The sequence below is a fragment of the Pan troglodytes genome, chromosome 20 (genome assembly GCF_028858775.2).
Source record: "Pan troglodytes isolate AG18354 chromosome 20, NHGRI_mPanTro3-v2.0_pri, whole genome shotgun sequence".
NCBI classification, from domain to species: domain Eukaryota; kingdom Metazoa; phylum Chordata; class Mammalia; order Primates; family Hominidae; genus Pan; species Pan troglodytes.
The window spans coordinates 38,220,736-38,322,590 of NC_072418.2; the positions used below are offsets into that span (position 1 = coordinate 38,220,736).

General features: G+C 52.3%; 5 protein-coding genes and 1 long non-coding RNA gene across 21 annotated transcripts; 4 read left to right on the forward strand and 2 right to left on the reverse strand.

Annotated features, from left to right (window-relative positions):
- Positions 1-4,113: 4,113 nt before the first annotated feature.
- LOC100609131 (uncharacterized) lies at positions 4,114-28,811 on the reverse strand. Its single transcript, XR_010153577.1, has 3 exons — positions 28,561-28,811; positions 9,470-9,614; positions 4,114-8,964 (listed from the first exon to the last, which is right to left on the reverse strand). It is a non-coding gene; the product is annotated as an uncharacterized LOC100609131 (long non-coding RNA).
- On the forward strand, positions 13,479-45,938 carry FXYD3 (FXYD domain containing ion transport regulator 3). Of its 6 annotated transcripts, none has more exons than XM_016935663.4 (9): positions 37,827-38,272; positions 38,577-38,672; positions 39,517-39,638; positions 41,630-41,683; positions 43,346-43,378; positions 43,492-43,515; positions 45,031-45,220; positions 45,537-45,574; positions 45,721-45,938. In XM_016935663.4, exons 4-9 carry the CDS (start codon positions 41,644-41,646, stop codon positions 45,735-45,737), a joined length of 342 nt encoding a protein of 113 aa, XP_016791152.1. In that variant the 5' UTR covers positions 37,827-38,272; positions 38,577-38,672; positions 39,517-39,638; positions 41,630-41,643; the 3' UTR covers positions 45,738-45,938. The 6 variants fall into 6 exon arrangements, with proteins under 6 accessions (XP_063656748.1, XP_016791152.1, XP_001158229.2 ...); XM_009435290.5 differs by lacking the exon at positions 39,517-39,638 and having other exon boundaries at positions 38,119-38,272; positions 45,031-45,105; positions 45,184-45,220; XM_063800678.1 differs by lacking the exons at positions 37,827-38,272; positions 39,517-39,638 and adding an exon at positions 13,479-13,642.
- An 856-nt stretch (positions 45,939-46,794) lies between these two features.
- LGI4 (leucine rich repeat LGI family member 4) lies at positions 46,795-57,976 on the reverse strand. The gene is made up of 9 exons (XM_016935655.2): positions 56,828-57,976; positions 56,350-56,421; positions 56,010-56,081; positions 54,286-54,357; positions 54,104-54,175; positions 53,701-53,870; positions 49,137-49,301; positions 48,554-49,059; positions 46,795-47,789 (listed from the first exon to the last, which is right to left on the reverse strand). The coding sequence occupies exons 1-9, from the start codon at positions 56,995-56,997 to the stop codon at positions 47,475-47,477; spliced, it is 1,614 nt and encodes a 537-aa protein (XP_016791144.1). The 5' UTR covers positions 56,998-57,976; the 3' UTR covers positions 46,795-47,474.
- A 1,608-nt stretch (positions 57,977-59,584) lies between these two features.
- FXYD1 (FXYD domain containing ion transport regulator 1) lies at positions 59,585-65,359 on the forward strand. 6 transcript variants are annotated; one of them, XM_054673292.1, is made up of 8 exons: positions 59,585-59,609; positions 62,382-62,446; positions 62,903-62,935; positions 63,438-63,512; positions 63,843-63,879; positions 64,779-64,828; positions 65,027-65,078; positions 65,224-65,359. In XM_054673292.1, exons 2-7 carry the CDS (start codon positions 62,386-62,388, stop codon positions 65,047-65,049), a joined length of 279 nt encoding a protein of 92 aa, XP_054529267.1. In that variant the 5' UTR covers positions 59,585-59,609; positions 62,382-62,385; the 3' UTR covers positions 65,050-65,078; positions 65,224-65,359. The 6 variants fall into 6 exon arrangements, with proteins under 6 accessions (XP_054529267.1, XP_009433575.1, XP_009433577.1 ...); XM_009435300.4 differs by lacking the exon at positions 59,585-59,609 and adding an exon at positions 61,083-61,210; XM_009435302.4 differs by lacking the exon at positions 59,585-59,609 and adding an exon at positions 61,423-61,548.
- FXYD7 (FXYD domain containing ion transport regulator 7) lies at positions 65,253-76,572 on the forward strand. 3 transcript variants are annotated; one of them, XM_054673294.2, is made up of 7 exons: positions 65,253-65,342; positions 65,584-65,671; positions 70,997-71,026; positions 73,557-73,631; positions 73,743-73,785; positions 73,936-73,976; positions 76,164-76,572. In XM_054673294.2, exons 2-7 carry the CDS (start codon positions 65,641-65,643, stop codon positions 76,184-76,186), a joined length of 243 nt encoding a protein of 80 aa, XP_054529269.1. In that variant the 5' UTR covers positions 65,253-65,342; positions 65,584-65,640; the 3' UTR covers positions 76,187-76,572. The 3 variants fall into 3 exon arrangements, with proteins under 3 accessions (XP_054529269.1, XP_016791159.1, XP_054529270.1); XM_016935670.4 differs by lacking the exon at positions 65,253-65,342 and having other exon boundaries at positions 65,548-65,671; XM_054673295.2 differs by lacking the exon at positions 65,253-65,342 and having other exon boundaries at positions 65,548-65,671; positions 73,743-73,776.
- Positions 76,573-76,815: 243 nt separating this feature from the next.
- On the forward strand, positions 76,816-92,168 carry FXYD5 (FXYD domain containing ion transport regulator 5). 4 transcript variants are annotated; one of them, XM_016935661.3, is made up of 9 exons: positions 76,816-77,079; positions 77,821-77,881; positions 79,681-79,761; positions 80,604-80,660; positions 82,975-83,067; positions 86,445-86,534; positions 88,430-88,459; positions 88,539-88,613; positions 91,853-92,168. In XM_016935661.3, the coding sequence occupies exons 1-9, from the start codon at positions 76,954-76,956 to the stop codon at positions 91,900-91,902; spliced, it is 663 nt and encodes a 220-aa protein (XP_016791150.1). In that variant the 5' UTR covers positions 76,816-76,953; the 3' UTR covers positions 91,903-92,168. The 4 variants fall into 4 exon arrangements, with proteins under 4 accessions (XP_016791150.1, XP_054529266.1, XP_016791148.1 ...); XM_016935660.3 differs by having other exon boundaries at positions 76,988-77,139; XM_054673291.1 differs by lacking the exon at positions 91,853-92,168 and having other exon boundaries at positions 76,919-77,079; positions 88,539-88,726.
- Positions 92,169-101,855: the final 9,687 nt, after the last annotated feature.

Genomic DNA, 101,855 nt, shown 5'->3' on the forward strand with positions numbered 1-101,855 from the left:
TCACATTGCCCACCGATGCAGCCCTCCGGGGCCTCAGCGCCACCTGTCCCCTTGACCCCACCTTTCTCTGTTACACAACCCAGTTTCTGCCGCCCACCCTCTGGTTTCCTGACTGGTTGACCTCACTGGCCGCCCCATCTGCTGAGCCTACTGAGCCTATGGTGCTTCCCCACTTCTTACCTTCTGGGACATCAGGCTCCCTCTCAAATCCCTGCTTGTCTACACTCATACCTCCTGCGCTCCTTCCTCCAATACCCCACAGGTGAACCACACCTCTCCACTTGCACTCACCCCTGCATGTAGGCAGCAGAGCACACCTGGGCTGGTGTCGTACCTGTGACTGTGAACTTGAAAGGACCTTCCTTCCACCTCCCTGGCACCCTCACTCACCTCCTCTCCCTGGCCACCTGTTCACACCTTCTCCTCTCCCTTTAGACCAAACCTCCTCCCTGGAACTCATTCTCAGCCTATGAGATCGCTTCCTACTTCACTGGTAGCATCAGCTGGAACCTGCCAGGCACTCCCCAACCCTCCACCTACAGTCCAGGCTACTATGATGGAGGGTGGTCTGTGCTCCTTCCTGGCTCAGCCACCTCTGCGACAGTTCCTGCATCTCCCAGCAATGCTTCCTCTCCCTCTCCTCTATATCCGTGCTTCTCAAAGTGCAGCTATTAGGCCAGCAGCATCAGTAGCACCTAGGAATGTGTTTGAAATGCAAATTCTTGGGTCCCACCCCAGACCACCACTCTGGGTAGGGACATGCAATCTGGATTTTTTATTTTTTATTTTTTTGAGATAGGGTCTCCGTCACTCAGGCTGGAATGCAGTGGCACGATTTTGGCTCAGTGCAACTGCCTGCCTTGGCTTCCCAGGATAATGGGATTACAGGGAGTGCAGGCCAGCACTCCCGGCTTGCAGTCTGTTTTTGCTAGCCCTTCCGGGGATTCTGAGGCATGCTGAGCTCCAATGAGCTTCACCATCAATTTGCTATTTTTTTTTTCTTTTTGAGACAGAGTCTCGCTCTGCTGAAGTGCAGTTGTGCAATCTCGGTTCGCTGCAACCTCCGCCTCCCGGGTTCAAGCGGTTCTCCTGCTTCGGCCTCCCAAGTAGCTGGGATTACAGGTGTGTGCCACCACGCCTGGATAATTTTTGTATTTTTAGTAGAGATGGGGTTTCACCATGTTGGCCAGGCTGGTCTCAAACTCCTGACTTCAAGTGATCTGCCCACCTTGGCCTCCCAAAGTGTTGGGATTACAGATGTGAGACCCTGCGCCTGGCCAATTTGCCCTTTTCTACCAGATCCTTCTCACTGCATTCCAATAGGCTACAATTTGTGCCATCTTCAAAAACCTTTCTCCTCAATCCTTCCTCCGCCTCTAGCCACTGCCTCATTTCTGAGATACCCTGTACAAGAAAAGCACACAGAAGAGTTGTCAGGCTCACTGCCTCCAATGCCTCTTTTCTTTCTTTGAGAGACAGGGTCTCACTCCATAGCCCAGGATGGAATGCAGTAATGCAGTCATGGCTCACTGCAGCCTTGACCTCCAAGGCTCAATTGATCCTCCCACCTCAGCCTCCTGAGTAGCTGGGACCACAGGCGCACATCACCACGGCTGGCTATCAGTTCCTCTCTTTTCATTCTCTCTTTCGGACCCTCTCTAGTCAGGCTTTTTCCGCCTTCAACTTCATGCAGCCAAAACCACTCTCGATGAGGTCCCCCCAGGACAGTAGTCAATCTTCAGGCCACATCCTGATTGACCGCCAGTTATGTCTGACACAGCCCTGTCCCTCCCTTCTCCATGAGACACTCTTCCCAACTTCCAAGACCCCACACTCTCCCGGTTTTCCTCTAGCCATGCGTCCCCATCAGCCCACATGCTAAACACTGGAGTGCCCAGGGCTCAGCCTGCCCTCCTCTCCTCCCCACCTTCACCCATTCCTGGGCACTCACCCAGGCTTTCTGATGGAAACACACCAATCTGCTCCTACTTTTCCTCTTAAGAATTTTACCTGACCAGGTGCGGTGGCTCATGTCTGTAATCCCAGTGCTTTGGGAGGCTGAGGTGGGAGGATCGCTTGAGTCTAGGAGTTCCAGACCAGCCTGGGCAACATAGTGAGAACCCATTTCTACAAAAATTTTAAAATTTGCCAGGTGTGGTGGCCCGTACCTGTAGTCCCAGCTACGTTTCGGAGCCTCATGGCATCTTCTCCTTCTTGCTGACAAGTGCATTTCTATCTGAATGCCTCTTGCTGGAAGCCTGCGCCATCACACTCACCCCATGCCAAGTCCCCGACCCCACAGCAGGGCCACATTCTGCACCTCGGGCCGCAGGAGCTGAGCCCCAACTGCCGTGAGCCGTGTGAGTGCAAGGAGGCTGGGCAGCCACCCCACTGCAGCCCCCAGGCGTGTGAGGACGGGGAGGCCTGCCTCCTGCTCACCGGGGCCTGGTACTGTGGGGTCCGGAGAGGTAGCAGCTGGGTGTCAGGTGACCCCCATTACCACACCTTCAATAGCACAGCCCTCACAGCCCAGGGTGCCTGTCACTATGTGCTGAGCCGCACCTGTCAGGCTGGCCTGAGGGCACAAGCTTTCACAGTGTGGGTGGACAATGAGTACCTAAGCCCCACGGCCCTCATGACTGGGGCTCGGCGGATCGAGGTGGACGTGCACGGGGTGAAGGTGATGATGGAGGCTCAGACCCCCGGGAGGGCACAGGTGAGCTTGGGCAGGGGCTGGGATCAGGCCCCAGAAGGGCGGGCTTAGACGCAGGAATCCGGGGAGGACCCATTCACATCCTAGGAAGACTTGAGGGGACACAGCCTCACCCCAAAGGTTCTCAGGGATTCCCAGACCCACCTAGGGGTGTTTGATGTGGACATGGCCCCGGGTGTGTCTCCAGGTTAACAGGACCCAGGCCCACCTGCCCCTACGCCTGGCTGGCGGCCAAGTGCACGTCTATTTCAGCGATTCTGGGGCCATGCTGGAGACTGACGCTGGCCTCTTGGTCTCCTATGACTGAAGCCACCGTGTATCCATTATGGTGCCTGAGACCTACGCTGGCACCCTCTGCAGCCTGTGTGGGGACTTCATCAGGGACCCCCATGATGACTTCCATGCCCCTGATGGCTCGCTCCTGCCTGACCCGGAGGCATTTGCACTCAGCTTGAAGGACCTGGATTCCCCAGCCAGTTGCTCCATCGTGGGCACTGCCCCTCTGTGCCCCCACGACCGAGAGGGCTGGTACCAGTCACTGGCTTTCTGTGGGCTGCTGGGTGCCCATGATGGGCCCTTCCAGGCCTGTGATGAGCTGGCCCAGGCCTAAGTCCACATGGAGAACTGCATCCGCGACCTCTGTGCCACAAGGGGTTCCCGGCAGATCCTGTGCGAGGCTCTGGGGAGCTATGTCCAGCAGTGCCAGCAGCACGGCCTCCTAGTGAGGCCCTGGAGACACCTGGTGGACTGCGGTGAGTGGCATCCTCTCCGTGCCAGCCAGCACGTTCTGCCGGCCAGGTCCAGAAAACCAGTTCCGCCCATTTTGTGGGGTTGCATAATTAATGATCTCAGAGTAGCTACTTCAGGCCTGGCCCAGTGAGGCGCTCGACATCACTGGCCTTGGTTTCATGCTTCCCACCAAATTGGCTCCACATCCAGACAGGCTCACCCTGACCACAGTGGCTCCACACCTTGCAGCCACTCAAGTTTCTCAGCCCAGCAGGAAAGAGAGCTCCGTGGGTCTCAGAAGCTCCAACACGATTTGCACTGCGTCTCTGTGGCTTCAACTGACTCCTTCTTGTACCTCTCACTGTGGCCAGGGGAATGTGAGTCTCCGATTGACTTCTGCCTGACCGCGGGCTCTGCCCTTGGGGAGACTGCCCAGGCAGAAGTTGGGATGAGGTTAGCAGTGGGCAGTAGTACTGGCTGGTGCCCAAAGGACAAATGTCTGCGGCCTCTCACCCTTGTCCTGCTGCCAAGCGATCTTTGTCAAGAGCATTAAGCAGTCTTTCAAACATTTTTGTTGGAGACCCACAATACAAAATATAGTTCATTTCAGGATCTAATTCTATTAGTTTTCTATCTCTTGCTGCTGTAACAAATTGCAACAAACTCAGCAGCTTAAAATAACACTTTTTTTTTTTTTTTTTTGAGACAGGATCTCGCTCTGTCACCCAGGCTGCAGTGCAGTGGTGCAATCATGGCTCACTGCAGCCTCCAACTCCTGGCTCAAGTGCTCTTTCTGCCTCAGCCTCCTCAGTAGCTGGGACTACAAGCACACACCACCACACCTGGCTATTTTTAAAACTTTTTTTGTAGAGACAGAGTCTTGCTATGTTGCCCAGGCAGTTCTCAAACTCCTAGTGTCAAGCGATCCTCCTGCTCAGCCTCCCAAGGTGCTGGGACTACATGTGTGAGCCACTGCACCCAGCTAATTTTTATTTATTTATTTATTTTGAGATGGAGTCTCACTCTGTTGCCCAGGCTGGAGTGCAATGGCACGACCTCAGCTCACTGCAACCTCCACCTCCTGGGTTCAAGCAATTCTCCTGCCTCAGCCTCCCGAGTAGCTGAGACTACAGGCACCTGCCACCACAGCTGGCTAATTTTTTGTATTTTCAGTAGAGATGGGGTTTCACCATGTTAGCCAGATGGTCTCGATCTCCTGACCTCATGACCTGCCCACCTTGGCCTCCCAAAGTGCTAGGATTACAGGCATGAGCCACCCCTCCCGGCCCAACTCCAGCTAATTTTTTGAAAATGTTTTGTACAGATGGGGTCTTGCTATGTCAAATTTTTTCTTACAATTCCAACACAGTTCTCGCTGGCCTAAAAATCAACGTGTCTGCAGGAGTGCATTTCTTTCTGGAGGCCCTAGGGGAGAACTGTTTCCTTAATCATTTAAATTGCTGGCCAAATTCAGTTTCTGATGGTTATAGGACTGAGGGCCCTGTCTCTCTGCTGGCTGTAACCTGAGGGTTGGTGTCTACTTCTAGAGGCCACCCACATTCCTTGGCTCATGGCCCCTTCCATCATTTTCAAGGCCACTAACAGCAGGTCAAGTCCCCATCATGCTTCGAAATCCCTTGCCTCTTTCTGATGGACTCTCTGGCCTCTGTCTCCCACTTTTAAGAGCCCACGTGATTACACTGAGCCCAGCCAGATAATCCAGGTTAATCTCCCCCTTCCCAAGGTCTAGAACCTTAATCACATCTGCAAAGTCCATTTTGCCATGTAACGTAACACAGGATACAGCGATTAGGCTGTGGACATCCTTGAGGGGCTGTTCTTCAGCTGACCACACCAATATATGCATACACAGCACACAAAGTGTCACCAAATAGGAAAATGCACTCAATACTTTGCATTACATTCTTTTCTATTCTATTTCATTTTTCAAAGCAGGGAATGCTCCCACTGATCTGTATAGCATTGAGATTGAGAACACAGATCAGATCCCAAAGTCAGGCTGCCTTGGATGCCAGTACCACCACTTTCAGCTGTGTGCTCTTGGTGAAGTCACTTAACCTCTCCATGCCTCAGTTTCCCCTTTAACAAGAGAAAGAATGGTGATAATAACACTTCTCTTGTGGGGTTGTTGTGAGAGCCAAACAAATAAACAGTAGCTGGCAATAGAGTGAATATAGTGAATGCTCTACAAGTATTAGCTGTCATTATGAAATTGATTTTTTTTTTTTTTTTGGGATGGAGCCTCACTCTGTCACCCAGACTAGAGCACAGTGGTGTAATCTCGGCTCACTGCAAAATTCACCTCCAGAGTTTAAGCAATTCTCATGCCTCAGACTCCCAAGTGTCTGGGAGTACAGGAGCACGCCACCATGCCCAGCTAATTTCTGTATTTTCAATAGAGATGGGATTTTGCCATGTTGGCCAGGCTGGTCTTGAACTCCTGACCTCAAGTGATCCACCTGCCTCTGCCTTCCAAAGTGCTGGTGAGCCACCGTGCCCAGCCTGAAATTGATTTTTAACCTGTGTTAACATCACTCTGTCCGGAAATCAAAACCACAGGGCTCTGCTGTTGGCAGGCCTTGTCCCAGAGACTGGGTCAGCCTGTCCTGGGGAGGGCCTGGGATCAGCCCGGCCCACACCCTCTCCAGTCCAGCAGGCAGCTGAGATGGGTCCTGAGCCATCTTTTTATCCCTTTGGTGTGAATGGGACAACGCGACCATTTCACAGATGAAGAGCAGACACAGAGCCGCACAGCTGGGGAGTGGCAGGGAGGGGTCTCCCTGGGCCTGATCTTGCCCTGGGTGATGCAGGGGCCAGGGCAGGACTGAGAAGTGCCGGGTCTCTGACCTCGTAGGGCCCACACGCTGCCAGGGTGGCCGAGTCTGTGGTGGGGCAGCCACGGCAGAGTGATCAGGGCTCAGATGAGGGAAGCGTAGGGCCACATGGGAGCACAGAGGAGGGGCTGGCCCAGCCTGGAAAGTCAGGCCAAGTTTCCCAGAGGAAGGGCCACGAGAGCTGAGGCTTGAATGACAGGTCAAAGCCAATAGGTAAGCAAGGAGAAGCCAAATGTTCTAGGGAGAAGGAACAAGGTTTTCAGAAGCCCAGAGACTGTGTAAATTTGAGCCAGAGATGGGGGAGCCTGGAGAGAGACATGGTCCTGGGCTGTGTCTGTGGGGCCTTGAATGGCAGGCAAGAAGTGAGGACTTTATCCCGAAGGACTGGGCCTCTAACTTCCAGGACCTGGAGGTGCAACTCCTTTTCTCTGCCCCTAGTTCCTCACTCCTCTCAGAGCAGGAAGCAAGTTCAGCATCTTGCAAACAAAACCTCTCTTTGTCCAAAGGAAACAGCCCATTGCAAGCTCTGAAGGCCAACACAAGGGACTGGTGGTGGGTGCTCTGGCCTCTGGCCTGCCTGGCCCACCCCTCCTCCCAAAGCCAGAGACAAGCCCCGGGGGCATCACACACTTTGACTAAGGTTAACTGAACACCTACTAAGCGCTAGGCAGCATTCTAGAAGCTGCAGACACAGCAGTGACTCAAACAGACAAAACCTTGCCCTCATGGAGGTGACATTCCAGTGGAGAAGACAGAAAGAGTGCCAGTAAGTAGGTGATTAAACAGTAAGTCAGGCGGGGCAGGGCTGGGGAGTGCTGGAGAAGGGGCATGCAGTATTAAACTGGGGGGTTAGGGTTCCCTGGGGTGCAGAGAGGTGCCCTGGGAGTGGAGACTGAAGGTGGTGGAAAAGGGAGCCGAGCTGGCTGGGGGAGCGGGGAGGCGGGGGGACATTCCAGGCAGCAGGAATCCAGGAAACCCATCCAGGAAGGGTGCAGGTGTCTCCTCCAGCCCCCAGACTCTGGGTGCTCAAATCAAGATGAACTTTGAGCTGGAATATCTCCCACGTCCCACCCAGGACATTTCTCCTTTTCTGACTTTCTTTATTAATCCTGAGACTGGGGGACACCCCCACTCCGCCAGCGCATGCGCGTGCGCGCGCGCGCACACACACACACACACACACACACACACACAAAACCCTCCCCAGCAATCTCTCCTCCAGTATGTTTTTCCCCTGATCTGTGAAACCCCCAAAGACAAGGGTTAGGGATGGGGTCTCTCTTGGTCACCAGCGTGTCACCAGAACCTACCATAAGGCATTTAAAAGCATAGGTTAGGGCTGGGCACAGTGGCTCACACCTGTAATTCCAGTACTTTGGGAGGCCGAGGTGGGTGGATCACTTGAGGTCAGGAGTTCAAGACCAGCCTGACCAACATGGTGAAACCTTGTCTCTACTGAAAATAAAAAAAAAAAAAAAAAAAAAAAAATTAGCTGGGTGTGGTGGTGTGCACTGGCTGAGGCGGGAGGATCGCTTGAACCCAGGTGGAGGTGGAGGCTGCAGTCAGCCAAGATGGTGCCACTGCACTTCAGCCTGGGTGACAGAGCAAGACTCTGTCTCAAAAACAGCAAGACTCTGTCTCAAAAACATAAAAAAAATGAAAAAGCATAGGTCAGATCTCATCAGATTCCTGATTAAAAGCATCCCTGGGTCCCCCTTACCTCTGGGATGAAAGCTGACCTCCAAGCCTCCTCCTAAGAGGCCCCCACAGCGGCCTCTCTCGGCTCACCCTGCCTCCTCCTATACTGGCTTTGTCTAGCTCACTCCACACCGAGGGTCCAGCCACACTGGCCTCTCTGCTGTCCCTGGACCACGCCAAATACCTTCCCACCCCTGGGTCTTTGCATCTGCTGTCCCCCTGGCCTGGAATGCTCTTTCCCAGATGTACACACAGCTGGCTCCTTCCATCATTCAGGCCTCGGCTCCAATGTCACCTCTGCAGAGAGGCCTCCCTAGCCACTGTCCTCAAATCAGCCCATGGGGCTCGGCCACTCTGCGCTACCTAAAGCTGGGTAACACAGATCTAACCCAGTTTCTCAATCCAAAATTATCTTTTATTTATTGCTAGTTTGTCGCCCATTTCCCCCCTCTAGAATAGGTCAGCATACTTTTATGATAAAAGGCCAGATAATAAATATTTTAGGCTTTCAGGGCCACACTCTGCCACAACTACTCAAAGCTTCTGTTGTACCATAAGAACAGTCATAGACAATACACGAACCGGCGAGCTGGCTTTCATGAAGACATTATTTATAGACATCGGAATTTGAATTTTACATGATTTTCACACCTCACAAAATTTCCTCTTTTGGTTTCTTTTTTTCTAACCACTTAAACATGTAAAGACTATTTAGATTGTAGGCTGTGCCAAAACAGGTGGAGGGCCAGATTTGGGCCCAAGGGTGAAGCTTGTCAACGTCTGCCCTAGAACATCTGTTTCATGAGGTCAGGGATCTCGGTCTTGGTCATTGCTGTGTCCCCAGGCCCTGGGATGTTCCCGGCATGTAGTGGATGCCGAAGTTGAACAAATATGTGCTATAGAAAAGGCTTCGACACATTCATTAATTCTTCCAACAAATATCCATTGAGGTTTGCCGTGAGCTGGGCTCTGGGGAGATAGCAGGGAACATAATTTGAACGTGGGGCAGTGAGTTGACATCCTTGCATTGAATGACTTGTGTTCCTCCAGAGCTGACCTGGCCCCCTGACAGCCACTACGAGCTGTGTGGCTTCTCCTGTCCCAGCTCCTGCACCGAGCCTGCCCTGCCCGACAGCTGTCTGACACCATGCCAGGATGGCTGCCAGTGTGACCCAGGATTTGTGCTCAGTGGCACGGACTGCTTGACCCCCATCCAGTGCGGCTGCTCCATGGGGGGCAGGTACCACCTGGCCGGGGAGGCATTCTGGGCTGGGGAGCACTGTGAGCAATTCTGCCACTGCGAGGCTTCCACCCATGCTGTGTGCTGCTCCCCCTCCTCCTGTGGGCCAGGGCAGAGATGTGGGACCCTAAGGGGCATCTTTGGGTGCCACCCGTTCTCCCCTGGCACCTGCCAAGCAGCCAGGCACTCACACATCATCACCTTTGATGGGAAAACTGTTGAGTTCTCAGGTACCTGTGTGTCCGTCTTTGCCGAATCCTGTGGCTCTTCCAGCTCACTGCCATTCTTCAGGATACAGCCGTGAAAGGAGAACAGATCCAGCAGCCCCCTCACGCTCATCTTGGAGGTGTCTGTCCAGGTTAACGGGACCCAGGTCCACCTGCGGAGGGACAGCCCAGGCATGGCTCAGATAAGCACCAGCTTTGGGACGTGTCGTTTCTAGGAACCCCAACCCTTCACCCAAACCCATAGGCCCAAGGGAAAAACTTATTCTGTCTCCATTATTTCTACATTTTACCTCTATTTTCTGATTATATGCCCATTTTTGACTATATCCATCAGATGCATTCAGCTAATATAACAGAAACACTCTCAGACCAGCTTAGGAAAAAAAAGAATTACTGATTTACACAATTGAAAAAAAAAATCTACAGGTGTATGGATTCAGGCATAGCTGGACCCAGGTGCTTGAACAATATGTCTCAAATCTGTCTCCATTTCTGGGTTCTCCTTTCCTTCATTTTCAGACATGCACCATCCCATCCCACCTTGTAGGGACAAGGACAGCTGCCAGGTTAGCAAATGTCACTGGAGGAAAAGCGTCCCTCACTGGCCCAGCTTGAGTCATGTGACCACCCCTGAATCCCTGGTGGACTAGCTGATTGGCTGGGCCTGGGTCATGTGCTGGAAGTTAGGATAGGATTGACTTTCTGTGAACCACATGGATTGATTTTGGAGGGGTGAGTTCTCAGGGAAATCCAGAGAAAGGAGAAATGAATGCAGAACAGGATTAAACAAGAGATGGTCACTATTATAGTTATGTCTTTGTTCCTTCATCTAAAAATGTTTTACATGTATTGGTACGGTGGCTTACGTCTGTAATCCTAACACTTTGGGAGGCCAAGGCAGGTGGATCCCTTGAGCCCAGGAGTTCAAGACCAGCCTGTCTCAAGCAGGCAATATAGCGAGACCCCGTATCTAAAAAAGAATTAGGTGGGTGTGTTGGCACATGCTTATAGTCCCAGCTTATAGTCCCAGCTACTTAAGAGGCTGAGGTGGGAAGATCGCATGAACGCAGGAGTTCGTGGCTGCAGTATGCCATGATTGTGCCACTGCATCCACCCTGGGCGACAGAGTGAGACCCTATATCAAAAAAATACCAACATTTTTCACGTATTTGAACACCTACTATGTGCCAAGCAACACTGACCCAACTGTGGTCCTATGCTCCCGAGCCTTCCTTTGATTCTGCCTGCTCCTTAGGTGAATGGTGAGACAACAGCCCTCCCCGTAAGCCTGAATGGGGGCAGCCTTGCCGTCCACTGGAATGGCCTCTTCTCCCTGCTGCAGTCAGACTTTGGCCTCTGGCTCAGCACAGATCTCACCTACAGCCTCACCCTCACCCTGCCCCACCTCTACAAGGGTCACACCTGTGGGCTCTGTGGCAACTTCAACAGTGACCCCAGTGAGGACGCTAAGGCTGACATTACCTTGGAGAAGCAGAGCAAGGCTTGTAGGGACAACTGTGGGGCTGCCTGTCCAGTCTCAGTCTGCAATGACCAGGGGCAGATTGTGTCAGCCAGGAGGAAGTGCTGGCTCCTGCAGGACCCCCAGGGACCCTTCAGCCACTGCCACTGGGAGATCAACCCAGACCCATATGTTTCCAGCTGTGTCGATGATTTGTGTCTTGCTGGGGGTGAGGACCACATCCTCTGCCTGGCCCTGCAGACATATGCCGCCATCTGCCAGGGCGCCAACATCACCATCAGGCACTGGAGGAATTCTTCCTTCTGTGGTGAGTCATGGTCGAGCAGGGCAGGAATTCATCCGCATGCTCTGTATGGCCACACACAGACTGACATCCTTCTGTACTCCTGGGCTGCCTGAGTGCCCCAACCACTTCCCATATTCCCAATTCCAGCACAGGAAGGCCTTCCAGGTTCTCCTTCTAGCCTCCAGCTGGACGCATGTGGATTGGTAGGGGGCCTGTATGCTACCGACTGTTATGTTTTTTTTGTTTTTTGTTTTTTGTTTTTTTTGAGACAGAGTCTCATTCTGTCACCCACGCTGGAGTGCAGTGACTTGTTCTTAGCTCACTGCAATCTCCTCCTCCCGGGTTCAAACTATTCTTCTGCCTCAGCCTCCCGAGTAGCTGGGATTACAGGTGCCTGCCATCATGCCCAGCTGATTTGTTGTATTTTTAGTAGAGATGGGGTTTCACCATGTTGGCCAGGCTGGTCTCAAACTCCTGACCTCAGGTGATCCGCCCACCTCGGCCTCCCAAAGTGCTGGGATTACAGGCATGAGCCATGGCACCCAGCCCGCTATGTATTTTGAATACCACCCTGGGTTGACTGGATCCCTGGCTCCCGGTCAAGGGGATGTCCTTTTCCACCCTCAGAATGCCTGACCTGAGATGCCACAATAACAATCCCAACAACTGCTAATACTTATTGAACATCTACAATGTCCCAGGCATGGGGCCGAAGGCTCTGTGTACCTCTTGCCACCACTGTCTCAGAAACACCCTGCAAGTGAGAGGCAATGACTGTTATTATTCCCTCTTTACATTTGGGAAAACAGAGGCTCACAGAGGTAAAGCCATTTGTCCACAGCTAATCACAACAGACAGAGTTGAGACTTGAACTAAGACTTTCTTTCTCCAGAGACAAAAGAAGTTTTATTACTAGCCATATCATCTAATTCTTTCTTTCTTATTTAACTATTATGGAAAATTTGAACATAAAAGTAGAGAGAATAGCCTATTGAATGCCCCTGTACCCAGAAGGCAGCCTCAACAACAGCCAAGTTGTGGCCGACCTGTGTCCACCTCCACCCCTCCCTTATTGATTTATTTTGTGTAAAGCAAATCCCAGACAACGTGTAAACCTGTAAATACTCCAGCATTATTTTTTTAATAGATAAGGACTTTTAAAAAGAAAAAAACCTGCTGTGGCCGGGCGGGGTGGCTCACGCTCACACCTGTAATCCCAGCACTTTGGGAGGTCGAGGCAGGCGGATCACCTGAGGTAGGGAGTTTGAGACCAGCCTGACCAACATGGAGAAACCCCATCTCTACTAAAAATACAAAATTAGCCGGGCATGGTGCTGCATGCCTGTAATCCCAGCTACTCGGGAGGCTGAGGCAGGAGGATCACTTGAACCTGGGAGGCGGAAGTTGCGGTGAGCTAAGATTGCGCCCTTGCACTCCAGCCTGGGCAACAAGAGCGAAACTCCGTCTCAAAAAACAAAGACAAAACAAACAAACAAAAAAACCTGCTTGATTTGCTCACACCTAACAAAATAAGCAGTAATTCCCAGATATCATGAAAAGCCTAGTCCATGTTCAGATTTTTCTGATCGCTCCTAAAACATCCGGCTTTCCTCCCTTGCACCAAAGCTTTGCTGGCCCCTAATGCTTGCCCATTAAGGGTTCCTAGCTTGTTCCAACATTAGGGGCGCAATAGGGGCAGGTCATGTTCTACGGGGTGGGGGTGGAAGGTGCCGCTTTCTTGCTCAACCAACAGGCAACAAAAGCCTGTCCGATACCATCCTGGGGATCAGGACACCCCTAAAACCAGGTTCTAACCCACCTATGTTAGATCCAGATGTGAATCTCTGACACCTGGGCCGTAGGGAACCCTCAAAGGGTTTGGAATAGGCAAGGCGGGGAGCGGTGTGGGGTGGGGGGGAGGTAAGACAGTGTTCATGGAGTGAGAAAGGTGGGCCACCTAGGGGCTATTTCTGGAATAACAATAGGTCTCATTTATCCAAGGTTCCCAGGGTGCCAGGCGCTGTCCCAACCACTTAATTTATTTTAACTTGCTTAACCCTCAAAGTCAGTTTGAGGTCAGTACTGTTTTCGGAGAGATGGGTACGGAGTCCTGGAGAGGTTAAGCACCACGACAGAGCCGAGATTTTAAGCACTCGGTCAGGGAGTTGGGCAAATGTGGCCTGCAGATCACGTTTCCTTACCCGCGCTTTTTCTCCTCCCTGCATAGCCGCCACGTGTCCTAAGCACAGCAGCTACCAGCAACGCTTGGACCCGCGCCGGGTGCAGCTCTGCGTCCCCGCGGCCGCCCTGCCTGCTCCGAGGGCTGCGCCAGCGATAACGCGCACCTGTGGGCAGGGGCCAGGTGCCGGCACCCGAAGGAGTGCGGCTCGGCGCACGGCGGCCCCTCCTACCAGGTGAGCTGGGGGCAGGGTCTTGCTGTTGTGAGGGGGTCGGCCCATCATGGGGGTCAGGGAGCCCCCAAAACATGCCAGGGATGGGCGCCCAATCCGGGACACCTATATTCAATTGTGCGGATCATTGTGGGTTCACAATGTGTTGACCTGCTTTATTATTGATGATTCCAATACTGCTGCTAGTTACTAAGGTCATTCCCTGTGTGCTAAGTGCTTAATAATATTATTATTGGCTGGGTGCGGTGGCTCACGCCTGTAATCTGAGCGCTTTGGGAGGCCGAGGCCGGCGGATCACCTGAGGTCAGGAGTTTGAGACCAGCCTGGCCAACATGGCGAAACCCCATTCTACTAAAAATACAAAAATTAGCTGGATGTTGTGGTCCACGCCTGTAATCTCAGCTACTTGGGAGGCTGAGGCAGGAGAATCGCTTGAGCCCGGAAGGAGGAAGCTGCAGTGAGCCGATATGGCGCCACTGTACTCCAGCCTGGGCAACAGAGCGAGACTCTGTCTCAAAAAATATATGTATTATTATTATTACTGTCAGCACTATTGACTTTTTAAAATATTAGCCATCATTTATTGAGTGCATGGCCCCCACTACACACTTTGGCAATGTAATAGTAGTAATAATAACAATAATCAAAACAGTTCATTTTATTTATCATTAATAGGTATTAGACTCTGTCCTAAATGTTTTAGCATTGTGGTCAGTGCTATTTTTTATTTTTTTTTATTTTTTTTTATTTTTATTTTATTTATTTATTTATTTTTTTGACACAGGGTCTTGCTCTGTTGCTGGGGCTAGAGTGCAGGGGCGCCATCTTAGCTCACTGCAACTTCAAATTCCCTGGCTCAAATGATACTCCCCCTCAGTCACCTACCTGAGTAGCTGGGACTTCAGTTGTGTGCCACCATGTCTGGCTAATTTTTAAATTTTTTGTAGAGATGAGGTCTGACCGTATTGCCCAGGCTGGTCTCAAACTCCTGGACTCAAGGGCTCCTTCTGCCTCAGCCTCACAAAGTACTAGGATTACAGGCATCAGCCACCACACCCAAACCGTTTGTATTATTTTGATGGCCAACATTTGAGTAGTGATCACACATCAGGTCCCGTACTGCTAATAATAATAATTAAAATGTGGCCAGGCGCGGTGGCTCATGCCTATAATCCCAGAACTTTGGGAGGCTGAGGCGAGTGGATCACCTGAGGTCAGGAGTTCTAGACCAGCCTGGCCAACATGGTAAAACCCAGTCTCTACTAAAAATACAAAAATTGGCTGGGCGTGGTGGTGTAGCAGGACGAGCTGCAGACAAAACCCCTCAGACACTGAGTTAAAGAAGGAAGGGCTTTATTTGGCCAGGAGCATCGGCAAGACTCACGTCTCAAAAAACCGAGCTCTCCGAGTGAGCAATTCCTGTCCCTTTTAAGGGCTCGCAACTCTAAGAGGGTCCATGTGAGAGGGTCGTGATCTATTGAACAAGCAGTGGGTATGTGACTGGGGGCTGCATGCACCAGTAAGAACAGAACAGAACAGGACAGGGATTTTCACAGTGCTTTTCTATACAGTGTCTGTAATCTATAGATAACATAACTGATTTGGTCAGGGGTGGATCTTTAACCACCAGGCCCAGGGTGTGGCGCCGGGCCGTCTGCCTGTGGATTTCATTTCTGCCTTTTGGCTTTTACTTCTTTCTTTGGAGGCAGAAATTGGGCATAAGACAATATGAGGGGTGGTCTCCTCCCTTAGTGGCAGGCACCTATAATCCCAGCTACTCGGGGGCTGAGACAGGATAATCGCTTGAACCCGGGAGGCAGAGGTTGCAGTGAGCCTAGATTGTACCATCGCGCTCCAGCCTGGGGGACAAGAGTGAGACTTCGTCTCAAAAGAAAAAAAAAGTTTTAAATGTATTGGGGGCTGGGCACAGTGGCTCACACCTGTAATCCCAACACTGTGGGAGGCCAAGGTGGGCGGATCACTTGAGGTCAGGAGTTGGAGACTAGCCTAGCCAACATGTCAAAACCCTGTCTCTACTGAAAAATACAAAAATAAGCCGGGCATGGTGGCACATGCCTGTAGTCCCAGCTACTTGGGAGGCTGAGGCACAAGAATTGCTTGAACCCGGGAGGCAGAGGTTGCAGTGAGCTGAGATAACACCACTGCACTCCAGCCTGGGTGACAGAGCAAGACTCCATCTCAAAAAAATAATTAAATGAATAAGATAAAATATATTGGGTATTTACTTTGTGTTCATGCCTGGGCTAAGCATTTTATGAATAGTAATAATAATAATAATGGCTAATATATTAAGAGTTTGGACATTTACAATGTGTCTTGTGTAAGCATATTAAAATAATGGTGATATTAACAATAATAATGGCTGGTATGTACCAGGCATCTGCTGTATTGCTGTGCTAACCACTTAATGATATATAATGATAACCATCGTGAACATATTTTGGTCATTTGCTGCGTGTGTAATCCTGTCATCAGGATAAAAGGTAATATTTTCTGAGTGCTTATTATGCCTTGAGCACTGGGCCAGCATGTTATTAATCATGGTATCAGATATATGTCAAGAACTTGGTTACTGTAGGCCAGCTGGGTGGTGAGAGCCTCATGCGTATGACCGCACTGACCTTCAAACAGCCCTTTGATTGCCCCCAATGTGCAGAGGGGGAAACTGAGGCTACAGGATGCACAGAGATCTCAAGGGACAGAGCTAGGTCTGGACTCCAGGTCTCTCTGACCCCAAAACTGTGCTGCTAATCACTAGGCTGTGCTTTCCACTGAGAGAAAGCAGGTGTCACAAGTTTGCTGCCCTCTGGGTAAGGCAGTAGCCTGTCATGACGGTCAGACCCCCAGCTGTTGAATCTGGGCATGGCATTCCTGCCCATCCCATGCTGAGCCAGCCCCTGAGCCTCTGCTCTTCTGGGTCAGCTGCCAGGCCAGCCTTGGGCCTCCACCAGGCCCTGTTTGGGTCCACCTGGGCTGGGCTGGGCAGGGCATGCTGATCTGGCCTCCCTCCCCAGGTTGGGGACCTGGTCTGGCTGAACCGATGCACCCGCCGCTGCAGCTGTGACAGAACGGGGCATTTCCGCTGCAGCCCGTGTGCTGCCCCACTGGGAAGATCTGTGGTCTGCAGGGTGGCCAGCTGGGCTGCCAGAGCCCCCTGGGCACCTGCGTGGCCACTGGAGATCCTCATTACTTCACCTTCGCTGGGGTCATAGCCCACTTCCAGGGCACCTGCACCTACCACCTGGCCTATGCCATCCATCCATTCATCCATCTATCATCCATCCACTCATCCATCCATCCATCCATCCATCCATCCACTCATCCATCCTTCCATCCATCCACTCATCCATCCTTCCGTCCATTCATCCATTCATCCATCCATTCATCCATCCATCCATCCATCCATCCATCCATCCATCCATCCATCCATCCATCTATCCACTCATCCATCCTTCCATCCATCCATTCACAAAATTTTTCTGAGTATCTACTTTGTAGCAGGCCCTGCTCTAGGCTCTGGAGACACAGCAAAGAACAAAAGAGACAGGTCTCTTCTCTCCTAGAGTGCACATTATAATAGTGAGAGACAAACAGTAAAAAATAAATACATAATATTTCAGATGGTGATAAGTCCTAGAAAAATAAAACTAGAAAGGAGAATCAGGAGTGCTTGTGAGTATGGGGTGGGAGTTATAATTTTTAAACAGGGTGAGCAGGAAAAGCCTCATTGAGGAGGTGACTTTGGAGCAGAGACTTGCTGGAGGGAAGGAGAAGCCTTATGAGCAATGAGGGAAGAGCCCTCCAGGCACAGGGAACCTTAGGTGCAAAGTCCAGACGCAGAAAATGCCCTTAGCCTTATTAAGAAAGAACAGGGTAATTCCAGCAGTTTAGGAGGCCAAAGTGGATCACTTGAGGCCAGAAGTTCAAGGCCCGCCTGGGCAACATAGGTGAGACCCCCATCGCTATAAAAATTAAAAATTAAAAAATTAGCCGGGCATGGTGGCACGTGCCTGTAGTCCCACCTACTCGGGAGGCTGACTTGGGAGGATCACTTGAGCCCAGGAGTTGGAGGCTGCAGTGAGCCATGGTAGTACCACTGCACTTCAGCCTGGGGGACAGAGTGAGGCTCTGTCTCTAAAATAAAATAAAATAAAATTTTAAAAAAGAAAGAAAGAAGCTGGGCACAGTGGCTCACGCCTGTAATCCAAACACTTTGGGAGTCTGAGGCAGGCAGATCATGAGGTCAAGAGATTGAATCCTGGTCAACATGGTGAAACCCTGTCTCTACTAAAAATACAAAAATTAGATGGGGGTGGTGGCACATGCCTGTAGTCCCAGCTACTCGGGAGGCTGAGACAGGAAAATCGCTTGAACCCAGGAGGTGGAGGTTGCAGTGAGCTGAGATCGCACCACTGCACTCCAGCCTGGGTGATGGAGCAAGACAAGGAAGGAAGGAAGGAAGGGAGGGAGGGAAAGAAGAAAGAAAGAAAAAAAGAAAGAAAGAAAGAGAGAGAGAGAGGAAGGAAGGAGAAAGAAAGAAGAAAGGAAAGGAAGAAGGAAGAAGGAAGGAAGGAAAAGAAAAGAAAAGGAAAAGAAAGAAAGAGAAAGAAAGAGAGAGAACAGGGAGGCCAGTGGCCAGGTGGCTGGAGTGGAGTAAACCTGGGGAGAGTAAGGGGTGAGGTCGGAGCGTTAATGGGGACAGATCCTGTAGGGCCTTGTGGGTCACTGTAAGGACTTTGGCTTTCACTCAGAATGGGTTGAGAGTTCCAGGGATTTCAGGGAGGGCTCTGAGCCCAGGAGGCCCCTGATCTGACTCAGGTGTCAGCAGATCCCTCTGGCTTCATGCAGGGGACAGATGGCCGAGGACCTGGGAGGAGCAGGTAGACTGGAGAGGAGGCTGACACGATTGTTCAGGCAGAACGTGGCAGTGGCTGGAATCAGGAAGAGGGCAGTAGAGGGAGTGAGACATGGTTAGATTCTGGAAATATTTTGAAAGGATCAGCTGTGGGATGAGAGAGAGGGCAGGTTCCAACATGATTTGGTTTTTGGCCTCCGCGTCCTGGACAAGCTGCCACTGCCTGAGATGGAGAAGGTAGGAGAGGAAGCTTGGGGTAAGATTAGGAGTTCAGATTTGAACGTGGGGAGTTCGAGGTGCCTCTTTTCTCCCAGAGCTGGGACACAGCAGGATGCAGACACCTGGAGTTCTAGGACTGGTGAGGGCATTTGGGAATTGTCAGAATACAGCTGGGGTTTAAAGCCAGGCAAGTGGATGAGAAAACTAAGGGAAGGGAAACGAAGGGGAAGGGGCTAAGGTGAACTTGGCAGTGTGAGGTGTGAGGTCCTTGGTGGCATGGAGCAGACAGCTCGGCTTGGAGATTCATACACCTTACCTGCTGTGGGGTCATGAGGAGTGTATGGATGGCACTAGGGGATGGGAGATGGTAGGGGGAGATGGATCCTGAGCTCTTCCCCTGCACTGCAGGTGGACAGCCAGGCGGTAAGCAGGGCCTGGTGCTCCTGCAGGTGGGCACCTGGCTCCAGGTACAGTTCAATGGCCACAATATGCCGATGATGTGCGTGGGGCCTGAGTTCTGGAGCCACCTCTGTGGACTCTGCGGCAACTTCAGTGGCGACCCCAGTGATGACAAGGTGCTCCCCAGCAGGGTGCCCACCCTCAGTGATGCCATCTTTGGCAACGCCTGGTGGACCCAGGACAGCCAGCCTGGGTGGGTGGCTGCCTGGGACCAGGAAGGGCCCAGGTTGGGAGAAATACAGGGCTCAGGGAAAACAGTGGGCAGACAGGCAGGCTTCGAGAACAGAAAGGTGGAAGAAGAGGGTGTGAATTGCACACACAACTCTCAGGAGATTCAGGTAGAATCAGGAACAATGATTATACCCATTCATGGATGGGGAAGACTGAGGCATGGAAGGGCAAAGCATCTGCCCAAGTTCCCACAATAAGAAATGATGGAACGGGCCGGGCATGGTGGTTCTTGTCTGTCATCCCAGCATTTTGGGAGGCCAAGGCAGGAGGATCACTTGAGCTAAGGAGTTTGAGACCAGTCTGGGCAACATAGCAAGATCTCGTCTTTACTTTAAAAAAAAAAAAAAAAAAATTAGCCAGGCCTGGTGGTGGTGCACACCTGTATTCTCAGCTACTTGGAGGCTGAGGCAGGAGAATCTCTTGAGTCCAGGAGTTCGAGGTTACCATGAGCCATGCTGGCACCACTGCACTCCATCCTGGGTGACAGAGCGAGACCCTATCAAAAAAGAGAGAAAAAAAATGGTGGAACAGGGATTTGAGTCCAGGCATCCTGGCTTCAGGGTCCCTGATCCTAAATACTCCACCCCCCCACCTCTCACAGGGGAAACAGGAAGCACTCCTCACAGAGACCTTATTTATTTATTTATTTATTTATTTATTTTTGAGTCCTGCTCCGTCGCCCAGGCTGGAGTGCGGTGGCACGATCTCGGCTCACTGCAACCTCCGCTTCCCAGGTTCAAGTGATTCTCATGCCTTAGCCTCTCGAGTAGCCGGGATTACAGGCACACGCCACCACGCTCGGCTAATATTTATATTTTTAGTAAAGATGAGGTTTCACCATGTTGGCCAGGCTGGTCTTGAACTCTTGACCTCAAGTGGTCTGCCCACCTCGGCCTCCCAAAGTGTTGGGATTACAGCCATGAGTCACCGTGCCAGCCTCCCTTCACTGACACCTTAGTCCTGCAAAGTCCAATGCACCAAACACACGTGCTATTTAAATTTATGTGTAAATTAAATTAAACATCTTCCGTCACACTACCTATATTTCAAATACTCGGTAGCCTCTGGTTGCTAGTGACTGTGGTATTGGATGGCACAGACTTGGGGATTCGTCCAAGTAGCAGAGCTGGGATCTGAAGCTAACAAAGTTGGTTCCAGAATCCATGATCTAACTAATAACTATCCTGGCCGGGCGTGGTGGCTCACACCTGTAATCCCAGCACTTTGGGAGGCCAAGGTGAGCAGATCACCTGAGGTCAGGAGTTCAAGACCAGCCTGGCCAACATGGCAAAACCCCGTCTCTACTAAAAATGCAAAAATTAGCCGGCCGTGGTCGTGGGTACCTGTAGTCACAGCTACTTGAGAGGCTGAGGCAGGAGAATCGCTTGAGCCCGGGAGGCAGAGGTTGCCAAGAGCTGCGATCGCGCCACTGCACTCCAGTCAGGGTGACAGAGCGAGACTCTGTCTCAAAAAAAAAAAAAAATAATGACTCCCTCATGTTGAGTAACTGTATGAAAATCATTTGTTACTATGGGGTTGAGGTTTTTAAACGTGTCTAAAACTGCACCAGGAGCTGTCAGCTGCTGGGAGGGAGAACCTGGTGCGGGCAGAGGAGGACTGGCCGAGGGTGGCCAGGCGGGAGGCAGGAGGAGGAGGAGGCTTGGAGGTGGCGGTGTTGAGTCCTGTGATCCCCCAGCTGCCGGCGGGACCCTGGTGGCGCTGAGCCCTGCCAGGACAGGCCCCGGGTGGAGCAGCTCTGCAGTGTTCTGGCAAACCGCTCCGGGCCCTTGGCCAAGTGCCACTGGTATGAGAGCCCCGTGTCCTACATGCAGGTGTGTGTCTCTGACCTCTGCCAGTATGGCACGGGCAACCGCATGCTGTGCACCGTGCTGGAGGCCTATGTCCAGCTCTGTGCCCTGCGCTGCGCGTTGCCTGCCCGCGTGGCGAGCCGGCCTGGGACGCAGTTACGTGCTCCTTCCCTTTCGCCGCCCCCAGCTCCAACGAGGGCCTCCCCACTTGGCTAGCTAGGATGCCTCCTTCCCCGGTGGATCGGAAGCCCTCATCCCCAGGGAGACCCCAGCCCTACCTAGGATGTTAACCCAAGCTTCAAGCCAGACCAGGGCTCCTCTTGGGCCCTTCCTAATCCTACCTCTCACCTCCCAGCACTGGACCCTAAATCGTCCGAGTTGCTCACTGTGTGCTGCAAGTTTGAAGTGGCCTGTGGGTGTGACATGCATAACAAACCACGTGGTTAAAAGTTTCATCGAGAACAATCGGGAGGCTGCAGTGAGCTGAGATCATGCCATTGCACTTGGCCTGGGCAACAGAGCAAGGCCCTGTCTGGAAAAAAAAAAAAAAAAAAAAGAACAGTGGCAGTTTGGGAATCGTCCTGTGGTTCATTCCTGCCCTTCCCTCCCCTGCACTCACCCTGATTTTTTTCTCCCTCTAATTGAGGGAGCAAAGGTTTCAGGGTTGTGGCCTCTGGGTGATCTTTCCCCTCCCCCAGGTGTGGCGTGTCCAGCCAACAGCTACTATGACTTCTGTGGGCCACCCTTCCTGGCCACCTGTGCTAGCCTCAACTCCGCGCCCTGCACCCTCCAGTGCACAGTGAGCTGCTTCTGCCTCGAGGGCTTTGCCCTGGAGGCAGGCATCTTCGGTGCCCCACGCTTGCTGCGGCTGCCACCTGCAGGGCCGCTATATCCGGCTGGGTACTGAGGTGCTGCCTGCAGCCCCCTGTGACCAGAGGTGCGTGTACCATGGACCTGGACGCCTGCTCAAGTGCCACCCTCATGCCTGCAGGCCCTGTGAGCTGTGCTGCCAGCACAGGGGTGTCTGGGGTTGCTACCCCATGCACTACGAGACACTGTGGCTGTACGGAGACCCCCACCTGCGCACTTTCAATGGGACCCACCACCAGGTTCAAGGGCCTGGCTGGGAGATATTGGCTAGAACATGCCGGCCACACCACAGCGCCTATGCCATCTGGGTGGAGATCAGGCGCCAGGAGCCGTGGGATGCCACGTGGGCCCAGCAGGTGGATGTGGATGTGGCAGGATGGCAGCTGTCACTGCTGGCAGGACAGTTTGGAGCCGTCCAGGTACTTGTCACCCAGCTCTGGTCCTGGGCCTCCAGGAACTCTAGTGAGTAATGAGCATGAAGAACAGCAACGCCGGGCGTGGGAGCTCACGCCTGTGATCCTAGCACTTTGGGAGGCTGAGGCAGGAGGATCGCTTGAGGCCATGGGTTCAAGACTAGCCTGGCCAACATGGCGAAACCCTGTCTCTATAAAAAATTTAAAAATTTAGCCACAAGTGGTGGCACGTGCCTATAGTCCCAGCTACTCAGGAGGCTGAGGTGGGAGGATCATTTGAGCCCAGGAAGTCGAGGCTGCAGTGAGCTGAGATCACGCCACTGCACTCTAGCCTGGGCAACAGAGACCCCATCTCAAAGAAAAACAAAAACAAACACAAACACAAACAGGCTGAAGAAATGGTGGTGGCCCAAGGGCCTTCCCTTTGGAGAAGGAGCTACTGGGACCTTTAGAAGTGGGCAGAGGGCCCCAGCCCTGAGCTTCAGAGGATCCACCCGCTTTGGCCTCTTCTGGCTGCGTCCCACTCCGTGGGCTTTGGAGTCCTCTGGGAAACGCCGCTGACCCCTAGAGCCTGGAGCCTGCATGGCCCTCCCCTTCCAGACCGTGCTCCAGGAATGGGAATTCCCTGCCTAAAAGGCTCAGAGCTGCTTCCAGGGTCCACACCGGCCTTGTCCCCAGGTCCATCCTCACAAGAGTGGACCATGCGGCCCACGTGACGCATTCTAGGCACCATTGCAGGAAGCCAGTGTGGACCAAGCTGGGCAGAGCGGCCCAGGCTAGATGTATGGGGACGCAGTGCCTCTTGCAGTGAGGGCCAGAGCTGGGGCTGCACAGAGAAGAGACGGGCCCAGGGCGGTCTCTCCTTGGATGCCAGATCCTGTCCAGGAAAAGTTGGAAATTCTGATTTTGCACCTGACCACCAGGACACTAGGGAGGTTTATGCATCAAGGCGGGAGGATAGACCGTATTCCATGTAATAGTGTGGCAGCTTGGTTTGTAATCTTAAACATGAAGATGTGTAAGGTGTGTACCTCCATTTCTACTCTTGTCTGGGCCCCTCAGGGTTGATGGGTGTTGGGTCCGCCTGGGGTTCGGTGGATGCTTTAGCTGGCAACGTGGCAACATGGTGAAGCCTGTGGTGATGGGTCCAGGGGGCCAGGACTGAATCCCACTGTGCCATTTGCTAGCTGTGGACCTGGACCTAGTGGCTTTACATCTCTGTGCCTCAGTTTCCCATCTGTAAAAGGGAAGTGAATGGTACCTACCTGTATGTGAGGATTAAGAGGTGTGAATTGTCTAGGAGAAGGCATTTAGTAAGGGCATAAAAGCATTTGATCAATAAATAACACAGGTGAGGTGTGATGGCTCATGCCTTTAATCCCAGCACATGGGGAGGCTGAGGAAGGAGGATCACTTGAGCCTAGGAGTTTAAGATCAGCCTAGGCAACATAGCAAGACCCTATCTCTATTTAAAATTTACATTTAAAATTAAAAAATAATAGTAAATAAAACATATAACTGCAAAGTCAAGCCAACGTTGTACCACTAGTGCTGCATCCCCACCCCCAGCAGGCAGAGTAAAGATGCAGTCTTTAAAAATCTGAGGCCGGGCATGGTGGCTCACGCCTGTAATCACAGCACTTTGGGAGGCCGAGGCCGGCAGATCACCTGAGGCCAGGAGTTCGAGACCAGCCTGACCAATATAATGAAACCCGTCTCTACTAAAAATACAAAAATTAGCCAGGAGAGGTGGCATGCGCCTATAATCCCAGCTACTCGGGAGGCTGAGACAGGAGAATTGCTTGAACCCGGGAGGCAGAGTTTGCAGTGAGCTGAGATTGCAGCACCATTGCACTCCAGCCTGAGCAATAAGAGCGAAACTCTGTCTCAAAAAAAAAAAAAAAAAAAAAAAACTGAACTCAGGAGCCAGGTGTGGTGGTTCGTGCCTGTAATCCCAGCACTTTAGGAGGCCGAGGCAGGCAGATTGCTTGAGCCCAGGAGTTTGAGACTAGACTGGGCAATGTAGTGAGACCCCACTCTACAAAAATAAAAAAAATTAGGCCGGGCGTGGTGACTAACACCTGTAATCACAGGACTTTGGGAAGCCAAGGTGGGTGGATCACCTGAGGTCAGGAGTTGGAGACCAGCCTGGCCAACATGGCGCAACCCCGTCTCTACTAAAAATACAAAAAATTACCTGGGCGTGGTGGCAGGCGCCTGTAATCCCAGCTACTTGGGAGGCTGAGGCAGGAGAATTGCTTGAACCTGGGAGGCAGAGGTTGCAGTGAGCCGAGATTGTGCCACTGCACTCCAGCCTGGGCAACAGAGCAAGACTCCGTCTCAAAAAAAATAAAAATAAAAAATAAAATAAAAAAATAAAAAATTAGCTGGACATGGTGGCGCATGCCTGTAGTCCCAGCTACTCAGGAGGCTGAGGCTGAGGTGGGAGGATCAGCTGAGTCCAGGAGGCAGAGGCTGCACCATGCACTTCAGCCTGGGCTACAGAGTGAGATCTTGTCTCAAAAAAAAAAAAAAAAAAGAAAAGAAAAGAACAAGAAACGGACTCAGGTCACATTCCTTCTGTCTCAACGCCCTCCCATGGCTCCACCTCACTCAGAGTGAAACTGTGGCCTATGTGACCCTACAAAACTGGTTTCTGTCACCTCTCTGCCCTTGTCCCCTCCCACCTGCCCCTCACTCACTATGCTCCAGCCGCAGTGACCTCCTAGTGTCCTCCCATACTCCAGGCAGGCTCCCACCTCAGGGCCTTTGCACAGGCTGTTCCCTCTGCCTGAAACACTCTTCCTGGAGGTCCTCATATAACTGATCATTCTCATCTTTCAAGTCTCAGCACAAATGTTACCCTCTCCGAGAAGCCCTCCTTGACCACACACATGAAAAGAACCACCACTCCCACCCTCTCTCTACTGTAACCCTACTCCTTTTCTTTCCTTTTTTTTTTTTTTCTGAGACGGAGTCTTGCTGTCGCCCAGGCTGGAGTGCAGTGGCGTGATCTTGGCTCACTGCAGGCTCCGCCCCCCGGGGTTCACGCCATTCTCCGGCCTCAGCCTCCCGCGTAGCTGGGACTACAGGCACCTGCCACCTCGCCTGGCTAATTTTTTGTATTTTTAGTAGAGATGGGGTTTCACCGTGTTAGCCAGGATGGTCTCGATCTCCTGACCTCGTGATCCGCCCGCCTCGGCCTCCCAAAGTGCTGGGATTACAGGCGTGAGCCACCGCGCCCAGCCTTTTCCTTTGAAGTATCTGTCAGTCTCTTAAATCATCTTTTCTGTCAATCATTTCTTTGTTTATGATCTATCTTCCTTTTGACAGAATATGTGTTCTTCGAAGGCAGGAACTTAATTTTGTTGAAAAATAGACAAAAATCCCTGGGAGAAAGACAATAAACAAATACAGAAGTAAATTTCTGATATGTCAGAAGGTGACAGCTGGTTCTGGAGAAGAAAAAAGCAGGAAAGGGGTGAGGGGCCAGTGAGGGTGTTGCCCTTTAAGACAGGGAAACAGGCCAGGCACGGTGGCTCATGGCTATAATCCCAGAACTTGGGAAACCAAGGCAGGAGGATCGCTTGAGCCCAGGAGTTCAAGACCAGCCTGGGCAACATAGTGAGACCCCATCTCTACAAAAAATCAAGTACATTATCCAGGTGTGATGGTGCGTCTGTAGTCCCAACAAGTCGAGAGACTGAGGCGAGAGAATCACTTGAGCCCATGATGTTGAAGCTGCAGTGAGCCGAGATCATGCCATTGCACTGTAGCTTGAGTGACAGGGCGAGACCCTGTCTCCAAAAAAACAAAAAGGGAAGCAGTGAAGTGTGGAGCAGAGATCGGAAGGAGAGACCGGGAGCCATGTAGATACATGGGGAGAGTGTCCAGGCAGAGGAGCAGAGGCTGGAAGGGTGCCTGGTGTGTTGGAGGAGTGGTGGGGAGACCCGGGGAGCTGGCGCAGAGTGAGCAGATGAGTGAAGGGGTGCGTGAGACAAGATGAGGACAGAGGGGACAGAGGTTTATTTTGTGGGACTGCCCAGGCCACGGTGGCGAGCTTGGATTTTCTCCAAGTGTACTAGGGAGCTATGGAAAGGTTTTGAGCAAAGGAGGGATAGGATCTAATGTGCGGTTTCAAAGCGCTCCTTGGGTGCTATGTGCAGAGTGGATCTCAGCAGTGGCAGGAGCAGGGGCCCAGGAGGGGCAGGTGTCTGGACGTGGTTGCCCGACGCAGCCTGGGTGTCTGTGTTCCAGGTGAACGGCTCCCAGGCTGGCCTGCCCCTGCCCCTGGCTGGGGGGCACACTCCAGGCCTTCTCCACGCCCTTGGCCATCACAGTCCAGGTGGCACCCGGCCTCTCCGTGACCTTTCATGAATCCCACGCCCTCTGAGTGGCAGTGCCTGAGACCTACACCAACACCCTCTGTGGCCTGGGCGGGGACTTCAGCGTGGATACCCAGGATGACCTCAGCGGCTCTGATAGCACATGGCTCTCTGATGCCAACAGCTTAATGGGGGCCCAGCCCCTCTGTGCCCACCAGACAAGGCAGCCCTATACCAGGCCTTCTGTGGCTTGCTGGGCACCCAAGATGGGCCCTACAGGGCCTGCAGTAAGGACGTGGATCCCCAGGTGCATGTGGAGAACTGCATCCATGACCTCTGTGCCACGGGGGGCTCAAGAGAGACTCTGTGTGCCACACTGGGGAGCTGCGCCCAGGAAAGCCAGCAGCGCAGCCTTCCCATGCAGCCCTGGAGACACCTCACGGCCTGCAGTAAGTGGGTATTCCCAGGGAGGGTCTTTCTCAGCCTGACCTCCCCAGCTGGCCCAATACCACTTCCAGGATGTCCTCCTAGGTCAACACCACCCAAAGTGACCCACTGCATGCCTTGCTGGCTAACTGTTCCCCCGAAGAACCTACCTGCTTAAAACTCTGCAATAACAATGACAGATGACACTGAGTGCTATTGCATCATTCAGGATGGTCTGGGTTATGCTGAAGTAACGAACTAACCTGAACATAACCCAGCATGACCAAGGTTGTTTCTTCATCACTATCTTCATCACCTTTGTCATCACCACAGTCACTATCATCATTACCGTCACCATCACCACCACCACCAGCATCACCACCACCACCACCACCACCAGCATTACCATCATCACTACCACCACCGTCATTGTTACCACAACCATCATCACCATCGCCACCAGCACCATCGCCACCAGCACCACCACCACCAGCATTACCATCATCACCACCACCATCACCACCAGCATTACCATCATCACCACCATCACCACCAGCATTACCATCATCACTACCACCACGATCATTGTTACCACAACCACAACCATCACCACCATCACCATCATCATTGTTACCACAGCCACAGCCATCATCACCACTACCATCACCACCATCATCACCATCACCACCACCACCACCATCAACATCATCATCACCATCACAACCATCACCACCAGCATCACCATCACCACCAGCATCAGCATCACCATCACTACTATAATCACCATCACCACCAGCATCAGCATCACCATCACTACTATAATCACCATCACCATTATCACTACCACCACCATCATTGTTACCACAACCACAACTATTGTCATCACCACCACCACCACCATCACCACTATCATCACTGTCACCGTCACCATCATCACTACCATCACCATCAACACCATCACATCACCAACAACATCACCAGCACTACCACCATCATCATTACTATCACCACGACCACCACCACCACCATTATCACCACCATGACCATGCCGCCAGCGTTACCACCATTGTGACCACGCCGCCGCCGTTACCACCACCGTGACCACGCCGCCGCCGTTACCACCACCGTGACCACGCCACCGTCATTATGCTACATCCTGATGATGCCTCCACCTCCCCTCCTTTGCCTTTATGACTCACCCTTGGCCGCCACAACCCTCTCTCTGCTCCCTTGGTCCTATTCTGGTTGGAAATGCTCCAGAATAGTAATGCTTGCTCAATTATTTAACTCCTACCTGTTTTCTTCCAGAGCTGGCCTGTCCTCCCCACAGCAATTACGAGCTCTGCGGCTCCTCCTGTCCTAGCTCTTGTGCCGAGCCTGCCCTGCCCGACAGCTGCCTGACACCATGCCAGGATGGCTGCCAGTGTGACCAAGGCTTTGTGCTCAGTGGCATGGACTGCGTGCCCCCAATCCAGTGTGGCTGCTCCATGGGGGGCAGGTACCACCACCTGGCCGGGGAGGCCTTCTGGGCTGGGGAGCGCTGTGAGTAATTCTGCCACTGCCAGGCCTCCACCCACGCTGTGTGCTGCTCCCCGTCCTCCTGTGGGCCGGGGCAGAGATGTGGGACCCTCAGGGGCATCTTTTGGGTGCCACCCACTCTCCCCTGGCATTTATCAAGCAACCACGCACTCACACGTCGCCTCCTTTGACCGGAAGAGTGTTGAGTTTCCAGGCACTTGCGCTTCTGCTTTTACCAAGTCCTGTGGCTCCTCCAGCTCATTGCCCCTTTTCAAGGTGGAACTTGGGAAGGAGAAACGAGTCCAGCAGTCCCATTGTGTTCATTTCAAAGATGTAGGTTCATGGGACCCAGGTTTGTCTGCAGAGAGAGCCCTGACCTGATGAGGTAAGCACTCATTGGCATCTAGAGACTCTTGAACCGAATGAAACTAAAAGAAATACATTGGCTCAAACTAAGTAAAAATCATATGATAGCCTAGTGAAAGTGTAGAGATTCTGGGTCCACAGAAGTTCCCTATATACCACTTTGGCTGTTTTGGTTACAGAAAGCCTCATAAAAGGTAACTCAAACCAGTCACAGACTGTGTTTTATGATTTTTAGACTAATTACATAACTGAAAATTCCAGAGGGAGATCAGGCATGGTTTGATCAGGGTGCTAACTCAGTTTTTCAGCATTTCTCTTGGTCTGTGTTTCTCTATAGCATTAGCTTTGTCCTCAGGCTGGCTTTTCTTGTGATGGCAAAATAACTGCCAATTTTCCAGTCATTAAACCTGTATTCCCCATTGTCCAAAACCCGAATCTTTTCTTACCCCTAGTACTCAACAAAAATTCCAATGCTTCACTTTGATTAAACCCCACCGAGCCAATCACTGCAGCCCAGAGGTTTTCTTAAGCCTATCTAATCCTACTCAGGAGTTGTAGGTGGGAGAGATCCTGCCCCCACCCCCCACCTCTGGCAGCCACTTCTTGCAGGGAGAGAGGGCAAAATGGGAATCCACCCCAGTGTCCCTATGTCCCCCCAAACCAGTGTTTCTTCTTAACAATCTTCAAAGAGTGTAAATGCCCTGGTAAACCTCCACTCTGAGACCTGAAACTTTTGTCTAGAACCCACAGGGGTGGATGTGTTTTCTACGCCCGAGGGCCCCTGCCTACAAGAGTTCCATTGTTGGCTATTGGAAAACACACAGCCACACCCCTCCCACTCCACCCCCTTCCAGGAAGGGAACCAGCTTTCAGAATTAGTCATGCTGTCAGCGTCCCACACAACGAGCCCATTGACTCCAAAGGGCAGCCCAGCAGATGGACTGCTGATATTATCCCAGTGGTACAGATGGGGAAACTGAGGCCCGGGAAGGCAGACTTGCTTGCCTAATGTCACATAAGGAGAAAGTGGCTGTGCTAGGATTGGAACCCAGGCTGTCAGGCTCTGAGCCCTTCCCTTTCTGTCTGTAGGCCTACTGTGTGCTCCCAAAAAGCTGTGGCCAAATTAAGGAGGTGGCATGTCTGATTCATCTGTGGCGGGGCCTGGGATATATAGTAACTCTCAACAATGGTGTTCATTAGTCCGGGCATGGAGGCTCACGCCTGTAATTCCAGCACTTTGGGAGGCCGAGGCGAGTGGATCACCTGAGGTCAGGAGTTCGAGACCAGCCTGGCCAACATGGAGAAACCCCATCTCTACTAAAAATACAAAAAAATTGCACTTTAGGAGGCTGAGGAGGGGAGATCACCTGAGGTGATCACCTGAGAAACCCCGTCTCTACTAAAAATACAAAATTAGCCAGGCGTGGTAGTGCATGCCTGTAATCCCAACTACTTGGGAGGCCGAGGCAGGAGAATCACCTGAACCCGGGAGGCGGAGATTGCAGTGAGCTGAGATAACGCCATTGCACTCCAGCCTGGGCAACAGGAGCGAAATTCCGTCTCAAAAAAAAAAAAAAAAAAAAAAAGAATGGCGTTCATTCATCCACTCATTAAAAACTTCCTGAGCACCTACTATGTGCCAGACCCTGGGCTCAGTGCTGGGGAAACAGCAGTGGGTGGAATGGTCAAGATCTCTCCATCGTGGTGGAGCTGAGATTCCAGAGGAGAGAGAGACAATAGGCCTCACCAGTATGAATTATATAGTTTGTCAGGAGGCCGTATGCGTTCGTGTCAGGGAAGAACATACAGAACAGGATGGGGAGGGGCAGTGGTGGCTTCCAGATGGAAAAGATGGTTTTAAATTGAGAAGCCAAGGAAAGCCTCCTTGAGAAGGTGATATTTGAGCAGAACCCCAAGAAAGAGGAGGAGAGAGGCACTCACGTGCACATCTCAGGGGTGAGTGAGTCCTGCAGGGGCTGGATGGGGCCTGGTGCATTGGACGAGCCACAGGGAGGCTGGTGTGGCTGGAGCTGAGCGAGGGGCTGGGGAGAAGAGACGATGAGGTCAGAGAGGTGACGGGGACCAGATGGTGGGGGACTTATGGGGCTAGTGAGGACTTCGCTTTTGCCTGGAGCGAGGTGCGCCCAGGACAGGGCTCTGAGCCAGGTGGGCCCTGATGGGACTCAGGTGGTCCCAGGCTCCCTTTGGCTGCAGGGGGGAACAGACTGCGGTGGGGCAGGGACCAGAGCAGGGAGGCCAAGGAGGAGGCTCTGGGACGTCCAAGCTGGAGGGGACAAAGGCTGGGCCAGGGTAAGGGCAGTGGGAGGGGAGAAGTGGATGGTTCTGGAAATATTCTCTGGGGTCTTATCCCTTCTTCAAACCCTGCTGACTGTTCCTGGGGCCCTCAAGTTTACGTGGGCCCCTGGTTTTGGTTTTGTTTTTGTTTTTTGAGATGGAGTCTTGCTCTGTCGCCCAGGCTGGAGTGCAGTGGCGCGATCTCAGCTCACTGCAACCTCTGCCTGCCGGGTTCAAGCTATTCTCCTGCCTCAGCCTCCAGAGTAGCCGGGATTACAGGCATCCACCACTATGCCTGGCTAATTTTTATATTTTTAGTAGAGACGGGGTTTCACCATGTTGGTCCGACTGGTCTTGAACTCCTGACCTCATGATCCGCCTGGCTCAGCCTCCCAAAGTGCTAGGATTACAGGCGTGAGCCACCACGCCCGGCCGCCCCTGTTGTTTTTAGTACTCCGTGCACTCCCTGCAATCACACAGGGTGTGTGTGCAGCCAGACGTGGGGTGGAATCCTGACTGCCCGTTAATTAAGTGGGTGACTTTCCGCTAAGCAACTAAGCCCGGGTGCCGCAGTTTCCCTAAGTGGAAGAATAACTCTCCGCAGGCAGTTAAGTCCTGCAGCCACAAGCCCCCGGATTATTGGTTGAGAATAGAGAGACAGTCAGCAATTGTAGGTAAATGACTCAGGCCCGAGCAGGGGTGTGGTGCTGGCGCAGGCTGAGTGCGGCACTGCCTTCTTGGATACCAGGGTGCAGGGGGAAGGGGATGTGGAGATGGGTCCCGGCTGCCAGCAGGCTGCTGGGTCAGTGCCTCCCCGCAGCTGAGGGTGCCAGCCAGGCTCTTAGAACTGCAGACTCATGGTCCTGCCTCTGCAGCCAGGAGGGAGCCTGCCAGCCCCAGCACCAGCCTCAGAGCCTTGGGGCTCCCACCGTTAGGGGGCCGGGGCTGGGTGGCCAGGAGGAGTTAAGTCACCCACAGCCAGGAAGGGGCAGAGCTGGGACCCAAGGGGCTGTGAACGGTGAACTGATCCAGGAGGAAGGAGAAGGAAGACATTGTGGGAGGGCCAACAAGAACACAGGCAAAGGAAAAATATATAGACAGTAAAAGGAAAAATATATATAGATAAAATATTCAATATATAAACTATAGTAATATACATAAATATAGAGTTTCTTAAGTTCATTTAAATTCTGTTTCCTTAACTGTTAGTTTACCCGGTTCTAAATTTACTTTTCCTTCCACTTTTTTCGGTGTTGTTTTTTATCTTGTGATTTATTATTTTGTGTTAACTTTAATATTATATTTTTAAGGGCTGGGCGCAATGGCTCACGCTTGTAATCCTAGCACTTTGGGAGGACCAGGCGGGCGGATCACTTGAGGTCAGGAGTTCGAGACTAGCCTGGCCAACATGGTGAAACCCCATCTCTACTAAAAAATTACAAAAAATTAGCCGGGTGTGGTGGTGGGCACCTGTAATCCCAGCTACTCAGAGGCTGAGACAGGAGAATTACTTGAACCTGGGAGGCGGAGGTTGCACAGTGAGCCAAGATCTCACCACTGCACTGCAGCCTGGGTGACAGAGCAAGACACTGTCTTGAAAAAATATATTGTTTAATTGATTTTTTTTCCCCAACTTTTGAGATTTTCGACTATAGAAAAGTCATGTAACCCGTACAATCCACTCAAATACCCTTCACATAGCTTCCTCAATTCTTAGTATTTTGCCTGATTCGCTTTATCTCTTTATATCTATGTAATTTTCTTCTGAGTTTCTGTGTCTCACTTTTCCTGTCCCTATTTACTTGTCCAGGCATTTTCAAAAGACTCAGTCTTCTCTGTTGTTGGTTCAAAAGACTCAGTCTTCTCTGTTGTTGGTTGACCAATACATAAATATTTAGCCTTTTTCTGGAGGGAGATCACAAAACAGGACAGAGCTCTTCCTGAATCCTTCAGGCGGAGTCGCCCTCTCTTCCTGGTCTGTGGAGGACAGTCCTGGGGCCTTTGCTGTGTCAACCACGCCCCGAGGCACCCCAGAAGCTGCGTCTGTCGGGTCTGTGCTGTAATCATGGCCTTGAAGGTGGAAGGCAGGTCTGAGATGGGAGGTGACAGGAGCAGGTCTGGGCCGGAGCAACCGCAAGCCCCCGTCTCCTTCTCTCCCTCCCTCCCTCCCTCCCTCCATCAAACCAGGCAGAGCTGGGGCCTGGGGCACCCCAGGGAGACAGACCTGCCACCTCAGCAATGGCTTCCAGGTGGGAATGGGGGTCTTTTAGTCCAGACTTTTCCAGAGATGCTGGAAACACAGCTTGTCCTGCTGTTTAAATGTTCGCAATTATTAATTTTTGCAATGCTTTGTAAAAACTAAAGGTACAATAGTTGGGTTCCACCCTGGGACCGCCAGTTTGCAATCCTTCTCTTAGGGACTGAGTCAGGCTGGAGGGGGGCGGGCTGCAGGGCTCCCACTTGAACCAGAAGTCCCTGTCCCAGATGTCTAGCTCCAAATGTGTTCCCTGCCCTTTCCTGCTTCCCTGTAGTTCCTGCCCGCACCCAGGACCCCCAGCCATCTGCCCAAGACCTCCCCACCCCCACCACGCCGCCCCCACTCCCCACATGATGGGGAAGCTGGCCAAGACATTCATTCCTCCACACCCCCTGCCCCCATCAGCAGCTCCACCCTCAGCACCCCCACCTCAGCTCCTGCAAGGCCTCCGTGGATGGGGGGTGGCGGTGGAGAACGCCTTTCTTTTATAATTGTTTTAAACCTACTTTTATTTTTATTTTTGTAGAGACAAGATCTCTCTATGTTGCCCAGGCTGGTCTTGAACTCCTGGACTCAAAGGATCCTCCAGCCTCGGCCCCCCAGAGTGCTGGGATTACAGGCGTGAGCCATGGTGCCCAGCCTGGTAATTAACAGATACTTCGTGACCACCCACTATGCACCAGGCCCTGTTCTATAATTCAGATGAAAATCCCTGAGAGGAGCTGACGTGCTAGCAGGGGAGGCAGATAGCACCACACACACACACACAAAAAGCAAACAGAAGTCAAAAGGTCATAGAGAGGTCAGGGGGTAGGTGCAATGGTGGTCGGGGAAGGCCACTTGAACCTCATGGCTTTGAGCTGTCCAGATGCGGGAGAAAAGAGAGCCAGGCAAGGGAATAGGCATTGCAAGGGCTCTTGGCCAGAAACATGCCTGGAGTGATCCAGGAACGGCAAGGAGGCCCAGGTGGCCAGAGCAGAGTGAGTGACAACAGGGGTTAGGGGGAACCCTGAACCTCCCCTGAGTTTGCCTAGTCTGTAAGATGGGGGGCTCCAACCGGTGGCCCCAGGGCCTTATCCAACCACTGGATATTTTTCATTCTGTCTACAAAGTGTTAAGAAAACGAAGTTACCAACATTTAAAAATCAGGGCCGGGTGCAGTGGCTTGCACCTGTAATCCCTGCGCTTCGGGAAGCCAAGGTGGGAGGATCACTTGAGACCCAGAGTTCAAGACCAGGTTGGGCAACATAGCGAGACCCCCGTCTCTAAAAAAATTAAAAAATTAGCCAGGTGTGGTGACGTGCATTTGTAGTCCCAGCTACAGGGGAGGCTGAGGTGGGAGAATCACTTAAGCCCAGGAGTTGGAGGCTGCAGTGAGCCATGATTGGACCACTACACTCCAGCTTGGGCAACAGAGCAAGAACTCACCTTTTAAAAAAAAAATCAGGAAGGCCGGGCTCGGTGGCTCATGCCTGTAATCCCAGCATTTTGGGAGGCTGAGGCAGGCGGATCACTTGAGGTCAGGAGTTGGAAACCAGCCTGGCCAGCACGGTGAAACCCCGTCTGTACTAAATATACAAAAATTAGCCGGGTGTGGTGGCACACACCTGTAATCCCACCTACTCGGGAGGCTGAGGCACGAGAATTGCTTGAAACTGGAAGGCGGAGGTTGCAGTGAGCTGAGATCGTGCCACTGCACTTCAGCCTGGGTGACAAGAGCAAAATTCCATCTCAAAAAAAAAAAAAAAAAAACCAGGAGATTTCATCATAAAAATCTCCATTTCTAGCTTCTGTGGGTGAGTGATGACGTCAGAGCAGCACAGAGGCAGGTGTCAGGGAGCCTGTGGACTCTTGGCCACTGTGTCACCTCACATGGCTCCTGGAAGCCAGGCGGACAGTGATATGTCCACAGCCACACCATCCCCATGGTGTGGGCCAGTGCCCACTCTTCTCCCACAGGTGCTGAGACCACAGCGCTGTTCCACAAAGCCCCAGGAAGCCACATTACCCTGTCCACCGGCCTCTCTAGCCCCATCTTGTCCAGGAAGTGGGACCTTGGCGTATCGCTGTGACCACACCTCCCAGCCGGTCAGCCTGGCCGCTCAGGCTCTACCTGCAAAGGCAAGGCCCCACCCAACCAGCACCCCTCTCATGGCTGGGGGTGCCTCCAGGCTGCCCTCTCTAGGGCCAGGAGCCTGCAGAAACGCTCCCAGCCTTAAATAAAGAGCAACGAAATTATTGAAACAAGATCAATAAAAGTTTGAATCAGGGATGGTATAACATGTTCTGGCTTTGATTCTGTGCTTTAATTCAGCGTTCCTGAAAAACTTACGATGTCAGAAACTATCTGTAGGTTTGGTTTTTTTCATTTTGCAAGAATTCCCAGGATGCGGAGAAATCACAGCCACTCACAGCCTTAACAGGTTCTTTGGGCCCAAATGATTCCAAAAGCAAAACGAGAGAAACTTTTTCAAATATGTTTATTATGTATATTATATACAATATATTAATAAAACATATTACCTACGGGCATTTAAAACATAACTGAAGTCAGATTGGCCCGGAAGACTCACTCCAAAGGAGACCTAATCCCCAATAGGGTGCAAGTGACTGCACAAACTCTACTCCTCACAGCCCTTCCTAAGGATCTCAGTGTGCTCATCACACTGGGGTCTCAGAGTCCTTCTGACCATAAACCCAAGCCCCAGCCCCAGCCCAACACACACTTGGAAGCAGCATGTTCACGTCCAGCCTAGGAAGAATTTATGGTTGACCTGGATTGGGTAAAAACCGTAAACGTCTGTACCTCAGAATGTAAGATCATGGTGTTTAAAACTACAGAACATTCAGAGGTTGTCAGAAGGCTCTAATTGCTGGTCCCCCAGGTTGAAACCAGCCCTTAGGTTGAAAATTTGACCTGCAAATTTTTTTTTAAATCTGAACCAAATTTTTTAAATTAAACCTCTTTAAGGTAGTACATTTTCAAGATGCAAAATTCAAAAAATATGAGGGCACGTGATGATGAGTGAGTCTCACTTCCACCCCATCCTCCAGCCTCCCAGTTTCCCTCTCCAGAAGCCATGGGTATGGATGCCAATCTCCAAAAATATTTTATTCATTACAAGTATATACATATGCATTATTTTACCGCTCACAAATGGTAGCACACTGCACGGTTTCCCAACACCTTGTTTTTTTTTTTTTCCCTTAGCAAGCTGTCTGGGAAATACTTCTGTATCTAACCACGGACAGGGGTGCCTCCAAGATTTTTAGACAACAGTTCTCCAGTTCACCCCGTTCCGCTGAAGGGCAGAGCACCCCCCGCCCTTCCCAGCCACCCTGTACACGACCCTGCTTGCTCTCGGATGCCTGCAGTTCCCAGGCTTCCCAGCAGAGGGAGACACCATTCCACTCCCAAGACCACCAAGGGGTCGTCCCAGACACAAGCTTCAAGGGTCTAGGGAAGAGACGCTATCCGCCCAGAAACAAAGACCCCCTTAGCTATACTGAGTTGGCCTCCGGGCCTCCCCTTCCTGTTTCTATCTCCTCCTGGACCTGTTGCTTAGAGCCCTACCCCGAGGTCCGCCTGCCCGGCTTCCTTATGGGAACTGGCCCCGCCTTAACAGTGGTAGGAGGGAGCCTTATCCTTGTCTAGGGCCTGGGCTTGACAACTTGCCCCAGGGAACCACATAGAGAAAGGGTGTAGCGCTGGGCGAACATTCCCCTCCCCCATCCCTCAGCGATGACAAGTGGGGGGTCCTTCTCTCTGCCCCCAGCAGGCCAGTTTCCGGAAGAGCCTTGACCCAAACCCCCTTTTCCTGTCCTGTGCTCCACACTCCCAGCAGCTGCTTCTCCCTGGCCAGGCCCTGCAGCCCTCCTCCCCGCCCCCACGGTGGTGTTGGGGTCGCCTGGAGTCCAGCTGGTGTCCAGGGCAGAGCTACCCCTTTCCTGGCCCTACCCCTCCCCGTGACCCCAATCCTCCGCCAACCGCTCAAAGGATCCTTGTTCTCCATCCAGCCCCCAGACAAAAGTCCCTCTGTCTAAGAAGGCGGAATTGAGGGGAGGGGGCACCCCCAACTGGGACCATGGGGGAGCCTGCACAGACCCCATCCGGAAGGAATGCCTGGAGGAGGAGCAGGAGACAGGGGAGGAAAGGGGGAGGGAGGCTTGTACAGTGCAGGGGGCCTTATGTGGACTAGGAGGCAGCCGCCCCCACCAGCGCCCACTCTGTAGACCCAGGCGTCTGGCTCCCAGCACCCACGGAAAGAGCCTGGCTAGGAAACTGCAGCCTGGTGCCTGGGAGACAGTTCTCATTCTCCCCAGGGCAGGGAGCAGGTTATGACCAGGACTAAGGTCCCAGAGTCCCCACTCTGACCCCTCCCTGCTGTTCCAGCCACTCCCTCATATCCACCCCTGCCCCATCTCCTGACTTTGGTCAGGCTAGCATCTTCTGCTGATCCTGAAATTGTACCAGCAGCAAGATGTGGCCTGGAAGGGGACTTTAAGTTCCCCACAACTGCCAGCAATCCTTCCACCAGGCAAAACACATCATCTAAGGAAAAGAAGTGAGGTCGGAACACCAACGCGTCATCTCACTGCATGGCCCTGGAGGCTCTGCCGTTTAAAGACCCCAGAACCTTCCCCATTCAAGGTCCTCTCCTGGGCACAGGAGATTGGAGAAAGCTCCTCCCTTAATTCCAGGGACCGAGTTCCAGCCCATCCAATTCTCCGTCTCACCTGAGGCTGTTGTGGCCCTGGTGACCCCAGGGAGCAACCTGCCGCCCATGGCTGGGGAGGGGGTGAAGCTGTCTCTTTAAGAGCAGGAATGGAGCCCCTGGGCCTTAGGGCATCTGACTTGTTTTCTACCTGCCCAGGTTTGCTTAGGGCGTGGCAGCTTCGGATAAAGGCAGGACTCCGCCTGGCAGCCCGATTTCTCCCGGAACCTCTGCTCAGCCTGGTGAACCACACAGGTGAGCAGCTGGGGCCCCTTCCTCCAAGCCCTCCTTGTCTCTGCCCCTAAATTAGGAGGTATCTACCTGCCCCCTGACCCTGCCCCATAGAAGCTTTTATGTTAAAGCGCCTAAAATCTTGTGAAATGCTTTTCTGGAGCCAGGAGATAAGAGAAAGTCCCTTCCCCTAATGTCCCTTTCCCAACCATTCTCCTCTCAGGGACTTGTTGAACCAGCTGAGGTGAGGGCAGGACTGATAAGTGTGGTTGGGGTGTCTGAAAGACTAGTGTCTGCATGGATTAGGGATATCTGGGTTGGGGATATCTGGGTGGAGGAGAGGGGGTGCCTGGGTAGGTAGGGGTATCTAAGTGGACCAGGGGTGCGTAGATGGACTGGGGACATCTGGGTGGATGAGGAATGCTGGGTGGACTCGGGGTGTCCAGACATTGAGGGATCTGGATTCTGGAGACCTCCAGGAAAAAAGGATGGAGCTGCTGGGGGAAGCTTTAAATGGGGAGTTGCTTGGGAGATTTCAGGAGCACACAGCGGGCAGGATCTTTCTACCCACCCCTGAACATGAGACCATTCTCCCATGGTATGGAGGAATAGAGGGGATAGCAGAGGGCAGGTGGGGGAAACAGTCCTCAGGCCGGCCTTGGGACCTCATGGCCAGGAAGGATGAGAGCAGGTAGACAGAGCATCAGCTGCAGGGCTGCCTTCCTCTCTAACCTGCTCACCAACCACATCAGTTCTGGAGCAGCCCATAGCCTCTTCAGACAACAGCCTGAATGGGGAATGTGAGGGCAGACCCAGCTCCCGGCTCCCTGCAGCCTCCGGAAGCATGGGACTGGACGTTGTTTTGCAGAGGCTGGGGCGAGGAGGATACCATCTGTCAGTCTTGGCTGGATGACATCATGGGAAGGGGGTAGAGTGGGGCCTTGCAGGCCAGAGGTGGCTTGGAGGAGCCCCTGGAAAGAGGCTTAAGGGGTGAGACTCAACAGCCATGGCGACAGAGCATAGGGCTTTAAGATGAATTTGCAGGGGTTACAGGATTACAACTGCAATGTGGGCTAATAATAGTGCCCCCTGCATTAAGCTGCAGAGATTGAGCGAGTAAGTGGGAAGCTGAGAAAATGCCCCCATGGGGTAGACACTCAATAAGCATCTGCTGTTATTACCAGGACTCGTATGGTCATGGGTGACAGCTTCAGACCACAGGCAGTCCACTTACAACCTGTGCCCCTATCCACCATGCCATCCTGCCCACCCACCCACGCCAGCTCCCCCAACCCCCAACACTTTTGGGGATCCTAAACACTTCCTGGGCCTCAGTAATGCTCCCCAAAGCCTCAGGCTTTCTTCCCGCAAAAAAAAAAAAAAAAAAAAAAGGAAAACAAATGGATGCTCCAACTAAAATTGTGAGTTCAGCATGTGGAATTAACTGGGAAGCTGAGAGGATTCCCAGGCCCTGGGGTGCGCAGGCAGAGGGAGGAGTCTGTGCCAACCTGCAGGGACCACCCGCACCGTTGGTCGCGGGCACCACCCTCTCTCAGCATTTTTGCTGTTCGTGAAATGAGGACATAGTGGATGACGTTGGGGATTGCTGGGGGGTTAAGTGAGTGAGAACACGGCAAGGTCAGTGTGCACTCCAGGGCAAGGTGGAGGAAGTGCCAGCTCTCGCTATCAAAATTATAACTAGGCCGGGCGTGGTGGCTCACACCTGTAATCCCAGCACTGAGGGAGGCTGGGGTGGGTGGATCACCTGAGGTCAGGAGTTGGAGACCAGCCTGGCCAACACAGTGAAACACTGTCTCTACCAAAAATGCAAAAATTAGCCGAGACTGGTGGCACACGCCTGTAGTCTCAGCTACTCAGGAGGCTGAGGCAGGAGAATCACTTGAACCCAGGAGGCAGAGGTTGCAGTGAGCTGAGATTACGCCATTGCACTCCAGCCTGGGCGACAGAGTGAAACTCCGCCTCAAAAAAAAAAAAAAAAAGAAAAACAATTATGATAACTATGCACTCAGCATTTGGGCAGGGACAGGGCAGGGGAGGGCATGCTCGGAGGCCAGGGCTTGGTGCAGCCTTGCAGGCTGGTGAGAGGGCAGGACTGATGCCAGGTCAGGAAGGAGAGAGAAACGAGTTCCTTATGCTGAGCAGGTCTACCTGGGAAAGAGAAAGTGTTTGCTGTCACCAGGAACTCTGCTGGGCCTAGGGTAGGGTCAGGGGCTGGGCTGGGGACCCCGGCTAGGCAGGGCCAGGGCTGGGACTGGGAAGGGCATGGGTGTGGGATGAGGGGCAGGAGGTTCGGGGGAACAGAGATGGAGCTAGGGCTGCAGCCAGGAGGTAGAGTCCCCCTCTACCCCCAGTTCCAGCCTCAAGTCAATTCCTCCACACACCGCCCCACCCCAAGCAGCTTGAAGAACCTGCTCAGTCCTCAGCCTGAAGTCTGCAATGTCCTGGCAGGGCCGGGCAGGCTCTGAGCGGTCTACGGAGACACTCCTGGGAAGCGGGCCTCCTGCCGCCTGGCTCCCAATGTCCCGCTTCCCCAAACACCCCAAGGCCCTGACAGTCTCTAGTTAGGAGCAGCTGCTGGGGAGCCAGGCCTGGCTTAAATCCTACTTCCTGGCTAGAGCACCTAGTTTCACCTCTCAGAGCCTCAGTCTCCCCATCTGTCCAGTGAGGACAACGGCGGGCAGTGGCGCCCTCGTTTGGTTGCGGGGCGATTCCCAGAAAGCCTGAAGTCCATGTCCAGTGAGTTATTATGGCTCCTCCCGCCTCAGGCCCGAGTTTCACCCAGTCCCCACTCCACGGTGCAGCTGCGGCTTATCTCGCAGCCCAGCGAGATGCCAGCCTTCCTGCCCCGGGTGAGCTGCGCACCCTGCCTGGGGAGCAGGGGAGGAGGGTTGGGGAGCCACAGGCACAGGGCCAGCCTCCCGGTGGCTCTGCTAAGGCCGGACCTCCCGCCACCCCTCTAGGCCAGCGCTCTGACATGCAGAAGGTGACCCTGGGCCTGCTTGTGTTCCTGGCAGGTGAGTACCCATCCCCCGTCTGCCTTTTCCTCTGGATCCCCTGGATGCGGGGATCCAGGCTCTGTCTCTCTCTTGTGCTTTTCTACCTCCCCGGGAAGGTGGTAAATGTTAGAACAGCATCACCCTGAGGGTAAGAAAAGTCAAACTAGTGATAACCAGGGATACACGAGAAGAGCTGGCTCACACAGCTGGAAAGTCACCGTCTTCCCCATTCTCTCGATCTCTTCTTTTTTTTGGCTTTTGTTTTTGTTTTTGTTTTTTGTTTTTTGTTTTTGAAAGGGAGTCTCTGTTGCTCAGGCTGGAGTGCAATGGCGCAATCACAGTTCACTACAGCCTTGAACTCCTGGGGTCAAGCGATCCTACTCTCTTAGCCTCCTACACAGCTAGAATTCCAGGCACACGCCACCATGCCCAGTGCATTTTTAAATTTTTTGCAGAGACGAGGTCTCACTGTGTTGCCCAAGCTGGTCTCAAACTCCTGGCTGAGTTTGATCCTCCCACCTCAGCCTTCCAAAGTGCTGGGATTACAGGCATGAGCCACACTGCACTGGCCTTGATTGACTATTAAACAGAAATAACGGAAGCTAGAGAAGATGATGAAATGACACCTTCAAAGCACTGAAAGAAGATAACTGCCCGGCCAGTTCTCTAAAAACTTCAAGTAGAAGGCTCGGCTCAGTGCGACTGCATCTTTAACTTCCAAACACTTTTCCCTTTTGTCTTTTCTTTTTTTTTTTTTTCGGAGACAGAGTCTCGCTCTGTTGCCCAGGCTGGAGTGCAGTGGCATGATCTCGGCTCACTGCAACCTCCACCTCCCAGGTTCAAGCGATTCTCCGGCCTCAGCCTCCCAAGTAGCTGGCATTACAGGCGTGTGCTGCCATGCCTGGCTAACTTTTGTATTTTTAGAAGAGACAAGGTTTCACCATATTGGCCAGGCTGGTCTCGAACTCCTGACCTCAAGTGATCCTCCTGCCTCGGCCTTCCAAAGTGTTGGGATTACAGGCCTAAGCCACTGTGCCCAGCCCCCTTTTTACTTTTTCACTGCAGCCTTGACCTCCCAGGCTCAAGAGATCCTTCCACGTCAGCCTACCAAAGCTCTGGGATTACAGACACAGTTTTTATCCATTACATAGGGCAAGACCAGTATTCCCTGCAGGGTAGTGATCTAAAATTACATTTTCAATAAAGTCTATTTAAGTGTATAATACTGAGTCATTTTCAATGATGTGCAAACACCAGACCAGGTGGGTGTGGACATGGTGGAAGCGGGAGGATGGGCTTTGAGCATGAACGGACTTGGGGAAACAGGAATCTGGGAACTGAAACCATCTGTCGTCTTGACCAGAAAAGTCCCCCGCTGCTGCAGGAGGCATGGATTAACCACGTGTCTGGAAACATGAGACCAAACAGTGGCTAAAAACCTCCTAGATTAGAACCCATTTCAGGTGGCAGAATGCTGGCGTGACTCGGAGGTGTGGGGCTGAGTGGGCGAGTCCACATTTCCACGTTGGGATATGAGGGGATGAGGTGGCTGCTCAGTGACAGGACCCCTGTCCCGCAGGAGACCCTTTCCCAAGGCCCCTGAAACTCCCCGGGCCCTGCCCAAGGGCTTGGCTGAGGCCGGCATCACCATCTCCCCTCCTTCCCCTCTTCTCCCACCAGGCTTGCCTGTCCTGGACGCCAATGACCTAGAAGGTGAGTCAGACTGGACTCTTTCACCCGTCACACCCCCAAATTCTCCCCTGGGTGGGGAAGGCCTGCATCCTGGCTGTAATCCTGGATTCATGATCTTTTTTCTTTCCTTGCAGATAAAAACAGTCCTTTCTACTATGGTGAGAGCCCGTGCCCCCACTCCCCTCCCCACAACCCCACATACTGCTTGGTGCCAAGGGTTCCCATACAGGGTTGGGGCCTGACGTGAGCGTCACAGGACAAAGATACGAAGGGACTAGGATGGGGTTACTGAACATGCCACACAGTGGATTAAAGGAACTAGAGGCAGCAACCTGGCCTTTGGGAAGGTTCTATTCCAGCAAGATAGACACACGCAGGAGGTGAGGACAGTTTGCAAGAAGCCATTGGTTGGTTCAGATCAACTGCTGGGAGAAGTGTTGACTTGAGAAAACTTTCTGGAGGTGGTGAGCTATTCGATCAAAACCCTCATCTGGCCTCCAGGTTCCAACGACCTGCTCCCTACTCCCCGCTCTGCCCTCACCTCTCCACGCTCCTCACTCCTTCTGCTCCAAGCCTCTCAGACACAGCAGACATACTGCCAGCCTCAGACCTCTGCACCTGCGGGTTCCTCTGCCTGGAACACTTCCTTCCATAGAACCACATGGCTCCCTCCCTTCCCTCTGCTCAAATGCAGCCCCCTGAGAGGCCTTCCCTGACAACTCCCTCTAAAAGAGCTGCCCTCTGACTTTTTTTTTGTTTTAGAGACAGCATCTCACACTGTTGCCCAGCTGGAGTGCTGTGGTGTAATCATAGCTCACCGCAGCCTCAAACTCCTGGTCTCAAGCGATCCTCCTGCCTCAACCTCCTGAATAGCTGGGACTGCAGGCATACACCACCATGCCTGGCTAATTTTTGTATACTTTGTAGAGATGGGTTCTCACTATGTTGCTCAGGCTGGTCTAGAACTCCTGAACTCCTGAAGTCCCAAAGCACTGGGATTATATTAGGTTGGTTCAAAAGTAATTGTGGTTTTTGCAACTGCTTTTAATGGCAAAAATGCATTTTTTTTTTGAGGCAGAATTTTGCTCTTTCACCCAGAGTGTGACTGGCTGGAGTGCAGTGGTGCAATCTTGGCTCACTGCAACCTGTGCCTCCCAGGTTCAAATGATTCTCCAGCCTCAGCCTGCTGAGTAGCTGGGATTACAGGCGCCTGCCACCATGCCTGGCTAATTTTTGTATTTTTAGTAAAGACGGGGTTTCACCATGTTGGCCAGGCTGGTCTGGAACTCCTGACCTCAGGTGATCCGCCCACCTCGGCCTCCCAAAGTGCTGGGATATCAGGCGTGAGCCACCATGTCTAGCCAAAAACGCAATCACTTTTGCTCCAACCTAATAGGTGTCAGCCACTATGCCCAGCCCGCCCTCTGACTTTCCATCTCCCACCCCACTTATTTTTCTTCAAACCACTTATCTCTGCCTGACCCTGCACGACAGATCGTGTTTGCTGGTGTGTGAACCAGAATGTGAGCACCTGGGATTTTGTCTGTTTTCTTATGGCGGTGTCCCCAGCACCCTGTGCATCCTAGGTGCTCCATATATATTTGTCAAGAGAATGGGGGGACAGATGGAGAGGACACAGGCTGGCACTGAGGTCCCCTCCACTTTCCTCCTAGACTGGCACAGCCTCCAGGTTGGCGGGCTCATCTGCGCTGGGGTTCTGTGCGCCATGGGCATCATCATCGTCATGAGTGAGTGGAGGAGCTCGGGGGAGCAGGCGGGCCGGGGCTGGGGCTCCCCTCCCCTGACCACTCAGCTCTCCCCAACAGGTGCAAAATGCAAATGCAAGTTTGGCCAGAAGTCCGGGTAAGATACTGTGCCGGCATGCCCGCCTCAGGCTGACTGGACGCTTTTCAGGGTGAAAGGGCTAACTCTCCCAGCAGGAGAGGCCTCGGGGCTCTGCCCTTTAGAGTTCCTGCCGCTAAGATTTCTAGGTTTATTGTTTCTAGCTGGTAATCCCCAGGGGGCCCCAAATCCTGAAATGCTTTGGCCCCTGGGATTGCACAACCCCCCAAATGGAAAGGCAGCCAGGAAGACATGTCTGGGCAGGCTAAGAACCCTCTATCCGGAGGGAGAGGGCAAATGGGGGCGGACACCAATCTCACCACTTTTGTCTCCTTAGTCACCATCCAGGGGAGACTCCACCTCTCATCACCCCAGGTAAGATGGGGCAGCATGGGGCTCAGGGGAACACGGAAGTGGTGTGTGTGTGTGTGTGTGTGTGTGTGTGTGTGTGTGTGTGTATGCACACTGGAAAGAAAAGAACTCAATCCACCCTCACAAACGGACCCCATCACCTCCCGCAGGCTCAGCCCAAAGCTGATGAGGACAGACCAGCTGAAATTGGGTGGAGGACCGTTCTCTGTCCCCAGGTCCTGTCTCTGCACAGAAACTTGAACTCCAGGATGGAATTCTTCCTCCTCTGCTGGGACTCCTTTGCATGGCAGGGCCTCATCTCACCTCTCGCAAGAGGGTCTCTTTGTTCAATTTTTTTTTTATCTAAAATGATTGTGCCTCTGCCCAAGCAGCCTGGAGACTTCCTATGTGTGCATTGGGGTGGGGCTTGGGGCACCATGAGAAGGTTGGCGTGCCCTGGAGGCTGACACAGAGGCTGGCACTGAGCCTGCTTGTTGGGAAAAGCCCACAGGCCTGTTCCCTTGTAGCTTGGGACATGGCACAGGCCCGCCCTCTGCCTCCTCAGCCATGGGAACCTCATATGCAATTTGGGATTTACTAGTAGCCAAAAGGAATGAAAGAGAGCTCTAACCAGATGGAACACTGGAACATTCCAGTGGACCCTGGACCATTCCAGGAAAACTGGGACATAAGATCGTCCCGCTATGATGGAAGTGTTCAGACAGTTTATAACAGTAAGCCCCTGTGACCCTCTCACTTACCCCGAGACCTCACTTTATTACAAGATCTTTCCAAATACCCAAATGTCCCTGCAAGCCCGTTAAATAATTCCCTATGCTACCCTTAATAACATACAATGACCACATAGTGTGAGAACTTCCAACAAGCCTCAAAGTCCCTTGAGACTCCCCAATACCTAATAAGGCATGCAAAATGTTCTCATGAACTACCCCACAACATGCCTAAAAACTCAAAACACCCAAAAATATCTCCTCCAATGTCCTGAGACATGAACCCAAAAAGAGACCCACAATAAACTCGTGACTTGTCCCCTCATCATGCCGTTTTATCCCTCAAACATCCCCTGAGTCCCTCCATAACCACGATCCCACACTCAGAGACCATGAACTGCGGAAACGCCTCCCTGGGACCCGGGCCGCTCCGAGCACTGCTCCAGGGACACCATCCCCGCCCTGTGCCGTTCACAGGACATCCTCTCCCAAGGATCCACAACACTGGGCGGGGAGGGTGCACAGCGCATTTATTGAGCTTGGACTCGTCTTGTCCTTGCCTCCGTCGCCCATCTAGAAGGGCACCAGGCTCAAAGCGACACCTCCCGCTGTCCCTCCCTGTGCCCCGCGCACGCGCAAGAGGCGCAAAAGGCGCAGCTTGCTGGGCGGCCGCACGCATGCGCACAAGCAGCAGAGGGGAACCCGCCCAGCGCTGAGTTGTCTTCGAGGTTGGCGCTCCTCCAGGAAAGCGATTGGCTGCGTGGAGTTTAGAATGGGAAAGGAATGCCATCAACCCCTCGGTGCTTTCAGAGGGACCAGCGGGGGTAGGAGCGGATTGAGAGGGGGGCTCCGGGACCTCATGGAGCTCTGCACGTGACCTCCACCTCGACTCCATGCAGTGCACCAGCCTGCACCCCCCAGGTTGCCTTTGATGGGGAATCTGCCCCAGCCGAGATGTCCAGATGTTGCTTTAGACCTGAAGGGCAGCTCGGGAGGTCCAGTAGGCTGGGACCCTCTATGTCCCCCCATGGGTGCAGATCCTTTAAGAAGTGGGCTTAAGGCCTAGACATGTGGCTGATGAACGTGGCCCATGGTCAGCAGCTCACAGGCGAGCCATCACCCCAAGTGGGGCCAGGAGCCAGCCAAGGGGCCGTCCAGGGGCCCCAGCCATGCCCAGAGTCCCGTTGGTGGTCTCAGGCACTGAGGTCGATCTCGTGATGCTGGTAGATCTGTGTGGGGCCCTTAAAGCAAGCAGCAAAGAGGAAGCGTCTGCTGGCCATAGTGATGTGGGCAAAGGCACGGGGGGCCACCAGGGCCGGAGGCCCCAGCTCCTGCAGTGGCTCCAGGAGCCCCTTGTCAGGCTCAAGGCGGAGGACCTGGCTGAAGGCGAAGTCGCTGCCTAGGATGGCCAGCTGGTCCCTGGCGATGAGCAGTGGCTGGAAGACGTGGGCACCGCGCGAGGGAAGTTGCTGCAGCAGACGAAACATGGAGCCGTCCCAGCGCATGACCTGTGGGGGTGTGGCCAGTGAGGGCCTGGGGTCCCGGGGGTCTCTGGGGGCCCTGGAACAGCTTGGAAGCAGAAGCCTGTCGGTCCCAAAACTCCCATAGCGTTCTTATCTTCATAAAAGTCACCACCCACCTGTTTGGCCACACACATGCAGTTGTTCTGAGCCCTTCCCTTGCCCTCACGCCCCACACAGAAGCACTCAGCCATGGACTCTGTCAGTTTCACCTTCTACAGTTGTACATTTCTCCCACCACCTCTGGCTGAACTCCATCCCCTCCCGACTGGACCATCCTGGCAGCCTCTTCCCTGGCCTCTAGGCTCCTCTCCCTGCTCCCCCAGTCTGTTCCCCACCCAGCGACCTTGTGAACACCTGAGTCAGATCAGGGTCCTTCCAGACTCAGAACCCTCCCCTGCCTGCACCTCACTCCAGAAAGAGAGTGGGCAGTGCTTAACCCTAGCGTCAGCCTTGGGGGCTCAGTGTCAGGGTGGGGACAGGTGTGGCTGTGGTGAAGTCTGGAATGCATCTGAGTCACAGAGCCAGCATCTGGGGGTAGAATCAGGATGTTGGGGCCAGCATCAGTGTCGGGGACTGGGGAGTGGTTCGGAGTCAGCCAGGCTTGAGGGGGTCAGAGTCTTGGCATCAGTGTGGGGTGGGGTCCTGGTTCAAAGGTCGGCATGTGAGGGTAGGTCAGAGTTTAGAGGCTTAGTGTGCAAGATTGGGTCAGTGCTGAAAAGCCAGCCCCCCGCCCCCAGGCCCAGCCTCACCATGGAGTCCCCAATGTAGCGTGTGAGGCACAGGAACACGTCCCCACCAGCCTGGAAGTGGCGTGTGGCATAGACATCCTCGGCCTCAGGGATGTCTGTGCGTCTCTCGAAGCGGCCACCGGTCCAGTGGAAGAGCACGGGCCGCTGGGAAGCCGAGGCCAGCAGCAGGTGGGGCCGGCCGTCCAGCTCCAGGGCCTCAGCGTCCGTGTCGCGGTGCCAGGCGTGCAGGCTCTGGTGCGGGTAAAAGCCGGGCCCGTCGCGGCACAGCAGCGTGGTGCTGCCCGCCTTGGAGGCATCGGCCACCACGAAGCAGGGTTGCCCTTCCAGCCACAGGAGCTCGGCGTCATTGGGCCGCAGCAGCCGCCGCGGGGCCAGGGTCTGCGTTGGGGCCAGGCGCAGGCCGGGACTGGGCCGGGCCCACAGCTGTGAGCCCCCCCACAGGCGGGCAGCCAGCACGAAGAGGCTCGGGCCCAGCACCAGTGGCTTGCAGGACACCACGGAGGCCGCTGTGGGGAGGTGGGGAGGCAGGTCAGGCCGGCCAGGCAGGCTGCTGGACAGGCAGAAGGACGGGGAGGGGGCTCACCGGGCAGCTCTTCCTCGGGCCGGAAGCGCTGCAGGCTGTAGTCCCAGGAGAGAATCAGGCAGCGGCCGGCGAAGGGCTGTGCCAGCACAATGTGAGGCTCCCCTTGGTAGGAGAAGGGCTCTACGCTCAGTGCCGACTCCCCCACCGTCTGGAACCAGGACAGCTCTGCGGGTGGAGAAGAGAGTCAGGCAGGCCCCAGGACCCCCAGGGTCCTCATTGCTGAGCCTCAGTTTGCCTACATCTCTGAAATGGGGGCCATTCATGGTACCCCCCTCATAGGGACATATAACTGGAATCTTGATCTGTAGATGTTTGTTTGGTTTGGGTCGAGGGGTATTTTGTTTTGTTTTGAGACAGGGTCCCACTCTGTCTCCCAGGCTGAAGTGCAGTGGCACAATCGTAGCTCAATGCAGCCTCCACCTTCTAGGCTCAAGCGATCCTCCTTCCTCAGCCTCTTAAGCTGAGACTACAGGTGTGTGCTACCATGCCTGGCTATTTTTTTATTTTTTGCAGAGATGGAGTCTTGCTATGTTGCCCAGGTTGGTCTGGAATTCCTAGGCTCAAGAGATCCTCCTGCCTTGACCTCCCAAAGTGCTGGGATTACAGACATGAGCCACCTCCACCTCCTGGGTTCAAACAATTCTACTTCCTCAGCCTCCCGAGTAGCTGGAATTACAGGTTCCTGCCACCATGCCCAGCTAATTTTTGCATTTTTAGTAGAGATGGGGTTTCACCATGTTGGCCAGGCTTGTCTCGAACTCCTGACCTCATAATCTGCCCACCTTGGCCTCCCAAAGTGCTGGGATTACAAGCGTGAGGCACCGTGCCCGGCCCATAAATCTTATTTTCTAAGCTGTGTGGCATCACCAAATAATCCCTTAGAAACAGCATCTGGATTAATTCATTTAACTTCACAACATCCCTATGAGGTACATTCTGTTATGATTTCCGCTTCGCAGATGAGAAAACAAAGGCTAAATGGCACAGGCAGTCTGTTATCCAACAAAATCCATCCTTCCCACCTTCCAGGAGAGAGGATTGGAGCTGGTCACCAGGCCACCCAGCTAGAGGCTGCATTATCCCGGGACCCCCATTCACCTCCCTCGCTGAAAGTTAGATGTGGCGGTTTTGAGACTGAGTAACCAATGGAACAAGGGCAGATGTGATGAGTGTAATGAGCCACCACACCTGGAAACAGCTTATCCCAACTTGGTCTCCTTTCCCATCACGTGGGTGTGCCACAACCTGGTTTCAAGCCTGAAAGCAAGGACGATGCCCAGGGACTGCCCCACACACCTGGACAGCTCACTCCAGATCCCTCTGTCCTTAATTCATGGTATTTTGAGAGTTTGTGACAGCGGGTTGGCTTTCATGGTCACTGGGGCACCAAGGCTGCTCCGCTTGTTAGTGGGGGAGCTGGGCGGTTGACTCCAGGCTGTAATATTTCACTCTGCGTGCCAGGCCCTGTTTCCAGGTGCCAGCGTTGAAGCAATGAGCCAAACTACATATAATGCCCACCTAAAGGGCAAATCTTTTTTAAATGGCTATCAAATCACCTCTTGCTCAAAACTCTCAGCCGAGAGTGGTGGCTCACGCCTGTAATCCCCACACTTTGGGAAGCCAAGGCAGATGGATCAGTAGAGCCCAGGAGTTCGAGAGCAGCCTGGACAACATGGTGAAAACCCCATCTCTACAAAAAATACAAAAAATTAGCAAGCATGGTGGTGGTGCACCTGTAGCCCCAGCTACCAGGGAGGCTGGGGCGGGAGGATCACCTGAGCCTGGGGAGGTCAAGGCCTCAGTGAGCCGTGATTGTACCACTGCACTCCAGCCTGGGCGACAGAGTGAGACCCTGTTTCAAATAAACAAACAAACATACAAAAAACTTTCTATTCTTGCCACGGCCCAGAATAAAGTCTCCTCTCCTCTCTGTGGCTTCCAAAATCCATACCTGTCCCTCCACTCACTACCCCTGAGCCACACCTGCCTTCGTTTGATCTTCAAACAGGGCACACTGTATGCTGCCTCAGGGCCACTGGCCAGGCTGTTCCCTCTCTCTGAAGAGCCCTTCCCTCTGTTCCTCACTTAGCCACATCGAGACCTAACATCCCCACTTGAGAGAAGCCTTCTCTGACTCCCATAGGAACCCTCATTCTCTCATCACTCCTTGTAGTTATCACAACGTATAGCACACATTGATCTGTGCCGTGTTTGTTAAATGTCCATCTCCCCAAACTCCCAGGACTGTAAGTCCCGTAAGGCCAGGGCTCAGGCCACAACCACAGTGACCATCACCTCTCACAGGGCTGGGCACTGAGTGGACTTCAGTGAACATTTGTTGGATAACTTGAATGAAGAGGGACTCCCTAAATTATATCCCCTTCTTCTATGTGTCCCACAGACCAAAAACATGTCTTCCTTACACTTAGAATAATAATAATTATACGCTGATAATAATTATGTATGCATATATAATTACATATACATTATATATACATGTTGTGGGGGAAAGGAAGAGAGATCAGACTGTTACTGTGTCTATGCAGAAAAAGGAAGACATAAGAAACTCCATTTTGATTTGTACTAAGAAAAATTCTTCTGCTTTGAGATGCTGTTAATTTATGAACTTAGCCCCAACTCTGTGCTCACAGAAACATGTGCTGTATTGACTCAAGGTTTAATGAATTTAGGGCTGTGCAGGATGTGCTTTGTTAAAATGTGTTTGCAGGCAGTATGCTTGGTAAAAGTCATTGCCATTCTCCATTCTCCATTAGCCGGGGACACAATGCACTGTGGAAGGCCGCAGGGACCTCTGCCCAAGAAAGCCTGGGTATTGTCCAAGGTTTCCCTGCACTGAGACAGCCTAAGATATGGCCTCGTGGGAAGGGAAAGACCTTACCGTCCCCCAGCCCGACACCTGTAAAGGGTCTGTGCTGAGGAGTATTGGTGAAAGAGGAAGGCCTCTTTGCAGTTGAGATAAGAGGAAGGCATCTGTCTCCTGCTCGTCCCTGGGAATGGAATGTCTTGGTGTAAAACCCGATCGTACATTCTGTTTACTGAGATAGAAAACCGCCTTATGGCTGGAGGTGAGACATGCTGGCGGCAATACTGCTCAGCTACTCTTTACTGCACTGAGATGTTTGTGTAAAGTTAAACATAAATCTGGCCTACGTGCACGTCCAGGCACAGTACCTTTCCTTAAACTCATTTATGACACAGAGTCCTTTGCTTGCATGTTTTCCTGCTGACCCTCTCCCCACCATTACCCTATAGTCCTGCCACATCCCCCTCGCTGAGATAGTACAGATAGTGATCAATAAATACTGAGAGAACTCAGGGACCAGTGCCGGTGCGGGTGCTCACTTGCTGAGTGCCAGTCCCCTGGGCCCACTTTTCTTCCTCTATACTTTGTCTGTGTGTCTTATTTCTTTTCTCAGTCTCTCTTCTCCACCTTGCGAGAAATACCCACAGGTGTGGAGGGGCAGGCCCCCTTCATATTGTTATAGATAATAATAATTATTGCTGTTGTTATTGTATTCATAGCATCTGTGGCCGGGTGTGGTGGCACATGCTTGTAATCCCAGCACTTTGGGAGGCTGAGGTAGGAAGATCACTTGAAGCCAGAAGTTCAAGACCAGCCCAGGCAACGTAGCATCTCCCAGACCCTATCTCTACAACGTAGCATCTCCCAGACCCTATCTCTACAAAAAAGTTTTTTAAACAAAATTAGCCAGGCACAGTAACATATGCCTGTAGTCCCAGCTATTTGTCAGGCTTAGGCAGGAGGATCTCTTGAGCACAGGAGTTTGAGGCTGCAGTGAGCTATGATGGCGCCATTGCACTCCAGCCTGGGCAAGAGAATGAGACCCCAACTCTTAGAAAAGAAAAGCATCTGTGTAAAGACCCTTCAGGCTTAAACTCCTTCAGGAAGCCCTTCCTGTCCCCCCAGCTCTGTGTGGCCCTGGCCCTGACTCTGGGCTCCCTCAGCTCCCACAGCTTTCCCCATCCCTGCCCTGACCCCTCTGGCTGGGCCTCCCCATCCTGCCCAGATCGTCCTGGGCTGTCCTGTCTGGGCCTGCATTCCTCTGAACGTTGAACTCTTTGAGGGCGAGACCCAGGGCTGGCCTCATCATTCTGTGCTCTCTGCACTGCCCAGTATCCTAAAAGGCAACAAAATCTATTTATAGAAAAGGTGAGTCAATGTAAAGGAGGTGACATTGCACCTGCAGTTCTTAGCGCAATACTTGGCATTTAACGAAGAATTTTTAAAGTGGTTGCTTTTATGTTAACAAGGGTGAACGTTTATAAGGACCTCCTGTCCCAGGCCCGGCGCCAAATGCCGAACATGTGAAGATGTATCATTGAATTCCCATGGCACTCCTATATCACTGTTTATTACCCCCACTTTACAGATGAGAAAACTGGGGCTCAGGAAGGCAGTGCTGCTTGCTCAGGGTCTTTCCACTCCGGGAAATGGCAGGGCAGGGAGTGAGACGAGCCTCTTGGCCCTGGCAGCCTTTCCCCCAGATCTCCCGCCTCCCACCCCATCGGGAAAGCCCCCCACCTATGGCTCTGCACTTGAAAGTCTTGGGGTCGAGGTGGTGGAGCTGCATGTGGCTCAGGGAGGCGGGGCCCGCACAGGCGCCGGTCCCCACGCTGGCGTTCACGGTGGGCATCCACTGCAGGAGCCAGAGGACGCGGCAGTCACACTGGAACGGGTTCCCGCGGAGGTCCCTGGGGCAAGAGGCCGGGGAGGGGCTGCGACCCGGCTTCCACGCCCTGGGGGCCATGCTCCTGCCCCCACCTCAGGCAAGTGTCCCCAGAGATGGGGCCCCATAGTGGTAAGAAAAATACGTAAGAACCACTGCAGCCAAATGCATGCACGCCAACCAGAAGTGGGCACGGATGCCCCCCGCCGACACAAACATTCCCCAACCCCCCACATTCCCAGCCCCCATGAGCCTCACACGTGAGTAAGGGTGTCCAGGCCTCGGAACAGGAATCTGGGGAGGGTCTCCAGATGGTTATTGGCCAGACTTCTGGTGGAGGAAGAGAAGGCACTGTCAGCAGCCACAAGGATACCCTGTGTTCCCTGGGGGGTGGAGCATGGGTGCCTCTCATGGAGGGCTGGGGCGGTGGAGGCACGCACAGGTGTGTAAGCGAGCGAAGTCCTCTGAGGGCATTCTTAGAGATGGAGCCAATCTCATTGTCCTCGATGAAGCTGTGGAGGGAAGCTGGGGTCAGGGGGAGGCCCGCTGAGCTTCAGGGAACGCACCCCATGAAAGACATAGGCCCACTGGAAGGTGCTGAATTCTCTTCCAATACCACGGACAATCCCAGGGAAAGCCTCTCAAAAACCTCTCCTCCCAAAGTCCCAGCCATCAATTCTAGGAGCCATGAAACTGGCCCCATAGTCATTGCCAGTTTCACTGTGAACATTGTCCTGCTGCCACCACCACAATCACCATCGCCGGTGCTGACACCCAAATCACCAATACCTCCAGCATCATTGGTAATGACCAACACCAATGCCAGCATCCCCAACACCCATGTCTTTATCACTGTCATCAACCCCAGGACCAATAACTGCCATTATCCCCAACACCATACCCTGCCACCACCATCACCACCACCAGTGCTAGCACCCACACCACCACATTACCTCCAGCATCATCTGTAATGACCAACCCAATGCCAGCATCCCCAACACCCATGTCTGTGTTACCATCATCAACCCCAAGACTAATAACTGCTGTTATCCCCAACATTATACCTTGCCACTATCATCACCAACACTAGCATCATTGTCACCAATAACATCACCACCCACTCCCATCAACACCATCACCAATATCATTACCAAACTCCACACCAACAACACTAATAATCATCACCAACAACACAATCTTCATGATCAACACCAAAAAGATTGCCACCCGCATCTCCAATGCAGCACTATCACACACATCAGCATGAGCGCCACCAACACTGCCAACACTCACATCTCCAATATTATGCCCAAGATGCACGTATTCGCCCACCACCAGTACTACCACTGCCGGAGTTTCCATAAATACCAACACCTTCACCATCATCACCAACCCAGTATCAACAACATTGCCATTCATACCAACCCCAACATCCTACCCACAGCCATCACCAACATCAACACCAATACTGTAATGACCCACCCCCACAACATTGATAATTATCACAGACACAAGCCCCAAGAACTTCATCAGTGATTTCATCCATAGCATCATCACCACCGGGGCTACCATTTTTACCAACATCATCCCCACTCCATCATCATCAATAATGCCACCAACCCCATGTCAGCAGCAGCAACAGGGTCATCACCACTGCCATTATCATCAACGCCATGACCCACACCAATGCCAGCATTGTCATGCTGTGACTGCCACCGCCGCCACCATCACCACCACTACCCAATCGTCAGCACCACCCTCAACACCACCACAGTATCACCACCACTACCTAATTCAGAGTTGTTTCCTGGTCATTTGAAACGTTTCTTGTCTCTGACTTCTTTACACCCTTCCTGGGTTTCTATGAGTCAGGGAGAGCCAGAATCAGGCTCTGGTTATCCGGGCCCTTTGTAGATCTTGAAGCAGAGAAGTGAGGTGATAATCAACACTGATAAACATCATTGACACCAGCCCTGAGAACTTCATCAGTATCACCCAAAGCATCATCACCATTGGGTTCGCCATTTTTATCAACATCATCCCACCATGATGTCCAAACACCTGCTCCTCAGGGCCACAGCTCCCATCTCCCCCTACTCTGGGAGCCACAGAAGGGTCCCTCCTTGCCCAGACCCACCTGCCTCCATCCCCTGGCCTCACTCACAGGTACTGCAGGTGGGACAGGCCCGCAAATGCATCGTCCTCAATCACGGAGAAGGAGTTGGAGGTGAAGAGGCTGGCAAGGGGGCAAGAAAGAAATTTTTCCAGAATTGCAGCCCCCATCTGACATTTTAACCCTGGTCTCCACCCTCAGCCTAGATGGGCATGGGCACGCAGGTGTGAGTATGTGCATGGACACAAATGCTTTTGCACACACGTGTGCACACACCCCCACACACGCGCATCAATGCCCACCTGACATCTGTGTGAGCATACACTCCCACACATGTGCATAAACGCACACTCCCTTGAGCTGGTTGTCGGCCCAGCCAGGCCCCACTCACAGCAGGTGCAGAGACGGAATTCTCAGGAAGCTGCCGGCCTTCAGCTGGGTGACTCCCGTCCTGACGAGTGAGCTGGGGATGTGGACAGTGGTAGGTGAGAGGGACACCACAGCAATACTCCAGTTGCAAACCAGAGCCTTCTGCCATCCGGGAGACCCCAGCGTGCCACCCTGACCCTGGATGTGTCTCCCCTGCATGCCAGAGGAGGCAGGCATTTGCCCTCCTGGCTTGACAAGGACCCTGACAGCACTCAACCCTCCTCCTGGGCCCCAAATGCTGTCCCTGCCTTCTGGGGTTTCCTTCTGCTCCTTCCCAGATGCCAGCACCCCTCTTCAAGGCATCCCGACAGCCTTTGCTGCCCATCTCCTGAGATCCTGATGGGCCCCTGTTTCCCTGGAGACCCGGCACCACATCCCAACCTCTGGGGTCCCAGGACTTCCGTCCCCACCTTCGGGCATGCAGAAGGCTGGACACTCACAGTGACAGCAGGGTCGGAGAGAAGCTGACGGGCAGGTCCGGGGAGCCCTCACACAGGGCGCTGTCTTTGGAGCAGGAGCAGCGCGGGGGACACTTTCCCTTTGGGGGTCTCCAGGCCACCACCACCCCCGCCCCAGCCAGCAGCAGCAGCAGAATGCCTGCCCCTCCCATGCCCCCACCCCCACTCTGAGGCACCCGCTTCTCCCGGCCCACCCAGCTCAGCCCAGGCCACTACGTCTCCTCCTCCACCAGGCCGCCCTCCATCCGCCTGCTGGCACGCTCGGCCCTGGCTTCTCTCTCCTCTTCTCCGTCTTTCTTTCAGTCGGCCTTCCTCCCTGTTCGTATGTCTTTGGTGTCTAATTTTCTGTTTCTCTTTCTCCCTGTCTTTCTGTCTCTGTATTTTTGACTCTGTGTGTTAGTCTGTTTCTATTTCTGTCTTTGTCTCTCTTTCTGCCTGTTTCTCTTTTTCTGTGTTGCTGTCAGTCTTTCAGGCTTTAGGTAGCTGTCTATCTGTTGGTCTCTATGTGTGTGAGTGTATGTGAGTGTGTGTGTGTCCTGCTGCCTGGTGTCTTGATTTCTTGTCTCCTGCCCCCCCCACCCCCCCTTCCAGCTCCCTGCCTGTAGTTTCTTTGCCTCCTCCCACCTCCCTTCTCCCCGAAGGTTTGGGAAAGGGGTTCGCTGGACACCCGGCACACCCGGCAGAGTAGGATGGGAAGGAGGAAGGGGTCAGAGGCCATGAGAAGGTCGGCCTTGGGGGAAGGGACTGGACAGCCCCACAGGAGGGGGAGGGGCCACCAAGGGCTGGAGCCGCCCCACCACTCCCACCAGCCCCCTCCCCAGATTCCCCACTCAACCCTATTGAGGGAGCAGGAGGACGATGTCACCAGGGTGGGGACCAGATGGCTCTGCAGACTGGAGCAGGGTGGGAGGAGAGGCCCTGGGGGGGCTGGGGACATCCCGTCCTGGCCACTCTCTGCCAGCCCCCTCCCCTGGCTCCAGGAGGGTGTGTTGGGCGCTGTCAGGGCCAGATCACGTTCAGCTGCTCCCTCTGGTGGTCATACTCGGCAGGACCTCTGCCCGGCCCCAAGCCCTTAGCCTCCCTCCCCTACCCTGAAATTAACCCTCGAGTGGCCAACACCCACTGGGGGGCAGCACCAACCCGAGGACATGATGATGATGAAGATGATGATGATGGTGAAGATGATGATGATGATGCCACCCCTTCTTCAGCGTCTACTCTGAGCCTGGCCTTGTCCTAAAAGCTCATCTATTAACTCATTCTGATCTTGCCAAAGCCCTCTGAAGTTAGTGCTGTCATCATCACCACTTTACAGCTGGAGGAAGTGGAGACAGAGGTCAGGGAACCTGAACTCTAGGTTACCCAGCTGAGGGCACAGCTGGGATTCAAACCCAGGCATCCAGCTCCAGGTTATTTTGCATTCTTTCTTTGGAGATCAGAGTTCATGGATAGATGGATAATTGGTTGTTTTAATCTGGACTAAATTTTAGTCATTTGGATAGATTCTGTCCACTAAATAAGAAACATAAGTAAATGACACTTGTTAGCTAAGATGAAATAGTAGTAATGTTTATACTCACTCAGCCTTCACAGCCACCCTGTGAGATGGGCAGTACTGCTATCCCTGCTTTACAGATGGGGAAACTGAGGCACAGGGAAGTTATGTGATTAGTTTCCTGGCTCTAGTCAGCTCTAAACCTAACCCCTAGGCTGTACCACCTCATCGCCTGACGACGAGACTCATCCTGTGATTGAGGAATGCATGCAGCCTCTCTTGACACTGACGGCCACGCCCAGAAGCCTCGTTGGAGGATAAGGGGGCTTAACAGCTTGGAGGTCACGCAGATCTGGGTTCCAGGCCCAGTCCTGTGTGGCCTCAGTTTTCCCATCTGTCAAACGGGGACAATCGTGGCACCCGCTTCCCAGTTGTGGAGAGGACTCAGGTGATGGAGGCAACTCATCCTTTTGGGGTTCAGCACAAGGTGGGCATCCCACAGTGGTCGGCAGGCTTGGGGGTGGGCTCCGGATCCAGGTCCTAGAGGAGCAGACCCCAGCAGCTTGTGGTTTGAGCCATGCCCCTCAGCTCTCAGTTTCCTTCACTGCCTATTGGGTATGATAAACAGGGTCCCTGAAAGTGAAGTTGGAGAGCTGAGTGCCAGGGGCACAGAGGGATCTGAACCCACTCTCATAGGGTGCCCAGCCCAGCAGTCCAGTTCACAAGGAGGAGGATGACAAGGACAATAATAATAGGCCAGGCACGGTGGCTCATGTCTGTAATCCCACATTTTGGCAGGCTGAAGTGGGAGGATCGCTTGGGGCCAGGAGTTCAAGACCAGCCTGGGCAACATAGAGAAACCCCGACTGTACAAAAAATTAAAAAATTAGCCAGGCGTGGTGTCGCACGCCCATAGTCCCAGCTACTCAGGAAGCTGAGGTGGGAGAATCACTTGAGCCCATGAGGTTGAGGCTACAGTGAGCTATGATTGTGCCATTGCACTTCAGCCTGGGTGACAGAGCAAGACCCGGTTTCAAACAAACAAACAAACAAAAAATGAAGTTAATCATAAGACAATGTCAAGTTCAGAGACCTCTGAGCCCTGTCCAGGATTATACACGTGATCTTAGTGATTTTTCCATTTTGGAGCATGTGAAAATGAGGCACAGAGCTGCTCAAGTTCACACAACCAGGAGTGCAGTGCCTGGGCCATTCCAGGTTTCCCTGTCACCAGGACCTGTAAACCTGGCCTGCCTATGGGGACGCCAGGTGTGTTGTCCCCGACAAGAGCTCAGGGGAAGGAAAGCGTGGGGTTAAATACATATCTGTGGTTTTGGAATGTGTGAACATGCAAGTGTGTTAGCCTGCGCGTCTGTCACCGTGGCCAACCATGTGCCTGTTTGCTCAAGCATAGGGTGTGAACCAGTGTGTGTGTTTCTGCTTTTGTGGGTATGTGTGAGAGCGGCGGGTTGTCCTTGATGGTGTTTCTGCTTGTGTATCTGTGCCCATGGAAATCTGTCTGTGTGTACACAAGCTTGTTGGCCTTCCTATCTTTGGGACCATGTAGGAGTGCTGGCTGCATGTCTGTACCTTTGGGGTTTTTTTGTTTTGTTTTTGTCTTTGAGACAGAGTCTCGCTCTGTTGCCCAGGCTAGAGTGCAGTGGCATGATCTCAGCTCACCACAACCTCTGCCTCCCAGGCTCAAGTGACTCTCCTGCCTCAGCCTCTGGAGTAGCTGTGATTACAGGCGCACGCCACCACACCCAGCTAATTTTCGTATATTTTTTTAGTAGAGACGAGGTCTCATCGGGTTGGCCAGGCTGGTGTTGAACTCCTGGCCTCAAGTGATCCTCCCGCCTTGGCCTCCCAAAGTGCTGGGAGTACAGGTGTGAGCCACCGTACCTGGCCATGTTTGGCCATGCATCTTAGAATGCATTTATGTGCGGTGTGCACATACTTGTGTGTTTCTGTATGGCCATTTGTGGGTGGGTCTTCACAGAAACATGCATTTTTGTGGCCAGTTTGTGAGTGTAGATGGTGATGTGGCTATGTCTTTGACTGTATCTCTGTGTGGCCATCCATCTACATGAGCGTGTGTGGGTCTGTGTAGACATAAATGTGCTTGTTTTTGTATTTTGTGACTGGCATAAAAGGTGTTGGCTGTGTGTCCGGGTCTTTGGGTTTCTCTATCAGTGTGTCATTCTGTGTGTGTCTGCTTCTATGGATGTACATACATACATGGTTTTGTCTGGTTTTGTACCTGTATATCTGGGTCTTTGGGATTGTGTGTGGGTGTGTGGGTGTGGTGCATTTCTGGGGATCTCACCACAGCAGATAGTGCACATGCGCGCGCGCACACACACACACACACACCTCCCTCCCGTCCTCTAAAACAGCCCTGTTAAGGACCTCACAGAGCACTGGGATCGGGGGTCAGTGGGCTCCTGGGCAGTCAGGCTGGGTGACCTTAGGCCCTGGCTGGACCCAGTTCCCAGGGGGCAGCCGCCTCAGCCCAAAAGCTCTTGGAGGCGTGTGTGTTTGTGTGTGTGTGTGTTCACAACCCTGTCCTCCACAATCCTCCTAGCCTCTCCAGCCTGCCTGCTGGCTGCCTGCTGCTGCTCTCTCTGAACTGAGAGAGTTAACCTAGCGGGCCAGGGCAGTCTGGGCTGGGGGCCGCCCCCTGGCCCCCCTCCAGCCCCAGCTCCAGTTACAGCTGCTGGTTGGGGAGGGCATGGGTGGGGTGGGGCTGGGAGGGGAGGCTGCTGGGGGCGGCGCGTCCAGCTCTGGGCCAGGGGGTCCAAAGTGCTCAGCCCCCGGGGCACAGCAGGACGTTTGGGGGCCTTCTTTCAGCAGGGGACAGCCCGATTGGGGTGAGCGTCCCCCACTCCTTCCCTCCAGGCCTCACCCCTGGTCTGGCTGGGCCGCCTATTTTGGGAGCAGGAGTGGCCAGCCCGAGGCTTCCCAGGCAGGCCAACCCAAGAGGGAGGGAGTGTGGTTGAGGCAGTGGGTTCTGCAGGGTGGGATGTGGGTGACTCCTCCCTGCCCTGCTGGTGCGTGTGCACCCTGGCAGGGTGTGGAGTTGGGACACACACGTGTGTAGGGCTGGTTGCGTCACTGCGTGGGGGCACCGGAGGCCCAGAGGAGGAGTACTGGATGCCTGACGGTGTTTACACCCCACGTCCTGCTCCAACCAGAAGTTTGGGGAGAGGTTGTTGTTCATGTCCATTCCGGCCCCACTGTGTGTGTGTGTGTGTGTGTGTGTGTGTGTATCCCTGCCCCAGCATGTGTTTTCTATCTCTAAGGCCCACTGGGCTGGGCCTCATGTCACTTGCCTGACATCCGATTGTGAAAGATGTCACCCAGAGGCGGGCAGAGGGGCTGTCTTTTCCTTTTCTCGTTGCTGCCCAGGGAGGAGTCGGGGTGGCCTTTCCCACAGGGGCAGCCTGTGGCGATGTGGCAGCTGGGCCTCACCCCGGCAGGGCTGTGCGTGACCCCCTGAGTGGGGGAAGGCAGGCTGTTGCCATGGTGGCCTGAGCGAGCAGAATTCCTCCAGGGTGAAGTGGGAGATATTTATACCCGGGGTCAGGCCGCGAGCGGGCGGGCGGAGAGGGCAGGGAGCTGGGATTTCGCGGGGCACAGTGAGGCCGGGCATGTAGGCAGGTGGGACTTGGGCGTGCCCTGCTGTCTCCTGCTCCGTGTTTGTGTGAGGCAGCGCCTCCTCTGCCCTGCCAGGGTAGGTCTGGGAATCGGGGGCCTGCTGCGGGAGGTGGAGGCCCAAGGGAGGCCCCCCGGGGACTGTGTGTCTCACCCCCGTCCCTGCTACGTTGTGGTGTTGTGTGATCCCATCGTGGAGGTTGTTTTGGTGACACTGTGTCCCCACGAAGCTGGGGATACCCGTTTCTCTAGCTTGGAGCCACCAAGATAGAGGACGAACACTTCTGTGATTCAGTCCCCAGACTGTCTCTGACTTAATCCCTTGGGTTCAAGCCCTATGTGGGAGAGCAAGGGCACACACTGCCTAATCCGTGGTGTCTCCCCCAGGACAATGGCGTCTCTTGGCCACATCTTGGTTTTCTGTGTGGGTCTCCTCACCATGGCCAAGGCAGGTGAGTGCAGGGGAGGCTGCCCGCTACCCACCTCAGCCCCAGGGGTGGCGGTGGGGACCGAAGAACCAAGTTGGAGACCCCAACCTAGACTAAGTCGGCTGGGGTACCAAGAAGTTTGGGGGTCTCCACGTGGGGTCCAGTCACAGGCTGGTATTTGGGGGAGGGGAGAGGAAGCCCCAGATCAGGCAAAGATGGGGTGGGATGGGGCTGAATCCCCGATGGGATAACTGGGTCACAGACAGCCTGCCGTGAGTCAGGGAGCTGGGGCAGTTAGGTGCCACCTGCCCCATCTGGGACAGTGCAGAGGGGGCAGCTGGGACCCAGAGAGTGTGGGCAGCCTGCCCAGACACCCTCAGACTCTAAGCCCAGCAAGGCAGAGCCTCCAGTGGTCTCCTCATGCCCCTCCCTGCCAGGACCCCAGGAAGCATTCAACCCCTGATTTCTCTCTCTTTCCAGAAAGTCCAAAGGAACACGACCCGTTCACTTACGGTGAGCGGGGGGTCTAATTTTGAGTCCTGGGGGAGAGCCTGGCTTTGCTGGTCCTTTGATTCCCCCTCGCCCTCCCCCCGAGTCCCAGTATTGATATCTCTGTCATTCTCCTTCCCTCTATTTTGTCCTTCCTCACTGATTCCACCTGTCTGCATCTTTTCCTGTCTGTGTCTATCTGTGTCACCGTCTATGTGATACCTCTCTGGTTCTCTTTCTCTTGCCTGCGTCTGTCTCAGCATCTCGTGGCCCATCCTCTGCTTCTTCCCATCTTCTCTCCCCCCTGTCCTCCTCCTCCCTGTCCCCTCCCTCCCTTTCCTATACACCCCTTTCCTCTCCCTGGTACCCCACTTTCCTCCTCCCATATCTGCTCCCCCTTAATTATCTTATTTCCCCCCTTCTGCCTGCTGGTCCTTTCTCCCTGTTCCCTCCTTCCCAATTTACCCCTCTCCTATTCTCCCTCCTCTCCTCCCTGCCCTCACCTTCCCTGCTCTGCTGCTCACAGACTACCAGTCCCTGCAGATCGGAGGCCTCGTCATCGCCGGGATCCTCTTCATCCTGGGCATCCTCATCGTGCTGAGTGAGTGCCCCTAGCCCCCGCCCTCTACCCCGCCTCTCCCTGGCCCCACCTCTCCCTGGCCCCGCCTCTCCCTGGCCCCACCTCTCCCTGGCCCCGCCTCTCCCTGGCCCCGCTTCTCCCTGGTCCCGCCCCTCCCTGGCCCCGCCCCGCCCCAACCCCTCCCAGGCCTTGCCCCGCCTACCCTGCCTTGGTTCCCCGGCCCCCGGTCTCGCCTCTAGCCCCGCCCCGTCCCCCAAGCCCCGCCCCTCGCGAGGGCGAGCTGGAGCTACAGCGCCGCTTGGCGCCCGCCGGGAGGGAGCCTCAGCTTCTCCTACCTCTCCATGCCCACAGGCAGAAGATGCCGGTGCAAGTTCAACCAGCAGCAGAGGTAAGACGCCCCTCCCCGCCCTCCTTCGCCCGCTCCTGCTCTGGAGGGCGCCGCGGGTGAGGCGGGGAGTACCCCTGACCCGCAGCCCGATCCCCATCAGCGACTATGTATTAAGCACCTACTATGTGCCATGGCCCAAGCCTGGCCCTGGGACCAAGCGAGGAAAAAACCTCCCGCCCTTCCTGGCCGAGCTCCCAGCCTAGTGGAGGCGGTGGCCGTGGGTTCCAACAGCCCCACAGATAGAAAAATCACAAAGCGTGATAACACAAAGTGCAGGAAAGAAGAAACGGCGGTGAAATGAGATCATCTCACACGCGGCCCAGTTTAGCTTAGAGTCTTGTTCCTAGCTCTTTGATTCCTCTTCGAATAAAATGTTAAAGCATGGACAATGTATGAATATGTTAGAACAATTATAGATATCATCATAAGTAGTAGCTAATATTTACTGGGTGTGTACCACGTGTCAGATACGGTTTCACTTCCTCTGGGAGGGAGGTGCTGTTATTAACCCCATTTGACAGATGAGGAAACTAAGGCACAGGGAGGTAAAGTCACTTTGTTCAAGATCACTCAAGTAGAAGATGGGGGGTTCTGGGTTTCCAACCCAGGCCATCTCATGGCAGTCTGCCAAGTCCCCATGACTATCCCTCCCCTACCAACTTCACATCCCTGCCCCCAAATCCGCGGAGGTACTCACTGTTAACCAGCTCAGAAGCCCCCTGCCAGCACAGAAGCTGCTCCTGGGTGCTCCTCATTTCTAGCGGACCCCGAGCCTGCTCTTCGTCCATATCTGGGCCTAGTTACACCAATCTGGGAAAGGAGGCTTGTACTGGGGGGTTCCTAGAAGGGCAGCCTCTCCCCCTTTCCATCCCGAAATCCCTCTGCCTCTGTCTTCCCAGGACTGGGGAACCCGACGAAGAGGAGGGAACTTTCCGCAGCTCCATCCGCCGTGAGTCTGGGGAGACTGCGGGTATTTTGGGGAGAGGGCTGGTTCCAAGGACCCCTTTTCCTGGCCCTCCCTGGCTGCGTAGAGGGAAGGGCTGGATCTGAAAGCGGAGGGCGGGGAGTTGCCCCGCCGCGGGCCCCACCTGCCCAGGAACTGGGGATGCCTCTCCAGAATGACCCCCGATCTCCGTGTTCCCCCCAGGTCTGTCCACCCGCAGGCGGTAGAAACACCTGGAGCGATGGAATCCGGCCAGGTGCTGCAGCTCTGACACGGCGGTGGGAGGGAAGGAGGGAGGAAGGAAAGGCGGGAGAGGGAGGGGGCCAAGTGCCAGGGTTGAAGGGCGGAGAGGGGTGGGGCTGGACGTCCCCCCTCGCCTCTCACCCTTTTCACCCTCACAGGACTCCCCTGGCACCTGACATCTCCCACGCTCCACCTGCGCGCCCACCGCCCCCTCCGCCGCCCCTTCCCCAGCCCTGCCCCTGCAGACTCCCCCTGCCGCCCAGACTTCCAATAAAACGTGCGTTCCTCTCGACAGCACTTTGTCGGTCTCGGTCCCTCAGCGCGAAAGCCCAGCGCCACTGGGCCCCAGCAGGGGGCGCCCCACCCTAGAGGAAGGGGCGGGGACGACGGTGGTGGGCGGGGGCGGGGGCGGGGGTGGCCTGCACGGGGGCGGGCTCCCCGGGCCCCCATTGGCTGCAGGCCCCCCCACGCCAGGGCTCCCCCCAGCTCCCCCCCACATCGGTCCGTCCTGCTTCCAGCTGCTGCAGCGCGCCTTCGCCGCCAAAGCATCCAGCAGCCCCCTGCTCCGGCCCAGCATGGCGACCCCGACCCAGACCCCCACAAAGGGTGAGCGTCGTTTGGGGAGGGGGTTGCAGGGGGGCTCCGGGATCTGAGAGCCTAGGAGAGAGGGTGTCCGGAGATTCAAGCCATGGTAAGGCAAGGGAGTTGGGGGAGGGAGGTCCGCTCCTCCTGTGGGCGGAGGCCCCTGTAATGCGCCCCCCCGATCGCCCCTCCGGGTCTCTGGGACACCCCCTCCCCGGCGGGCGTCCTGTGCCAGACCTGCGGTTGGAGAGTGGCAGTCCCGGGAGAAGGGATGCTCGGACAGGTCGCTATGGCAACCGGGTGGCTGGTCCCGCACCGTGGTGGTAGCAGACGGGGAAGAGATGAGCTTGCAGGGTGGGAGCGGGTGGGTCTGCGACCAGAGACGTTCTGGAAGATTTCAGGGTCCCTGGGGTGGGCAAGGGAAGGGGAGGAGGTTCATGTCCCTCTTCTTTCCAGTGCTGTCTCCTAGGGTGTCTGTTTCCTGAAACCCTTGACAGCCAGGTTCAGAGGAAAGGAGTGAGAGCTGAAGGAAGAGACAGAGAGAAGGGATATAGCAAGAGACAGACAGGGAGAACCTGGAAGAGACAGAGACCAAGAGAGGCAGGAGATCCAGAGTCACAGATACAAAGACCCAGGAAGACAAATAGATGGACTCAAAGAGATTCCCAGTGGAGGGGAGAGGCTGAGAGCAGTAGACAGAGATGCAGAGAGAGAGAGAAAATATGAGAGCCTGGAAGATAGTGGGATTGAGACCGCTATGGAGAGAGAAGCAGAGAGACGGAGGGAGAGAGACGGACCCATGGGGAGAGAGGGGAGTAGAAAGAGAAGAAGGGAGCCATGTGGGGTGGGGCCCAAACCACTGCAGTGAGACCCTATGTGTGGGAATGGGGCGATGGGACCCTCCTTCCAGCCCACAGCAGGGGTGTTTTCCAATCCCAGAGGTGCTGTTGGGTATACACCTAGCTGCCCCTACTGCCCCCATCCAGCCACACACTGATTTCCATTCCACACCAATTAACCCAGTTATGCACCCACTTAAACACCCACTTCTACCGTCGCCCCCTAATAGCCCCCACTGCTAATCCTGCTTCTGCAGATGAGCAAGGCACAGACTGCTTCAAGAGGGAGCCAGTGCCCAGCAAGGGTCTCCAGCACTGAGGGCAGGGGACCAGGGGTGCCGAGAAGCCCCTGGCAGTGAAGGGAACCCGAATTCCACTTGGATGGCTCCCTCCCTTCCGCGCTTCCCAGCAGGCGGGGGCTGCTGCACTGAGCCATATCTGCAGAATCCGAAGCAGGGCGGGGGGTGGGGGGGGCTGCAGAGGCTGGAAGCTACCCTAGGGAGGGGGGCAGGGCTGAGGCAGCAGGCCTGGCGGGAGCCCAGGGCTTCTTTTTGCAGAGGTGGTGGTTAGCAGGATCGATGGCAGCAGACGGGCAGAGGTGGGAGGACAGACTCCTCAACCCAACCTCCCCTGCCTCCCCCTTTCCCAGTCACAGCATGACAGGGGACCGCAGGTCTCGGGAAACCCCGGGGGAGGAAAAGCATGTTGTGCATTGCAAGCTGCTTAAGGAAACTAATTAATGAATTGTTGGGGAGCGAGGGGGGAAGAGGGGAGAGTCTCCCTCCACCCTGCCAGAGAACAGGAGGGAGAATTAGGAGTGAACAGAAGAGGGATGCATGAGCACAGCTGGGTCCGGGTCCCTATCCCTGAAATGGACCCTTAGCTTGGCCAGAAGCCAGTCCTGCAGGGGCAATGGCAGGAGGTACAAAAGGAGGGGAGAGGGTCAAGATTGAAACCTGCATCTCACACAGGACCTCACAGGGGACCCCACCCAGCCTGGGGTGGCGGGACCTATCACCTCTCTTCACCTCCCAAGATGCCCCAGTTGCCATAGCAACCACCTCCTTCCTGCTATCTCTTTGGCAGCTGGCCAGGAGTAGTGCACATTCCTTTGCCTGACTCCTGGCCCCACCCTTAGCCCAGCCACGCCTGAGGGCCCAGGTTGCTGGGGCAGCAGGGACCAGAGGAGGATCTTCCGCATGGAGGAGGATCTTCCACATGGAACACCAGATTCTGGGACAGGGGCTCACCCAGTGGGCTCCCGATAACTTTGGGGAAGGACGGGTGTGTGGAAAACAGACAAGTGAGACAATCCACCTTTTACAGCCTCCTGCAGCCTAGGACTGCCTCATAATCATTCCTTCATTCATTCATCCCAGAAAACTTGAAGAGCCTTTCATAAATGTCAGGATGAACAGCAGTGATGAGTCAAACAAATTTACTCTCTGGTGGGGAAACTTACACAGAGCACAAGGGACCCTGAAGCAGCGTCTCACCATCTTGGCGCTTTTGAGTACTACCGTCACAATTTTTGCTTTATTCAAATATTCCTCACACTGCTATTTATTTAATTTTTTTCCTTCAAAGGATTAGCTTTTTTATTTTTATTTTTTGAGACAAGGTCTCACTCTGTCGCCTAGGCTGGAGTGCAATGGCACGATCACAGCTCACTGCAGCCTCAACATCCTGGGCTCAATCTATCCTCCCGCCTCAGCCTCCTGAGTAGCTGGGACTACAAGGCACTTCTGCTACACCCAGCTAATTTTTGTATTTTTCATAGAGACTGCTTTTGCTATGTTTCCCAGCCTGGTCTCAAACTTCTGGGCTCAAGCAATTCACCCACCTTGGCTTCCCAAAGTGCTTAGGATGACAGGCGTGGGCCACCATGCCCAACCCAGGATTAGCTTTTGAAAACAACAAGCTTTATTTTATAGCACCATCACAACTGGAAAATTAATCTTCTTTTTTTTTTTTTTTTTTTTTTTTGAGACAGAGTCTCGCTCTGTCGTCCAGGCTGGAGTGCAGTGGCACGATCTTGGCTTACTGCAACCTCTGCCTCCCGGGTTCAAGCAATTCTTCTGCCTCGGCCTCCCAAGTAGCTGGGACTAGCAGGGGCACACCACCACACCCAGCTAATTTTTGTATTGTTAGTACAGATGGGGTTTCACCATATTGGCCAGGCTGGTCTCAAACTCCTGACCTCGTGATCCGCCCACCTTGTATTCCCAAAGTGCTGGGATTACAGGCATGAATCACTGTGCCCAGCTGGAAAATTCGTCTTCTTTTTGCCTTAAGTTGAAGGCAGCATAAGAGCAATCTGAAGCAGGTGATTTCGCTTTTCTGGGTCTGGTGTCCCCCTTCCAGGAAATGGGGATGAAGATCCCACCCATATGAAAGAGTTGCTATGAAGATTAAGAGTAAATGCGCTGATATCCGTCAGATGCTTAGCAGGGAGGCTGGAATGGAGTCAGGGCTACCCACTGCTGGTTACATCAATAAATAAAGGAGAAAACCAAATAATGCCACAAAATTCTGCCTAGATTTTATTGCCTGCTGAAGACTTGGAGCCCAAGGCCTGTTTTCTCTTAGGTAAAGGGGGAGATTAACAAGGGTTGGAAGGTGTTAAAGATACCTCAGCACCAACCTAAGACATCCTCTTTGAAGACTGGACAGAGACCTGGGAAGGGTAAACTTACACATTGTGTGAATCATGGTCTTGCTTTGGGGCCACCTCTATCAGTCAGTTTCGGCTACAGCATGCTGTGGTAACAAACAGGTGTTGCTTTGGGGCCACCTCTATCAATCAGTTTCAGCTAGAGTATGCTGTGGTAACAAATAGTACCAAAAGTCTCAGGGGCTTGTGACAACCAGGTTCACGTATACGTCCATCACAGGTTGACAAGTCACCAAAGAAAACTAGAGCACTCACCACTGTGAACATTCAGGCCACCAGGCTAGAAGTGAAACAGAGCTTTGGCCTGGAGGCCTGAATGTTCCTGAATGTTTAAATGCCCCAGCCTGGAAGTGACAATGCACTTCTACTCACGGTTCCTTGGCCGGAATTAGTCACATGGCCCTACCCAACCTCCAGGGAGCCATCCATCTCTGAGCCTCGAAGGGGGAAGGAGAACACCAATGACATCAGGCATCACCCTGGCACCCCTCACCCTCTCCCCATGTGGCAGACAGTCTGCTGCCAAATTCTGCTCTAGGGAAGGCCAAATATAATAAGAACTGTCAGAGGCATTCGAGAACCATCAGGATGAACTTGTTGAATGGGAAGGATGTTCTGAGCTCTCCTGCAGGGGAACATGATTAGGGCCAGGAAGGTGGGAAGTGGAGAAAAGTGAATCCAGAGACACACACACATTTTATCCACATGTGAACATTTCTGAAATCATTATGTGTCTTCTAATGGATGGGGACATTTCACGTGGTAGAGTTCCAAACATATTTACACATACACACACACACAGGGAAAACTATTACAAACTCAATTTTGAATCTTAAACTTGATGGTGTCTTAGAAATAAGTAATAATGGGCCAGGCATGGTGGCTCACATCTGTAATCCCAGCACTATGGGAGGCTGAGGCGGGCAGATCATCGGAGGTCAGGAGTTTGAGACCAGCCCAGCCAACATGGTGAAATCCCGTCTGTACTAAAAATACAAAAATTAGCCAGCAGTGGTAGTGCACACCTATAGTCCCGGTCCTTGGGAGGCTGAGGCAGGAGAATTGCTTGAACCTGGGAGATGGAGGTTGTAGTGAGCTGAGATCGCGCCACTGCACTCCAGCCTGGGTGACAGGGCAAGGCCCTGTCTCAAAAAAAGAAAGAAGGAAAGAAAGAAGAAAGAAGGAAAGAAAGAAAGAAAGAAAGAAAGAAAGAAAGAAAGAAAGAAAGAAAGAAAGAAAGAAAGGCAAAGAAAGAGGGGAGGGAGGGAAGGAGGGAGGAAAGAAAAAGAAATAAGTAATGTGGGGTATGAATCAGCACAGCTTCCCTGTACTGGATGGAGTATCAGGAGTGAGTGGATGTCAGCAGTAGCAGCAGGTGCCTGTCGGAGCTCTCAGGTGACTGAGAAGTTTTAGGGAGTGTTCAGGGGAAGCTGAGACATTCATTGGTTCACCAGTGGAAATGGGGTCTGTTTTAACCTCATGACATCATGTGCAAGTGGGAGTGTGTCTGTGTTTTTCAGGGAATGAGTCCATAGCTTGCATCAGACCTCCATAGGGGTCCAGAACCAGGACTGCCATGTAGTTTGAGTAGATTGTACACTGCATAGAGGATGCTGCTGACTGATGGAGTGAGTAGGGGCTGGAATCCAGCTTGAGCTATGCTCTTCCAGCCTTGCGGCCTGCCATGAGGCCACATCATCCAAACCAAGGGGTCTCTATCTGACTTCCACAAAGAAATGATTAGGCCAGTGGCTCCATCTGGATCCTAAAAAGTATTAAGAAATACACTGTTAAGTTTTTTTTTTCTTTCTCTTTTTCTCTGCTTGTTTCCCTCAGCTCCTGAGGAACCTGACCCATTTTACTATGGTGAGTGTTGGATTTGGGGATAGGGCTGGACTGGGGAGTAGCTGCAGGTGCTCACAGACCACTCCGGACATGGCTTCAGCTGTGGCCACACGATACGTGCTGGGCCACTGGCCATGGGACCATATATATGGGTGTGGTTCACATCAGCTGGGTTCATGGAGGGCAGAACCAGATGGGGGAGTGGGGATGCCTCACACTCTCTCTGAGCCCCCTTCAGGTCTCACCGGGATCTGGGCTGGTGCCTTGGTGTCGTCAGAGAAGCAGATGAAGGAAAACCTTAGAAGCAATGACTCTGAGCCCAGGCTGCCTGGATTTGAATCCTGCCTTATCCACTCACTAGCTGTATGGCCTTGGGCAAGCAACTTTGCCTCTCTGGGCCCTTCTGTAAACAAGGGATAGTAATAGTTCCCACCTATGAGGACTGTGGGAAAGATACCTGACTGGTGGCATTAAATCTCCTCCATGGCACTGAAGCTCAAATAAGTTACCCCAGGCCTGGTAGATCGGGCTCCAGTTTCCCCTCTGAACACCCTCCTCTTGCCCCCACCCCACCCCTTTGCTCATTCATACTTTTTCCCTAGGTGTCAATTTCTCTCCCATCTCAGGACCTTTGCGTGTGCTATGATTCTGCAGTAATGCTTCTCCTTTGTACACGACCGGCTAAGGCTCCCCCTTATCCAGGCCTCAGATCAAACATAGACTACTCTACTGGGATAGGCCCTCCTGACTCCCCGGCAAGGAAGAGCCACACCATACTCAGCTGGTGTCGCATGACTTGTTTTTCAGGGGGGTTGTTGCTTTAATGTTTTCTCACAATACGAAAGTCAACTCCTTGATGGTAGAGGCCTGGACCACTACTGGTACAGAGTGAGTGCTCCATAAATTCATATCTCAACAAATACTTAGCGGGCACAGGCTCTATTTCTGGCAATGCTCCAAGCAGCTGGAGACACTGCAATGAACCACACAGACAAGAATTCAAGAATGCAAGAATTCCTGCCCTCCCCCTGGACCTTCCACTCAATGGGAAAGGGACAGATACTCAAGAAAACAAAATATGAAAATTATATATTAGACAAGAATATTATTGGCCAGGTATGGTGCCTCATAACTGTAATGCTAGTGCTTTGGGAGGCCGAGGCAGGAGGATCACTCAAGTCCAAGAGTTTGAAGCTGCAATGAACTATGATTGTGACTTTTTTTTCTTTTTTTAGACAAAGTCTGACTCTGTGGCTCAGGCTGGAGTGCAGTAGCACAGTCTCGGCTCACTGCAACCCCCGCCTCCCAGGTTCAAGTGATTCTCCTGCCTCAGCCTCCCGAGTAGCTGGGACTACAGGCCCACACCACTGCACCTGGCTAATTTTCATATTTTTAGAAGAGACAGGACTTCACCATGTTGGCCAGGCTGGTCTTGGACTCCTGACCTCAAGTGATCTGCCTGCCTTGGCCTCCCAAAGTGCTGAGATTACAGGCTCATTACAGGCATGAGCCACTGTGCCCAGCTCTACATAAAAAATTTAAAAATTAGCTGGGCATGGTGGTGTGTGCCTGTAGTCTCAGCTACTTGGGAGGCTGAGCAGGGACAATCTCTTGGAGCCCAAGAGGTAGAGGCTGCAGTGAGCCATGATTGCACCACTGCACCCCAGCCTGGGTGACAGAGTGACACTACGTCTCTTAAAAAAAAAGACAAGAATATTATTAGGCAAGAATATTAGGCAAGAATAATTCCTATGAAGTAAAATAAAGAAGGGAATGAGATTGGAAAGTGTGGAGGAGAGGATGGAAATTCTGAATAGGACAGCCAGAGGTTTTGCTCACAATCAAATAAAGCCCAGACACTGGTGAGGGAAGGAGCCACGTGGATATTTGGGGGAAGAGCTTTCAGGCTGCAGGAACAGCCAGTGCAAAGGCCTTGGGATAGGATCATGCTGGATATGCCCCAGGTACAGTGGGGAGGCCACTGTGGCTGGAGTAGGATTGATGGGGAGAGTGAGGTGGGGTGAGGTCCAAGAAGGAAAGGAACTGGATCATATGGAACTTTGAGGGCCCTAGTGAGGACTGTGGTTTCTACCTTGAGGGCAATGGGCGGGAGGAGGGCTCTGAGCAGAGGAGAAACCAGATCTGACTCAAATGTTGATGGGTCCTTGTGGCTATCAGAGGTGGGAGTGCAGGCAGGCCAGCAAGACCCTAGAGAAGGCTGCTGCAGAGGCCAGATGGGCGACAATGGTGGACAGAACCAGGGCCAGGGAGGAGGTGGTAGAGGGAGAGTATTATATATATATCCAGGGTGGAAAGCGCAGGGGGAGAGGGCAAGGGAGGAAAGTAGAGGGTACAGAGGGCAAGGGGAGCTAACGGTGCCCAAGCCCACACCCTACACCCTCACATCAACCCCCTGAAGGAGTGTCCAGCACAGTCCACAGCCTCCCTGGGCGATTCTGGGTTCCTGGCTGGGCCACCCAGAGCCAGGACTGGGCTCCAGGTGCAGCCAAGGTGCTGTCCCTGCCTCGATGTCCCCCATTATCTTCCCCAGACTACAACACGGTGCAGACTGTGGGCATGACTCTGGCAACCATCTTGTTCCTGCTGGGTATCCTCATCGTCATCAGTAAGTGCGACCCATTCCTGGGCTGCCTCAGCCTCCGCTTCCTCTGCTGGCTTTCATCCATATCCTACCCCCTATGTCCTGTCTTCTTGTTCTGTCTCTCTCTCCCAACAGGCAAGAAGGTGAAGTGCAGGAAGGCGGACTCCAGGTCTGAGAGGTCTGGCAGCAGTGGGCAAAGAGCGGGAGGGGGCCTCGGGGTGCTTCCCTAGCAGATGGGCAGGATCCACTGGGCCTGCCATGCATTTTCCCCAAAGCCTATGGTTATTGAACCTCTTTCTACTTTTCTCTCTCATCTCTGCCTCCACAGCCCAACCTGCAAATCCTGTAAGTCTGAGCTTCCCTCTTCAGGTAAGGGTGAGAAACTGTGTGGTTCTGGGAGAGTTTTAGGTGGGGCAGGGAAGGGAACCCTCAGAAGGGAAGTCGCGGGGATGGACTGGACGCAGGGGGCGGAGGGGGGGTGGTGCCTGCAGATATCACGGGACAATTCCCTAAGAAGCTGAGGAAATTCCACAGATGAAAGATGCTAAACCTGGCCGGGCACGGTGGCTCATGCCTGTAATTCCAACACTTTGGGAGGCTGAGGCAGGCGGATCACCTGAGGTCAGGAGATCGAGATCAGCCTGGCCAACATGGTGAAACACCGTCTCTGCTAAAAATGCAAAAATTAGCCGGGCATGGTGGTGCGCACCCGTAATCCCAGCTACTCAGGAGGCTGAGGCAAGAGAATCACCTGAACCTGGGAGGTGGAGGTTGCAATGAGCTGAGGTTGTGCCACTCCACTCCAGCCTGGGTGATAGAGTGAGACTGTCAAAAAAAAAAAAAAAAAAAAAAAGAGGAAGGAAGGGAGGGAGGGAGGGAGGGAAAAGAAAGATGATGCTAAACCGTGGGGAGGCTGTGGGATGTGACATGTCCCAGAGTCCACAGAGATTCCCAGAAACAAATGCTCAAGCCTATAAAAGCCAGGACAAGCTGATTTGCCAGGAGAGGAAGACACAGGCCTGTGAAGAGAAGGGCCCCATGTGGGAGGAGCTCTGTCAATCAGGAGGGAGAGAGAGGGAGCACTGAGGAAGACGGGGAGAGGCTTTCCAGACTTGATCGTTCAGCCAGGCAGATCCAGGATGAAATAGCCGAGGAAGCGGGACAGAGGGAGGGAGGGAAGGTTTCTGAATAGTTGCATCAAAATAACAAAAAGAGAGATGAATAGAATGCAGATTTTAGAATTCACATTGGAAAAGAACATATGGGATGCAGGGAATGTGAGGATGGAGAAGAAAGCTGGGAAGCACAGGAGGGGATAGAGTGGAGAGGACGGAGGTGTTGGGGAGAATGTGGGAAGGAGGAGCCCAGGAAGGAAGGGGAGGAGGATGGGAGGAGGAGGGCGTGGAGGGTGGAGGAGGGAGAATGGGTGTAAGCATGGAAAGTGTAAAGGGAGAGCGAGAGGGATGCAGGGCAAGCATGTCAACGAAAGACTGATTTCTTTGAGGCTGTTAATTTTAATTATGTAAAAATATCTTGACCTGTTTTTAGTGGAAATGCAGCCTTTCTGGAGACTTGTAAAAAAACAGAAATGGGAATTTCTGTGTCTCTTATAAAGTTCTTATAACTAAAAAAAAAAAAAATGCAGGAGGGGGACACGGGTTATTCAATGATTGAGGAGTATTTGGTGTGGAATTTGTTTCACGTTCCTTTTTTTTTTTTTTTTTTGAGACAGAGTCTTGCCCTGTCCTCTGTTGCCCAGGCTGGAGTGCAGTGGCACGATCTCAGCTTATTACAACACTGCAACCTCTGCGTCCTGGGTTCAAGCGATTCTCCTGCCTCAGCCTCCCAAATAGCTGGGACTACAGGCACACACCACCACACCCGGCTAATTTTTATATTTTTAGCAGAGATGGTGGTTTGCCATTTTGGCCAGGCTGGTCTCAAACTCCTGACCTCAAACGATCCGCCCTCCTCGGCCTCCCAAAGTGCTTGGATTACAGGCATGAGCCACAGCGCTTGGCCTGTTTCATGTTTATTTAATGAGTTTTAAAACATGAACAAGGCACTTATGGATGTGTGGGGCAGCATGGGGGTTGGCCTTGTCACCTGGGGCACAGCTGAAGACTTTGCACAGGTTTCTGGTCTATCCTAGGTGAATGATGGTCTGCAGCGGGTGGGGAATGGAGGAATTCCCGTTGTATCCAAATGTTCAGGACAGGGAGTGTAGGAAAGGAGTGAGGGTGTAGAAGGAGATTGCAAATGGGAAGGGAGATGGGGACTCCCTTTCTGGCAGGCGGATAGCCCCAAAAGCCCAGGTTGGGTCTGGGGTCGCCAGCCCCGTAGCAGGTGTTTCTCTCCATGACAGCAGCCAGGAGGTGTCCCCAAGGGAACAAGACATTAGAGTGTGGGAGGCAAGACAGATCCTCAGTGTTAGCTCTGGGGTGACAGTCCCTGGGGTCTGGCTTCCATGGTGCCGGGGAACGGAGAGCCAACGAGCTGTGGGGAGGGAGGCAGTTTCCACCTCTCTAGTGGCTCACGCACCCCCTCTCTCCCCAGCCCCTGGTGGCGGCGGCGTGTAACACCTTCCCGAAGAAACTCCGCTGCCGACCCTGCCTGAGCGCGGGAGCCTGAGGACCGGGTGGAGGCGGTGGGGACCCAGCCGCGCGCCGGGAGCGCTCCCCGGAATGAGCCGCCCCACCCACCCCAAGGCTGGAGCCGCTGCACCCTGCTGTCCCTCCCCAGGCCTTGGCAATGACGATCCCCCAAAGAGCCCGTCTGCACCCCAGACCCAGGGCCTTAGGCCTCCAGCTCCTGGGATCCGGGAGTTCATCCCGGCCCAGCACCCCCAGCATCCCCGTGTATGGCCCCCCTGCACCTCCTTGTCTCATCTGCGAAGATCCGTCCCCCTGGCCCCTCAGTGTCCATGTCTTGAGCTTAATAAATGTGCATTTGGTTTTTTCCCCTGTTCTGTCTGTGTGTTCTCATCTGTGGGGCACGGTGTGGGTAGGGGTGCAGAACTGAACCTGGGGTAGCTCTCCCCTGCGTGCCCGGAGTTGCCCCCTCTTCCTTCTCCTCCCCCAGTGCCCCGAGTTGCCCCCCTTCAATCCCTTCTCCTTCCTCAACACCTCCGGATTTGTCCTTTCCCTTCCTCCAGCGACCCCAGAATAGACCCCTCCCGTTTCTCCCCCTGCTGTCTCAGAGGCGCCCACTCACCCTAGACCTGCCTGCCCCATCCCCGTTCCCACCCTCCCCCACCACTATGCCCTCACCCCTGCCCCCCGTCGCCCTCAGCGATTCCCCCTCCTGCTCCCACCCCGGGCTCTGAAGCCAGGAAACCCAAGAGGAAATGACTGAGCCCGTCTGGGTCCCCGCCCGCTCGCGCTCCCCTGGCCACACCCTCCGCCTGGACGCAGCAGCCACCGCCGCGTCCCTCTCCCCACGAGGCTGCCGGCTTAGGACCCCCAGCTCCGACGTAAGTCCCTCTCGCGCGCCACCTCCATCCGCTGCCCCTCTGCCCACGGGCCGGACTCAGGTGGGTAGGGGTTTGACCCCTTCCGCTCCTCTCCGCCCCCCATCCACGCCCACATCTCTCTGCCTCCTCTCCTGGGCTACAGTGGGCCGCTCTGCCTCGCTCCCGCCCTCCTGCCTCAGTCTCCCCAGCTCTCTGTCACCCCCCTCGGACCAGTGCCTCTCAGGTCTCTCCAGCGCGCCATCCCTGCAAGGCGGCCCCTGACACCAACTCACTTTTTCCTCTGAGCGCGGGAGGCGTTACTCACTCTTCCTCCTTCCCCTCCTCGCCGACTCCTGGGCTCTGGGCCCCTGGGGGAGGGAAGAGGCCTCCTATCTACTCCTCTGCCCCAGTCCCCTCCTTGCGTCAGTCCCAGTGAGGGATAAGCGCCTGGCGGAAGGCGCAGGGAGGTGTTTCTCTGCTTCAGGAGTGCCCGCCGGCCCTTGCAGCTGCTGGAAGACCCATTTATCTGATGCTTCTTGTTTTCTTTGGGGACCTGCAGGGGAAGGAAGCAGGGTGACCGTTTGGTATCCCCACCTAAGACCCTCCCCTTTCCCCTGAGGCCAGCCGTCAGCCCCTGGCAGGGGGTCTTGGAAGCCAGAGGTGTTTGCTCAGGGCAGGGAAAGGGCTGCAGGATCCCCGGGGGCTGCCGGAGGTCGGTCTCACTGACATCATGGCTGACCCCAGCATCGCCTGGTCCCACAGATGTCGCCCTCTGGTCGCCTGTGTCTTCTCACCATCGTTGGCCTGATTCTCCCCACCAGAGGTAAGACCCATCTCTGGCCTCCACCCTGCCCCAGAGCCCCCAGCCAGGCCAGCCCCACGTGTGCTGCGGGGTGGGTGGTTGGCCCGTGTGAACGTTGTCCCGCTCCCGCTGAGCCGGCACCAGGAAGTGGGGATCCCTATGGCGGGGCGACGTTACACCCTCTTTGGACACCTCAGACCCGGGTGGCTGCTTCCAGTGAGTCTGGCCAGGGCCTGTCCTGCTGAGCATCCTCCAATTTCACCTCCAAGAAGAACTCACTGAGTTTGATTTGGCGGGGAGATTGGTGTCGGTTTTCTACTAAGCAGCCAGGAAACCTAGGCTCCCAGAGTCCCCAGGCATTACACAGTTAGGCAAAGCTGTTGAGCTGGGGTTAGTCCAAAGAGTTGGCAACATCTCAGCCTTGCCTGGAAAGTGTCTCCTGAAAGATGGGAACCACGGGGGGGTATTGATTGTCCTTTCTGCGTGGCAGGTGTGGTGTGTGTTAGCTCAGTTAGGCTTCGCCTCTGACAGTCAGTCACACCTGTTGTCTTGCCCATTTTACTGATGAGGAAACTGAGGCTCAGCAAAGGGAAGTGCCCTGTGTCAGAGGAGAATGGGTGGAGGAGCTGGGAAAACAACTGTCCTGCCTGCCCCCAGAACCCAGGGTGCACGCCCCACTGAAGGCGCCCTCATTTCTCCTTCATAAAATGATTTTCATATACTCGTTCAGTCATTTGACAAATATTTATTGAGCACCTACTATGTGCTAGATATTCTGTGCACTGGGGAAACAGCAGTGAATAAAACAAGAGGTCACACTCTAGTGGAGAGAGACAAGTTAGTAAATTATATCGTGTGCTAGGAGGTGATACGTGCTTGCAGAAAAGTAGAGGTAATGAGGATTGTTTAAACTGGGTAGTCAGGGAGGGCCTCACTGAGGAGGTGACATTTGGACCAACAAACACTTGGAGGAAATGAGGGAATGAGCTTTGCAGGTGTCTGGGGGCTGAGTGTTGTCTGGTGTGTTTTAAGAATAGCAGGCAGGTGGGGTGGCTGGGTTGGGATGAGAAGGGGCAGAGTGGGATGACGAGAGGACAGAGAAGTGATGGGACCAGATGGAGGAGGACTTACGGGCCACGTGAGGGCTTTGCTTTTATGTGGAGTGAAGTGCAGCCAGGGCAGGGCTCTGAACCAGGCGGGCCCCAACCTGACTCAGGTGGTCCCAGGCTCCCTCTGGCTGCAGGTTGGAACAGACTGTGGGGGCAGGGACAGGAGCAGGGAGCCCAACAAGGAGGCTGCTGGGATGTCCAGGCTGGAGGGTACAGAGGCAGGACCAGGATGGGGGCAGTGGAGTTATCCAGCACTGACCACATGGTAAGCCGTGTGGGAGACCCTTTCCCTGCTCTGTGTCATTTCACCCTATCTACAGCCCTGTGAAGTAGATTCAGTTATTATCCCTGCTTTGCAGATGAAGCAACTGAGGCTCAGAGAAAGGACTTCACTTGTTCCAGGTCACACAGCAAGAAAGTTGTTGGGGGCAGGATTTGAAACCAGGGCCCAGGCTGACCCTAGCACCTGGGCTCACTAGACTAAACTGACTTTCCCATCCCACAGGGATGGGTGGGGAGGGGGACTAGAAGAAGGGTTCCCATGCATTGGCATAGCTGAAAACACTTTCAGCATTATGGATTGATGCAGCCAAAGCTGAGTGATTCCACCAGCAGACAGGACCCCTAAGGTTTCACCAGGGAGGGGAGGGCGGGGGTGGTGAGAGGAGGGGGACCAGGCTCCCTCCTGACTTCTCATCCTTGATTCCCCAGGACAGACGTTGAAAGATACCACGTCCAGTTCTTCAGCAGACTCAACTATCATGGATATTCAGGTCCCGACACGAGCCCCAGGTGAGGAAAGGGACACATCTATCAAGATCCTGTCATTGCAAATAACAACAGCAACAAAAATCCCAAACTTGGACCAAACAAGGGAATTTATGGATTTATGTAACGAAAAAGTCCAGGTACAGACCTTCAGGCATGGCTTGATCTAGGTGCTCAAATGATGCTATCAGAACCTCTCTCCACCTCTTGGTTCTGTTTTCTCTGTGTTGGCTTCATTTTCAGGAAGAGTCTCCTCTCATGGGGCCAAGATGATCCCTTGAAGCCTGGGGCTCTCATCCTGTCTGCTAAGAATCCCAGCAAGAGAATTTCCTTTCCCCAGTCCAGCAAATGTCCCAGAACTGAGTTATCTTTGGCCAGGCTCAGGTCGTATCCCTGAGCTGGCCACTGTGGCCACAGGCATAGAAAGCTGATTGGCCAGGCCTGGGTTCCATGTCCAACCTCCACCAGGGCTGGTGTCAGCCCCGCTGAATAAAGTGGACCAAGAGTCAGGGAAGGATGGTCCCTAAAGGAAGTTCTGGGGGCTTTTATCAGAGCAGGTGCATTTGGGAAGCTGAGTTAAACATGTTTTTTTAGGCAGCACTTCTCAGAGTCTTGAGAAAGATAATTTGCAGCCAGCATCTCGAAGAAGGAGCTGTAGTGTGGCATCTGTGGGACGTAAGGTACCAAAGAAGGGGACATATTGGTAGCACATTTCAGCAGTTAGCAAATGGCTGGATTAATTAAGCCATTTCTATTACATTAAAGTTGAGTTGCTACGGGAATCTCTGGCATCTCCATCCATAGACCTTGCCCACTTCTTTTTCTCTCTCCTTTTCTCTCCCTGATCCCTTGTTTCTGGACTCCAGATGCAGTCTACACAGAACTCCAGCCCACCTCTCCGACCCCAACCTGGCCTGCTGATGGTGAGTAGCGCAGGGGCAGGGGGTGGGGACAGGACCAAGACAAACAAAGTTTCCCCTCTTCCTCTGACACTATAGGTCTTTGGTTGCCCATTTCAGTCCCTACTCCCAGCTCTGAATGCCCTGGTTTACTCTGGGTGGGGACAGCCAATTCCATTCAATTCTTTAGAAAAAGAAAACCAAAACGCTTTTGCAATTGTGAAATTAACATGCATATAGAAAAATACAAAACCCATAAATTTACAGTGTAATAACTTACTCTAAATTGAATCCCTATGTAACTACCAACCAGGTCAAGGAGCAGAACTTTGCAAACACCCCCAGAAAGTCTCTGTGTGCCAGTCCCATTTATTTCTTCCTTTCATCTCTTTTTTCTCTGATCCCTTTTTTGAATTTTTTGAACAATTTTTTGACGTTTTCTTGGAGTATAATTCAAAAAGTGCTCCCGGCCAGGCACAGTGGCTCATGCCTATAATCCCAGCACTTTGAGAGGCCAAGGTGGATGGATCACTTGAGCTCAGGAGTTCTAGACCAGCCTGGGCAACACAGTGAGACTCCATCTCTACAGAAAAATACAAAAATTAGCCGAGTGCGTTGGCGTGCTCCTGTAGCCCCGGCTACTCGAAAGGCTGAGGCAGGAGAATCACTTGAGCCCAGAGGCAGAGGTTGCAGTGAGCCAAGATCTTGCCACTGCACTCCAGCCTGGGCAACAGAGCGAAACCCTGTCTCAAAAAAAAAAAAAAAAAGTGCTCCCTGATTTTTTCAATCGATGTTTAAAGACACAGTAGTACATAAACACATTCTGCCTGGAAAGAATAAAACGATTGTAGGCAAAACTAAACCCCTTTGTCACCTCCCCTCCCCAATCCTCGTTCTCTCCCTCTGTCTCTGAGAGGTCCCCACTGTCAGCACTGGGGTAGGTCCCCAGTGATACCACATCCCATGTATATTACTTGGAGAAAATGCACTGACTGTGTGCTGTGTTTGTGTGAGCTTAAGGAGACCTTATGATTGTTCTGCAGCTTGCTTTGTTTCTTCGTGCAGTCGTATGTTTGGAAGTTCTTCTCACATCACTGCATAAGGACTTGTTTTGTTTTCTCTGCTGCCTGGTATTCCACAAGGCGCCTATATCACAGCTTATGGAGTCACACACTTCTTGATGAACATGTTGGCTGTTTCCAGCTTTTTCTGTCTACACACAGCACCACAATGAGCAACTCTGTCCCTTCCTCCTTGAGCAAACGCACTTGGAATATGTACTGACTATGTGCTGGTCATGGTTCGAAATATTTTGCGTATGTTAACTCATTCAACCTTCACGCAAACCCTAAGAGGCAGAAATTACCATTGTCCCCATTTTACAGACAAGGAAACAGAGGCTCTGAGTAACTGGTTCAAGGTCTCACAACAAGTCAGGGACGCAGCTGGAATCGAAGTCCAGGAATCTGGCACCAGAGCCTGTGCTTTTATCCAAGACAATACAGGGCAAAGGACATGCATGCTTAATGTTTTAAAATTTGCCCTCCTGCCGCCCAGGCACAGTGGCTCATGCCTGTCATCCCAGCACTTTTGGAGGCTGAGGTGGGTGAATCGCTTGAGCCCAGGAATTTGAGACCAGCCTGGACAACACAGCAAAACCTATTTTCTACAAAAAGTACAAAATGATTAGCTGGGCATGGTGGCATGTGCCTGTAGTCCCAGCTACCTGGGAGGCTAAGGCGGGAGAATCACTTGAGCCCAGGAGTTCAAGGCTACAGTGAGCTATGATTGCACCACTGCACTCCAGCTCAGGTGATAGAGTGAGACCCTGTCTCAAAAATAAATAAAAGTAAAAATAAAAGTTGCCCTCCCAAGTGACTGTACCCATTTCCTAACCCACCAGCAGTGTGCAGGAGTGTCCCCCTTCCCAACCCTACAGTGACACTTGGTATATTGACATTTTCAGGTTTTGCCAGCCTCTTAGGTTTTTTCTGAGATGGAGTTTTGCTCTTGTTGCCCAGGCCGCTGTGCAATGGCGCAATCTCGGCTCACCACAACCTCTGCCTCCCGGGTTCAAGCAATTCTCCTCCCTCAGCCTCCCGAGTAGCTGCGATTAGAGGCATGAGCGACTACGCCCAGCTAATTTTGTATTTTTAGTAGAGACAGGGTTTCTCCATGTTGGTCAGGCTGGTCTCGAACTCCCGACCTAAGGTAATCTGCCCGCCTCGGCCTCCCAAAGTGCTGGGAATACAGACATGAGCCACCGCGCCCGGCCCCAATTCTCTTTCCCCAGTGACTCTTTCTTATCCTTCCGTCCTTGCTCTCCTGACCTGAATAGAAACACCACAACCCCAGACCCAGACCCAGCGACTGGAAGGAACGGATGGGCCTCTAGTGACAGATCCAGAGACACACAAGAGCACCAAAGCAGGTATAGCATGGGACTGAGAGCAGCAGCCTACGATTTTTGTTTAATTCTCTATCTAGGTCAACATTTCCCTCAGTACGTTTCTCAGTGCCCCTGTTTGGGGAATTGTTAATACATTTTAAAAAAATGTTTTTGGTTTGTGGTCAAAGTTATTTGGGGAACCCTGAGTTAAAGTTAACCATGTTTCTTTGTGGCAGGACTTCTGAGAGTCTTGATTAAGCTAATTTTCAGCAAAGGATCCCCAAGGGGCAGCATGCAATATGCAGTGTTTCTCTAACTGATAGACTTTGGAACTTTCTTTCTGTCAGTTCCCCTTGGAGGGCTGGGGCTATAAAATGTGCCTGTGGATATTTCTTTTTTGTACATCTCCTTAATGTTAGAGCAGGAGCTTTTCAGTTGCAAAATATAGAAAATTCACCTTCAACACACACACACACACACACACACACACACACACACACGCACACACACAAGAATGGTTGGCTATATAAGTTCTGGAAAGTCCAGAAGTAGCCAACTTCAGGCATAGCTGGATCAAGGCGAGTAAGCACTGTCATGAGTGCTTTGTTCCCTCTCTTGGTTCTGTTGTCTTCATTCTCGACTAACTTCTCCCCTCTTGATGGCAGAGATGGTCCCATAGTTCTAACTTTAGGTCACATACGTGGTGGCTAGAGAACAAAATCTTTCCCATTATTTCTAGCCTGAGGCCTAGAATTGACTCTCATTGGTTCAGCTGGAGTCACATGTTCATGTCTGAACCAATGAGAGCCTGAGAAATGAGCTGCTCTCACTGGTCAGGCCTGAGTCTTGTGCCCCACCCTGGGGCTAGAGAAGAGGCTCAGCCAGCCATGCCTGAACCACATAGACCAAGAGTCAGGGAAGAGGGGGTTTTCCTTTGGACAAGTGAGTTAGCGTTACCAGAAGGTGTGGGAAAGGAGACTGAGCTGAGATAAGGCAACAGATCGCCTCTAATGCCTGCGTGATGATCCTTATTTGAGGGGCAGCCCCACACTGGAAAGTGTTGTAGCATAGGCCACTCCCAGAGAGACATGTACAGTTGTGCAGACTGGGCACTGAACAAGAGCACCACCTCTCGGGCCATGCCATTCCCTTTGTCGGTCTTTATAATTGTTCCAGTTTTCTAGTGATAGCAGCAAAGCATCTCATTCTTACAGAATTTATCTATTAAAACAATCCTACAATGGATGGAAATAAAGTGCTTTACAGAAGGGAACTTTTCTAGTTTGTACAAAAGTGCACCTGTAGGGGGTGGGGGATAGCAGCTGTGTCCACACTTATCAACTGATAAAGCATTCTCACATCACTGCATTAATTTACTGAGTCTTTGCTGACCTGAGTTGCTCTATGTATTGGTCCATGTTCCTGGATATATGTGACAGAAATTCATCAAGGACAAATGGCTGTCACTGCTGAGCCTCTGGGTTGCCTAGAGGCTGGGCATGAAAGCCCCCAGGCCTCTCTTCCTCCTCTATCTTTGCTTCTCTTCCACCTAGGAAGGAAATGGCTCATGTTATTTGAGGCTCCTAGCTCAAAACTTCCAGACTTCACCTAGGGTTTTAATCTGCTCAGGTTACGATAACAAAATACCACAGACTGGATGGCTTAAACAATAGGAATTCATTTCTCCCGGTTCTGGAGATGGGAAGTCCAAGATCAAGGTGCCAGAAGGGTTGGTGTCTGTCGAGGACTCCCCTTGGGTCACAGACAGCCATTCTCTTGCTCTGTCTTCACCATGTCCTCTCCATGTGTGGGTGGGCTTGTGAGCTTGAAAGCAAGCTCTCTGGTGTCTTCTTATAAGGGCACTAATCCCATCATGAGGGACCCACCCTCATGATCCTATCTAACCCTAATTACCTCCCAAAGGCCCTCGCTCCAAAATACCATCACATGGAATTTGGTGGGGTGGATAGAATTCAGTCTATAGTACCTAGCTGTCACTCAATATCCCTACTTGGGATTTCAAAGGTCTCAGGGAAGGACCAGACTGAGGTCACAAGCTTCCTTTTGTAGCCTGGGTTATAACTGGGGAAGGGAGGGCAATGTCTTCCCACAAAGAAAGGGAGAGCTGTTCCAGAAGGAGGAAGAGTGCTGAGCAGACACTAATAGCAATGGCTGACTTTTGCTGAGAGCTTATTCATGCTGGGCACTGTGCTAAGCTTCTGTGTATTCAGTCATTCGATGCTTGTGATCATCCTGTGTGGTGGGAACTGTCATTACTCCCATTTTACGGGAAAGGGAACTGAGGCCCAGAGAGGTTACTCAGCTTGCCCTAGGCAATACAGCCAAGAGTGGCAGAACCGGAATTTGAGTCCAGACTGTCTCACCCCAGGGTGCATGAGCACCACACACCAGTATGGCTGTCCTTCGCATTCCTGTGGTCTCTGCCGTGGATCTGGCTTATACTTTCCTCTGGGCAATGCATTCCCTGAATATCTTGTAATCCTTGGTTGCCAGTTCCTATTTAGGGTGTGGGGCACTGAGATAATTCCAGGGAACTTGGGTTTCACGAGGGAGCTTCTCTGTCTGCTGGCTTCTTGTTGAGGCCTCCGATGTGGTGTGGGGGCACTTCTCAGTGCTTGGGGGAGGCCTTTTCTTTGGAGGTACTGATTTTTTTCTTTTTTTTTTCAAGAGAAGAATCCTTTGGTATTTTCGGTCTGGGGGCAGAGGTGATATTCAGAATAGTTTTGTTGTTGTTGTTGTTTTTGAGACAGAGTCTTGCTCTGTTGCCCAGACTGGAGTGCAGTGGCGAAATCTTGGCTCACTGCAATCTCTACCTCCCGAGTTCAGGCAATTCTCCTGCCTCAGCCTCCCGAGTACCTGGGATTACAGGTGTGTGCCACCAGGCCCAGTTAATTTTTTTATTTTTAGTAGAGGCGGGGTTTCACCATGTTGGCCAGACTGGTCTTGAACTCTTGGCTTCAGGTGATCTGCCCGCCTCAGTCTCCCAAAGTGCTGGGGTTTACAGACATGAGCCACTGCACCCAGCCAATATTCAGAATGTTTTACAAGTTTCTCCAGACTATGTAGCTGGGTCAGAGTCCTTGGCAGGTGTTGCCCTTTCGTTCCTTTATCTCCTGGATTGTAGTGTGGGCCAGAAGGTCTTGGAGAGGGGTCTGGAGTCCCTCGGGGATTGAGCCAGATCAGATAGTCGTAACCGGGGCTATGTGCTTATTTCAGCATTTCAATGTCTGCCATTTCTTATTGCCTCTAGGTGTGGAGTAGGGGGGATGCCTGACCCTGCACACCAGCTGTGTAGATGTGGGAGAGGGGTTTCTTCCAGTTGCAGACTCTCAGTAATATCCCTTGTTTCTACCTCCATGGCTCACTCCTGCCCTCCACTGATCTGGCCACTCTCTCAGCTCATCCCACTGATGACACCACGACGCTCTCTGAGAGACCATCCCCAAGCACAGACGTCCAGACAGACCCCCAGACCCTCAAGCCATCTGGTCAGTAACTGCCTCCCCAGACTGGAAGCAGGCTATTTTCTGTTCACTGTGTATTTCCAGCACCTGGAATACAGCCCAGCACAGAATAGTTCTCAGTAAAGACGTGATGGGAAAGTAAATGACTTCAAGCCAGGCAGAGGGTGGGCACATGATAAATGTCTGAATAGATAAGTGAATGCATAAATTATTGCTGCATACAAACCACCTAAAAACTCAGTGGCTTAAAAGGATAGCCATTTATTTAGCTCTCATTTCTGCAATTTGGAAATCTAGGGTGTGCTCAGCTGGCTGGTTCTTCTGGTTTCAGCTGGACTTACTCATGCATCTGAGGTCAGTTGTGGGTCAGCAAGGACCTCCGTTTCTAGGGGCAATTTGATTCTTTCCCTGGTGATCTTATCCTCCACTTCCTGCCCAGTCAGCCCCCCAGTGAATGAATGGAAATGATATGCCCATGGGTCACATAGAGAGCCCATTCATCCATTCATTCAACAAATATTCACTGAGTACTTGTGTGCTAGGCTAGTTCTAGGGGACAGAGATAGAGTGGTGAACAAGCCAGAAAAAATCTCTGCCCTCATGGAACTACTATTCTAGTGGTAAGAGAAACACAACAAGAAATAATCATAATTATGTATCAGTTGATTTCAACTTGCTATCAAGAAAAGTAAAGTAGGGTTAGAGAGTGACTGGGGAGTACAGGTTGAGTATTCCTTATCCAAAATGCTTTGGACCAGGAGACTTTCAGATTTCAGATTTTAGAATATTTGCATTATACTTACCAGTTCAACTTTCCTGACCCAAAAATCTGAAGTCCAAAATGTTCCAGTGGGCATTTCCTTTCGATGTCATGTCAGACTGTTACCGGAAAGGGGTTCCGATCCAGACCCCAAGAAAGGGCTGTTGGATCTTGCACAAAAAAAGAATTCAGAGAGTCCATAGAGTTTATTTAGAAAGTAAAGGAATAAAGAATGGCTACTGTATAGGCAGAGCAGCCCCACAGGCTGCTGGTTGCCTGTTTTTATGGTTGTTTCTTGATTATATGCTAAACAAGGGGTGGATTATTCATGAGTTTTCTGGGAAAGGGGTGGGCAATTCCCAGAACTGAGGATTCCTCCCCTTTTTATACTGTATAGGGTAACTTCCTGACGTTGCCATGGCATTTGAAACTGTCATGGTGCTGGTAGGAGTGCCTTTTAGCATGCTAATGTATTATAACTAACGTATAATGAGCTGTGAGGATGACCAGAGGTCACTGTCATTGCCATCTTGGTTTTGGTGGGTTTTAACTGGCTTTTTACTGCAACCTGTTTTATCAGCAAGGCCTTTATGACCTGTATCTCGTGCCGACCTCCTATCTCATCCTGTGACTAACAATGTCTAACCTCTGGGGAATACAGCCCAGTAGGTCTCAGCCTTATTTTACCCTATTTGAGATGGAGTTGCTCTGGTTCAAACACCCCTGACATGACATCAAAAAGTGTCAGATTTGGGGACATTTTGGATTATGGATTTGGGGATTAGGGATAGTCAACCTGTATTTCATATACAAAACCAGGGAGGGCCCCACTGGGAAGGGAGTGAAGGAGGGAGCCATGCAGATGTCTAGGGAAAGTGTGTTCCAGGCAGAGGAAACAGCCAGTGCAAAGGCCCTGAGGTGAGAAGGTGTCTGCATGTTCAACAGCAGGGAGGCCAGTAGGGCTGGAGTGCAGGGAGTGAGGGGGATGGGAAGGAAATGAGATTAGAGGAATAATGGGAGCCAGATTGTGTGCCATGGTGAGGATTTTGGGTTTTGTTCTAAGGGTACCCAGGAGTCCCCCTTTCCTGACTTTGCCATTCACGTATTCACTTCACAAACCTTTGCTGAACCCTGACTTGCTCTTTGTCTGCCTCTCCAGGTTTTCATGAGGATGACCCCTTCTTCTATGGTAAGTTATCCACAGGAAGATGTGGGGGAAGGAAAGGTGAGGTCCATCTGACTCTATCCCTTCATTTTTCTCTCTGCAGATGAACACACCCTCCGGAAACGGGGGCTGTTGGTCGCAGCTGTGCTGTTCATCACAGGCATCATCATCCTCACCAGTGAGAACTGGGGTTGGGTGGGAAGGGCACCAAGACCAGGAGGGGGACTTATGACTGAGGGCTGGGTTCTCAAAGGTCCCTGGGCAATTTTGTTTTAAATGAGGTATCTATTAGCTGCATATCCATACAAACCACCACAGAATTCAGTGGTTTAAAATAATGACTATTTATTGAGCTCTCAATACCACAGTTTGGAAACATAGGCTGGGCTCAGCTGGGTGATTCTTCTGGTCTCAACTGGATTTACTCTTGCATCTGAGTTCAGTTGTGGGTCAGCAGGAAACTTTGTTTCTGGGGTGCCTTGGCTCTTTGCCACATCATCTTATCCTTCACTAAGCTAGCCTGGGCTTGTTTGCATGGTGGTGGCAGGGATCTAAGATAGAGTGAATGCATGCAGGCTCAGAACTGGCCATTATCACTTCTGCCTCATTCCATAGGTCAAAGCAAGTCATGAGGCTGGGTTTCATTCAAGGAAATAGACTCCACCTCTTGATGGGAAGACAGGCAAAGTCACATGGCAAAGGACATGGATACTGACAGGGAGGGGTAGAGACTAAGGGCCGTTTGGCAGTCAGCATACCACCCCAGCAGTCACAAGCCCACTGCACCCAGGCCTGGCAGGGAACAAGGGCTGAAAAAGGTTGTGTCAGGAGGAGATAACTGAGGATTAAATGCCTCATGGAACAACCCCACCCACTCAATCCAGCAAGAATAGAGGCTTGAAGCAGCCAGAGTAACTACTCTTTTAAGAGCTTAATGTTTCTGTAAAATCTTTTGGTACTCAAATGTTGACAGCTGTGTTGATCAGGGTCATGGCAGGTGGCAGAAGGACCTGCAAAGGATTAACTGGAGAAAGTTTAATAGAGTGATATCTCTGGAGGTACAGGCAGGGCAATGAGATGGTGCAGTGCCCTAGGACTAGCAAGGATGGGGACCTGTTATCCCCCAGCCTGAGGGACGAGAGGAGGCACTGGCTTTGCAGGAGGCCTGGTGAGAGATGGAACTGGAGGTGGGGCTGCTGGCAGGAGCTGTGGCCTCAGAAAGAGGGTTCCAGCCACTGCCTCACTTGTGAACAAACCAGGAGGGAGCAGGGGTGGTGGGGATCAGATACCTAAACCTCCCTCTCCTCCCACCCCGCTGTCTCCTGCCAATGCTTAACCAGAGGGCAAGGGGCCCAGGGCCCCATGCAGGGAAAGGAAGTTGTGGGGAAAGGCAGAATAACAAGCAGAGAAACTAATTTTTAAAAAAGGTTTTTAAAATGTTGTGGGTGAAATAAAACACGAGCTATCAGTTAATCTGTATAACCAATGCCAAGTTTCATTACCTCTCTTGTCCAACTTCCTCATCAAGAAAATGAGCATAGCCACATCTTTTTTTGCCTTAAGGGGAGAGGCAGAATTCTAACAATCATAAGACATGATTCCTGATGTGTGCGTGATCCCCACTGAATCTGAGAGTCAAGCACTGTTGCCTCGGTCATACAACATGTATGTGTTGATCCTGACTTTGCACCAGGCCCTATTCTCACCCCAGTGGCGAAGTTAAGGCTCAGAGAGTTAAGGAGTTTGCCTAAGGTCACACAGCACAGAAGAATCAGTAAATTCATTTGCTGGCGGGACACGGTGGCTCACTCCTGTAATCCCAGTACTTTGGGAAGCCAAGGTGGGAGGATGGCTTGAGCCCAGGGGTTCAAGACCAGCATGGGCAAAATAGCAAGACCCTGTCTCTACACAAATAATTTTTTTTACTTAAAAAAAAAAAAAAATCAATGAAGGATTGGACCCAGGTTTGTGTGAGAGCAGAGCCTGAACGTTAGCTCTGGGGCCATGTATTTTTCCAACAGCAAATATTTGTGGGCACCTAGTCTGTGCCAAACCTATGCTGGGTGATGCTGGGGGCATGGTGGTGACAAGCAGCCCTGGTCCCTGTCCTCAGGAGCTCACATCTGGTCGAAGATGATAAGCAAATAAATGCATGAATGAGTGGATACAGAGAAAGATATTTGCCAAATAAAGCAGAGTGACAGGGAAGAGAGGGGTGGGGAGAGAAGCCCTCCCTGGAGTGGTGAAATTGGAACTGATCCCTGATGATGAGATGAATCACCAGGTAGAGAGAGCAGCAAGTGCCAAGCCCTGGAGGCAGGAATGAGCTGCGCCCATTGCTATAGCAGCAGAGGAGGCAAAGTAGCCAGGACAGGGTAGGTTGGGGGAGAGGAGAAGACGAGGCCAGAGAGCTGAAGGGCTGGAGGAGGCAAGGGTGGCAGGTGTTTTCTAAAGTACCCTTGGCTTCTAAGTTCCCCCTCCCTCACTCTGGAGCAGCCACAGATAAGTCTCTGGAACCCATCTGTGTCCTCCTACCTCAAGGCCTTTGCGCTGCTGTTCCCTCTGCCTGTAACACCCTTCCTCCAGGTGTCTCCCTTACCTCCTTCAGACCTTTGTTCAAATGTCACCTCCTTGGCAGGCCACAGTGGTTCACGTATGTAATCCCAGGACTTTGGGAGGCTGAGGCAGGTGGATCCCTTGAGGCCAGGAGTTCAAGACCAGCTTGGCCAACATGGTGAAACCCTGTCTCTACTAAAAATACAAAAATTAGCTGGGCTTGGTGGCACATGCCTGTCATCCCAGCTACTTGGGAGGCTGAGGCGGGAGAATCGCTTGAATCCAGGAGGTGGAGGTTGCAGTGAGCTGAGATTGTGCCACTGCATTCCAGCCTGGGTGACACAGCAAAACTCTGTCTCAAAAAAAAAAAAAAAAGTAACCTCCTCATTGAAGCCCCAGTAGCCATCCCTGTGAGGATGAGCCCAGCTCCTGGGCCTCCATGCCTCCTTCCTGGCCTTATTTCCCTTTGTAGGACTTAACACCCTCCCACTTAGCACCTTCATACATTTGATTTTGTAATTTTTCTTCTTGTTGGTCTTTCCCCATAGAAAGACAACTGTGCCGGGGCAGGGATTTTTTTCTCTGTCCTCAACTGTGTTCTTAGTGCCTGAATGAATGAATAAGTGAGATACAAAATAATGGGAGTTTCCAAACGGCTCTTCTGTGAGCCTGTGTGGGAACGGCCTCTCGCAGGGCCCCAGCACTGGCTGTTCTCGGTGTGTTTCTCCATCATTTGTTTATGGAGTTGCCTTTGAGTTTCCCGAGGGGCAGGGTTGATCAACCTGGTTCCCCAGCCCCACAACACACGATAAGAATCAATATCACTCTAGCTCGTGACTGAACCATTTCCTTCACCCACAGGTGGCAAGTGCAGGCAGCTGTCCCGGTTATGCCGGAATCATTGCAGGTGAGTCCATCAGAAACAGGAGCCAACAACCCGCTGGGCACCCGAAGACCAAGCCCCCTGCCAGCTCACCGTGCCCAGCCTCCTGCATCCCCTCGAAGAGCCTGGCCAGAGAGGGAAGACACAGATGATGAAGCTGGAGCCAGGGCTGCCGGTCCAAGTCTCCTACCTCCCCCAACCCTGCCTGCCCCTGAAGGCTACCTGGCGCCTTGGGGGCTGTCCCTCAAGTTATCTCCTCTGTTAAGACAAAAAGTAAAGCACTGTGGTCTTTGCCCCAGGATCTCTGATCATTTGGGACAGGGGAGTGGAAAGAGGAGGCAGGGGCTGCCTCAGGGCCCTCAAGGAATAAAGCAAAGGCCGGACGTTGTGGCCCATACCTATAACCCCAGCACTTTGGGAGGCTAAGGCGGGAGGATCACTTGAGGCCAGTAGTTCAAGACTAGTCTGGGCAACATAGTGAGACCTTGACTCTACAAAAAATAAAAATATTAGCTGGGCATGGTGGTGCGTGCCTAGAGTCCCAGCTACTCAGGAGGCTGAGGCAGGAGAACTGCTTGAGCCCAGGAGGTCGAGACTGTAGTGAGCTGTGATTGCACCACTATATTCCTGCCTGGGTGACAGAGTAAGATCCTGTTTCTAAAAAAGAAAAATGTAACAAGCCAAGGCAGGGAATAAAGTTAGGGAAGCCAGTCTAGTGTGTGGCAGACAGGATGGCGGTGGGCAGGTGCAGGTGAGTCTGTGTGCTGGGTGACTGGCCAGAGAGAGAGCCAGGGCTGGCTTCTGCCTGCAGTCAGTTTGAGAACACTGGCATGGTCCCCATAGGGGAGCAGGTACCCAGTGTCAGCTCACCCCTAACATTTTTAAGGGTTTGGAGGTCCCAGGTCACAGGGATCCCCTCTCCTTCCTACTTCTAGTCCCTTCCCACACCGGGAGGGGCCTTGCACACATGAGTGTGGATGCCACAGCCTGCACCTCCAAGCTCTATCCACAGCCCCCAATACACAAATGGCCACCCTCCGGGGCACTTCTTGGCTTAGGAATGTGTCCACCAAGAAGGCCCTGCAGGCCCCAGCATGGGCCCAGAGCAATTTGAGAGAGGAATTCAGGGGTCCTAGGGATCTAGAACATGGTCAAGAAGAGCATAGGTGCTGGTGGGCACTTCCTGAAGGCCCTTGGGCTCGACCAGATTAGGCCAGAGCAGGTCCCTTGAAGTGCAGGACTTAGACCAGAGCTCTACTCAGGCTTAAGGGTCGTGCCAAAATCAAGAGACAAGGTCCTGGTCACAGGGCTTACATAACAGTGTTTCACAACTTCAGGTCATAGCCCATTCATGGGTTACTAAATCAGTTTAGTGGGCTCTGAGTAGCATAAGAAAAAAGAGAGAAAGAAAGAATAATTTTTAAAAGACATTAGTACATCACTAATAAATGTAAGATTGTATATATATAATATACATAGCATGTCATATACATCATATGCAATATAATTATATAATGTATAGAATATGACAATTATAACATATAATTGTTAATGCATCACTATAAATGTTATTACTGCATCACTAATCTCAAATATGACTGTATATATAATATGTAGCATGTTATATACATTATATATGTATGCATATCTTCATTATAATATGTATATTATACACATACAGGGGGATACTAAAATTATTTCATTATTTGCACCTACCACATAAAGCAGAACAGATGTCTAACTGATCAGGAGGGGATGTCATCTAGATATGAGTATACATTTACATATACAATGGATTATGTCTTTTTTTTTCTTTTTTTTTTTTTTTAGATGGACTCTTGCTCTGTCACCCAAGCTGGACTGCAGTGGAGTGATCTCAGCTCACTGCAACCTCTGCTTCCCAGGTTCAAGCGATTCTCCTGCCTCAGCCTCCCAAGCAGCTGAGATCACAGGTGCCCGCCACCACGGCTGGCTAATTTTTGTATTTTTAGTAGAGATGGGGTTTCGCCATGTCGGCCAGGCTTGTCTCGAACTCCTGACTTCAGGTGATCCGCCCGCCTCAGCCTCCCAAAGTGCTGGGATTACAGGTGTGAGCCACCATGCCCAGCCTGATTATATATATCTTAAGTTGAATAATTTGAAAATGTCAATATTCAAATGTGTTTGACCTATAAAACTAGCAATGTCATATGGCTCAACCTAACAGTATACATGATAGTGTGATATGAAATGCATTTCATACTGCAGGTTGCTTTTTGAAAACGTTGAGAAGCACTGGGCAGTGGGGGACATAGGTTGTGGCAGGGAAGATAAATTTCCGGTTAGAACAGGAAATGCTGGCAGCTACGTTTGCCCGCTGGCTGGGTGGTGGCCACACCAGTGTGTGCAAGATGTTTCTAGTACGATAGTTCTCAAACTTCAATCATCACATATTCCCAACTTATGACATATTTTCACCCCATCTGTACTATTATTCTCTCTTTTAAAAGATCAACTCCCTTTTTAGTTTAAACATATTTATTTTAAAAGCTACAATCATATATGGAAAATCAGTACTGCTTGATATAGATAGAAGATAGCTATAAAGATAAATCCAAGGCCAGGCGCAGTGGCTTACGCCTGTAATCTCAGCACTTTGGGAGGGAGACCAAGGTGGGTAGATTACTTGGGATCAGGAGTAAGAGACCAGCCTGGCCAAGATGGTGAAACCCGGTCTCTACTATATAAAAATACAAAAATTAGCTGGGCGTGGTGTCGCACGCCTGTAGTCCCAGCTACCCAGGAAGCTGAAGCACAAAAATTGCTTGAACTCAGGAGGCAGAGGCTGCAGTTAGCTGAGATCGTGTCACTGCACTCCAGCCTGGGTGACAGAGTGAGACTCTGTCAAATAAATAAATAAATCCAGTGAAAAGAAATGAAGATGTTATGTTGCATTCTAGCTGGGTCTGGAGTTTCTGTTATGTTGCAGAGGGCTGTGAACCAGAGGCCTGGGTCTGTGGTGTTGGAGGGAGACCCTCAAATATCAGGGAGGTGATCTTCACACTGCTGCCCAAAGAAACTGCAGGGTTTGGGAGTTTCTTTGGAACTCTCAGCTCTGACTGTGAGTCTCACTTCTGACACCAGCTGCGGGTTTGAGGGTTCCCGAGGGTTTGACAATTCACTACAAGGACTCACGGAACTCACTGAATGCTCTCAGACTCACAGTTACGGTTTATTATAGTGAAAGGAAACAGATGAAAGCCAGCCGAGGACAGAGACACATGCGGAAGCATCCAGGAATGTCCCAAGTGCAAAGCTTCCAGCTGTCTCCTCCCAGCACTGTCTTCTGCGGGCACCCATGTGGGACAGTACACACAGAGTGTTGCCAATCAGGGAAACCCACTCAAGCCTTGGCGTCCAGAGTTTTTACTGGGGCTCAGTCACATAGACGTAATTGACCACATGTGTGGCCGACATTAGTTTCCAGCCCCTCCAGGGGTGGAGCTGATACTGTGTGGCCCACATTCCTCAATGGAAATCACACTGTTAGAAATGATCTGGTGTGGCCCTAGGTCCCTATGTAAATAGAGACACTCTTATCAGGCAGAACATTCCAAGGGCTTAGAGATTACCTTCCAACAGCAAGGCCAGAAGTCAGCCCTTTGGGGTAAAATTAATTCCTTACTATAGAGACTTTCTCCCTCATCTCATTTGATGGATTAAGAGATATTCAAGGCCGGGCACTGTGGCTCATGCCTGTAATCCCAGCACTTTGGGAGGCTGAGGCAGGTGGATGACCTGAGGTCAGGAGTTCGAGACCAGCATGGCCAACATGGTGAAACCCCATCTCTTCTAAAAATACAAAAATTAGCCAAGCGTGGTGGTGCATGCCTGTAGTCCAGCTACTCAGGAGGCTGAGGCAGGATAATCGCTTGAACCCAAGAGGTGGAGCTTTCAGTGAGCCGAGATCACACCACTGCACTCCAGCCTGGGTGACAGAGTGAGACTCCATCTCAAAAACAAACAAACAAAAAATAAGAGATATTCAAAGGTGATTTACTTTCTGACCATGTGACTCAACATGATTTTACCTTGTTTGGGGCCTAAAGCCATGTCGTGTGCTACCACGTCAGTTCAGGAGAATACCTGACAACTTCCTTGCGCAGAATAGAGGCAGTACTAACTCAAGGGGGGATGAGTGGGGTTGGCCCTCGGTGTTCTCTCGCCACTCATTCTATCTTCCATGGGGTAGGGATGAAAATGCTAATACTATGTTTCCCAGATGCGCTCAAAGATGTGGTTTTGGGTGTGGATTCAGCTGTGCGAATTAGAGGCCCTCACAGAAGACTTGGAAGACCAAAAGAGACCATCTTTCTGTGCCATTTGCTGTTTGCTGTGAGCTCATAGGATGGTGAAAGTGTTGAGTTTTTTTGGCTGTACCATTCCAGTGTCCAGTCACTAGCCTCGTAGGTACTAAAAGTCAGTTATGCTCATAAAAGAATATCTAAATTGGCCAGGCGTGGTGGCTTATGCTTGTATTCTCAGTACTTTGGCAGGCCAAGGCAGGCGGATCACCTGAGGTCAGGAGTTTGAGACCAGCCAGGCCAACATGGCAAAACTCCATCTCTGCTAAAATACAAAAATTAGCCAGGCGTGGTGTAGTCCCAGCTGCTCAGGAGGCTGAGGCAGGAGAATCGCTTGACCCTGGGAGGCGGAGGTTTCAGTGAGCAGAGATTGCGCCATTGTACTCCAGCCTGGGCAACAGAGAGAGACTCCATTTTGAAAGAAAGAAAGAGAGAGAGAGAAAGAGAGAAAGAAGAAAGAAAGGAAGGAAGGAAGGAAGGTAGGAAGGAAGGAAGGAAGGAAGGAAAAGGGAAATCTAAATGGCCAATAAGCACATGAAAAGATGTTCAATATCAACAGTCATCAGTAAAAATGAAAATCACAATGAGATACCACCACACACCCACTAGGATGGCTAAAATTAAAAAGACAGACACTTCCAAGTGGGAAGAGGATGTGGAACAAGTGGAATTTCCATTCGTAGCTGGACCAGAAAGTGATACAATCACTTTAGAAAACTGGCAGTTTCTAGGCCGGGCACGGTGGCTCACACCTGTAATCCCAGCACTTTGGGAGGCTGAAGACCATCAGAGATCAGGAGTTCGAGACCAGCCTGGCCAACATGGTGAAGCCCCGTCTCTACTAAAAATACAAAAATTAGCTGGATGTGGTGGCGGGTGCTTGTAATCCCAGCTACCAGGGGGGGGCTGAGGCAGGAGAATCACTTGAACCCAGGAGACAGAGGTTGCAGTGAGCCGAGATCAGACCACTGTACTCCAGCCTAGGCAACAGAACGAGACTCGGTCTCAAAAAAAAAAAAGAAAAGAAAACTGGCAGTTTCTTAAAAAGGTAAATGTGCACTTAACCTATGAACCAGCTATTCAACTCTTAAGTATTTATCCAAGAGAAATCAAACCACATGTCCACACAAAGACCCACACACAAATGTTTACAGCAATATCTGTAATAGTAAAAAGACTAGAAACAACCCCAATGTCCATCAGCACAAGTGAGTGGACTACAAACTGTGGAAGGAAGAAAGACTGAGCTACACAACACATGAATGAATCTCAAAAGCATTGTCCTGAGTGAAAGAAACCACACACGAAAGAGCACAGACTGTGTAACTCCATTTATATGAAGTTCTGAAATATGCAAAACTGATTAACAGTGATAAAAATCAGAAGAGTAGTGGCCTCTACTATGTCAGCAGGAGGTGGGGAGAGACTGCAAAGGGGCATGAAAGAACTTTCTGGAAGGATTGAAATGTTCTGTGCCCTGATGACAGTGGTGCAGATTACATGTCCATATATTGATCAGAATGATCAAATTGTACGTTTAAGTTTTGAGGGCTGGGTGCAGTGGCTCATGCCTGTAATCCCAACACTTTGAGAGGCCAAGGCAGGTGGATCACTTGAGGTTGGAGTTCGAGACCAGCCTGGCCAACATGGTGAAACCCCGTATCTACTAAAAATACAAAAATTAGCCAGGCATGGTGGTGCATGCCTGTAATCCCAGCTCCTCAGAAGGCTGAAGCAGGAGAATCGCCTGAACGTGGGAGGCGGAGGTTGCAGTGAGCCGAAATCGCGCCACTGGACTCCAGCCTGGGTGATGGAGAAAGACCCTGTCTCAAAGGAAAAAAAAAAAAAAGATTTGTACACTTTACTATGTGTAAGTGATATTTGGATGTGTGAACCCTCCAAATCTCATATTGAAATGTGATCCCCGATGATGGAGGGGGGCCTGGTGGGAGGTGATTGGGTCATGGGGGTTGATCCCTCATGAATGGCTTGGTGTCCTCCCCATGGTCATGCGTGAGTTCTTGCCCTCTTAGCTCACGTGACAGCTGGTTGCTTAAAGAGCCTGGCACCTCCCCCTCTCTCTGTCTTACTCCTGCTCTTGCCATGGGACACGCCTGCTATCCCTTCACTTCCTGCTATGAGTAAAAGATTCCTGAGGTCTCTTCACCAAAAGCCAAGCAGATGCTGGTGCTGTGCTTGTACAGCCTGAAGAACCATGAGCCAAAGAATTCTCTTTTCCTTATAAATTACTGTCTCAAGTATTCTTTTATGGCAATGCAAAATGAACTAACACAGTAAGTTATAACTCAATACAAAACAAGAACATTGAAAACAAATAGGCAGTTCTGTCCTGGGTGGTGATGATTTTCTGATCCCTGGATCTCAGACAGAGCAGCCAGATGCTGAAGCTGATGTGTACAATGGGGCCTCCTGATTGGGGTGGAGGGAGAAGCTCCTTGGGCAAGTCAGTCTGCTCATGTTGTGGAATCATTTGCAGTCTTCGCTTAGAGCGCACTCCACCAGCCTTTCCAAAGAGCTTGTCAACCTCTAATTCCTTATGCCAAGCCAGACCAATTTTGCTTAAAATTGACAGTCACAAATAATCTCAAAATCTCGTGGCTTACAACAAAGGTTTGTTTCTCGCTCTCACTACATGTCCCTCACGGTTCAGCTAGGAGCTAGGATGGGACCCAAGATGATGGGGAAGCCTGGGCTGGGCGCAGTGGCTCACACCTGTAATCCCAGCACTTTGGGAGGCCGAGGCAGGCAGATCTCTTGATCTCAGGAGTTTGTGACCAACCTGGCCAATATGGTGAAACCTTGTCTCTACAAAAAATACAAAAATTAGGCCAAGTGCAGTGGCTTACACCTGTAATCCCAGCACTTTGGGAGGCCAAGGCAGGCGGATTACCTGAGGTCAGGAGTTTGAGACCAGCCTGGCCAACATGTCAAAACCCCATCTCTACTAAAAATAGAAAGATTAGCCAGGCATGGCGGTGCATGCCTGTAATCCCAGCTACTCAGGAGGCTGAGGCAGGAGAATCACTTGAACCTGAGAGGTGGAGGTTGCAGTGAGCCGAGATCAAGCCACTGCACTCCAGCCTGGGTGACAGAGTGACAGAGTGACACTCTGTCTCAAAAAATAAATAAAAATAAGCTGGGCATGGTGGCTTGCGCCTGTGGTCCCAGCTATTTGAGGGGTGAGGTGGGGGGATCGCTTGAGCCCAAGAGATGGAGGTTGCAGTGAGCTGAGATCACGCCACTGCACTCCAGAGTGAGACCCTGTCTAAAAAAAAAGAAAAGAAAAGAAATGTTTCTGGTTATCATAGCAGGCAGAAGGCAGAACAAGGAACAAGGTGAGACACACACTGGCTCTTATAGCCTCTGTCAGGAAGGGACACACCTCATTTCTGCTCACATTATCATTATCGAAAGCAAATCACATGGGCACATTTGAGTTCAACAGCACAGAAAATTACAGTCTTCTTATAGGAAGGTATATTAATCCGTTTTCATGCTGCTGATAAAGACATACCCGAGATTGGGCAACTTACAAAAGAAAGAACTTTATTGGATTTACAGTTCCACGTGGCTGGGGAGGCTTCAATCATGGCAGAAGATGAAAGGCACGCCTCACATGGTGGCAGACAAGAGAAGAGAGCTTGTGCAGGGAAACTCCCCTTTTTAAAACCCTCAGACCTCATGAGACTCATTCACCATCACAAGACCAGCAAGAGAAAGACCTGCCCTTATTATTCAACCACCTTCCACTGGGCCCCTCCCACAATATGTGAAAATTCAAGATAAGATTTGGGTAGGGGCACAGCCAAACCACATCAGAAGGGAACTGGGTATTGATGGGCAGTAATATTGTTTACTACAAAGGACATTTATTATCTCACATAGCAAGAGTTCTAGAGGCAGAAACTGTATTCAGCTTCAGGAGACAGCCAGAAACAACAATGACTTAAACAGGTTATTTATTCCTCTCTCACATAGCAGAACTCTGAAGTACATAGTGCAAGGCTGGGAAAGAGGATCCCTAATATCATAAGGGACCGGGCTTGCTGCTCTGCCACCCTAAGCATGTGGCCTGAAGCCTCAAGATCACAAAATAGCTGCAGAAGCCTCAGCCATCATGCCACATTCCAGGAAAAAAATCAAGAAGGGGAAAAAAAAGTGGGAAAGGAAAGGCACCACTAGGTGATTCAGCTCCTTTTAAAGAGACTTCCCAAGACTCCCTCCCAAAGATTTCTACTTCCTTCGGATTGCTACCTCTAATTGCAAAGGACACAGAAATGTGGTCTTTTAGCTGAGTCCGTGACACCCCAAATACCATCAAGGAAAATAATTGCCCTCAGGAATTTGTTGATTAGGATGCTGAGAAGGATGGGGAGCTGCCACCAAGTCAGGAGATGGAGCCTCAAGTCATTTTTACTCCAATGTAAAAGGAAAAGATAACTGTTAAGACTGGGGGTTGGCCAGGCACAGTGGCTCACACCTGTAATCTCAACACTTTGGGAGGCCAAGGCAGGTGGATCACCTGAGGTCAGGAGTTCGAAACCAGCCTGGCCAACAGGGTGAAATCCCATCTCTACTAAAAATACAAAAATTAGCCAGGCATGTGACACATGCCTGTAATCCCAGCTACTCGGGAGGCTGAGGCAGGAGAATCACTTGAACCTAGGAGGCGGAGGTTGCAGTGAGCCAAGATTGCACCATTGCACTCCAGCCTGGGTGACAAAAGTGAGACGTCATCTCAAAAAAAAAAAGACTGGTCGTTTTTGAAACTTCCAGAGGACAGCAGCACTGATTCTCAGACTTGATAGAGACTTCCAGACATCACTTCAACAGCGCCTCCAATGCTCTCAAAGAGTTTTTCATCTGCTACCCAATCCCTTTCTGGCAAAAGACATCTTTTTCTGTGGCATCATGGTCTGAAGTGAAGCCTCCTCCTCCTCCACCCTTACATCAGGGGAGATATCTTGCCAGGAGCTAATGGAGTGGATGTTGTAATTCAGCTAGCCTCCTGAGTACAATTCTGTCAAGGTTCTTGTTTTGAAATTGAGGCCAGATCACATTAACTGGAAGGAATCTGCCTTTTCTCATCTGACACTAGATTGTGCTTTTCTTGGGGGTGTTGAGGATGACCTCCAATGATTGCTTCAGTAAAGTCTGTTGGCTTCTCAAGAAGTTATTGAGTCAAGGACTCCAGCTGCTGATGGTGGGAGGTTAAACAGGGTTTGAAACATCGCCTGAGGTGGCTTTGTAATGTGTCACCTTGGCCAGGTTAAACTACACTTCCCAGAATCTTTTTCCCTAGATGCCTGTGTTTTCTGGTTAGGGTGAACCACAAGAGACATTCTTGTTGGGGATTTGCTGGGTAGATGTGAAGCCGCGGACATTTCGCAGCTTATACCAGTTGTCACTTATCAGACAGCTCTTCTCATTGGCATAAGGCAGCAACCAGGGCTGCAACTGTTTCACCTTCCGCTGGATCCTCCTTCAGCTTCCCCAGTTGTTGGGCCAGACATGTGTGCTCAGCCCCGTGATGAAGGACCATGACTCTAGCAAGACACCCACAGCACCAAGGTCATAGACAACAAGAATTAGCATGGGGCTGGGAGCAGTGGCTCAT

Excerpts from the sequence above, each read along its gene's own strand:
- FXYD3 (XM_063800678.1), top strand. The coding sequence starts at position 41,644 with ATGCAGAAGGTGACCCTGGGCCTGCTTGTGTTCCTGGCAG. Across the intron at positions 43,379-43,491 it reads GGACGCCAATGACCTAGAAG|ATAAAAACAGTCCTTTCTAC; the intron begins GTGAGTCAGACT and ends CTTTCCTTGCAG. Across the intron at positions 45,221-45,536 it reads AAGTTTGGCCAGAAGTCCGG|TCACCATCCAGGGGAGACTC; the intron begins GTAAGATACTGT and ends TTGTCTCCTTAG.
- LGI4 (XM_016935655.2), bottom strand. The coding sequence starts at position 56,997 with ATGGGAGGGGCAGGCATTCTGCTGCTGCTGCTGGCTGGGGCGGGGGTG. Across the intron at positions 53,871-54,103 it reads CTGGACACCCTTACTCACGT|GGACCTCCGCGGGAACCCGT; the intron begins GTGAGGCTCATG and ends CTCTTGCCCCAG. Across the intron at positions 49,302-53,700 it reads TTTCAAGTGCAGAGCCATAG|AGCTGTCCTGGTTCCAGACG; the intron begins GTGGGGGGCTTT and ends CTCCACCCGCAG.
- FXYD1 (XM_054673293.2), top strand. The coding sequence starts at position 62,332 with ATGTGGGAGAGCAAGGGCACACACTGCCTAATCCGTGGTGTCTCCCCC. Across the intron at positions 62,936-63,437 it reads ACACGACCCGTTCACTTACG|ACTACCAGTCCCTGCAGATC; the intron begins GTGAGCGGGGGG and ends TGCTGCTCACAG. Across the intron at positions 63,513-63,842 it reads GGGCATCCTCATCGTGCTGA|GCAGAAGATGCCGGTGCAAG; the intron begins GTGAGTGCCCCT and ends CCATGCCCACAG.
- FXYD7 (XM_054673294.2), top strand. The coding sequence starts at position 65,641 with ATGGCGACCCCGACCCAGACCCCCACAAAGG. Across the intron at positions 71,027-73,556 it reads ACCTGACCCATTTTACTATG|ACTACAACACGGTGCAGACT; the intron begins GTGAGTGTTGGA and ends TATCTTCCCCAG. Across the intron at positions 73,632-73,742 it reads GGGTATCCTCATCGTCATCA|GCAAGAAGGTGAAGTGCAGG; the intron begins GTAAGTGCGACC and ends CTCTCCCAACAG.
- FXYD5 (XM_054673291.1), top strand. The coding sequence starts at position 76,954 with ATGACTGAGCCCGTCTGGGTCCCCGCCCGCTCGCGCTCCCCTGGCCAC. Across the intron at positions 79,762-80,603 it reads GGTCCCGACACGAGCCCCAG|ATGCAGTCTACACAGAACTC; the intron begins GTGAGGAAAGGG and ends TCTGGACTCCAG. Across the intron at positions 86,535-88,429 it reads CCAGACCCTCAAGCCATCTG|GTTTTCATGAGGATGACCCC; the intron begins GTCAGTAACTGC and ends CTGCCTCTCCAG.